At 38.5% G+C, this 121,896-nt stretch overlaps 1 protein-coding gene across 6 annotated transcripts; it reads right to left on the bottom strand.

Annotated features, from left to right (window-relative positions):
* Positions 1-4,775: 4,775 nt before the first annotated feature.
* Cnot4 (CCR4-NOT transcription complex subunit 4) lies at positions 4,776-116,542 on the bottom strand. Of its 6 annotated transcripts, none has more exons than XM_016008674.3 (12): positions 116,194-116,541; positions 66,706-66,971; positions 63,018-63,215; positions 56,231-56,317; positions 55,378-55,479; positions 54,572-54,697; positions 50,694-50,827; positions 43,153-43,210; positions 36,849-37,098; positions 35,073-35,570; positions 6,765-6,977; positions 4,776-6,110 (listed from the first exon to the last, which is right to left on the bottom strand). In XM_016008674.3, exons 2-12 carry the CDS (start codon positions 66,877-66,879, stop codon positions 5,809-5,811), a joined length of 2,142 nt encoding a protein of 713 aa, XP_015864160.1. In that variant the 5' UTR covers positions 66,880-66,971; positions 116,194-116,541; the 3' UTR covers positions 4,776-5,808. The 6 variants fall into 6 exon arrangements, with proteins under 6 accessions (XP_015864160.1, XP_006990453.1, XP_006990454.1 ...); XM_006990391.4 differs by having other exon boundaries at positions 50,703-50,827; XM_006990392.4 differs by lacking the exon at positions 6,765-6,977 and having other exon boundaries at positions 50,703-50,827; positions 116,194-116,542.
* Between the last annotated feature and the right edge of the window lie 5,354 nt (positions 116,543-121,896).

Here is a 121,896-nt window from a genome sequence, read left to right as displayed (position 1 = left end):
CCCACGGAGGGCTGTGTATTCATTCACAAAGCACAATCCTATCACTGAGGGCTGTGTACCTTCCTCCTGCTTAGAAACGCCTGGCACCTCATCGACAAATGCAGCATCTGCCTCCTCTTTCTGCCCATTTTCTCACAAATCCCCTCACAAACCCCAAGCGCTTTCCACGCAAAGCCTAAGCATACTTCAAGCATCCCATCTTCCTGTCTGCCATTGTCCAGGGTCCTCCCTAGCTCCCAACCAGCCAAGTCTGTTTATCCAAAGCTCTATTCCTTCAAGTATCTTGACCTTTTGCCCTTCTGAAACTCCTGACTTTTTAGAGCTAACTATGCAAAACTTTCCAGTCCAAGAGAAGGGATCATCTTGTGTTTGTACTTCCTAATTCCCCAGCACAATGCCCAGCCCAAAGCAGTGACACTTCATAAGAATTTTAGACTAAATTAAACCCAAACCTCTTACATGTTGGTCACAGTGGAGTCCTTCACTCTAATTCCTAACAAAAACAATGATCACCTTTTCCCTAATGGCCACTGAGCTCAGACTAAAGGAAAACAGCTGTCCTGCTGCCACCCTTGGCAGTCTTCTGTTTGTTTGTTTGTTTGTTTGTTTGTTTGTTTGTTTGTTTTCCAGACAGGGTTTCTCTGTGCAGCTTGGCTGTCCTGGAACTTGCTTTGTAGACCAGGCTGGCCTCGAACTCAGAGATCCACCTGCTTCTGCCTCCCAATGCTGGGATTAAAGGCGTGCACCACTACCTCTGGTCATTTAGTCATTTTTAAACAAAAGAAAAAACTGGCCACATGCTTGGCCGTGAAGCCACAGATGAAAGCAGGTGTGTAGCCATTAGTTCTAGCACTGCTACAAATCTGTGACCCCCACAGAAATGCTTAGCCTATTGGTCTGCATTTTGCACAATGAAATTCCTGCTACTGAACTGGTATAAAATGTACTTCTGAACTGCAATAAATTAGCAGTGTTTTACTTTTAGAATGTTCAAGCTATCCAGACCACATACCAAAAGACCTGTTTGCACTATTAATTTCTATTATGCTCACCTGCTTCCTCCGTGAGAAAGCTTAAGAGGCACAATTATCTCCCAACACAAAGTGTGCACCCTTGTGCCGATTCCTAAACACCACATATTTGCTTCCTCAGATAAGGGAGTTCTTCCTGTTAGTAAACTGCTGATTGGTCCTTAGCAGAGTTACGATTTCTGTGACAAAATTAATTCTATTTTCTAAGTAGTTCATGCTAAAATGTCTTGCCTTTCATTTGACTAGATCCCTGACTTAGGCAGGTGTGATCCATCTCAAAATGCTTCAAGGTCCGTGTGCTTTCATTTAAAGGTTTACATAATGAAGGTCTTAAATCAAATGATATAAAAAGCTCATGCACAGTGTACCTATAAATCTCTGAATGTAGGCAAACTACTGTAGAGCACTCACTGAATTTAGATGGCTATTCTAACAGAATCCCTGTGGAAATACATAATCTACAGTATTACCTGTTCTGAAGATACAATTCCCATACAGTTAAGAGCAGGCTATTTTTTCCTCTGCCACAACTTCTAGAATTGCTCTAATTTAGTTAGGTCTAGAAAATGACCCACATCCTTCCAATTTGTGGTCCTTCCTAAAACCACATAAAATGGGACTTTAACATCCAACTTAAAATTTAATAATCCTCTGTATGATTACCTTTCATAAAGTATTGATTGTACATCAAAAGAACTTCACTGGAAAAGATGTTTAAAAAAAGGAAATAATTACAAGGTTGAAAAAAAAGTGGCAAAGAAGGTAGGTGCTATTTAAACAAAGGAACACCAAGATATGCTAACTGCACAATGGCCACTAATGGGACAGAGTTCCCTCTTAGTTCTACAGATAAATTATGCTCATTGGTTTGTAAGACCAGAATAAAAGTGCTGAGATGGCAGATCTGACTGCAGTTCTGCTCCAAAATCTACCAATGGGGCGTTGGGGGCTGGAGAGATCAGTGAAGCCTCAAAGATGATTGGAGAAAGCCCAGCCTTTAACAGCAGGCAGAGCTGAGACTCAATCCCACTTACACCACAAAATCCTCAAAAGCACAGAACCAGGGACAGCGTGGTGGGGTGAGGCTATGGTAAGGATTACCAAAGAGGTTGTTATGGAGCAGCTCCGCAGGCATCCCCATCTGCCCCTCAACTCCACATCAGAAAGGTAATAACATATGATCAGTGAAAAGAGGTACATCCCCCACCCCCCACCCCCGCCACAACCAAACTGCTCTGAAATGCTAGCAGTCAGACCCTTACCATCCTGTAAGACTCTTCTCTCTCCAGAATCGAAGCAGCAAGGACAAAGAAGGTCTACAGACTCTGGCAAGAGGGACAGAAGACGTCAGGTCTTCCAACAGTAAAGTTCAATGCTAGCACCCTACTCTTGCAAATACTTCAGTCACAACCTTTGGTCTTGTTCTTAAGCAGACAACCAAGTATTGAAAATGTCTGGGAAGCTACTAATTAGGAAGAAAAGATGGAAGCAGATGAAATCATCTTGGAGAAAGACAGGCACAAGAAAGCAACAGAGTCAGACTTCCTAGAAAGCTGAGCACAAGGCAGGGATGGAAAACCAGCAAAAAACAAGCACAAGAAATGTCCCCCTGTATGGTCGCTGTGTCTAAAACCAAGAGCTACACTGAAGACAACACTCAAGTTTCAGAACACAGCAGACAAGAGGGAGAAAATCAACAGTAATGCTGAAAGCAAGATGATAGGACACCTTCAAACTTCTGAAGAGAAAAATATGTTACTTAGAACCCTGTACCCATCAGGCTACCCACCCAAACTGTAGAATATTAATTTCAGACACATACATTGTAAAAACTTTTCCCCCCCAATCTTTTCTCAAGAAATTACTGAAATGCATCATTCCAGCAAAGTATGAAACTGGAGGAGAAAAAGGCTAGGGAATACCACTCAGAATGCAAGAAAAAGAGGACCCAGGAAGAGAAAGGCCTTAGGAATACCCAAGATACACCAGATCCACATGACTGAAACAGTCACAGGAAAGTTGCTCATACCAAAGTTCCCATGTGCTGCAAGCACAGGCCGCCTGCCACTTTGGTCCGGGTCCTTTCTATAGTCCTCACTTTGTCCAAACCATCCATGCCTTCATCAGTCACACACATCCCACCCTAAGCGTTGTGCTTTTAATTTACCCGAGGAGACGGCAGGGAAGCAAGCTTAGGTACAGAAAACAGTGAGCTCCAAGCATCTGGTACTGGCCTCACACAGCAGACCTATCAGGTACTACAACTGATGAGTCTTGATCCCCAGGACTCACTGTCTTCCTGAAGCAGGCTTTTAAAACTTACTGGAGAAGCTAACACCAAACTGTGACCAGAGACTCTAGTTGATCTTGCAAAAGCCCCCCACTGCCGGCCTGCTCTATCACTCAGCTTTTTAAAACAGGATAGAACAGCTGGCAGAGGGAAGACTGGCAAGAAGTGAAGGTAATGGCTGGTAATGTTTGTGGGTTGTAAGCAAAGGCCCAGCAGTGGGACAGAGAGGTGCCCAAGGCGCTACAATCTTGTAGGCCATTTTTAACTTGTGCTAGGCACATAGGTCATTGTTATTTCTTAAACAGTGGCTACACCTTTAGAGAGTAGGTATGATCCATTAAACACACCGTCCTTTCACAGAAAAAGCAGCATTTCTACTGCTACACAGACTGCAGGACTTCCCCCGTTTGCTTCCTGAAAAAGCCTGTGCTTCCTCAGTGTTGTAGTAGTACGCCGTCAAGGTTCAGGAGGAAAGCAAAGGTCACAGGACAAAGCCATGGTTCCTGGTTCTTTCACATCACTGTAACATTTTGGTTATTTTGCAAGACTTGTTTTTCCTATCCTCTTGTTCAGACTGTACTTGTGGTGATATTTGAGAATACATTGTTTATTACCTACAATACTGTTTTCTTTTTACTTTGTTATTTCTTTTGATGGGGGTCTCACTTCATATCCCAGGCTGACCAGGAACTCATGGCAATCCTCCTGTCTCAGCTTCCTGGGTGCTGAGATTATAGGTGTGCATGCATAAAAAAAGCCAAAAATTGTTTTCTTTAAATGAAGTAAAAGTGAAAATAAGTAGATTAAGAAGAAAAAAAAATCAACTCCAAAGCACCTCATATACAACTTAAATCTACTCTGTTTGTCCTCTAGAAGATTCCCTTTGGACATTGCTTACAAGATTGTCAACTGGGTGCAGTCTAAATAAGACAAGACATACAAACTGTATAGATTCCTAGGGTTCTGGGAGGAAGCACTCCATCCCACTTCCCCTCTCCATCGCCAGGCACTCCCTAACATGGCCGCAACAGGCATGTCTGACTGTCCACCCCGGGGCTTCTGCATCTTTCCTGTAACTGGTAAGGGGATGCTCTCAGGGTGCTAATGCTCCTGCTAGGTCTTCCTGGAGAACCATCTCAGTGTGTCAGGACCCCATCCATTCCTGGCAAGTGACCTCTCAGCTGGGAAGGTCTGCTCTGCATCTCTAACAGCCTGGTAGAGGTCTCAGCTACTGAAAGCCACTGGAAGAGGAACTGTTGTGAGCAAAAGGCTGATCTTTAAAACTAGTGGTGATTGGCAAAAAGAACTTTGACTTTGTTTTCTACGTCCTTCAAAACCATCCTCTATAGCTGAAGATGTAAAATCTAGTGGAAACTCAAATGGCATTGCATCACACAGTATTTCAAGTTCACAAGTAACAAACCAGAAAAACAAAACCAACAATCACCCAATGGTCACCATCAAGTTTTCTGTTTTATTTAAGATTTTAGTTTTAATTCTGAAGAAAGAGGTACATTTCCTTGTTTTTAGTTTTAGCATCAGGTTATAACCAGGTTTGTTTTCTTTTCTCCTGTCTTTTCAATACTGCATAAAAGTCCAGAAACTACAGGGTTAAGGAAAAGCTGCAGGCAAGGAGGGCAGAGATTTGCTCCTGTTGGTGATCAGATGGCCCCAGAGCAGTGCTGGCTCAGAGTGCCCTGCCAGGTGGACTTCGGTCAAAGAAAAAAAGATTCCCAGAGAGGAGAAAGATGAGAAAATCACTTAGAATTCAGCTCTTATATTATGGATAGGTATTAAATCTGTGAATACTTTTTTTTCCTTTAAAACATCTGAATTGAAATATAAAGCCAAATTTTTTTCTCCTTGAAAAATTACTTCTCCCTCCCTACAGACAATTTATCTTGCCATCAACTTCCAATAAATCCCTTTGCTTAACGACACAATTGAGTCCTCTCTATCAATTCAATGAAGAATTTAAAATAAAAAGCGTTTTTCCTGCAATAGTGAAAAGCTGAATACAAGATGGATGCCAGGCCCACTGCTTTCCCCCATGCACTTAACAATCTCCTTCCAATCAGCCTGGTCTTCGTCTGCAGTTGATAATGCATTTACCTGACCTTTCCGAAAGATTAATCGTCATTTTCTGCTAAGCAGACTATGTCATCATTATGAGCGACAGACAAACAGTAATTTTCTAAGTATTGAGATTGCCTTTTGATTTTCTTTTTCCTCTGGTTAAAAAGGCATTTCCCCCCCCGAGGAACATTCAACAGTGTCACTCACTCAAATGCTGGATCAACCAAAACTTTTACAATTAAAGAAAAGATGGTAGAGACGCTGTGACCGCATCGCATCTGGGGGTAGGGAGAAAAAAAACGACCAGGAACTGAATTCTTCAGAACGTAAGAGATGAGAAGGGAACTGTGAGTGGGCTGAGAGGGAGAACACAGGGTGGGACAGATCCTGCCCTTGTGAACTCCCTCTTTCTTAGTGGCGGTCCAGTGTTGAACTCTGTAGCAGATCTGTGGGGGTTTTGCTGGGGGGTCTGAAGGCTGTCTGAAAGCCTGGGGGTGGGGAGTGGAAGCTGGAAGGGTTTGAAGGAGGTGGGTAGGGGTTCCAACTGGCTCTGTGCAGAGGGATCTGTGTGCTGAAGGGGGCGCTGTGGTGGGTCTGTGACGGGGCAGCGCTGGGGCCGTCCATCTCTGTGAGGGCCTGAAGGGATTTTAGCCAGTGTGGAGGATTGTCATCTTGAATAGAGTCTAAACTGTTTCCTGAAGATGCTGGAATACCTACAGAGGAAACAGGAGACAAAAAGAAAATGGTGAGTTTGTAAGGAAAGAGCACCAAGTTACTCAGATAAACTTTAAAGAGTGATTTGTTTACCCAAGAAATAAAAGAAATCACAATTCTAAATTTCCAAATGAAACCTTTGAAAAATGTTCTTTTAGCCATCCTCCCTCTTCTCCAGCAGTGACCAAGATTTACTGTTACACAAACGTTCCTCTTCAACTACAAACTTACTCCCTCACTTTCAGAGGCGGAACAGTGAAAAACAAGACCCTGAATCCCCCCAAACAGCCTCCCCCAGAGAACCCCAGGATCCCCATTGCGCCTGCCCTTCTGCAGCAGGGATACCTACACGGACAGCCTTATATAGAGAGCTTTATAAAGAGTGGAGTATGTTTCTTTTAAGATGGCTCAGTTAGACCCTTTTATACTCTGAGGCCTACAAACTACACGCATGCCGCCAGACGGTAACACCTACTTACACCAAAAGGAGCAACCGAGGCACACAACTAGGCTGACGGGTTCACCATGACCCTAAGAATGAATCAGGCTTTGTAAAAAGAACTCATGTTGGAAAGACCCCTGTTCTGATTGAATTTGTGCTAAAAAACCACACTGATGGCTGTGGGTGGAGCTGAAGGGAGCAAGAAAGTTACCTGTGATGATGGCTGGGTCTGTCCAGCTGCCAGGGCTGTCCCAACTCACGCTGTCGGTGGTGGCAGTGTTGGACGTTGGTGCACTGTGGTTGGCGTTGGAGGGGGAAGAAGAATTGGGCAGTCCACCAAAGTTGATGTTAATGTTGGGTAGAAGTGCCCTTAGCCCGTCCTGCCATTCCTTCATATTTAAACTCTCTACAGAACTGTTGTTGTCTGGGAGATTTACCAACAAAAAAATGAAAGATAAAAAAAAAAATAAAAAGCTGACGTTAGAAACATATGCTGTTCTTTAGTGGTTAAGCGGGAGAGGAATTATTCTTTCTTTACTGAGCGTTTATGGGTCGTCCTAGCAAGACAAACTGGGTTAGGACTTTGCTTGTGAGCTCAGGGACTTCAAGGGGGAGAGAGGAAGTTTTCTCAGGCTGATGGGGAGGGGCCTCCTGACTACTACATGTGTGCAAATCAATAATCCAGCTGCAGGATTCGATGTTCTAGAGACAAGCCAGCACCAGCTACATGATCAAGTTTCAGTCAGTGAGGCAAAATTCAGCCAGGTCAGCTGATGTACACCATTAGAAAAAAAAAATGTGTGAAGTTCATTATAGGAGCTCATTTCTGAGTCCATTAAATGGAAGAAAGTCACTGTATGAAGACTAAAGATAAGCCAGTAATTATAAAAGAAAGCGAAGTTCTCCTGATTATAAAATTGGTAATGCCTTTCAGGGGTGGAATCAGAAAATGAACAGACTTCTGAATCTGGAAAGGACATTTTCCCTGAAGAGCAGCAAGCAGGGGCTGGGCACCTCTTGGTAGAGCTGATGCCAGCTGATGCCCACTCTGCTCTGCACCCCTCTTCAGCTCCACTAGTCACAGAGTTTGAGCCGTGGAGTGCTACGGTTTCAGATAGTTATGGATAGTGTCAAATAGAAGCCACTACCATGGAAAATCGGGTTTGTACCAACTGTGGCTTACATGGATTTACTACTGTTCAGAATCCATAGGTGATATTTGGGGCTGGGGAAGACCAAGTCTAACAACTCCTTAGAATAATTATTTTATTGAATGAATCAAATAACCAACTAGTTTTTTGAAAAGCAAAAATATCTCTTTCTACAGAACTGACCACCAATCAACATGGAGGCTAATAGCAACAGTGGCAACGACTGATCAGGTAAGTCTCTCTGATAAACTGAGAATTTTCTTTTTGAATTTTGCTTTGCCCCATCACTGACCTAGTCAGATTCTACTTGGTTTCAGCAAATACAGTATTTTATAGTACTATCCTTATTTATGAAAGACAAACACAACTAAAGGCAAGGAAGCTCATCTCTGAACTTGACTGAAATGAAGAGTGAGCACTCTACACTACGTAAACAAAACAATGTGGGAGTGTCCTCAAACTCACCCTTACTTCACAGCTGCTATTACTGCTAACCTTACCCTTCTCACGCCGGCTACTATGTTCATTTGCATTGTGTCCTACAACTTACAAGGCACACTGCACAGTTCATGATTTCATTTGACCCTCACAGCAACCGTATGAGGCAGAACAGACAGGGACATTTCTGACAACTAGTGCATGCCTGACTTCTAGCTAGTAACCCACAGGTGAACAGGGCAGGAGAACCAGGGCAACTCGGCAAGACTGCCTCAAAAGAGAAAAAAGTTGCCCTCATTTATAGAACTTGTTTTGGCAACTTGAAACCAGACACTGAGGGATATTTGAAAAAAAAAAATAATATCAAGCTCTCTCTTGGTCTACTTTGTATAGACAATTGATTTTTTTTTTTTTTTAAAGAGTCAAATATCTTAACATAGGGTTCTAAGAGGCCCAGGATTAAAAAGAGACAAAGAAGAAAACAGAAGTACCACTGGCCTATCTATCAGAGATGATGGGCAGAACAGAGAAATAACACACCTTAAAGAACAGGCTGGACTTTGTAGCCAGGATATCTGACCCCCCTTGTGTTATTGGAGGTCAAATTCAGGACCTCTTATGAGCTAGGTAAGTACTCTATCACTGAGCTACACTACACCCCCAAGCCCCAAGGACCCCCCCTTCCCCCCATTTAAGAGAAGGTCTCATGTATATTAGGCTGGCCTTGAACTCTATTCGGTAAGGATGACTGATCCTCTTGCCTCTACCTCTGGAGTACTGAAATTACAGGTGCATTCCAGGGTTACATGATGCTGGAACTCAAACCCAGGGCTGCATACTAGGCAAGCATTCTATCAACTATACTATACCCCCCAGGACCTACCAACCCCTAGGGTAAAACATTCTAATTGAAAATATAATTGTCAGTGTCTCCCACTAGGTCCATAGCTAGCACTAAGCATATAAACAAGATTGCCCTGGTAAAAACTGAAATCATAGGATGTGCTCAATTACCGGAGGTTTGGTGGGTAAGACAGTCTAGTTTCTAAAGCAATGAAACTGGCAGGAGAATAAACCTGGAATCCTGTTCTACGGAGCAAAGCTAAACCCTGAGAAAAGAAACCTTCCTAGAAGGGAAACAAACTCCCTTGGGAAGAAAAAGATGCTGTGTAACGAACTACATGAGAAGGACTACAGGGTGGCAAATGCTGCTGGCTGCTCTGGGTGGTCCATGGTCCGGGTCACTGAGATGCCCAAGCCAACAACTGGCTTCTCTCTTCCCTACCTCACTCCTAACGTGCTCTTAACTGTTACTTCAAGTTTCCAAAAGTGAAAGGAAAGAACACTTACCTCCACTTAAAGAGTAATATATTCAGGAAAGTTTACTAGGAAGCTGGTAACACAATACAGTCAAAAGGCAGCAAAGCAGGGCTCTCCAAGAGCCCTGTACCTTACATCTAGGCTTTGCTGCCAACCAATAAACTATTTTAAAAAAATAATAAAGCCTACTTTTTCTTTCTTTTTAATCAAAGGCTATTTGTTCCCCTGATTGCAAAATAATACAATTCAGCTACAGTGTTAGCCAAAGACAGTCATCTGTGGTACACGACACACAAACACGGGGAAACCATGATCTTCCCAGGACAGTTTGAATGTAAGGGAGCTTGGGAAATATAACTTAGTTATTCTTAACAATATGTACTGAAAGACAACAAACAACATTCTCCCATACACACACTCAAAATAAAGCAGGTGCCTAAACATTCTGGGAGCCTAAGAGCATAGATAATGTATGGCTTACAGTAGAGATGGGAGGGAGGGGGACGGCAGCATACAAGACAAGACCCACAAAGCTCTTGGAATGGGAACATACTCTAGAGAGCTTAGGAGAAAGGTTTACTTCACCACCTTCTCTACTGCTGAGTGTTAGTGCAGAGGAAGGAAACCAACTTCATCAACACAGCTCCATTTACCCTACCCTCACAGCTTGACCTGAATTTGTTTTGATGACCTCTAGCAAGTCCATTCCTGGAAACAGCAAGGTTTGTTTTTGGAGTGAGGGCAGTGGTGTTAGGCAAGTGCTCTGTCACTGAGCCACACCCTGGCTTGGCAGCCACTGTCCTGCATTAGGACACTACTACAACCCTCGAGTGACAGCTGTCCTACACACTGTGGGATGCTTACCAGTACCATACCCTCCAGATGCTAGCTGTGACAATACAATGTACCTGTAGATATTCTAAGTGTCATGGGAGAAAGGTGGGGACAAAGCCACCCATTAGGACCACTGACAAAGGAAGGTGATTCCTTTGCTTTTAAAGCTCTAAAAATACATTCCCTCTCCAAACAGCATCAGCACTAGGACCACACTGACTTAGTCTGATGTAACTTAATTTTCTTTTAAAGATTCATACTAGGAGTTCACTTCAAGCAAGTCATTGGGGTCTACTGAAGAAAACACTGGGCTGCAAAAGGCAGCTCTAGGCCTGCCTGTCAACATAACCTTGAACATGTAGCACACTTAGTCTCTTAGCCAAACTCTACTGCCTTACCCCTATGTGGATAGAATAGGGAAGTCATCACAAGCATATTCATTTTCTGATAAATGACTGACAACAAGTGTTTCTCTATTTATTGGTCACCAGTAAGCTTCCCAATGAACCAGCAGATTTCTTACTTGCTGGGAACTGGCCAAGTATACAGGTCTCTCAGAAACCTAGTCTTAGCAGCCACTGTACTCACAGAGGCGCTGTGTGGCCAACCTGCTTAGCTCATCTGCCCATGGCCAAAACATTGCAAAGACGAGAAAAACTTGGAAAAAAACTGCTCCACAAGCAGAACTTGGAAAAGGCCAAACAAGGTACAAAGAAGATTAAGTCACTAAATATATCTTATGGTAAAAACGATACTAACTTTATTTTTTAAGTACGTAATTAGTGCTGGCAGGACTATCTGTAAACACGTAGGACTCATCAATTAAGTTAGTTTAATACAATTAAATTCACAGACATGCCAAGTCCTCCCGCTCTTATGCTTGGGTGGGAGCAGATGGTTCACAAATTTGCTCCTAATTCTTAGTTTTCAACTATAGACTGCAGTACTGGGACCAGAGAACTTGTATTTCAAGTTAAATTACTCTGTAGAATGGCCTGATATCCTCTGTGAGAAGTCATCACTGGGAGTCCCGGTTGGAAAGCAGACCTGAAATTATCCTGTATGGTAGTCTTCAAACTTTCTCATGGTTACTCCAAAAAGCTCCCAAACGTGTACTTTTCTTTTCCTCAAAAGTTGTGCTCTCTGCTCTCATCATTCAAAATCAAAGTCCCCTACATCTTGCATTTTCAGCAGGGCACAGGAAATGGCCTTCATCCGTCTCCACACTGCTGCTCTCTATCACTCCATTTCAATAGGGTCGGGGTTGAAGTCCACCCACATCAGTATTCACTGCATGAAAACCTAACTCCCTCAAACCTCAACAGCCTATCTTCACGTGACTAAAATATAAATGAACTATGTCTAACCAAACTTTAGGGAATATAAAAAAAAACCTGTCATACGAGAGGTTTTATATAAAGATATTCTTTAGGATAGCTGCAAAAATCACTGCAATTTATTAATTTAGGACTATGACTGTCAAAAAATCTTTCAGACATAAATACAATCAGCTTATGAAAAATATTCCACTTAAATGATTGAGTTTATACTCAAATTTCTAGGACTATGTTTATTATACAGCAAGACACACTGAATGGCAGAGCTGAGTTGCCTGGGCACAGACAAAACTCTACGGGTTTCACCACAGTCCTGAAAGCAGATTTTAGACTAAAAAAAAAATCTAAGAATGCAAGTAACAAGAGCTCGAAGGGGAAATGCCAGGAACCTTAACAAAATGTTTGAAAGGTAACATTTGTTTCCAGCAGTATAAGGAAGTAGGAATGACATCAGTGGAAACTGTGGCTCAGCTAGACATGTGCTGTGTTTTTAAACTATACCTCCTGTCATTCTACTTCACTGGAATGCTTCCTGGATCTCTTCAGTTCATTTTCACTCAGTCTCCCAAAAATCTTTCATTCAAGACCCTTCTAGATCTCTCTCTCTCTCTCTCTCTCTCTCTCTCTCTCTCTCTCTCTCTCTCTCTCTCTCTCACACACACACACACACACACACACACACACACACACTGGTGAGCTATACTTTTATCATGGAGCTTGGTATTGTACACTTTTTCTCCTTATTTCAAGACAGTTCAGACTTGAAGACCCCATTCAAAGTTCAATTTTAATGTGCATTATGCAATGAACAAATGGTTCTTTCCAAAAACAAGCTAATCTCTCTGAAGCCAGGTGGAGGTTTCAGGATTCAAAAAGCTTCCCTCAATGTAAACAAGAAAGAAATGAGTCACTAAGATATTTTTAGTACCGTTCAGATGCCAAAACACATACACTTTAACATATATACATTAAAAAATCCAGTGCATCCATACTGTTTAAATAGGGAATGCTATTTTTTTTTTTTTTTTGGAGACAGGGTCTCATTATGTATCCTTGGCTGGCCTGGAATTCATTATGTAGATCAAGCTAGCCTCATAGAAAGATATCCACCTCTGCCTCCCAAGTGCGAGGACTAAAAGTCTATGCCAACATGCACAGCCAGAAATGCTTCTTAAAAAGCAAGTATTTGGGCACTATGTATAAAGGACCTGTAGGACCTATTTGATCAGTTTTATACTCCAGACACCTCTCCTCACACTGTTCTAAGTCACTACTTCAGAGCTAAGAGCCCAGTGAAATTAAGTAGCAGCATCATTTTACAAATGAGACGCTAAGTAGCCTCCAGTCCTTTAAAGAATTCACTCAAGGTCATATAACTTAAAAATGTCAACAACAGTAACCAAAAATCAGTACAATTTTGAAGTATTTGTTTCTGTGAAATTCACTACCAATCAATATTGGTTCTGGCAGGACTCATGAAATACATACAGTATAACAAGACAGGCAAGGTACCTAACCAGCATGCAACAGTAAATACTGTGGTAGAAACAGACAGGTTCTATGAGGCAAAAGAAGGAAGTAACCCTGCCACTCTGCAGATGGAATCATTGGTGCCCAGGCAAGCATCAGAGGCAGGCGGGAAGAGCCTCTAGGCAGAACAGAGGCAGGCAAGTGACCACAAAGGCACATTTTAAAAGATATAAGCAGGTGTATTTCACCAAAATGTGCATTTTTCTGTTCTAGAGTTGCCTGTCATGATCTATAAGCCTGTTTGGGAGGAGACTAAGATCATCTTGAGAACAAGGTGTCCAGATGACTGATATATCAAGAATGTCCATGTATAAACCTGAATATAAACAAGGAAAACATCAGTGGGGATCATGGTGCACACCTATTATCTCAGAAGCAAAAGGGTCACTACAAATTTGAGGCCGGCATGGTCTACAAAGTGAGTTTCAGGCCAGCTAGAAGTAGCCATCTGGAAAAGAAAAAAAAGCATACTATAAATTTAATACAAAAGATTATATATATATAATCTTTTGTATTAAATTTATAGTGTATATATATGTGTGTGTGTGTGTGTGTATGTGTGTGTGTGTGTGTGTGTATAAAAACAGAAAGGATCAGAAGGAACCTGAACCAGAGGATATAACCATAGAGCTCAATGAAGGAGGGAGGGAAGGGAAGGAGAGGGAGGTAAGAACAGAGACAGACAGATCTGTCTAGGAAATCTGCAGAGGCTGATGAAACAGGAAGCCCACAGATAAGTGCTTCTACACCAACTGAGCATCGATTCTTGAGAAGGTTAGGGTTGGGCTGAGTTAGGGAAAGCCCTGTGGGGAAACACACAGACCACATGACACACACCCAAGAAGAACATGGAGACTACCAGAGTACTTGCCAGAATATGGTTTCCCCAACACAGATTACAAAATTGTAGACATGCAGGGTGTCAACTACTCTATCTCTCAAGGTCTAAATCTGCTCTCAAAAAATAAACCTGAGGTCGGGTGGTGGTAGCACATGCCTTTAATCCCAGCACTGGTAAGGGAAAGGCAGGCAGATCTCTGTGAATTCAGGGCCAGCTTGGTCTACACAGTGAGTTCCAGGATAGCCAAGGTTACACAGAGTAGTAATCTTGTGTTGAAAAACAAACAAAAAGGAAAATAAAATGTCCCCCTACATGTCTTTCCCAAGATTTACTGTAAGGAGGAAGAGAACCTCATTCTGCCCAACAAGAGAACTAGTTACCTATTATAAAAATTCAGACTCTACGGGATTTACAATTTTAGTAAAGAATAACCACACTCCATTCTTAGATGGCAAGCATCCTAGCTATTGTGCCACAGCCACAGTATCCTGCAACCATCCACTTCCATCTGTTCTTTCCTACTGGACTCGGAGTTCCTCCTCAGTTTGGTAAATAGTATCCACCCTCACTGAGCAATGAAATGAAGGACTGACAATGTGCTTCCAGGCTGGTAAACACCTTTTCCAAAATAGGCCAGAAAAAGGTTGGCTAAAGGTGGTTCCCATGTGGAAGCAATGATTCACAGGCTACAGAAGTTGCTAAAACATGTCATTTAACTATGTTCTTAAATATTAATAATACTAATAAAAAATGGAAATGAGATGGCATATAAAGAAGTCAGTTGCATGAAGAGGATAAGATTATATTTGAAAAGATTAAAAAAGACAGAATAGACATATATGATCTATCTGTAATGTGAGAGTATTATAAATCTTATAGAATAAAATTAGAATCCATACTAATCTAATGCATGCTAATAGCAATAAAAAACTATGTGTAGAATCATGAAAAAAAATAGGAAAAGCCTCTGCTGAGTCTTAGGTCACTAACAATGAGCCACAGGAAAAGGCAGAGATCGAATTTCAGTGGTCATTTCACTCCTGTCCATCCTCTTTGGGAAGAACAGGCTTTCCTAGCCAAAAGGCCAGATTAAGTAACATGAAGAAGGGAGATGCAGAGGCAGTTAAAGGGTCTGCTCGAGTGAGGCCACTACAGCTCTCTAGGCACAAGTGCAGCCTAGGGCATCAGTCCTCAGAGATGAGACTGCAGGGCCACTGCAGAGACAAGCCACAAAGGAGCAAGATGCAGACTGCAGAAACGACACACTTGTATTCTTCATCGACTGATACCAACACCTGCTCATTCCACTTCTGTTTCAACACATTTCTCGGGGAAACAAGCAACGTTTTGTCAAGAACTGTAGTTCCCTTCCAACTGAAATATTCAAGAAGTTAAACTTATTTTGAAATTGAACAGGTAGTCATGAAGCTATCTTCTACAGACAACTACTTTTCAAATGAAAGTGTCTTCTTCCTATATCCTGTGACTTATTTCCTCTTACATTGCCTGCTCAAATCACAGGCTTTGCAGTTAGCTCTTCTTTCATCCACTGACACATTAGCCCCCAAACAGAATAGAATACAGTGGCCGAGGAGAAACCAAGACTTTCCATAATGAATCAATCCAATCAAGGTCATTCGTTTGGCACAGGTTCCTTAGGTTGCCAGAGTGTGATGTATCTTGAATTCAACAGTCCATGCTGTTCTAATGATTCCCTTAGCTACTGTGTCAGTCTCTGCCACAGTCTCTGCTTGGTTTGTTTAACTCTGCCACTTTTCTGTATGCTTAACAAATGTACAGAAAAGTTCAAAACATGGAAATAAAAAGGCAACTGTACCGATGAATCAAGATGAAAACTATATCTCTTCTTAAAATTATTACATTCTTTACACAAATTAAAAGTCACTAATAACATATAGCTGTTACTTTATAATTATGTAGTCATTTCATAAGCCATACTCTTAAGATGGGAACATATAAACAGAATACACTCCAACTAGAACAAATCCAATCACACAAAATGTATTGTGTATGCATTCCTATACATTCCTATCTTTTAATCCATCAAGAGAGTACAGGAGGAGAAAAAAAACCCTAAGTATCCAGTAATGTGCACAGGAAAAGGCATAATGACTTTACTTATCAGATTCCTGGTATCTGGTTTAAAAAAAAAAAAACCTGTACAGCTGGGCATGGTGGCACATGCCTTTAATCTCAGCACTAAGGAGGCAGAAGTAGGCGGATCTCTGTGAGTTTGAGGCCAGCCTGGTCTACAGAGTGAGTTCTAGGACAGCCAGGGCTACACAGAGAAACCTTGTCCTGAGAAACAAAAAACAACAAACCAAACTGGTATAGAGTGTCTAAAAATGCCATGTAAACAGATATGCATGTCTAAATCAGACATAGTACAACCTTGGTCAAACCACAAATGTAAGGACAAGTACTGTCAATAAGGATGGCTTTCATGAAAAAGGAGATCTATTATCTGACCATCTATAATTACTGTCATCTGATGCAAGCTCGATTTAAGAAAGGCACTGTCAAGTGACATATATTACAGAGAGAACTGGGCATCAAGTTACGTGTGAATGGCTGGACTGAGAATTTGATCTACATCAAAAGATGGGAAAAGCAGTACAAGCATTGAAAAGGTACAAACGGGAAAAAAGATGAAAAGATTTTGGTTTAACTATAAGAAAAAAATTTAGCAATTACATGAAGGCATAACGAAATCCTTTATTAAAACAAAGTTCTTTAACAGCTCACCAGAATACTTAAAGAATTCTAAACATTCCAATATTTTATAGAAGCTTGTGGAATTGTGTCTAAGTCAGGAAAGACCAACACTACCTTATACACACACACACACACACACACACACACACACCTTTCTTTTTTTCCTGTGCACATCAAATAAGCAGTAAGAAAGAAAGTAGCACCATTGTAAAAAGATGTGTGGTGGCGGCGGTAGAGTGTTGGGAAAGGAATAAAAGGGATAACATGCAGTTGGAGTTATAGGGGGAGATCTTTACAATGTAAGAAGAGGTAGGTTCCAATTCTAGTTCATGCTGACTAGATAATTTCACAGCCAAACTCTCACACAAAGTAGGTCCAAGCTTTGCAGGTTCCAGAAGCAACATCACTCCAAACATGCAGTGACTGTTAACCCCATCCACCCTGTTCCTGCACTCTGGTAATAGCCACACTGTTCTGCTTGCTTCTCATGTCCCTGCTGAATGACTGGAGAGTGGCTATTCCCAATAAAGTCAGCAACAGCTTTTGATTGTTCAGTGTTGATAAAGAAGTTTTTATTGGGGTACAAGTTTCTCTTCAGTTTTGCATTCAGATTAGATACTTTGCTAACTCTGCAGCAATTCCCAATAGTTTCATGTCTACTGAAATTTCTAAGTTTTCTGATGTTCATAATTTTTATAACTAAGAGATTTTCCAATGATCTAGAAGCTAAAGCTACATCTATTCCATTTTGATTATACAGTTCACTTTTATTATAACAGTGAGATTAGTCAGCCTCATCCAATTCTAAAAGACACCTCTTACAGGCACAGAATTATCTTAAGGGCTTATGAATTCAAAAAATCTCAAATGAAACTAAAATTATTCATTTTCCAAAACATTATTTTAACTGGCAAATTCATAACTTGGTTATGAACTGCATGCTTAAGTATTTCTAGGCATTAGAATGGTTTACTTTGCTGTAATTTCAGAGCATGATCATTCCTTTATATTAAAACAGAACGTAATGGTTACAGTATAATAGATGACTCATACACTTTCAGATACAGTTTAACAGACAACTCATACACCTCCAGGAGTCTCTCGATGTACAAGTTTTGCTAACCAAGAGACATTTGTTAAGGTTTGAGATTGGCTGACATACAAATGCTCATTTTCTGAAACAAACATGTACATATTAAAATTTCACTAATTATGTGCAATGTGTGCGTGTGCTGTAAGGGGAAAAAGACTAGAACTGTATATTATTAAGTGAAAAGAGACAAGCTGAAAAGGGTAATGTTATTCCAAAAACAGAAAAATAGAACAGTAAAACTACAGGGAAAGCAAACAGACCAGTGGCATAGAGGGGAGGGATACATGGACAGACAGAATATAGAGGACTATCAGGACAGTGCAACAATGATGGACATATGTCATTCACGGTTGTCTAATTCTGTACAATGTACAACAGCATGGACCAGCAGCCCTCTTATCAACTGTGGAATCTGCATGACACATGCAGTGCTGTGTCAATGTAGGCTCATCAACTGGAAGATGCTGAAAATGGAGGAAGTTGTTCATGTGTGGGGATAAGGAGTACAGGGGAAATTCAACTTCCAATTTAGCAGTGAACCCAAGGAGCTCTAAGCACATACATTTTGTTGTTGTTTTTAAAGGTTATTTTGCATTTCCTTATATAATTACTAGGGTAAAATGAAACCTTTTCTGCTTCCAATTTTCAAGCGATGTTTCAATTTAAAGAACAGAGAAATTCTTCAACAACACAATCACCTGGTGTTGACTACTGTGATGTATATTTATGCCATATATTTGTAATTATTACACTGGTTAATTTTTATCACACACACACACACACACAGAGTCAGTCAGTCTGTCCTAATAAGAACACATCCTTGTCCAGTCCACAAAAGCCAGTCCTCCTGTGCAGGACAGCATTTTAAAAAACTCTGATGAATTCAAAGACTTATATGCTTACCACCAGTCCACTAAAAAGACTTTATTTTAAAATCACTTAAGAATATGTATTTATGTAAGTGTTCATCCTTAGTTATGATTTATTATAGTTGAATTTGGAACAGATTGCCAGAGATGGTCTTGACAGAACCAATTCTCAGTCAATATTCAAGCTCACTGCAAAAGAAGGCAGGAAGGGAAGAGGGAAGGAAGATTAGATGAATACATTTTAAATATAAGTCAGAAACTGTAATTCTTATTCAGTTATTCTGGAGCGTCACATTGAATTAGAACTAATGCTTTAGTGAAAGCAAATAATTAGAAGTATTACATGATTTTTAAAGAGTATCTTAAAAACTTGCCTGAACTGAATATCAAAACTTTGCAATGTCAAAAAACTGTTGGTTCAACATTTAACAACGCAGTGGCTACTCTGCAGCCAGTTCCCAAACCCAGACTATGCCTCTGTTCAATGTGTTGTTTTAATTCAAAGAAGAAAGGAAGAAAAGAACATGATCATTTAAAAGATCCAAATCCATTTTAGAAATAAATGGATAGGGAAGTAGAATGCTTCCAGCCAACAGTACATACTGAGTGACAACTAGCACTTCTGATAGACACCATTTTCTCTTCTAATAGAAAAAGATCTAAGACTATTGGATTCACTAGGAAAAGGATACAAATAACAAACATTAGGGTCTAGTTATGGGGTTGGGGATGTAGCTCAGTTGATGAGTGCTTGCCTAACATATATAAGGCCCTGGGTTTGATTCCCAGCACTACATAAAAGCAGACATGTTAGTACATGTCTGTAATGCAACACTCAGAAGATAATAAAGTCCAAGGTCATCTTGTTACATGGTGAATTTATTATTATTATTATTATTGTTATTATTATTATTGTTTTTTTTCAAGACAGGGTTTCTCTGTGTAGTTTTGGTGCCTGTTCTGGATCTCGCTTTGTAGACCAGGCTGGTCTTGAACACACAGATATCTGCCTGGCTCTGCCTCCCGAGTGCTGGAATTAAAGGCGTGTGCCACCACCTGCCCGGCTACACGGTGAATTTAAAGCAAGCCTGGACTACATGAGACTCTGCTTCAAAATAAAATATAAATAAATTTAGAAGATCTAGTTGCGACTTTCCCCCTAACTGTGGTAAATTACATGGAGCAAGAAATGACTCTTTGTCCAAAGAAAGAAAAAGATAAAGATGTGAGCATAAGCTGTCAGAATGGCATGTAAGATGTTCAAAAATTAAAATCTGAAATTGTTGGAACCTAAATTATATATTTGGGGATTATTTAAACCCATGTGTATTTTAGTAACCATATTTAAGTAAATTTAAAAATATACTGGGAGGCTGGATGTGGTGGCTCATGCCTTTAATCTTAGCACTTAGGAGGGAGAGGCAGGCAGATCTCTGTGATTTCAGGGCCAGCCTTGTCTACAGAGCAAGTTCCAGGGCAGCCAGGGTTAAACAGCATGAACCTGTCTCAAAACACTAACAGAACAAAGCCCAACATGCCAGGCTTCAAGAGTTTCTATCTAGCAGGACTGACTGGGACCATGTGAAGATCACAGTTAGGTTTATTAGTGAACAAATTTAGAAGAGGTAAGGAAATGAACCTGATAGACAATCTTTCCTTAAAGGGCATTAAGAAATAAGGTAGATATAGCAGTAACCCATAATCATGGTGGGCTTTTTTTCTTTTGGGGCGAGTGAGGGGCTAGAGATCAAACACAGGGCCTTGCACAAGTGCCACAATTATGGATTTTAATAAAAAGTATTATTTTAATTGCAAAAACATAAATGGAACAATAGCATGCAACCCAACACTCAGTTTTAGGTGAATGCAAAATGTTCCTACTTGGCTGATGACTTCATAACACAGGACCTGGTTTACCTTCATTTAGCTGGGTAGTCAACTTATAGATGTAACAAAGAAAAAGAAAAAAACAAAAACAAAAGCCACCACATAGCTTCAGGGAGTCAAACTTCTGGCAAAAGACTATATGTAATATGCCGAGGTTTCAAAGAATCCCAGTGAAGTTCCAGACCATTTTGTTCTGTTCTGAGAACAATAGCAGTGTAAATATGGAGTTGAGTCATTGGAATTCAATTTTGCCATATCAGGAAATAGCAGCAGGCTGTAACAGTTGACTGGAGACAGCTTTCTTGACTTTCTTTTTCTTGGAGATGCTGATGGTATTATCATCTTTAAGTCCTTGTACAATTTTTTCTGTTTCAGTAATGCTAAAAGCAACAATGTCCTGGATTGAAAAAGAGTCTATGAGGTGTAACACAGGGTACCTCCTCTTCACACTTGAGCTCGAAAGCACACCTTTAGTGTTACTGTAATGCACCTTAGAGCCATTACTGCACAGTTGTTGGGTTGCTTGTTTCACAGTATTAGAGATATCAGCAGTGTAGTGGTAACGCATGTTGGCCTTAAGTGCCCTTGGTACTGAAGCAAAGTCCTGCGTACATTAAATCTCACCACTCTTTTAGTTCTGACATTTGCAATTACGCAATGAAGTCTACATGAAGAATACTTGAAGGGCCACAACTTTCCCCCCCTTCTTTAAGTTCCTCCAAGATTACTGGGCCACATTTGACTTGACAGCTTACAGGCCACGTGATAAATGTTGGTCCATGGACATTTTGAAAGCCTTCTTTCTTTTCACTGACTCTCTCAGCTGAAAGCCCTTGACTTGAGAAAACCTCTAGAATAGTTAAACTGTAAGACATAACATTTAGTGAGGAAACACATCCAGAATCTTAATATTCTTTTCTTCAGTGAGTTGTGTGTATAAAAGAAAATAAATACAGGACTAAAGAGATCTAAATGGTTGTTTAAATGTGACCACCAAAAAAAAAAAAAAATCACAATCGTGAGACTAGATTATTATTTGATCCTTACAAGGAGAATTGCTAAAGATTATGGTATCTTAAAAGAAAAAAGGTTGTGGTATCTATCAGAACTGATTTGTAATACAAGTCTTCAAAACTTATTTTTTCATAGATTTTTCTAAAGAGTGACATGGGATGGTCTTATTTAGTAGCAAAATTTTGTACTAAAGATTGTAATACAAAAATCTTTATTTGGAAAAAACAAAAATGGAAGTCAGAGAATTTTTTTTTGTTTTGTTTTGTTTTGTTTTGTTTTTTTGGTTTTTCGAGACAGGGTTTCTCTGTGTAGCTTTGCGCCTTTCCTGGAACTCACTCGGTAGTCCAGGCTGGCCTCGAACTCACAATGATCCACCTGGCTCTGCCTCCCGAGTGCTGGGATTAAAGGCGTGCGCCACTACCGCCCGGCAAGAGAATATTTTTAAAAGACAGCATTAATCCCAAATATATGAATGGAATGAAACACATCAGGACATGAGATCACAGAAAAATAGCACAAGCCTATTTCTCTACTATAGTCATCAGGTAGAGAGGATTTACCTGACAATTATGTTATCTACAACCTACACAAGCAGACAGGCACTACACTCAAAGCCTCGTGCACACTCAGGCTAAGTAAAGCCTTTCCTGCAGGACGCTAATTAAGCATCCTGAAGACAGTGAGGCTGCTATCACCATTTAAAAACTATGCAGGCAAGTGTTACTAGAAAAAAACCAAGGATCTAGGCTTCCGTTCCTGTTCTTTTGGGGTTTGTTTTGCTGAGGAAGGGGGTTGGGAGGGTGGAATGAAAACCGTCAAACAAAGCTTAAGTTGAAGTGGTGAAGAGAGTTAAGTATTTTAAAGTCTGATATTTACCTTTTAGCTTACTGGGTAAAATACTGAATGTGGCAGGTAGTGGTGGTGCATGCCTTTAATCCTAGCACTTGGGAGGTAGAGGCAGCTGGATCTCTTTGAGTTTGAGGTCAGCCTGGTCTATACAGAAAAACCCTGTCTCAAAACAAAACAAATCAAAAAAATGATTGTGGATATAGCTATTATCACATTGCCCCAACAATTAAGGGCCAAAATTCTCACTAACAATGAAATAATTAAAGAGCAGTACTAGGCCAGTGCCCACACATATTTAAATAGTTAATCCTACTTTACATGAATTTCACATCTATGAAAAAGAAAGGCATGAGTACTTTAATAGCTTTATAAATTATATGATGGGAGGGAGTTTCTAGGTTAATGCTTTTGGATTAACCACACAATGGTGGGTCTGGGGACTAAGAAGCAGGAGTGCCAACACTGTTCTAAAGTCAGCTTGTAGCTTCCTGGAATCTTTAGAATAATCCGAACAGTGTGAAATGGACTACAAGTGAAATCAAACACTGTCTAGGAAGTGTTGCTAAGAAGAATGGGATGGCTTGTTAATGTCAACATTTTATGCTATTTTACACTCAAGGCATTTCAGTCAATTCTTCAAATAGCTTAAATTACTTAGGCTTACCTCAGTTCTAGGTACCTAAAAGGAAGAAAGTAGATTTTCCCCTTCATGGCTAGCAAAGTAAAATGGTGTAATGGTTACTTTTGTCAACTTGAGAAAATCTAAAGTCACCCAGGGAAGAGAGTCTAAATGAGGGTATGTCTAGATCAGTTTGGCCAATGGACACATCTATGGGGGATTAGTTAGTTACACTAACTGATGTGGGAAGATTCAGCCTAAAAGTGGGTAGACCATTCCCTGAGTTTGTGTCCAGGGGTGTGTAAAACCAGAGAAAGCTAGTTGGGCACACCATGCACAATTAATTCCTTCCCCTCTGCTTCTGGACTATGATGAAATATTGACAGCTGTCACAAGCTCCTGCATTCTAACTCTCCCAAATGATGAGCTTTACCTTAGAAGTGTGAGCAAAAGAAAGCCTTTGTTCCTAAGTTGCTTTTGTCAAGGTATTTTATCACAGTAACAGAAATGAAACTCCAGGTAGTAACATTAATTCTCCTGGAAGCAAACCACAGTCTAGTAAAGAGGTCCAAGAACAGTGGCTTCTCAATCAGCATGGTTTCACAAACGGAGTATTGCCGAGCCATGTGTTACAGCTGACATCTCATCCTACATATATGGAAACAAATTTAATTACCTAAATAATACTCATGTGCCAGAAAATTAAGGCTGCTTCCAAACTAGGTATTGCTCCTAATTAGATGAAGAAACACACACACACACACATGCACACCTTCCTTCCTTCCTGCTCTACTATACTTCAGTAACTTTTTGTAAAGATTACCAACCTAAGTATACAAAATATAAGGACCAAAAGTATATTAGCCCCCAAATTCATCTATTTTATTTGTTCATACAATATAATCTCATTGGAGAAAATTACCAAAATATTTTTGTCTTTTATAGTGAGGTTGTTAACTTTTCTCTACTCCACGAATGTGCTCTTAACTTACAATTAAGCAGAATAACCTAATCCAATTGTGTGAAATATTCTGCCTTCATAAATGGAAAGCCTATGCTGGGACTTTCTAGTTTGCTTCTGAAATTGGGTTCCTCTGGTTTAACAATGGGCTCTTTAACACATTCACCATGTCCCACATCTACCCCATCCTAATTCTCTCTGACCCCAACATGTCAACCACTCCTTTGCATTTACAGAGCTTCCTCCAACCTGACTCCTCTCACCCTTGGCTTTTTCTAGGCCCTCCCCAGTAACTCCCCTTTCATGTGCTCCTATCATTCTTTCAGGAAGTTTGCCTTTGGGTCATTTCGACTTATAGGAAACTGGACTTGGGATTCTACAGGCAACATCATGCTCTCTACAATTCAGATCAACTTCACACTCTTAAAAAAGACTAGAAGAAAATAGGGTGGAGACCATACAGGGGTTACAAAAGCTAGCTGTCCTTCCAATCATACAACCCACCATTCTTTCTCTGCTTCTCATCGATCACTTAGCACTGAGGTCATCACACTGACCAAAACCCTGTTATTTGTCATCCACTGAACACTACCCATTCTTTGTCATGAAATCTGAAGGAACTGAATCCCCTTCCACATCACTCACACCACAGGTTTACAGGAAATGCCTTACTGGCCTCTTCTGGACTATAAGATTATGTAATCCTGACTGTCTGGGAACATACTATGTAGATCAAACTGGCCTTGAATTCTCAGGGATCCACCTGAGAACTCTGTGCTGGGCCCAATTAAAGGTATGTGGTACCACACCCAGCAGTATTGGATATTTTAATGTTATAATTTTGAATTTATTTATGTCTTCATCCTCTTCACCTTCTAATCAATCTCCCAATTGTTTGTTTTTTCCACTCCTGAACTTTATGTTGAATCAAGGATCATTTAAAAATACATATACTAGAAACTATGTAAAATTTCTAAGCACAATCCTATCTTTACACAACAATTCTTTAATAAATATGGGGTGTGTAAACCCCAAATCTCTAAAGGAAACCTCATCTCACAAACTTTTCTCCTCAGCTGAGTATCATGGCACAGACCTGAAAATCCAGTACTGCAGAGGCCAAGATAGGTAGGGGAGGGTGAATTTGAGGCCAGCCTGGGATACATCATATGATCCTGTCTTTTAAAATATGGAGATGGGGAGAGGGGTTGAAGATGTAGCTCTCAGTTGGTGAAGCATGAAACCCTGGGTTCAATGTTTAGCACTACATAAAACTAGGTATGGTGACACATGCCTATAATCCCAGCACTAAGAACTCAGGAGATGGAGGCAGAAGGATCCGAAGTACCAGGTCATCCTCAGCAATATAGTGACTTTGAGGCCAGCTGGAATAATAATAATAATAATAATAATAATAATAATAATAATAACAATAATAATCTTATAGTCAAGAAGAGGCTGGTATTGCATTTTCTGTTAACCAATATTATGAGTGATGTAGAAGGTGATTCAGGGATGTTTAGATTTCACACAAAAGAACAGGGTAGTAGTGTTGAAATGAATAACAAACAACAAGATCCTGGGTTTTTTTGTTTTGTTTTAAATCTATCTCCTCATATGCAGAGAACCACATCCAAGCATTAGGTGGAGCTCATGAAATCCTGCGGAAGAGAAGGAAGGATTGTAGGAGCCAGAGAGGTCAAGCACACCCGGAGACCATGTGGGTCTGAGCTAGGTCCTCTGCATACATGCTATTTAGCTTTGGGTTTGGGGGAAACTTCTAACAGTGGGAGTGGGAGTGTCTTTGATGCCTCTTTTGCCTGCTCTTGGGACCCTTTTCCTCCTACTGAGTTCCTTGTACAGCCTTGATATGAGGGGCTTGTGCCTAGTCTTATTGCATCTTGTTATGCCATGTCCAGATGATATCACTGGGAGGCTTGCTCTTTTCTATAGGGAAATGGAGGAACAGTGGATCTGGGGAGTGGGTGAGGTTGGAGGATTGGAGGGTGTGGAGGCTGTGGTTGAGATATATTACATTAGAGAAGAATAAATAAAAATTAAAAAAAAAAATCTACCTCCCATTTTGGACCATTTTATACAATTTTGATTTTAAAAGGTCATTAGAAACCCAGACAAACCTAGCCTAGTCCAAGCCATCTATTTGCACTGGCCAATAATGGCATCCTGAAACTAAATTCTAATTTGTCCTAATTGCAAATTAACCTCTTAAAATGCTAAGACAGTGTTACACCATGTCCAAACGCTACAGCATCCGCCCCACCATACTTCTCTTCCTCATCACTTTCCAGGCTTCAGCTTACTTGAACCCATATACCTTAGTCATGTCTAATTCCTGGCCCTTCTGGTTGGTGGCTCAGTCCTTCCTTACTGTAACAAATTTCCCTTCCTTTTAATTTAAATGGTAGTCCTCTTCACAAGTAGCAACATCCCACCTTTTATAAAAACCCTTCCCTTTATCAGCTCAAAAACAAGCTCATTTTCAAGCTCCTGCTGTTTTGATTTGAAATTGGCAAGTCTGATTTACTCTCTAAACATGTTTGTGTGAATATCTGCGTACACTACAGCCACTTACCCAACCCAAGGAGGAGGCACAGAGTGAGTATTCATTCAGCAAGGGAGAGAGATAGTACTAAGAGCAGGTGTACTGGCTTACCAGCAGATGTCTGACTTTGTCTATTTCATAGAATACAGATTATTTCTTTCAATATAAAAGAAAAGGCTACTATGTTTTCATCTTTTAAGTCAATTAAACAGATTTGAGAAACCTTCATGATCAAAAAAAGAGAAAATCTAAAACCTTACAAGTAAAGCTCCCCACCCCCACCCCGCCCCATGCCACAAACAACATAGTGATACTCAATTTTGTTAGATTTCAAATGCTCCTACTATTCTTTCCTTTCTCTGGGCTTTTTGCAGCAATGCATCTCTGGGTATACCACCCTATAAAGCTGTGTCAGAACAGAAGAAAGTTTTGGCAGTTTTGAAGGTACTACAATACCATACAAATAAACTATGTCAGTACAAGTATGCACAGACAAAATGCATTAAAGTTGCTTACTTCAAAGAAACATAATTATGATTCAATTTGCAAGATGCTGAGAAATGAGCATATACATGTATAAAATAGAATGAAGAACATGTCTTTCCTATTGTTTGTTTTTTTAACCTCCCTCCAAATCAGAACACAATTTAGAACTGAGGTGTCAGTATTTAACACCCTGCCACTGTCCGAACAGTTAATGGAATTAGTCTACTAAGACTTAATAAGACTAATGGAATGAGTCTGGATTGCTGTGGCTGTTGTAGTAAGAGTATCAAAGGTTGATCTGATGAAAATAATGTGAAATAAATCTGTCACTAGACTGGTGTCTGTATGTTTTATTTAATCTTGTATCCCTCAAGATCTAGCTCAGGTCACTTTACAGAATAAAAATATTTAATTAATGCTTTGCTGAAATAAGAGGGAGAATGTACCAAAGTACCATCTGAAAAATACTAAATGTGGAATGAAAAAGAAATCATTATTAATTAAAATATTTTCTACTGGAATCTTCTCATTCCAGAGCTAAAAGTCAACTGGGGTGGGACTCTATTTCCTTTAGGGCTAAAGGCATTTGAAGGCCATTCCTTGGTCATTTGAAACCGTCTGGAGAGGGAGAATGTCACCATAATCTTTATCAATCTAGTAACTATGAATCTTCCTTAAAAAAAGAACAAACATATGTTCATATACACAAACCCATCATTTCACATATACCTTCTAAGAGTCTAGGACTCCAGGTTAAAAACCCCTGTGTTAATGAAAAGACTAATCACTTTATAATGGTCAAAGGAGTGAAATTAATAGTATCCCAGTATAAAACCCATCAAATAAGAATGTATTGACAAACCCAAAGCTTCTTAGAATTCCTCATTCTTCCCACCATTTTGGTTAAATTTGCCCACCATATAAAATGGTACTTTTATGTACCACATAATTTCTTCCATGCTTTAGTGTAAATTATGACTTTAAGGACTTCTTAAAAAAAAAAACACACACATAGTAAACAAAGATGTGAGGCTTTACAAGGTCTAGAAATTATAAAACAAAACAAAAAACTTAAAAGTGAGTTTTTAACTATTCTACATAGATGTAATGCTGAATTCTAACTGCTCAAGAAGCATTTCCTGAATTTATAGCTATGTCTGAGGTAAAGAGGGAAGAGAGTAGGCGGGGAGGAGACAGCCTTGAGACTCTTATTAGGGACTATGGGCAAGTCTGGGAAAACTCTGGACAAATATTCTATACAAATTATGAATGAAAAAGAACAGAAAGATAAGGAAAGCAGCTTTGTTCAGCAGCACCCCTCACAACACAAAGAAGTCAGCAAATGAGAGCCAGTCACCCTCCATGGCCTTCTAGGAAAATGCAGCCAGCCAATAAAAGGCTCACTTCAAAGTTGGAGAAAGCTAAGATCAGAAGCCTTAACCCAATAGAATACATAGCAAAATCTGGATGTTTTATAGTCAAATGAAACCATAACTGAATTAAGATATGATTAAAGGCTGATATTTAATAAGTATATTGTATTGTTCTGATATTTTCTAAGACAGTGACTTTCATATAACGTAGCTATAAATTTACTTTTAAATGCAAGCTAGAGATTGATATTTATGCTGAACTCTAAAAACACAAATTAGATGGGTAGAAAATTGGTCAAATCTATGACTTCAACAAAATTAAAAAAAAAAAACCACAAAAAAAAAAAAACTAAGAACAAATTATCACTTTACTCCGCTATACCTCAAGATGGAGCCATTTATTTTGTTATATGTAACAGGAAGTCACCATATTTTATGTTGAAAAGTAACCCAGAAAGTGCCAATGCTATATAACATTAGCAACATCTTCAAATAAGATGCTTTATTATTAATATTACGTTAAATTCTTAGATTTAACATAATATTTAAATTTCTTTTTGGTATTTGTAATAACCCATTCATATTGTTTTTCACAAATTAAGGCATATTTTTTAAACTTATTTAAAAAATCTCAAGAAGTCTGGCTTTCTTTTTCTCCCCAGATGCTTTTAAGGTGATAGTTTTTAAATCAGCTTTTGTTCACTGCTCAGAACTAAGTTCAGTTTATTTTTTTTATTATCACTTTTGTGGCTATTTCAAGAAGTTTTGTATTATCAAAAGCATCACTTTACATTACGCCTTTATAAAGTACTCCATTATTCTCTGATTATCTAAGGTTATCTATTACAACTTATATGGTCTCATTTTATAGGACATCCAGCTTCTTTCTTCTACTATAAGTTTTATTCTGGCCAGGTACTTTTATCACATGTCAATTATTTAACAATGAAATTTCCAAACAGATCTTACTGAACTACTGTTAGCCCAATAAAAACATTACACTACTATGACTACTACTTACATACAATGTTTACCCCATGTTCAAGTTTCTAAAAGTCAACTACAAGTTGAAATTCTGTTTTTGAGGCATTTCCTGGTATACTAGGCAGTGCATTAGAAAAGAGATTATATTGCATTTAGGCCATAATAATTACCTTTTAACCATCTATGTATAATTAACAACCATTCAAAAAGAAAAGTGCAAATGTGCAAATGAATAAGAACAAAACAGTTTGTATACATGTAATGCATAATATATGATATAAATCTAGGCAACTAAAAACAATGGCTGACAACATCTTTCTGAGCATTAAATGACACCACCAGTTTTGTTTTATATGTATTCTTTCTTTTCAAGGATTCAAAGAATGCAATAGACATTATCTTAATGTTTCAAAAATTTCAGGAGTAGATTAGAATATTACCATTATTTTTCACAAACCAAAAAACAAAGAACTACCATTACTTTTGTATATTTCCAATAATAGAGCAAGAACAGGTCTAGCTAATCTCCTCTGGGATCTTAATTAGTACTATAAGTTTATTTGTATGAGTTAAAAAATAGTATCACTCATGAGAAACAATGCCAAAATTATTATGCTAATCAATTATGTTAAAGGCCTAATGAAGAAATCCTTTAGCAACTATGAGGTACACACTAGTTGTAGGCATGAGGAACGTTTATATCGGCTCTTTTGGGTGTATACATTAAATGCAAAATCAGAAAGGAATCATGCAAAAATCCAGTTGCCCATGCAAGCACCCCAGAGTCTAATCCTCTCCTCTCAGTTCTGGTGTCAGGCCACAGTAGTGTGGAGACTTGTAGGCTGCTGTCCTTGTTGTAATGAATGGGAAGAGGCTGACAGTGGCATGGTCGAAACCTTCACCTCTTCTTCCCCTGTGGAAAAGTCAGTCATGGTCTAGTTACGGGTGACTAGATTTGTTAACAGTCCCTTTAAAAATGATTTCAATATCTGGAATATTGATACATATATAAAATACATGCTTAATGGTTGGGATCTGGGTGTGAAACAAGACATGAATTTTAAAATATTAACTTAAGTACCTAAAAAATAAACTAAACACACCCTTATTTTAAGGTAAGATCAAATATAATAGATTTAGATTACAAATGCACTACCAAAAACAAATAAATAAAAAGAAAGAAAAGATTAAAGACCAGGAAAGCCATTCTTTTCCAAGCCAATTGGACCCTTATATACATATTCCTTAGCAGTAAATACTAGTTTGTTTTTAAAAAAAAAAAAAAAAAAAAAAAACTTAAGATTTGACTTACAGGAGAGAAAACAGATTTTAAAAGAAGAAAATTATAAACTCATGTTTCAAAGGCATAAGTCGTATATTAGGGAAAAAAGAAATACTAGAAACAAATATTAATTGATTAAATTAACATATAGCATCTGAAATTTACTATGTACTTTTGAAGTAATTAGAAAATAGTAAAATATTAACAGTACAATGATCCAATTGACTGAAAAGTAAGATGACTACTTCCAGTCAGAAAACTAGACATGAATGAAACCAGTTCTCCTAATTATAATTGATTATCATTTCACTCCAAGTAACTTACTTTACGCATGACACAAAACTCAATAGTCACTGTGAAACAGTTACTATAAAAACAAAATTTAAAGAAAAATGCCTTCTGGTAAGTAAAATTTGAATTAATAAAAAACATGAAAAATCCGAAGCCTAAACAATTTCAAATATTTTTGAGTAATACCTTGAAACAACACGGCTTAGAGACTTACACTTACTAATGGTTATTTTCCAAATAAGATTCAGCATTATGTAATAAAAACATTTTAGCAAAGAATTCTTTGAAAAATAAATCTGCAAAACTACATTTGGAAAGTTAGCTTAACTGACAAACTGGAGAAAGACTATTCAATCCATAGAACAGGTTATTTCAATTAGCAAACCCTCAAGTACAAAGTAGGAGGCTGTGCCAAAGCAAATTTAAACTCCATTTCCTGGTGAGCACATCAGTACTAATAAGGACCTGAGCAAGAGACTGATTCTCAAGTTAATAAGCATCATTCTACTTTCTCTGTAATTGTTTTATATGGATCATACTCCTAAGCCTGGCCAATTTGTCTCATGAAGAAATACTGCTGACTTTAAAAAAAAAAAAAAAAAAGGATTTGCGAATATGTGAGAGCAAAAGTCAATTAGGGGAAAAGCCAAGTTTGAAGCACATGACAGTGGCCTTCAATTGTAAAGGAGAGCATCAGTGTAGTGTTCCATTACTGACTTTGAGATCTGGGCTGTGACCCTAGCTTAGCACTAACTGAACATGTAACCTTAAATTATTTAAGTTTGCTGGAATACAGTTTTGACAATCCTAAAATGAAGAAACTAAACAAAGTGAGTCACTTTTTAGAACAACATACATGGTTCCAATAATAAAAAAAAATCTAAATGAATCCCTTCTACCTACTTACCAATTAAAATTACTCAACAGGAATATTTCAATTATCTTCTGGACTTAGCAAACCAGATACTTAATAAGCCCAGAAAACACTGCTAAAAATACTTAAGTACTAAAAGAAATAACCAAATGAAAGCACAAAAATATTTTCAATAAGACAAAGGAATGGAAACTGAATTTCTGTCACACCTCTGGCAACTGTTCTGCCCATGGTAGGTTTCAGATATATCAATGTTTTTATAATTAACTGAAACAAACAAAAATAAAAATTTAAATACAAATATATAGGAGACAGACAAGGCATCTGCACGACATGGTGGCTACCACCTCTGATTTGCTCTACACAGCTGAAGTGTAAGTATGTGTACCTCTCCTTCCTACATAGACTCAGTTCGAAGTATATTTTAGAAGGCCTCATAAACAGTGCGTAGTCTCTACTAGTGAAGCATTAACAAATAGATCTGCTGAATAGGGCACTATGATAAAGACTAGAGGATGCAAAGTTTAGTTCCCGGCAGTCATCCAAATCAAATACATCTGTGTTGAGGGAGGCAGGTAATTCCTAGGTAAACTGTTTCAAATTAGATGCATTTCAGATGTTCTCTTTTGTCATCATAATAGTTACTGAAAATCCTAAATCATCTAGTTACAATTCTGTAACTATTCTAAGGCTTATTAGCACATTCTGAGGCATTTGTCAAATATTGACTAGCTCTAGCAGGATTCTAGTGTGACTCTTAACAATTTTAATATTTTTTTGTAAATTAAAACTAAGTTTCTCTAGTCTTCAGTACTTTAAAAATAATCTAATAGCAAGCTTAGTTATAAGTCACCATTTAAATACCAAACAAGAATGCATTGCCAAATATTGAAAATCTGAAATAACTCTCTCCACCCCACAGTGAATACAATAATGACTCAGAATTAAGTTGGTGACTTCATTTTTAGCATCTCTAAAAAAAGTTTTCAATGTTCTGTGGTTGAGAATAAGCAAAGGGAGGGGGGAAAAAAACAAAGGATAGAATTATAATTTAATGCTACATTTAAAAATAAAGTTATATATTTTAGGTGACGATTCAAAAAAAATAACACAAAAAGGTCTGTACTTAACAAATCAGAGATATCTCATTGCTGATATTCCAAAATATTTACTTATTTGAAACATTTGGAAATGTTGCTGGGTATAATGAACAGTAACAACTCAGAAGTTGTAATAACAGATAGACATGTGGTAAGTCAACCAAGGGTACTAAGTGTATACAACTAAAAACGAAAGTCCAATATCATGTGCTTTCTGTTTCTCTACCAGAGCTCCTCATCTTCTTGTTTATCTCATCCCTACAATTTAAAAAACACCTCTTGTTATAAAAGACAGTTCTGCTTACTATAATAGCACACAGTATCTGTCTCTATGCCTTTATTCTGGAGGTTTCCATTAACATAAACGACCTTTCTCTTTTGAGAACCCAAATTCAAGACACCACAATATAAATCAATTTCTACTTCTTCAAAAAATTCTCCAACAATGATTACCTACACTGTTTCTCAGATTTCAGGACCACACAAAGAGTTAGCCAATTTGCCATAGAGTTTCACTTTAACTCTTCAAGTATATTATCAACTACCTGAAATACCATCTGTATTCCCTACTTTTGTATTTCCCACATGACCTAGTTCACTGTTAGGCAAAAAGGAACTGAAATGTTAACCATAACTAGCTCATTACTTTATTTTTAAATGTTTGGCATACTTAAGGGGACCTTAACTTTTAACGTTCAGGATCAGCTAAAAGGAACACTACTAGAAATTAAAATGTCTTCTTCTAAATTATTAAGACAAAGCAAACTCAAACAAAATTACATTCTAGTATGCTATGCTGAATGGAAGAAAGGGAATAGGCATGTAGAAATTAAGACAGTGGATATCACAAGGAAAGGACTGAAAAATGCTACTCTGGATTCCCTACAACCTAGTGTAATTCAATGAGCAAGGTATCATGAACCCCACCAACTATACAAATCACTACAGCAGGTGTTCTCCAATATGTGTAAATTAAGTTTACTGTTTCAACTGTTAAACTTCACTATATCCATAACAACAAACCTAGCGACTTGTCTAGAACATGAAGTGCTGCTGGCCCTAAGGGAACATAACCAATGACTATTGATGGTCCTAAGTGTACCTGTCAACTTGCTAAAAAAACGAGCATGAGTGCCTTAGTGGTAAAAGTACACTACTGTAATGACACTATGCCTTAATGACACATCTTAAAGGTCATGGAAGGGATGAAAACAATTGTATGAGTACACAACAGGGTGAGAACTATTCTGTTCTACTTGAAGAGAATCGGAGGGGGACAAGCTTTATCACATCATCTCTAAAGCCCAAACTAAATGAAAACAGTTAACCAGAATGACTTCTTTCCAAGATAGTTCATTTAAAACTGTTATATAGGATCTTAAAACCCCCAACTTCTGAAACCTTCAAGGGTAGCAGTACAAAACCAGAAGTCCTCTGGCATCAAACTTGTATTAGCTTACTCATCCTAATTCATTTTTCCCAGAAATTAAAACATAGCCAACTAATAGATAAAATCTCTCCTAAACAATTTTCCACAGAAAGTATGTCTGTGACATATAATATGCTTATAAAACATTGATAATTGAAGTTCTCAAATATTGCTATACACGCATATGGCACAGTTTTGATGTGTGCATGTATGTATCAGTCAAAACAAGTAATTGCTATAGCAGTTAAGAGTGGCTTTATCCCTCATGCTCTCATGATTTTTGATTTAAAAAAATTTTAACCACTTTACTTTCAGAATATAACACAAGATATTTTTACTATGGTGTTGGCCTTTATAACACCATAATTTCAGAGCCCAATTTTTCTTTTTCGTTTTTGTGTTTATATATCATCTGAAGGTCTGGTAACTACCCTATTCAGTACAATGCTTCCAAACAATAAGTAGGCATAATACTCCACCATCCTTATAAAGCTCCATATTACAAGGCATTCACTCAATCAAAAAAAAAAAAAAGGTTAAAGATAGAACTTTCTAAGACTATTGTGTACTCTTGTTACCTAGTAGCTCTTCCCTAGCCACCCAGCAACCTGAAGACATGAATGATACATATATTCTCAGAGGCTTCAAATGAACCTACCTGCTATGGGGATCCCTCCCAGACCTGTGTTGTGCTGTGGCGGGAGATTCAAGTCCAAGAAATTACTATTTGAGGTGGGGTTTGCTGTGTGGTTCAAGTGCATGATGCTATTGCGTGGAAAGGCCATCCAAGGATAGCGGGCTGCCTGGCCTGGAAAACCGAACGAATTATAAACTGCTCGGTGCTGCTGAAATTGAGGGAACCTCTGTGGCAAGACTGAAAAGGTACTATTAAGAGAGTTGGCATTTGTAGGTGCAGCAGAATGCAGAAATCCAGAGCCTGGACCTTTGGCGGTTGTAGTGTGTGAGGAGGAGTTCTGAAGAGATGTGGGAGACAGGGAAGGTTGATCTTGGACGGACAGTTCCTTCTCAATCAGGTCTGCTAAGGCTTTTCGAGTGACATCAAAGGGATCAAAACCCAAGTCATCCTCTGGTTGTTTAGAAGAACCAAAGCCAAACGCTGCTTGCCAGTCTGTAGATGATGATACTGGGATTGTTTCTGTCAGAAGAAAAAGAGTGATGAATATAAAATAAAGAGTCTATCTTTACAGAGTATATTAAACATTCTACATTACAGTCTAAACTAGTGTTAAGCATGCTACATTACAATAGAAAACAAACATTTGCAAGATCATTAATTCCAGAGGACCTCATAAATTTCTAGCAGTGATTTCATTGTTAAATTATTAAGTTCAAAAACTGAATTATATAGGCTGGTTGTGCTGATAAGGAAAAACTTCTCTGCTACCCAGATTACACCCAACAATTCATAATCAAAATCAGCATGTCATTAAAAGTACTACAGTCTAAAAAATTTTATCTAGTAAGGCTTATTCTTATATTGTATACTAAGATAAATTAAGCATCTAATTATATGCTTTTAATTGTCTACATCACAGGTGCTATTGTGTCTGTTAATTTATGCCACCTTTCAGATTGATAGACAATTGAAATGGGTAAAGACAGAAACAGTGTGTTCTCTGCTTTCTAATCCCAGTGTTCTGCCTGGCCACTCACTGCCACCAAGATTGGCAGCGGATCTGAAACCAGCAAGACAAAGTCATGCCTCTTCAAGGAAGAGGGTGTAATCCATTCTTTCTAGTTTCACCTGAATGTTATGTAGTAAAAGACACCCAAGTTCCTGCAGGTGGCTCGCCCTGTGCTTTGGATATCAGTTAAAACATAATTTCCAAAAGAGTAAAAGTATAAACCTCATACAAATATCAACCATGTCAAAACTTTTAAAAATAGAATAGCAGAAAAGAGACGGAGTTTAGCTTTTACCACTAAATAAATTACTTATTTGTCAATCAGACAATTAGGGGAAGATTTAAATTTGAATATGTAAACACAAATCTGACGTAAAATGTTAATTCCTAAGTAACTCTCAGAGCAGTTACTTACTTTGTTTTTCCCTTTGGGTTTTGAGACAGGGTTTCTCTGTATAGCCTGGCTGTCCTGGAACTCAAGAGATCTGGCCTAATTCTGCTGGGATTAAAGGCATGTGCCACCATGCCCAGCCAGAGCAGTTTGTTTTTACTTGAGAAAATAATATTTTTTTATTATTTTCAATAAAAACAAATAATTTATAGATAAATCTGTTCTCCAACACTGTAATTTCTAGGCAACACAACTAATACATGTAGTTTAAATAATTTACATTTTTTTAAAAAAGGGAGTTGAAAGGAAACAAGACAGAAGTATATCAACCAAAATATATCCCATTAAGTCTCTCAATTTCTATGAGTCTGATTACTAGTACTAGGTAATTACATACCTGATGTGAAGAGGCTCTGTGGTTCTGGAGCTGTAGGCCAATCACTGGGTGTCTGTGGAGAGCTGGGAAAAGGAGGAAGCCCACTTGGTATAGGGTTGGGGTGGCGAAAATTGTCTGAGAATAATGACTGTGACTCTGTTCCTGCCCCTTCAAAAGGAGACCTTGCACTGTGATTGGATGAACTGATGGGGATGACGGGATTGGATTTTGATAAACCAGGTGGTGGTGAAGGCGTATCACTGTTAGATATCTAAAAGAAAGAGGAAGAAGTCAAACTAAGTGTGTATTGTAATAAACCACAATTGAAAACATCTGCAATAAATTAACCAACATAAAGAAGATCTAACCAAGTTTTTCTCAAACAATCGTTAAAAAATAATTCTGGAGGCTGGGAATATAACCATGGATAAGACCCTGTGTTCAATCCCCAGCATCAAAAGCAAAAGCAACAAACAACTAACCAAACAAATAAAAAGGAAAAAAGAAAACCTCATGCTTACTACAAAGCTCAACCTTTATATGATTCTATAGTATTTACTTCCATGGTTTGAGAGACAGTATAAACCTCTCCTCCTCTATCTGTGCACTATTTATACAAAATGTCTTGGGAAAATGAAAAGGGTGACTAATATTATTGCAGTTTATTTAATATTACCAATGTTCATACATGAAAAATTATTCTGAGATGACTCCGATATATGCTGTTTGATCAACTCAATACTACTAATAGAAAGTCAACAGGGGGAAAAGAGTATTTATTCCTTCTCATGGGGTTGGGAATATAATTGTAGCCTTGCCTAGTACAAGTAAGGCCCCTTAGGTTCAATGGCCAGCACCACACCAAAACAAACAAACAAACAAACAAACAACTCTTGCCATAGAAAAACATTTCAGTTAAAATATATAAGCTTATTTGTGGGGTTTCTGTGTGTGTATAGGGGGAGGGGTGTTGAGGGGTTTTGTTGTTGTTTTGGTGTGTTTGTGTGTATTCATATGAGTATGTGTACATGTGTGTAAGTTCATACAAATAGAAATCTGCACTGGGTATCTTCCTACACATGTTCCACTTTAGTTTGTGAGACAAGGTCTCTTACTGAACTTGGAGATCATCTAGGCAGTTGTGCCAAATTCTCCTGTCCTTGCTCTACCAATGCTGGGTTGCAGATATATGCTACTCCATATTTTTTTTAATTTTTTTGTTTGTTTTGTTTATTTTTTTTTGGTTTTTTGAGACAGGGTTTCTCTGTGTAGCTTTGCACCTTTCCTAGAACTCACTCTGTCGCCCAGGCTGGCCTCAAATTCACAGAGATCTGCCTGCCTCTGCCTCCCAAGTGCTGGGATTAAAGGTGTGTGCCACCACTGCCCAGCTGCACTCAGCTTTTATGTGGGTACCTGGGGTACAGATTCAGGCCCTATGAGCCTTACATTTGTCTATGAGAAGTATAATGCATTAAGCTAAAACTTTGTGATGACAATAGAAATAGGTATATTATATTCCAAGAAGAAGAGAAAATAATGTAAAATTTCTAACTGTTGAAAAGCCTAAGTATTTTCTAAAACAGAATTTTCTAAATGTAGTATCAAAACATGATGTGACCAAAATACGATGATGGGTACAAAATATGATTCTTAGATATATCTGAGTTGAAAAAACTACTAGGCATGTTATATAAGTGTGTAAACCTAGCCCTTGGGAGGTTTAGGTAAGAGACTCAGAAACTCAAGATCAGCTTCAGCTACAGAGCAAATACAAAGTCAGCTTATAAATAAGACCCTGTCTCAAAATAAAAAAGAGAAAGAAAAATATCAACACTGATTATATGCTAAAGATTATATCTTGTAACTACTTTTAATTTGTTTTTTAACAAAAAAAAATGTTAAGGTTTATTTTATCTTATGTCTATGAATGTTTTGCCTGTGTGTATGTGCATGCACCACATGTGTACATGGTATCCACAGAGGTCAAAAGAGGGTACTGGATCCCATGGAACAAAGGGGTAGGATGACTGTGAGCCATATAGGTACTAGGAATCAAACCTAGGTCCTCTGCAAGAACATCCAGCTCCAATTACTTTTAGCTCATTAAAAAAAAAAAAATTAATGTCAACTCAAAATATACAAGGTATAAACAGATTTTCAAGCTATTTTATAGAATTTGGGACTTAAAAAAATTGTAGCTGACTTAAAAGATACTGGTACATTATGATACTGTACAAGTATGTGGTTATCAAGGCAATTTACAGCAAGCTAGCCACCATCAAATTAATCGGAGAGAAACTCAACGCGATTCCACTAAAATCAGGAACAAGACAAGGCTGTCCACTCTCCCCATATTTATTCAATATAGTATTTGAAGTTCTAGCTAGAGCAATAAGACAACAAAAAAAGATCAAGGGGATACAAATTGGAAAGGAAGAAGTCAAACTTTCACTATTTGCAGATGATATGATAGTATACATGTGACCCCAAAAATTCTACCAGGGAACTCCTACAGCTGATAAACTCCTTCAGTAAAGTGGCAGGATACAAGATCAACTCAAAAAAATCAGTAGCCCTCCTATACGCAAATGATAAAAGGGCTGAGAAAGAAGAGAAACATCATCCTTTACAATAGCCACAAATAATATAAAATACCTTGGGGTAATAACTAAACAAGTGAAGGACCAGTTTGATAAGAACTTTAAATATCTAAAGAAAGAAATTGAAGAAGATATCAGAAAATGGAAGGATCTCCCATGCTCATGGATAGGTAGGATTAACATAGTAAAAATGGCAATCTTACCAAAAGCAATCTACAGATTCAATGCAATCCCCATCAAAATCTCAACACAAACTTCAAAGACTTGGAAAGAAAAATACTCAACTTCATATGGAAAAACAAAAGACCTAGGATAGCTAAAAGAATCCTGCAACTTCTGGAGGCATCACCATCCCAGACCTCAAGCTCTACTATAGAGATATAGTAATAAAAACAGCTTGGTACTGGTTAAAAAAAAAAGACATACATACAGACCAATGGAATCGAATTGACGACCCTGACATTAATCCACACACATATGAACACCTGACTTTTGACAAAGAAGCCAAAACTATACAAATGGAAAAAAGAAAGTATCTTAAACAAATGGTGCTGGCATAATGTCAATATGTAAAAGATTACAAATAGATCCTTATCTGTCACCATGCACAAAACTCAAGTCCAAGTGGATCATAGACTTCAACATAAATCCAGTACACTGAAAAAGGATATATATTCAGCTATGTTCATAGCAGCACTATTTGTAATAGCCAGAACCTGGAAACAACCTAGATGTCCACTGGAGAACGGATTAAGAAAATGTGGTACATATACACAATGGAGTACTACTCAGCAGAGAAAAACAATGACAACATGAAATTTGCAGGCAAATGGATGGAACTAGAAAATATCATCCTGAGTAAGGTAACCCAAACCTAGAAGAATAAACATGGTATGTACTCACTCATAAGTGGATACTAGATATAAAGCAAAGAACAATCAGACTGCAACCTACAGAACCAGGGAGGCTATATAGCAGGGGGGACCCTAGGATGACTGGTTTATAATAAGTTTTGGTTTTACTCAATCACTGGGCAAGCCTTAGTGAAACATTTCATTATTAGGATAAGAATTTATACTGTATCAAGCTGACAATAGAAAAATAAATAAGTAAAAATGAAAAAAAAAAGCTGTAGCTGACTTGAAAGATAGTGGTACATTATGATACTTTACAATAGTATGTGGTTATCAATGTAATTTTTGTTATTAAGAAGAGACTAACTTGACAAAGAAGCCAAAATTGTACAGTGGGAAAAAGAAAGTATCTTCAACAAATGGTGCTGGCATAACTGCATGCTGGCATGTAGAAGAATACAAATAGATCCATGTCTATTGCCCTGCACAAAACTCAAGTCCAAATGGACCAAAGACCTCAACATAAAACCAGTTAAACTGAACCTGATAGAAGAGAAAGTAGGAATAGCCTTGAACACACTAGCACAGGAGACCACTTCCTGAATAGCACAAGTAGCACAGACTCTAAGACTAACAATGGGACCTCATGAAACTGAGAAGCTTCTGTAAGGCAAAGGACAAGGTCAATAAGACAAAACGGCAGCCTACACAATGGGAAAAGATCTTCACCAACTTTACATCCGACAGAGGGCTGATCTCTAAAATATATAAAGAACTCAAGAAACTAAGATACCAAATAATCAAAATACCAAATAAACCAATTTAAATGGGATACAGACCTAAACAGAGAATTCTCAACAGAAGAATCTCAACTGGCCAAGAAACATTTGAGGAGATGTTCAACATCCTTAGCCATCAGGGAAATGTAAATCAAAACGACTCTGATATTCCACCTTATACCTGTCAGAATGGTTAAGATCAAAAACACAATGACAGCTTATGCTGGAGAGGACGTGGAGTAACAGGAACACTCCTTCATTGCTGGTGAGAGTGCAGACTTGTACAGCCACTTTGGAAGTCAGTGTGGCAACTTATCAGAAAATTAGGAATCAATTTATCTCAAGACCCAGTGATACTACTCTTGGGCATATACCCAAAGGATGCTCAATCATACCACAAGGACACTTGTTCAACTATGTTCATAGCAGCTTTATTTGTAATAGCCAGAACCTAGAAACAACCTAAATACCCCTCAACCGAAGAATGGATAAAGAAAACGTAGTATATTTACACAATGGAGTATTACTCAGCTGTTAAAAACAATGACACCAGGAAATTTGAAGGCAAATGGATAGAACTAGGAAAAAAAAAAATCATCCTGAGTGAGGTAACCCAGACCCAGAAGACAAACATGGTATGTACTCACTCATAAGTGGATATTTACTGTAAAGAATAATCATGCTACAATTCACAGACTAGTGGGGATGGGAACTTGAGGGGTCAGGTTGGGGAGGTGGATGGAGGGAGAGAGTACTGAAAGAGATGGCTGGCTTCTCAGGGTCAAGTAGAAACCTTATGCAAGGGAAACCCCCATGAATCTACAAGGATGACCCTACCTAAGACTCCTAGCAATAGTGGGTATGTATCCTGAACTGGCCATTTCCCGTGATCAGATTGGTGAGCACCCCAATTGCCATCAGAGAGCCTTCATCTAGTAACTGATGGAAACAGATACAGAGACCCACAGCCAAACATTAGGCCAAGCTCTAGGGAAACCTGTTAAAGAGAGGGAGAAAGGATAGTAGGAGCCAGAGGGGTCAAGGACATCACATGAAAACCCACAGACACAACTAACCTGGCTCATAGGAACTCATAGAGTCTGAAGCAACAATCAGGGAGTCTGCATAGACTGACCTAAGCCCTCTACATAGACATGTGACAGTTGTGTAGCTTTGTCTATTTGTAGTACTCCTAACAATGGAAGCAGGGGCTGTCCCTAATGCTTTGGCTGGCTCTTGGGAACCTATTGCTTATGCTAGGTTTTCTTACCTAGCCTAAATACAAGGGAAGGTGCTTAATCTTACCACAACTTGATATGTCATGCTTTGTTGATACTCATGGGAGGCCTGACCCTTTCTGAACAGAAACAGAGGAGTGGATTTGGGGGTCATGGGGAGAGGTAATGGAAAGAGAGGAGGGAGGAGAAACTGTAGTGAGGATATAAAATAAAATAAATTAATTAAATTAAAAAACAAAGAAACACTTAAAAGAAATATTCATTGTCATTAGCCATAACGGAAATACAAAGCAAAATGATTCTGAGATTCCATCTTACACCTACCTGTCAGAATGGCTAAGATCAATGACATAAATGATAGCTCATGCTGGAGGATGTGGAGCAAAAAAAAAAAAAAAAAGGGGGGGGGGAGGTAAGGGACTAACTTATGCCCTATACATTCTATGCAGAAAAGAAGCTAGCTATTATACACTAACAAAGCAGTCCATTATGGTATTTTTTTAAATTATGTCGGTATTTAAAGTATTTTAAAAAATTTTTTTTCTTTGCCCTTTTCTTTACTTTCTTTCTTTTTTTTTTTTTTTTTTTTTTTTGGTTTTTTTGAGACAGGGTTTCTCTGTGTAGCTTTGGAGGCTGTCCTGGAACTCACTTTGTAGACCAAGCCGGCCTTGAACTCACAGAGATCCACCTGGCTCTGCCTCCTGAGTGCTGGGATTAAAAGCGTGTGCCACCATCGTCCGGCTTCAAATGTTTTTTGTTTTTTGTTTTTTTTTTTTTTAATAAAAAAGTGTTTTTTAAAAATGCTTTGCTTTCAGGTTATAGCAGATAAATGAAATATTTTATCTAAATCTTACCTGTTGGGAATTATCACCATTCCCTATACTGAGAGAATCTGAAGGTTTGTCAATGGGGCTGTAAAAGAAAACAAACTGAGTAAAAGGAAGAGTAAGTCATTCTAACACTAACACACACACACACACACACACACACACACACACACACACACACACACACACCACAAAAACTCCCCAAAGTAAAAAGAATAAACATTTTGTCATCTTAACAATATTTTTGAGGTACTATGATGCAAGACCATATGTAAAATATTAAGGGTTCAAAATATATAAGGGAAGGTCTCAACCTTCTCTTCGCCCTATGAAACTCACATTCTAATTAGTCCCCAAAAATAAGTGGCTAATGGAGAAGGGGAAAATGACAAAAAGAAACAGTGATTAACTTATTTTTCTACATGTTTGACAGAGGACAAAAAGTAGAGAAATGCTCACTACAGGCGATTAGGATCCATACATTTCTTTTAGTACATCTTATGAATAATAATCCCATCTCTAGGAAGAGAAGGCAAGCGTGTATATTACACATAAAAGCAAGATAAATGATACATACTTTAATAAAAATAAATTTTTTCTAACAAAAATATTAACATTTATCTTCATACAGAGAAAACATAGTACAGTGGTTAAGAAAAATTGTAAATTGAAGTCCGTTTTAAGGTGTCTCATTCAAAGACAAAATAAAAAGCCCTAACACTAACCTAATTACATAATTTCTATAACTAATTCCACTTAGTTCAAACATGAAGCAAAGTATTACTACCCAAATATGTGCACAGAAACACACAAATTGCTCTAAACAAATTTAAGGGCTGTTAGCCAACCTGAGTCCTTAGCATATGTTCTACAGAGGTGCTGCTAGATACACTAGATAATCTAACAGCTGTACACTACAGTCAGCTATCAGATTGTTTAAACAGAAAACGCTGAAAAGACCTACACTCTAAAAGGAGAAATGGAAGAGAAGAAGAGCATCAAAGGTGGGAATAGTGTATGCCAAATGACTTCATATAATTCGGGAACTCATTGGTTCAAACCAAAAGATGGTCTGAATTAACAAAAATAATGACAGAAAATGAGACAGAGGCCAGAAGAACGAGACCGATGGAAATTAGCAATATTCAACACCTTTTTTTAACATGTATTTCTGTGTGTGTACACACACGTGCATGTGCTGCACATGAAGGACAAAGGACAACTTGCTGGAGTCATTCTCTTTCTACCACATGTATTCACATATACAAACACATATACACAATTAAATAATTAACATATCAAAAATGTATGAACCCGATAGATAAAATTTATAAACACATTTTCATAACAAAGTTTTGTTAACATTTTTTAAGTGCTATTCCAAGACTAAATATCCTTAAATTAACCTGAACAGTTGAAATCAAGAGCAGGGGAACTCCTCAAAAGCAAAATATATAAGCACATCTATTTTACTTAAATAAATAAATAAAATAGACAACATAACGCATAATGTTATTATCTCTAAAGAGACTGGCCCAGTCCAAGTTCAAACACCTGGTGTGCTAGTCAATTTGACCACAAGCTAGGGTCAGCTGGGAGGAGGTAACCTCAACTGAGAAAAGGCCTCCATCAGATCGGCCTGTAGGAAAGTCTATGACGCATTTCCTTGATTAATGATTGATGCCAGAGGGCCCAGCCCACTGTAGGTGGTACCACTCCTGGACAGATGGCCTTGGGTTGTATTGTAAGCTAAGTGAGCCATAAAGAGCAAGCCAATAAGGAGCATTCCTCCATGAGCTCTACTTCAGTTCTTGCCTCAGCTCCTGTCCTGATGTCCTTTCATGATGAACTGTAAGCCATAAGCTTTTCCTCAAGTTGCAAAATTCTGCTGATGGTGTTTACGTCAGCAACAGAAAGCAAAATGGGACACCTGGTAAATGGTGATCTAACAACAGAGGGACTAGAGAGGGGACACAGTGAAAAGGGATCAAGTCTCCTAAGTCTCTCAAGTTATTAGAATTGACAACTATAAGGAGTCAAGATTAAATTTAATATTTTATTTTAAATACATAGAAACTAAAATTCAAAACTATCTATAAACAAGCAGTGTAAGTCATATAACTGGGCCTCTGTTGTGATCTTTAAATATTGAGACAAATTTTGCCCTCTCCTAACTTACCAAGTCAATGCTTAGGATTTTTACATTCCTTTGTCCCTTAGTGACAATGTTAACTAACCAAAAAATAGTTTGATGGAGGTTTTAAAACATCTTTTGAACATAAGACTATTATACAATGGAAGGACCAAAGAAAAATTCACTTAGGGGTACTGAAAAATGGGATAGAAAAAAAATTGAGGGTCTAGTTCCCTAGTTTATTAAATTCAAAACAGTATATTTTAGTTACATTTTTAAACATAAGGTAAATATATATAAAGATGGCAATATAATAACGGACAATTCCAAATTTCAATGGCATGTTGCTTTGTACTCTGCTTCTAAATGAATATATTTCCTTATATCTGGATAAGTTTATTTAGATGAATTCACTTTAATTTTTCGTGTTTACCAAAGTCTTAAAAACCTTGGGAGATACTTAAATGTTTGATACCACAAATGACATATTTAAATTACTGACATAGAAAACTTGTCTTCACAGAATACATTTTATTTTGTATAAGCTTCAAATACACATCAATATTTAAACTACTACTATGCTATTTTAAATATGGCCAACTTTAAGTGGCACAATTAGCTTTTTACAGGCAAGAAAACAAATGCCTCAGCAAAGGTGAAGTGTTTGTAGCTGGCAAATGCTTTAATTGGTTTTCTCACAACCCTAGAACTACGTAACATAAAACAAAAATAAATACCTTGATTTCCACTGGTATGTACAAAAATAATTTTTTTGTTTGTTTTGTTTTGTTCTTTGAGACAGGGTCTCTACACATAGTCTTGGTATCCTGTAACTCACTATGTAGACCAGAGTGGTCTTGAACTCACAAAGATCCACCTGTCTCTGCCTTCCAAGTGCTGGGTTACAGGCTTGTATCACCACACGCTAAGAATTATTAATAATGAAGTTGAAAGACATCTAAGGATGTGGCGAGCCTTCTTACACAATGGGTAAAGCCTCCATTTATTCATTCATTCTGTCTCTGTAATGAAGTTTAACTTTCAAAAAGATATCATATATTAAAGTTGACTTAAACACACAATTGCTTTTTTGATGTGCCTTCTCTTCTAGGAAATAAGGACCCCAAGAATCTTATTCTTTAAAAACATGTTATTCGTGCATTTCTTTATGAGTGGTGCATGCACCTTTGTGTGCTCCTATGCGCACACACGGAGGCCAGAGGAGGAACCTGGAAGGCTTACTTTCTTACTTCCCACCATATTCCCTTGAGACAGAGCCTGTCTTAATGAATCTGAAGCTAGGCTGATGTTGAGAAACCATTTTATCTATCTTCAGACAGACATTCCTCTTCTATTGTGGACAAAAGATGCATAATCTGCATTTTTATTTGTGCATTAAACTCAAAGCAGTTTACTAGTAATCAAGTGTCCCCTTCCTAACTGCCAGCACTAAGGTTACAGGTGTGCAGAGATTTCGACTCTAGTCTTCGTGCTTTTGTGGCAAGTATCCTACCCGCTGAGCTATTTTCCTACAGCCCTCACATCCTATCTTCAACCATCCTTCTCTTGACTTATTCAATGAGAAACAAAATACAATGGTCCACTTTTAATATAAAAGTGCCTTAACAGAGCTTAGGGTTTAGATAAACAGGGGATACTGGGTTCCCTGTCCAAACAGCTAGTGCCTGTCTGTCTAGGCCTTTTAGCTACCTTTCATTCAAACCTAAGGTTTTGTTGAGGGAGATATGTTTGTGTTGACTGCTCCAAGACCACACTAAAGTTTAATCTCAGGATGGAAAAATACAGGCCATACTATGCTACATGACTAAGTATATGTATTGAAGGCAGTGGGAACAAAAATTAGGCAACATGAAGATTGTGCCTCCCTGGGTACTCAAATGGTGAAGAGGGCACCAGGACCCTCATTGGGAACATAAGAATGACTGTTTTGCACCTAATGGGAGTACTTAATCAGCCTACCTGTCACTTGGTCTGAGCTGGTGCTCTACCTAGCAAGGTCATAAACTGCCTCACTTTTGCTACTGAGTCTCTGGTACTAGTTACTTTGAAGTGGGGGTCCCATTATCCACATCTAACTTTCTAAACAAATCCTTTAGATCACTGGCTCTAGTAACTTTTTTAACTGTAGTCAACTTAAGTGGGGCACGAATTTCCAGATGACTTAATAGCTCCCCACTATAAATGCACATGTGCAGTAACTATATATAAATCAGAATGGGACAGGGACTGAAATACAGACAGAATTCAAAACAGAAAAAAAAAACCCTAGCAATTAACTAATTTTAATTTAAGTATCCTAGTTTAGCAGACTTTTACCCATTCAATTACTAATAAAAAGCTCTGGGCTTTATGCAAAAAATAAAAATGGAGATTGTAAATCACTTGTCTACAATATAGCGAAGAAAGTCTTCCTGGAGATCCCTAAAATGCAGGCCACTTTTGTGGCTCCTGTCCGTACTGTAAGAATCACTGTTGTCTACTACTAGCAAGTTCACTTCTAGCCCTCTAGCTAGCAACACAGCAATGCCTCCACACAAACACAATGAACATGTAAGATTTTACATAAAATTTCAGAATTCACAGAGTATCTTCATACCTATGAATGATTTAGCAAGTTCTGCTTGAGAGTATGTTATACATTTTTGACAAACTACACTACACTTTTTTTTTTTTTTTTTAAATAGCTTTTCAAGACATGGTTTCTGTGTAGTCCTGGCTGTCCTGAAACTTGCTCTAAAGACCATGCTGGCCTTTAACTCATAGAGATTCACCTGCCTTTGCCTCTCAAGTGTTAGGATTAAAGGCATCCACCACCATCGCCTGGTGCCTCTTTTGATACTTAAAGGTACCAAGTAATGCCAAGGAATCCAAAGAGGATTAATGCAATAATTCCTCCCAATCTATTCAATTACTAAGGCATTCAGATGGCACCTGTCTATCAGAGCACATGTTAACTTTCAGTACAAATATGGCCATGCTCTTTCAAAAGGGAGTTAGAAATGGTGGTCAGTGGTAAACTGTTTGCCTAGCACCCACAAGACCCTGGATTTGATCTACAATACCACAAAAAGATGACAATAACAACAACGGTGGTGGTGGTGATGATGACAATATACACTTCCTCTCCATGGAATAAAACTGATAAATTCCTATAGACGTTTTCCTTTCCATATCTTTACTATAGTATATTAGTGCCCTCTATCTGCAGTTGAAGGAAGCTTAGACACTATCAATTATTTGAAAGTTACAACTCTGAATGAAGTACAAGAGATTTTCAATCAAATGATTTTACTTAATAAAAATGATTGTGACTGACATTAACTTCTTTTCTAGCAATTCCTCCTTTAAAATTTTGGCAGAGTTTAAGCATTTTAAATGATGGCAAAGTGTGGTGAGTCTAGTCTTTAAAGTGACAGGGATTTTGGTCAGAATCTGGTCTCTATAGCACATTTGTGTGGACTACATGTTAACACTTAGCTCTGTTTAGTTTTCTTAACTGAAATAATAATGACACTATCTTCCATACAGGACTAGTAAGATTAAATAAGCAAATTTTCATTCACATCTTCCTTTCACTTCAGTCTGAACTTGACATCTTTATTTTCATACATGGACTACATGAGCCACATCAAGCCAGGACCACCTACACTCTGCAATGTATACTCTGTGATTCTTACCACTAGGCCTGACCAGTGTTCACAGTACAGTAGCCCAACCAGGTACTATTCCTTTTATAATCTTCAGTTGTTGCACAAATAATGTCTCAATCTACATTTTACAGCCCCAAGCTATAAAATACCCAACCTAATGCATTACAACTGATGGCTTCGTTTCCTGCTCTCAGCACTTGTATTCCATCATTTCAAAGCAACTTAATTATGCAGAAAAACTGTTTTTAATAAGACCAATGATGCATATAAATGCTGAGTATATCAGAAATGTTTACTAAAATAATCTCATTCTTTTATCAAGTACCACAGAAGTGGCAGGTAATGAGCAATAGCACATGGTTCATCATCTAGAAAGAGTAGGGGGTCAGTTTGTTCAACTCAAAAGATGGCTGGATTTAGCTTTTATTCCTAACTTCGACATAAAGAAACTTTCCATTATTTACTACACAGTGATTTTATGTTTTATGCTGGCATCTATTTATATATGTATATAATATAATATACCCATTATGTATAAATGTGTAAGAAATACTCACATTTAACTAGTCTTTAACATTTAAATAATTTTCAGTATTAAAGGGAATAGACAGTTGCTTTAAAATTTTAAACACAAGAATTTGTTTGAAGAAAGACTCTGACAATAATCTGTGTAATTTTTATTGATACATTTGAAAGCTGGTTATTTTACTAGACACAGGACTCTACTATCTAAAGCTAGACATTAAAATATCACTTAAAGAACATTTAGATAGGATACAGTAAAATCATAGCTATTATTTAACTGTATAATGTTTGACAGCTTACAGCAAAAATTAAACTTACAGTTTAAGGCATGAAAATCATATCATCATGAGACTTTGTACTACAAATTATAATCTGTTTAAACACTCATTTAATATGTACCACCCAGACCATGTAAAGGTTGAAGACAGGAAGACTGTTCCCAAATTAAGATTTTAAATATGTGACACTCTCTCCTCACAGGATGTAACACCAGTGATCCCCTAGACTAAACAGCCGTGCACACTTATAACCCGAACACACAATCCTTCAGATGACTACCTTTTTTCTTTATAATATGCTTTCTCCTTTATGTTAGGGAGAAACCTTAAAGTGGGTGGCAAGAGCTTTTCAATATCTAACCCTCCTTGATTTCCTTTTTCCCTACCAACAAAGGATTCTTATTTTGTAAAAGCCAAGAACCTGCTCTTTAGCCCAGACTGTGATCTTAAACTTGTGACCCTCCTGCATCAGCCTCTTAAGTGCTAGGATTAGAGATGTGAGCATTGTATCCAGCTCTGTGACTTCTTTTCAACATGAAAGGCTGTCCCCATCTGTAAATAAGAGCTCAGAGTGAAGGCATTAAGAAGCTAAGTGTTACTAAGGAGCAGTGAGCAACAGAAATTCAAATTTAGCCATGCCTGGTAGCACACACCTTTAATCCCAGGACTCAGGAGGCAGAGGCAGAGGCAGAAGGATCTCTAAGTTCAATGCCAGCCTGGTCTATACAGTGAGTTCCAGGACAGTGAAGGCTACTTTATAAGACCCTGTTTTAAAATAAAATAAAATAGAAACCATATTCAGAAACTATAACCTGACATTTATATATAGCTGAAAATGGTGCATAAATGATAGATCTTTTTATGAATTTTGTCTAAAAAATACATACACAATGAGAAGAATGACAAACAGGAGGGAAAGACATCTCACTAGAGTAGTATTAGTACTTAATCAGTACTTACGTATCATACCTCTGCAATGGTGTCACTTTGTTCTTATTCTTATCAACTGAACCCGTAGATAGCTGAAGAAAATTGGGATTTAATTTATATAATTCTTGAAGTAGCTTCTGTTCATACTCTTGGTGTTTACCCGCCTAATGAAAGAAGAAATTAAAACTGCAGTGGGATTCAAAAAACAATCTGGTATGAAATGCTTGGCTACTTTCTAATTATTAAAGGTACCATAAAGAGAACACTAGAGTTTTCTCACAGAGCCAAAGAAACCTCGGGATGATGCTACAAAACTTTTAGACCAACAAGTTTTTCCAGCCAAATACACTACAGATGCTCCACAGACCAAAGCATTCCCTCAGAACCATATGTAGAGAAAAATGTCACCACATCAGTGCATCAGAAAGAGGCCACTGAGACAGCTCAGTGGGTAAAAACACTTGTTGGCAAGCCTCACAACCTGGAGTCTGATCCCTGAAAAACACATATGGTAGGAGAGAATCAACCCCACAAGCTATCCTCTGACCTCCACATATGTGCCATGGCATGTGTGCATGTGCACACATTTATGCACATGTGAACACACACATATAATTGACTAAATAAATACAATAAAACATTTAAAGTCCTTGCAGTTTCTCTCACACAACTAAGTCCGCAGTCACTACTGAGTTTTCTGGTGCCCCAGCTAGCTTTAATTGTCAACTTGATACAACTTAGAATCACCTAAGAAAGAAATGCCAACGGAGGGATTGCCCAGGTCAGTGGCCTGGCTGTGGAGAATTATTTTGAGGGTTAACTGATGTAGGAGAGCCTGGCCCAGCACACTGTGGACAGTACCATTCCTAGGCTATAAAAGGAAACTAGCTATAGATAAGCAGGTGAGCAGGAAAGCAAGCAGCATTCCTCCATGAGTTCTTGCCCAGACTTCCCTCTAAGATCAACTACAACCTGTGAGCTGAAATAAACCCCTTTCTTCCCATAAATTGCTTTTGGTCATGCTGCTTGTCACAGCAACTGGAAGGAAACCGGAACAACTGATGATTAAACAAAATTTATCAATAGATGTCTGCTTTTATTTAGAAATCAACAGCACAATGAATCCAGTTTTCTTACATTTTTTTCTTTATCTTGACACCAGATAAAAATACCATTAATTTGTTTTTATTCTCTACTTTCTCCCTACCTAAAACAAAATAAAAATGAATGTCTTCAACTACTCTAAACCAGGAAGAAGCAGTTCACAGACAGTCTCTCCTTGTGTCCCAATGCCACACTGGGACACAGTCTGGCTACTCATTTATACACTGTCTATCCGCTTCCTTGCTACAAAACTGGAGTGAAGTCTCCCAGTAAGATAGTGGAGCACAGTGACAGGTGCTGCAGAGTCTAGAAATCCCAAAATACTACACTAGGCTGGCCTTTTACAGAAAACCTTGCTGGCACCCACTACCTATCCCAGAAACACTGCCTTACTCTAGTTGGTTGGGGTGGCTTTCTATCAGAAGGCAATGTCACAAATGGTACAGGAGAAATCAGACAAGGATCACTGTAGAAGCAAACTGTAAACAAAAACAAATGGAATGAAAAGACTTCTCAGTACTTTTTACCATCTCTATATGTGTCTTGACTAAAAGAACTTTTCACTTAATGATGGAAATATCAACTACATTAAAACTGTGTGATTTAAGTATATACTGTGGCAAAATGGAAATACAAGAGAATAAAATAAAATCAAAATATGAAGTGAGGGTGGTTATCATCTAACTTAGCACAAACTGCATCACGTACAGCACACACGCACTGCTCCCTACTCTGACACACAAGCTGGTTACTCAATTTTGAGTTATACAGCAACAAAGAAAGATGGATTTTGGTTTTGCCATGATACAACTTACTCAAATGTTCTTTCCATACTGAGAAATATTTCAGCAAAGGAACTATCAGAATAATCTTAAAACTCAGGTAAAAAGAATGTACTATGAATGAGTTTTAAGATAAGAAAAATATATTTTGATGTGAATTTTATATCTTTAAAACATAAACCACCTAGAAAATTCTTTCTGTAATCAACACTTCAGGAGCTATTATGGCTCAGCCTGATATATAAGTGATTATGGAGCAGTTCATTCAGGCAGTTAAAAAAATTTCACCACATGCATTTTTCTCCTATTGTTGAACAACAGATTTACATGAGATCAACTTGGACCTGGAAATCCTTGGACAAACTCTCACAGTAATAGCAGGTGTTAAATATATAGACACAACTTAAAATGCAGTTTGAAATGTTTCTATCTAGATTTCATCCAAGAAGGCTAACCCAGGAGCTGGGGAGATGACTCAGTGGGCAGAGTACTGTTGTAAAAACACAAGGAGCTGAGTTTGGGGCCGTGTGTGTGTGTGTGTGTGTGTGTGTGTGTGTGTGTGTGTGTGTGTGTGTGTGTGTGTGTGTAAACAAAACAGAGTAAGTATGGAGAAGACAGTAGGATACTATGTACTCCTTGGTCAGCCAGTCTCAGATCAACCAAACAGACCCTATCTCAAAAATTACGGTGAAGAGCCATCTAGAAAGACTTTTCATGTTCTATGCTTACCTCTGGTTTCCACAGGTGCATGCACAGGGGAGGGCACCTGCACACACCTATATATGCCCTATATATGCACACACACTCAAAAAACAAAGTTTCACTTAAAGAAAAAAATCATTCATGAACAAAACTTTTTGAAGTTATTAACTAACAAAGATGTATTTTGTTTGCCCTGTTGAGTATCATTATTTTAAACACTGTTTTTTTAATTTCAAAGACAATGTTGTCAAAAATCACCAACATGGTTATTATAATGAATGGGACTTAATCTGTATTAACTCCAAGTCAAAAGAGACAAAGCTTCATGCTGTTTACAATCTGCCTTTAAAGAAGCTCATATAGTTTCTAGTTTGACCTGGAATAAAAAGTAGCAATGAATGCCCCCCACCTTCTAAATGAGAAGTATTCCTGCAAAAGTCCACAGCAACAATCTGAAGTCCTCATCTACAAAAGGGAACTGCAGCATTGTGCTTTGGTATAATCCTCATTTTAATATGCCGTATGGTCAACATTTTTACTTGTAAAAGCATGTTTATACTACAAATTGAAAGGAGACAGGAGAAAAGGAAACGTAAAAAAGAAGACAGGATATTAAGCCTTCAAGTCACCTTTTATAGGGCACTGACTACTCTGTGGACACTTTCAAAGGAGAGTCACAGCTTAAAAATGGGATCAGCATCATTGGACAGATTATTATTATTTTCTAGAATATTCTATAAAGAGTAGATGTTGAACCAAAACAGACAAAAGCAACAACAAAAAATCCCAACTAATAATTACTGTAACTCCTTGGCTTTCTTATTGCTGACATTCTCCTTTAAGTGGACTCCCAAAGTGTTTCCTGTGGTCAGTCAGATTCCTGTTTGAATACAAGCTGGCACATTAAACCTCTGGAGCATTTTGCAACAAATCAATCTGCTGATTTACTAATGTCGTCTTCTGACTTAGCTGACCACAGGTTCATTCTTATTGGAACCATGTCCACAGAAGAGACTTTTTTTTTTTTTCCCCGAGACAGGGTTTCTCTGCGTAGCTTTGTGCCTTTCCTGGAGCTCACTTGGTAGCCCAGGCTGGCCTCGAACTCACAGAGATCCGCCTGGCTCTGCCTCCCGAGTGCTGGGATTAAAGGCGTGCGCCACCACTGCCCAGCCAGAAGAGACATTTTAAGAGACACTTTGGAAATGCTACTTTAAAGTAATATCGGTTTCATAAACTCAAATCTTCGTTTTTGCCTTTATAATTTTAACTTTAAAAGTAATTCCTTTTGTACTAAACTAGTAATTCACATGAGTTTACTACCTGCATTTCCTCTTTTGTGAAGCTGGCTGCCTCATCTCCCAATTCATGCAGATACATGCAGTCAGGCTTTGGGCACTGCATATTCTTTAAGAAGTAACTGCAGTATTTTGTTGTACCTAAAGACGCCTGTAGGAAGAAGAGTGGAACAGGGGAAAGAACACTCAAAACATGAATTGATACCACAATGTCAATTTCCATGATTAATTTCCTTTATTTATTACTTTACCTAAAATGAAACACAGACAGAACCAAGCATGACTGAGAACACTAGGGAGCTGAATTGGTGGACTTATAGATGTTTACTTAGAAGATATAGAGAAAACATCCAAGTGAATGGTTTCCAGAGTTTGCAAATTCAAATCTTCTTATCTAGGCATCAGGGGCAGAGAAAAGCCTGTTTCATGTTTATAAGTAATTCGGTACAGAAGAAAAAAAGGAAATTCCTTTTTCTAAGGATGACATCCTTCTTCATTTACATTGGTTGGGATTATTTGCCCAAACATAAACAAATCATAACTATTACCCATTTCTGATGAGAACAGTTCTATTTTCATAAAATAAGAAAAACATTAGTTAAAATGTTAAAGTATTATCCTCTAGATAATGTGCATTCCCACTCAATAAATAAAATAGAGCCCTACTTAGTACTAAATAATTTGTGTATAACAGGTTGGTATGGAAACCAAAAAGACAACCTTTAAATTAAATGCCCTCAAAGTTACCTTTTAAATGCCAGGTACTCCTCTACTGTTTAATCTTAACACTTCCTCTTAAAAGACTGAAAATAATCAAGAGAAACATTTTACCTTCAGTGTCCTGCCATCTACCACCACATTGTTGACACACTGTATTGCTCTGAGAGCATCTTCTGACCGGATATAGGTTACGTAAGCACTGGCACTCGGACCCTAAAGCAAAGCACATCCCATTCCACTGTTGTTAGTTTCAAATTAGTGCTGAAAAATAAAATTCTTTTGCAACCTGCCTAAGAATTCTAAAAGTTTTTATTTTACTACTGACATTGTTAATAACAATGGTAATAATTAGAATAGTTTTTGATATAATGTTGTTCCTTCTATTAGCTCATTTAAAAGTAATCATGCTTGAACTTTATCTAGCTAAAGTGGATTATAACATAGATAAATAAAATAGTATCTTTCCTCCCCCCACCCCCTATTTTTCAAAAGTAACTCGACAGGCTCATCAAAGTTACAAAGAAGTTTAGAAGTGAAATTTTAAAAGGTCAGATTTAAAGACACTGTATCAAAGTAAATACTCTCAAAAATAAACATGATCTATACATGTTGTTAACTAATGCCAGTTTAACAAAGCTGCTGTATTAAGTTTTCAATATCTAAAATTAATACTGACTATAAATAATTATCTAGTTATCAGGCTGCGTGGTAACCACCCCCACCCCTTAGCCCCTTCAATAAACTTTTGTTTTCTATTTCCCTCTTATTCCATCAGCCATTCACTCTAAGTCCTGAGGGATCAAATGAACATACAAACTCCCCAGCCCACCAACAGAGGTCACTACACTGTATAACTCCTTTGACCCTCAAGCTTTCTGATTGCAGAAAGCAAATTTTCCTTCTGACAGCCCAGGTCAAGCCCAGACCATAGGGAGGAAACGCAAAAATCCCTATAATGAGTTACCTGTGAGCCTGCATATGATGTGCTATTATTGATGACAACTTTATGTATTTTACCAAACTTCCCAAAATACTCTGGTCGTTTTAAAACCTATAAAAGAAGAAGAAATAAGGCATAAACTGTCCCCGCTTTAATCATCTTTATCCTTATAATGGGGACATTTACCATCCCTTTTAAGTGAAAAGCACACTGGTAATTTTTTAAGTTTCTAATTAATGTGACTACCTCCTAAGTGCATTTATGTGGCTAACTCACAGGGCCTAACTAAAAGCTATTCTTTTTTTTTAAACACTAAATAGGAACTGAGATTTAAGTTTGGCATTACTATGTTCTAATGTCTACATCAATATCTTACCTTCACAGAAACTGTACTGTCACCAATAAATGATTTTTATGAGGCAGTAATGATCAAAACAATGATCAAAATTATATATAAGAACAGAGAGGCAAAGAACAGACATAAGCAATGACAATTATGTCTCGTAATCTATTGTCTATTACACTAAGGCCCTGCTTATAAATTCTAAATATGCTAATAGCATCCCCTCGATCTTCTATACTTTATGATTATCACCATGTGTATAATTTCCTATGTCAGTAAATTCACTATTTTGCAAGTATCTCGTGGATTATCATCCCTCCTCACAATCTCTCCTGCTAAGTTAGTGCTAAGTTCTATCTAGAAAACCAATTGACATTCTTCCTCTAGTGCCTTAGTCCCTTCTTGGGGTTTTCCTGGCCTCGCCTCTCTCTCACCTCTGGTACTTTGTGATTACTACAGTGCTCTTTAGACTTTTCTTACAAACTTCCATAACCTTAACTAATGTGATCAGAATATTATATGATACTAAACCTCTCCATGACTTGGAACTCCCTCAACATTAAATTTTGGTCTTTTCCTAGAACTTTACAGACAGCAACCTCTTTCTCAAATGAACAGTCTATGTTATGCCATTAATTCTTAACCGTTTTCAACATAATACACACTAATCACACTATTTTTGGGGGTGTTTATAAGATTACACACAGGCAGTTTTAATTGACTAAAAGGTTCCACTTTTTTACCTACCCAGACCCCTTGACTTATAGAACAATATAAGACAAGCAGGGCTACACAGAAAAACGCTGTCTCGGAAAACAAAACAAACAAAAAAAGTTATACGCTACAGGTGTTTCATTTTTCTCTTCCAGAAAATATATGCTGTCTCCTGGAAACTGGAATACAGGCATCCCATGTGGTGATATATTTGTAATCTAAGAAATAAAACTTGCCTGAAGATCAGAGGACAGAGCCAGCCACAGTTAGCCACAGAGCTCAGGCAGTGGGGGCACACACCTTTAATTCCAACACTTGGGATTACACACCTTTAATCCTAGCACTAGGAAGGTTGAGATAGGAAGTGATACAGCTGGGCAGAGAAAGGAATATAAGACAGGAGGAAACAGGAATTGGTACTCTTGCAGAGGCTCTGTCAGGCTGAGGAGTTGATGAGGTAAGAGGTGGTAGCTGTGGCTTGTTCTGTTCTCTGATTTTTCGGCTTTCACCCTGATATCTGACTCTGGGTTTTTATTATAAGACCATTTAGGATTCGTGCAACAATCCCACCTGACACAATAGCATTTAGGGCCCAGGGGAGAACACTAGCCCAAGGAAGCCTGTGTCATTTTCATTCAACACAAAAACAGTGGCATACATGGCCAGACAGGTAGTTTGCCATAAGGTCATGTAGTAGGCAGGCCCTTATGAGGAACTTGAGTTTTACTCTGATTAAGAAAAGCAGAAGACTACTGTAAGAAAATGAAGGATACAATCTATCTGGCTATGGGGTAGAGTAGAGGCTTATAGGAGTAAAAACTCAGGGGACCATTATTTGGGGAGCAGTAGTGCCTGTGTCAAATGCTGTTGACTGGCCCAATAAAATTAAGTCATTAAGAAAAAGATAGGTAGACAGACAGTGGTGGCACATGTCTTTAATCCCAGCACTTAGGAAGCAGAGATAGGCAGATCTCTGTGAGTTTGAGGCTAGCCTGGTCTACAAAGCAAGATACAGGACAGCCAGGACCACACGGAGAAACTCTGTCTGGAAAAACTAAAAAAAATTTAAAAAAGGAAAGAAATGGAAGAAAAAGACAGGTAATATTTCAACCAAGAGCAGCAGTGGTTCTGGATTCTGGTTGAATTACTAAAATGGAAGTAATTTGGGGGCTTTAGCAAGTTATCAATACACATCCTTTCCCAAAACATTCTGATTCAAGTACTCTATACCAAACAAGAATGCATAGTAAAGTGCAAACAAATGGGATCTAACAACAACAACAACAACAAAAAGAAGGCATTTTATACAATGTTAGTTTTTTATGAACCACTTTTAGAGTTGAAGACCACTGATTTATGGAAATAGTTTCTGGTAAACATCTGGGCATAACACCTTCATGACAAAACAAAATAGTTATAAAATTACATTGATATGCCCATATGAGAGCCAAAATGGTATTTCCAGAGCACAGATCTAGCATGTCATTCTATTCTTGAGAACATTCAACAGCTTTTCACTGCCTTTAGGATTAAATGCAACTCCTCAACATTGTTGGCAAACCTTTCATGATTTAGTGCCACTCAATCTGCCCCAACCACATCTCACCACTGAACGCTAACCTTCCAGACAAAGAAATCAGATTGCAGAAAGAGGTCTTTCTTATTCAAAAACCCTTGGACATTCCCTGCGCAGCAAACACTTTAGCCCAAAGATCGCAAAGATGAGCATACCTTCCCTGCAATTGTCTGCTGCTATCCCCGTGTGCCACTAAAGCAGCACAGTGCTCCTCACAGGACTGTTACCTCTGCAAATAAGCAGGTGCTGTTCTGTGTATTGTGTATGCTCAGTGTCTTACACAGTGCCCAGCATGGTGTACTCAACAGGTTTTAAATAAAAAAAAAAAAAATTAACTGTGTTAACATTAAGTGAAAAGAATTACATAAAAATCTAAGTGTGGTAGCTCACAACACAGAAGCCTGAGGCAGAGGGGTTTTCAGGAGTTCAAGGCCAATGTGGACAACAGACTGTCTCAAAAGGAAAACTAAAACTTGAATGTATACATCAATAACACTGGTAAGCCTCTAAGTATTAGCAAATAACCAAGGGTTGATATGGAAAGGCTGTTACAGCAGAGGGAATTCAAAGAATTTAAACAATCCATATTAACACGAACACTCTAGATTTTGCCTAAACAACTGATAAAACAGAGGCAGAAGTATTCTTTTTGGAACATGATCAAGCATTCATGGACACTGCTAAGAAAAACAAAAATGTGGTAACCAGAGGCTGCTTAGTGGATAATGAATGGATTAACAAGGCAATCATCAGCACAGAATACACCAGAATATGAGAAGCTCTATCATACTAAACAAGTCACTCAACTTTCTTTTGCCTCAGTTTCTCATTTATAAAATGAAATGTTTGTGCTTTAACAGCTATTTAACTCCTCAAATGAAATGTTCTCTGGAGCTACCACATATCTGGGACACTACCTGATCTTATTTGCTGCCTAGCTAATATTAATTTTCAAAGTGGAACTTAATCATCCTTTTCTTGGGGAGGCTTTTTTTTTTTAAGTGTATGTGTGTTTTGCCTATGTGCATGCAGTGCCTTCAGAGGCCAGAAGAGGATGTCAGATTCCCCGGAACTGGAATTAAAGATGATTGTGAGCAACCTGTAGGTGCTTGGAACCAAACTTGGGTCCTCTGTAAGAGCAATAAGTGCTCCTAATTGCTGAACTATCTCTCCAGCCCCCTACTTCTCAGGAATGTGCGAGCACTTGAATTCTGTCTTCTCTGACCTATAAACTTGCTAAGAGTACAGTCTATGTCTGGCTTGCTACCTAACTTATGTTCAGTATCAAACATAGTATGTATTCACAAAATTCAAATTTTAGTGAGAATGATTATCTCCACAAACTCTTAATCATCAAATTACCACAGCTTCTGAAATTTTTTTCTATTGACTAATAAAAGAATACACTTGATAACTGATCGTGACATAAAATTTTCTGACATTCAAAAGCTATTTTAAAACTACATTTTTAGGACTTTAAGATATAGATATATAATTACCTCTTAATCATCATCAAATTACTACAGCTTCCGAGATTTTTTTCTATTGACTGATAAAAGAATACACTTGATAATCAATCCACTTCTAGATGTGACTTCACATTGGTACTAATACTAGAGATGGCTAAACTAAAGGTATATATAAAAGTTCTCCAATCAAGATGAAAGTCCCAGCAAGTTACTGAAGTAGCAATTTCAGAAAGGCAAAAGTCATCAGCATGATTAGGGAAAAGGAACAAAAAGACACAAGTGAGTCTGAGCGGTGGCTCAGCAGGTCAAAATTCTTGCTGTGCTTATCTGACAACCTGAACTCTGTCCCTGGAACCCACATAAAGGTCAAAGAAGAGAACCAACTAGGCAGACCACCCCATTATGAGTGTGTACGTGTACACACACACACACACACACACACACACACACACACACACACACACACACAGAATAAAACATTGTTTTAAAGGCAAAATTGAAAGGGACAAAGCCAGATTAGGGCAAAGTTTTAGTCATATTCAAGAGACATGGTCACAGGAGAGGTGGGATTGTGTCTGCCTGAGAAAAGCAAAAAAAAAAAAAAAAAAAAAAAAAAAAGAAGCTTACAAACAAGATGGAGTGACTACTCAAGTTAAGTTGTGGGTCTAAAATGAACTCTTTCCTTAGTATTTCTTACTCAAGTCCTTTTTTGTTGAGTGTTTTCTTTGTTTCTTGTGATAGGGCCTCACTGCTCAGGATGGCCCCATGCTCATTAAGTAGACAGGATGGTCACAAACTCACTGTCCTTTTGTTTTACCACCCTGAATGTTCAGATCACAGGTATGAATTCTTGGCCAAGCCCTTTGCAAAGAAGCAGGTCTCCTGATAAGATAGAAGCACTACTGCCAAGATCCCTGGTATTCTTTGTGTGTGGTGCCTGTAGAGGGCAGGATGAGGGAGTGGACATGTACCATGGTACATGTGGAGGTCAGGGGACAGCTTTGCAGAGTTGATGCTCTTCTTCTACCATTAAATGAGATCCAGGGGCTGAACTCAGATCATTGAGCCATATTACTGGCCCACATCCTAGTAATTCTTGATCTTGAATTTTAATGCTTATGATAGGTTCTTCCAGGTAATAGCTCCCTGAGATTCTCCTCTATTGATCTGGAGGAATTTTAAGGCCTTAATATAAACTCAATTGGTGAATACTTATTTTTCTATTCTTTACAAAAAGAGCCGGCAGGTTCAATTATAGTTAGATATGAAGTTATCCCCCAAAAAAGGATCATATACTGAAGGCTAGGTCTTGTAGCTGGTAGATATGAAAGCTTTGGCCTAATCAATGACCAGTTTGCTAATGAAGTCATAGTTAACTAGATTACTGGGAGGGGGTAGAAAGTACGGAAAGTGGGGCCCATGCAGATGAAGTGGGTCACTGAGGTGTGCCTTTGAAAGGTGTCTTGTTTCCAGACTCTTATTTTGTCTGTGCTGGTCAGTGTCCTCTCTCACATTCAGTTACCAGCAGGATGATCTCTCTCACCTTATGCCCACAGCAATGGAGCCAGCTAACTGAAGCCTCAGACAGAAACTATGAACCAAAACCAATCTTGTTTTAAGTTTTTTCCCCCACCTACCAGGTATTTGCCCCAGGTAGTAAAAAGATGCTGGAAACAGACAAGTGAGTGTTCTACTACAGAGCTAATCTCCAGCACCATGAGGAACATCCTCTTATGTTTTCAAGAACTTCTTTTGGAAGACTACCTAACGTCAGCACTTTCCTACTGAAGCAAACATTCTAGCTGATACTCAGCTTCAGTTTTCCTTCCCAACAATCTTGTCAGCACTTCATGATCTAGTGGAAATTAAAAATTAGCAAATGCATAGACAAAGCCCGCAAGAAAGCATGAGCTCAAAGAAACTTCAGTAAGACTAACTGAAGGAGGAGAAAAGAGAAAGGTTAAGAGTCATCAACTAGAGAACTGAACTACAAACAAGGAATTTGGTTTTTTATTTCACTTAGTCAAATTTTCCTTCTTTCTCTAAAACTGGCTTAGACTTAGGAATGATGATACACTCCAGAGTTCTGAATGAACACGAGTTACTACTTGGGGAGCATCAAAATGGCTCAGAAATGGTTCAGCTGGTAAAGACACTCACTGTTGGGACTGATGACCTGAGTTAGAGCCCAGAACCCACACAGTGGAAGGAGAGAACTGAGTTCTACAAACTCCTCTAACCTCTACACATACAGTGTGGCACACAGTACTACTTAGGCAGCTCATTAAGATTACTTAGTAGGTTCAAGTAACTCTCCAATTACTTGGTCCACACAGCTACAGAGAAGGGAAAGGAAAAAAAAACAACAACAAAAAAAAAAAAAAAGAAAAAACAGTACTCACAACTCGTGTTAGCCTTGAAGATGCCAGAGTCATTATTTTCACAATCTATCAGCACTAAAAGGACTTTCAGTTCAAGCCCTCAGTTTTACAATATAAAATGAAGCCCAGAAAGATTAAGGCATGCCTAAGATCACAATTGGCCACTGGTTCTTCACCACTGCTAAAAATTATTAATACTCATATTTTCTCCCAAGACATTATTTTCAGAGGAATCTTCCAGTTTATCGGGGTCAATTATTATTTTCATAAAAGGACAGGCAAACAGAAAAGACTGTCGTGCTGACAATGAAAGCAGAAGAGGACTTACTTCTGGGTCTGCTAAGCGCTGTGACAGACCTACAACAAAGACGAGGTTTTTTTGTACCACACGTACACTAGCCAAATGTTTTCGGTTTTCTGAAATTTTCTGTTTTCTCTCATTTTGCTTCTGCTTTTTCTCATTCTTTATCCTTTGCAATTCTTCCTGGGAAAGTGGTTTATAAACTGCTGGGTCTTCTGGATATGGCTATAAGCATAATAAACAAGATGAAGTTAGCATTAAATAGAAAAACTGTATAAATGATAAATATCAAATTCTGAGCAGCAGGTAAGACTGATAGTCTCCCCTCTTCTGACTGTTTCAACTGCTTTAAAATATTTTTATTTAATGAAAGTTAAAAGTGCTAAAAATTATTTTTTAAAGCTTAGCAGAGATCACTTTTAATACAAATGTCAAAACAACAAAATCAATCACTCAATCTTGGTATTCCCATTACACGTTGCACACACTTATGAGAAAGATTATGCTTCTAAGCTGCTGTGTAAAAGGCAATGAAGATCCAAGGCCAGACTACAGACGAGGGCCATGTCTGGGTCTGTGGTGCTATAACAGCCAGGGTTTGTGTTGCTGTACATGGCCTGGAATCTGGGTCACCACCTGAGGCCGTGTAAGTGTCTAAGGGCCAAGCCAGTCTGGGTGGCCTGTGCAGCCAACTGGGGCCATGGTGACTTTCGGACCTAGGCTGCTACCGAGCACCATGTCTGGGTCCACGGTCCTACTGCACCCAGGGTTTGTGTTGAAGTCCATGGCCCATATTGCCACCAAAGGCCGTGTGGATCCCAGGGTAAGGTCAGACACCTGAGTCCATGTTGGTGGCCGATAGGAATGCTTGCAGGCAGGGCCATGCAGATCTGAGTAGCCTGCACTACTACCCAATACCATGGTGACATGGGGTCAAGACTACAGCTGAGGGCCATGTCAGGGTTTGGTCCTATTGTACTCAAGGTCTGTGTTGATGTCCAAAGTTCCCGTTACCATCAAAAACCACATAGATGCCCAAGAACTGAGGCGATGTTAGTGTCCAAGGGCCACGCTGCCACTGGGGCTGTGATGATATGAATAGCCTGCACACTTCCACCTGGGGCAATGGTGACACCTGGACCCACTGCTGCCGAGGACCATGTCTGGTTCTGTGGTCCCACAGGTCTGTATTGCCACCAAAGGTTACATGGAAGCCAGAGGCTGGGGCCCTAACCTTTGTTCCTGAGCCATGCCATCCTGATCTAAGTGGCCTATGCTTCTATCTGGAAAAAGGATATTGTCCAGGCCCAAGCATGCTGCCAAGGGCCATGTCTGGGCCTGTGGTCCTGCTGCAGCTGGGGTTTGTGTTGATATCTGTGGCCCGTGTCGCCTCAGGGGGCAGTAAGAACCATTCCTGATGGAATCAGAGAGCCATGCTGAGTCGGGCCTGGGATAGCTGGATCTGCCCCTCGCTGGACACTGTAGCAAGAAAGCTGCCCCGCCTCCCCCGCATCCCCTTCACCACAGTGGGGGAGAGCTAACCCTGACTGCATAGGCATAGGGGAGCTGGCTCTGCCCCTTAGGCCCTGGTGACCTGGATTAACCAGCTCAACTACCACCCAGGCCTACAGCTGGGCCTAGGGTTGGCCCACCCCAGCATCTACCCCATCTAGGACCTGCTGGAGCTCATGAAGGAACTGTCCTGTGGAATGATAACCACAGGATCTCTAAAACAGGGTGGCTGTGGGATATCCCAGAGGAGTTTCAGTGAGGACCCAGTGATGATAGTGTACCAGAAATGAGGCTTTGAAACAGACCAGTGACTCATTGCTATGAACATTTGCAAGTAAAGCTGATAGGACAAAAGGGTGTATTATATGAAACATTGAGGCCCCCAATGCCACCAGGACGAATAAAGAGGTGTTGGAGAGACAGCAAAAAAGGAAGAACAAAGAAGGTTTTTGTTGTTGCTCTTATTTTTCTTTTTGTTTGTTTATTGCTTACTTTGTTTCTGTTTGATTTGTTTTTTAATTTCTGTTTTGAGGATGCTGCAGTGGGAAGGGGAAGAGATGGAGGGACTTGGGGGTAGGCAGAATTGGGATGCATGATGTGAAATTCCCAAAGAATCAACAAAGAAATTATGTTAAATATAAAGAAAGCAAAGAAGACAGTTCTATTAACAAAATATGGATTTTATTTGTTATAATCAACAAATATTTAAGGAAATCCTACTATGTACTAAAATATTATTTAGGTTATATACTTGTTAGTGTGTATGTGCAGGTGTGTGTATATATGTGGAGGCCTCTACCTCATTTATTTGAGACAGACTTTCTCACTGAATCTGGAGCTCACCGATGGCTAAGCTAGCAGGCTAGCAAGCTCTCAGGATCCTTCCCTATCCCTTAGGTGCTGGGGTCATAGAAACATGCCTGGCTTTTACCTGGATGCTCAGGATCCAACTCTAGTTCTCAGGAGTGCACAGTAAGTACCTGACCTACTGAGCCACATCCTTAGCTTATACCCTTTCTGATTGATTGTTTTAAGTACATTCCTAGTCTAATAGAGAGAAAGATAAGCATAAATATTCAGACTCTGGCTCAAGAGTTCAAATTCAGTTCTAACATTATCTGGTCATGTGCCCTTAAACAACCAGTCTCTAAGCCTCAGTATCCTCGTGTATAAAGTACAAACAATCCTAAAATCTGATGTAAAGATTAAGTAATACTCGTAAAACAATTATCACTGTGCCCTCCAAAAATACTAGCAATCTCTCTGTTGTGTGTCTTTGTCTTTTCCTTCTCAGGATTACAGTATTTTCATTCCTACAGCTAATATCAGGGCCACTAGTGGACCAAGAATGTGGAATCAGAGTGCCAGGCTTTGAATTCCAGCAACCTGCTCCAAAACCATATGACCATTCTGCCCCAGCCTTCTCATCTGTAAAACAGGAATCACATTTAACCAGAAGTTCTCTAGAAGAGGATTAAGAGTGATGAAAATATGTCCTGTACAAATAAGTGCTAAAGATTTGGTTATCAGTACTGCTAATAACATAATCAATGGATGGCAATTACTTAAAACCGAGTATAAAGATCCCAGAGAAGATGTGATGATTAATATTCATTGTCAATCTGACTGGATTTAAAATCATCTGGAGACACACACACCTCAAGGATGTTTACAGAGAGGACTAACCAAGGAGAGAAGACCCACCCTAATATGGTTAGCAACATCCCATAGACTGGGGTGCACAACTGAATGAAAAGGTCAAAGGTCAACTGATTGTCAGAATGCCCCTCTTTGCTTCCTAACTCTGGTGAATGCCTTTCCTATTTAGTACTTTTCTATTTAGTACTAGAAAACTAACATGAATCATCACATACATTAACACAGAACATGTTCTAGTTCCAAATTATCATATCCAAACTTAATAGTTCTTTACCAATCTTCTTACAAGAAAGCACCAAGACTGTATCTATTATTTCCTTCAGAGAGAGTGTATGACTTTACAGATGTAATACAGCTAGTTAACACAACAAAGGCAACTCCTGACCCTGACTCTCAGGCCAGTGCTTTCTACTTCATTAGGCCTTCAAGATCACACAATGCTTGTTTTCAACCACTCACTCACACTCATGGGAAAAGAACTACAGAGTTAATACTGGACAGTAAAAACCCATACAGCAAAATAAAGTTGTTTGGAAGCACTTACCTTTCTACACGCAGGACAAAGCCCATTCTCATCAGTGCGAATTCGATGCCAACAAAATCGGCATATCTGGTAGCCACAGGTGCAAGGGAAAAAGTTAATATCGTCTATCTCCAAGGGCTCCATGCAAAGAGGGCATTCCACAGGGTCTTCCTTTGCATCAGGACTGCGAGACATCTTCACGCTTCTTAGACAGCAGCAAAAGTTTATAATAATTTAAGGGAGAAGGAAATTCAGCACTGAGAGCTAAAATGTAGAACTCTGAAGACCTGCATGAGAAAAAATTTAAAACATACCATTTACTATAGGAAAAATAATTACTTTTGCTATAATCATAGGATAGATTTCAGAAAATTTCTGCATATGAAGAAAAAAACTGGCATTATTAGGTTTCAGAAGCAATAGAATGTAAAAGAATTCCCATGTCTTCCAGTGAAGACATTTAATACTGATCTAAACACAGTTTATAACAAATTTTAGGATAATATAAAATAAAAAAGACCTTCAGCTTTAAAATAACCCTGAGGCCAAGGAAATAGCTCAGTGGGTGAAAGCACTGGCTGCCCAAGCCTACTGACCTGAGCTCAATGACCAGAGTTCCCATGGAGAGAATCAACTCCAAAGAGTTCTCCTTGGATTTCTAAGCACACACCATGACATGTGCAGGCCAACATATTCATTCTCTTTAATAATAATAATAATAATAATAATAATAATAATAGTAACTTCAAAACTATGCACACTTAACTATGTATCTTTCACTTAAAAGCTAATAAGGAACATAACAATTATGATATGCCAAAATGTATCACAATTTACAAAAGGGATTGATAAAAATGAGATTTAATCACCTATAGTTACATATTAATATCAAATTCTTACCAGAGAAAATATAGTTTAAAACTAAACAAGTATGCCATAACTGTTTACAAATATGTAATACTATGCAAGTGAAAACTGCTGAGCAAATAAATGTATTTATAAAATATTCCTATAGTAAGTGTTACAAAAAGCCTGTAAGAAATCAGAGAACAAATAGACCTTTCTGATGCAATCATGCTTTGTGAAATGTGAATTCTTTTTAAGTTATGGAGAGTTGAAAACCACAGTTAACAATTTCATGCTGTAGGGTAAGTTGAAATCACTATTTACAGTTGAAATGGTAAAGCTGTAAACTAATCTACATCTTGATGCAATCCCACAGCACAATGGTTTAGAAACAACACAAAATTGAACAAAGCAATTTTAAAGGTTACACTGAATATTGGCATTTCTGAGGGCTAAATGTGATGGTTAGCCCAAGCAGATACTCGACTGTCTTCTATGAAGCTGTAACTTCTTACTTCAGAAAAGCAGAGAAAATAGCAAAGAAACTAAATACAAAGAAATAGAAGTAAATAAATAAATTTTAATTTTTAACAGAAATCACACTACAAATCAATATGGATGAGATTGACCCACTACCCCCCCACCCTCCACCCCTCCACCACTCCCCCCACCCCTTCACCCCCCACCCCCACCCCAGCTTTATTTTGGTTTTTTGAGACAAGGTCTCTCTGTAACAGCCCTAGCTGGCTGTCCTGGAAATCACTTTGTAGACCAGGCTGGCCTTGAACTCAGAGATCCGCCTACCTCTGCCTCCTAAGTGCTGGTATTAAAGGCACGTGCCACCATCTTATAAATAGTAAAAAACACTGGTACAGACAGTATCCGTGGCAGGGAAGAACCATTTTATAAATAATAAGAAACACTGGTACATATCTAACTTATATTATAATAAAATAACACCCTGTAGTGTGGTGGTGCAGAGGCCTTTAAATCCCAGCACTTGGGTCTCTAAGTTCAAGGCCAGTCTGTCTTTCTTCATAGAAAGTTCCAAGACAGCCAGGGCTACACAGAGAAACCATGTCTCCAAAAACCAAAATAACACTCAAAGGTGACTGGAGACTTATTTGATAAACTACTGAAGTGTTGGAAAAATAAATGAGTGGGTTTTTCTTCCCCCACTTAAGCCCCATTCACCCAAAATGAGAGGCCATAAAAAGATATAGTTGACTAACATGAAAAGAAAAAACAAAATGAAAAGCAAGTAACCTAGGTTCAGTTCACAGTACCACATGATGGCTCTTAAACATCCCTGATTCCAGCTCTAGAAGATCCAACACCCTCTTTTGGCATTTAGGGGCACATACGAAATCTTTAAAAATAAATAAGATAGACAGACAGATAATGGATAAAGAAATAAATAAAAGCCATTGTTTTTTATTCAATACACTGCCTAAGTAAGAAGCTCTTCTACACAAATACACCCATATAACAAGCATTATGCTATGCTCAGTAACCATCATATCAAAGAGCAAAAGACTGCCAACATAGCATCCACAACAGGGAAACCATTAACCGGTAAGATACAGCAATAAAGCTACGAATGCTCATCATCCCAGCATGCAAATGGAGACAGGAAGATACAAGAGATACAAGAATGCAGCGAGTCTATGCTACATAGCCAGCTATAGGCCATCTAGGGCTACAGTGTGAAATCCTTGCTTTAATTTTAAAAAAAAAAAAAAAGGAAAATAGATATAGCAATTTAGTAAATTTGTGTAAGTTGACTCAGAAAGAGATTTATTCTTTATTTAGACTTTAAAAAAGATGAACAAGCTGGAAAATTACTATCTAACTCTTTCTCTACGTAACAAGCCCTGATATATAAACTTAATTTCACTAAGAAAATAAGACAAGGATGCTGACATAGCAAAAAAAAATTAGAAGTAGAAATCCTTTGTTAGAAAAATCTGTTACTATCTGAATTGATATAAAAATGTTATTTTTTAAATTCAAGTGGCCAAAACCACTAGGTGGGTTGTTCTCATTTTCTTGAGAAAAATACCTGACTTTGGTGATTAAATGAGGAAAATGAAACAGTGTTTTCTGTTTTCTACCATACAGTATGGGGCAGCCAAGCTGGAATCAGCTGTACACTCCCAGTTTTACATAACTGACCGGAAAATTCAGAGGAACTACATGTGATGTGATGTGTTTCTAGAATGTCTTTCTATGAGTCTGTAATTTTATTTCAAATTTGAAGTTTAAAAAAAGAAAGAAATGCATGTGTATTTATAAAGAAGCCAACATTCCTAGTTTGTAAATCTGGATTAGCCATTTTTTCCATATTAAAACCAGGGATGCAAAATCTAAAACTGTAGAAAACAGGCTCCACAACCACTTCTACCAACAGGAAAATACACTGAAATTAAGGACTGCTATCTATTCTTTAGTATATGTGCCTTTCAGATGGTCTTTCTTCTTCGTTTCTCTCCTTTTTTGTGGGGGGAGGCAACGTACAGGGGGCAGGGATAGGTTTCTCTATGTAGACAGCCACAATCTCTCCTGATTCAGTATTCCAGCAAATTGTTTTTTAAAGATAACTTTTTAAGGACATTAAATTTCCAACCTTTTGAATCTAAAGAATGTGTCTATTTTGTTCTACAATGTACCAGACACATACTGCAAATTACAGCTTCCTAGAGCTGTGTATGAAGGAATGAGAATCCTAAAGGAGTAACTCAGGAGAAATGCATACAAATAGCATTTGTCATTTAATCATAGGGGCTAAGATAGTTTGCTTCCTTTTTAAATGTTCCTCTATTTTTGAACTTTTAGAAATGCTCTAATAGGAAAAAAATACTAAACTACAACTTAAGAACAACTAACAAACAAGAATAAAATGATTGATGAGACAAAAGACAACCCAACATATATTTAATTGACAACCAGCATCAACATGTTCCCTATTAATGTTCTTTCAGAAAGCTGCTAGGAGTTTAAAAATTGAAGGCTCGGGGCTGGAGAGATGGCTCAGAGGTTAAGAGCACTCACTGGCTGTTCTTCCAGAGGACCTGAGTTCAATTCCCAGCAACCACATGGTGGCTCACAACCATCTGTAATGAGATGTGGTGCCCTCTTCTGGCCTATAGGCATACGTGCAGGCAGAACACTGCACACATAATAAATAAATAAATCTTTAAAAAAAGAATTGAGGGCTGGAGAGATGGCTCAGCGGTTAAGAGCACTGACTGCTCTTCCAGAGGTCCTGAGTTCAGTTCCCAGCAACCACACGGTGGCTCAAAACCATCTGTAATGCGATCTGGCACCCTCTTCTGTATACATAATAAGTAAAATAAAATCAAAAAAAAAAAAAAAAGAATTGAAGGCTCAAAGTATCATTAATTAATAAGGTAAAATCGAATCTGCATAGAATCAAAGCAAGACTAATAAAGTGTGGTGGTACTTACTATTCTCTACCACAATTGTGAAAACTAAGAGACAGAGTTGCTTGTATCAGTTATTTTCTGAAAAAAAAAATAACAGGTAGATTCCAGGGGAGCAACCTGACAGAAGGGCATAGCTGTTCAAAAGTCTAAGGATGAATCCAACCTCGTGCTTCAAACCAATTTATCAAGTATCAGAAATTTTTACTTTAGTTAGTCTGGACTTAAAAATTTGTCCTTAGTTTCTTATATCAATTTACAATGTATCACTAGTGATGAACACAATAAAAAAAAATATCATTCAAGAAGAAATACTAAATATGGAAACATGCCTATAGTCGAAATACTTGAAAAACTGAAGCCCAGAGGATTTTTTGAGACCAACGGCTCAAGAGGAGCCAGGCAACTAGTAAGGCATGTAGAGGGTGGGGGTTGTCAGGAAGGAGGGGAGAACCTAGACCTATAAGCCTTTTAGACATAAACCTATAAGTCTTCCATAGGCTAAAGCAGAAGGACTAGTGTGAGTTCCAGGCCAGACAAGGCTGTGTACTGAATCCCAGATTAGGGTAAGAAAGATAACCCTAGTCTGAACCTTCAAGGTTTGTCTTTAAATCATGCTCAGCACACAAGTTCAATCCCTTTCTTCACCCAAATCTCTCACGAGTCACTCAATCTCTTAAATTCTGATCACAGAGGGTATGCTGCCAATCAAGCATTCTTTTTACTAAGCAGTCACTGTTGATTCATCCATCTCTTATTATAATCAACATCCTGCCCACATTTCTGTGACTTAAAAGTGAACACTGTTACATAGAGAAGTCTACCTTTTCAACTGTTTTGGCTGAGTGGAGCACAGGAAAGGGGAATGAAGAAACATAACCTTGGACAGAAATTATAAAATAGTAAAAATGAGCTTATCTACTTGAGATTTTTAAGAGGGATCTGAAAATGGGCTTTAAGATTTGTTAAACAAACATACAGAATCAAGTTTACATATAAAAATTTGATGGAATGTTCAGTTTTATTAGATTTTCTGGGTAAGGTGTTGTTACACATCCTTTCAGGATAAAATTAAGTAATAAGATATTTAAGGGACCTAAAACACAGAAAAGCTATTAATCCTTTACAAATAAGGAAAATACTGCTTTTTAGTTTCCTAATCTTTCTATTGTGACTCAGTAAATTCTAGAATGTTAATAGTTTAACAGCATTAAACTAAAATAGTACTACCAAAAATCTTCTGTTCTATGAACAACTAATTCAGTATATTGCCAGTAAAAGATGTTCACCATGCCAGGTGGTAGTGGTGCATGCCTGTAATCCCAGCACTCAGGAGGCAGATCTTTGTGAGTTAGAGACCAGCCTGTTCTACAGAGCGAGTTCTGGGACAGTCAAGGCTACACAGAGAAACCCTGTCTTGAAAAACCAAAAGGGTGGGGGGGAGACAGATGTTCATTAAACTAATATTCACATACAAAAATCAGAAGGTTTCACGAGTGTCTAGGTAAAGAAGCACATATGTATGTTTGAAGTACTCCAGAGGTGAAGGCAGAAGAATTGTTGAAAGATTAAGGGCCTGTCTGAGCTACAGTATAATAAAGTCTCAAAACACCACAAGAAAAAATTTCCCTAAAAACAATAGCCAGGAGTTGTGTATACCCCTGTAATGCCAGCACCTGAGAGGCAGAGGCCAGACAGGGCTAGCCACAGCAAGGCAGTCTGACAACAAAACACTAAGGCCACTGCACAGAGGTTCAGGATTTGCCTAGCATACCCAATGCTCTGGGATTTACATCATATATAACATATATAATACATCATATATAATAAAATATAAAACTAAAGAGCTACTTATGTAAGAAATTAGATGGATTCTAATTGTGAACAATTTGTCCATCATCACCCATCTCAAAAATAAAAGGGGGGTGGGCCTTTAAATCCATGGCAATGCTATTCAACCAACTCAAAGGTTACGCTTCAAGTCCACAAAGTAATAGTCAATACATAGGTTTTATTACTCTTTAAACTACCCACATTGAGATACTTTCAAAATAAAAGGCTATTATCAACTATGTACAAATTATAAATAAAGTTATTCATTTTACAGCCAAAACGCAATCTGCATAAAAATATATACTGTAAGCAGCTTAGAGGAATTTAAGCTTACAGGTTTAGAAGACTATAGCTCAGTGTGGTAGCACACACTTGTATTTCTAGCATTCAGAACACTGAGGTAGGAGTGCAGGGATTTCAAGGCCGATCTAGGTTAAATAGCAAGACCCTGTCCCAAATACAAAAAAATTCCACCAACTTGAAGAAAATTGACGATTCAGGTTTACTGTCCAGTTAGACAAACAACTAAACATAATACAGTACTAGATAACTACACAATGAAGTAACTACATGACAAACACAATAAAAACAAGACCTTTCTGAATGCTATATGGTCCAAGTATCACATACTGTTATATCCTAAAAATATTCCTAAGTGCTAGTTAAATATTTTCAAAATGTTAATGTTGAAATCTCAGTAAATATCTAAATACTACTACTCATATAAAACTACAAATGAGAGAAATTTAGAATTGGGTAAAAATTCATATTTCATGAAAGGAGGAAATTTTGTGAAAATGAAACCCAGTATTTTATATATAATTTGTATATAATTAGAAATTATATAAGCTGGTAAAAAATAGAAAAACTAAGGGCTGGGGTATGGGTTAGTTGATAAGAGTGCTTATATATCGCACACAAGGCCCTGGGTCCAATTTCCAGCACTACATTGACTAGGCCTAGTGGGCATCCTGTCTGTAATCCAGCATTCAGGAAATGTGGGCAGGAAGGTCAGAAGTTCTCACAAGTCTGTTATTCTCAGCTACACAGGGATTTCAGGGACAGCCTGGGAGACCCTGACTCAAGCACAACAACACTTAAAGAAATCTGGTGGTAAAAAGAAGAGTAAAATTGAAAAGGAAATATAAACAGTGAGAAATAAAAGATCAGGAAAATAAAGGTCTGGAAAACAAGTTTAATCCCAGCACTTGGGAGGCAGAGGCAGGCGGATCTCTGAGTTTGAGGCCAGGCTGGTCTACAGAGCTCGTTCCAGGACAGCCAGGACTATTACACAGAGAAACCCCGTCTCAAAAAAACAAAACAAACAAATAAATAAATATTCTTTTTTAAAAAAAATCCTGTTTCCCAGACTGGTCTATAAAGTGAGTTCCAGAACAGCTAGGGCTACACAGAGAAACCTTGTATATGTGTGTGTGGGGGGGGGGGGGGGGGAATCCCATTTCAACAGAGCAGAAATATATAAAAATATATTAACTAAGCAGAGATCCATATCCATAAGAGAACCACAGAATTTACATGATGTTTCTAATAACTCAGATGACAATCTTATTAAGTCAAGAAAATTTGCTTTAGTTACAAAATCAGATTTATAAGATTATGTTGCCTTAAAAGGGCTAAAATGTTATTGTACTGAATAACCATAAGCACACAGTTCTTTGTACTTGTAGTTAAAATGACAGAAGAAAATAAAGCTAGAGGAAACTAGACAATAAATCTAATACTAAAATCCTAATAAAGAAACTTAACAGATTTAAACTATTCTAAACACAATACTAGCAAAACCAAGTCTAATCATATTATAGAATTCCTAGAAGTTCAAGAATTCTGTTAAGTCAAAATTATGCATGACCTCAATAAATCAGAACAAGATACTATCCATTTCAAGAAACTCTAAGTAACTTGAAAAACAAGACTATTTGGGGCTGTGGAATAATCCTCTTGTACACTATAAAAATTTGTCCCTTGAATTGGTTTAATAAAACACTGTGATTGGCCAGTAATAGGAAGCATGGGGCAGGGTGGGGGGAGGGTGCAACCAAACTAAGGATGATGGGAAGGAGAAGGGAGGGGTCAGGAGTCGCTAGCCAGAGGCAGAGGGAGCAGGAGATGAACATGTCATGCTAAAACAATGTACCACCACATGGGCAAAGCATAAATAGAAATATGGATTAACATAAAATATAAGAGCTAGTTAGTAAAAAGCCTGAGCTATTGGCCAAGCATTTATAATTCATATCAGTCTCTGAGTCAGTTATTTGGGACCAGGTGGTTTATAATTTGGTCTTTATAAAATCCCTTAATACTAAGGCCAGACATGGCTCTCAATCTGTAACTTCATCATTGGTAGACACAGCCAGCCAGGTTGCAGGGGTTCTTTAGTCAGCTAGTGTGGTGAAAAGATAGAGGTTGAGATTCAGTTCAGAGTACCTGTCTCAAGGGAATAAGATGGAGAACAATAAAGAAATACACCTAATATCCTCCCCTGGCCTCCACATACCATACATGGGTATATAAGCACCCACTCAAACACAAACACAAAAAATTGTAAAGCCCTTCATATATTAGAGATTAAAAGATAAGCCTTTCACATGGTAACTGATATGTACTCTAATACAATCTAAAGTAAGAACAAACAAATTCTATCATTAACATTATTTTGGAAACTGTGACTAATGGAGGATAGAAATAGAGACATTATTCCAGATATAACAAATATTATATAGCATCAATATATACTAAAGAAACTATATGTTAGTAAATTTAACATACAAAAGGAAATGCCTAGATATCATGATGTGGTGGTATATTTTATTTGAGCTTTAATAAATAAAGCTTGCCTAAAGATCAAAGGAAAAAGTCCAGCCATTATAAGTAAACAAAGAAGTCAGGCAATGCTAGCACATGCCCTTAATCCTATCACTTAGCAGACAGGATCTCTGTGTGTTCAGTTCAAGGCCACACTGGAAACAGAGCCAGGTGTGGTGGCACACGCTTTAATTCCAACACTAGTTAACCATGGAGGTCTCGGGGTCTGTACAGACAGAAAGGGACAGAGCTGTGTAGGAAGAGGAAGTGATGTAGCTGGACAGACAGCAAATCAGATGGCAGAACAGCAAGGCATATAGGTGTGGGTAGACAGGAAGTAACTCGCATTTGGAAGCTGCAGAGTTGGTGATTGGCTGGTGGCCTTCCCTATTTCCCTGATCTCTCTAAGGCTTTCACCCCTATATTTGGCTCCATGGTTTTTTTTTAATAAGACCATTTAGAAATTCATCTACACCATGAAAATAATTTTCTAAAAAAAGAAAAAAAAAGACAAGGGGGAAAAGGTCAAAAATACAGTTGTTCTCTATATGTTAATGTAATTTAACTTGTTTTAAAGTCTCATCTTTAAGGGCTGGAGAAACAACTTAAGAGAACTTGAGTTCTTGCAGAGAACTGGAGTTCAGTTCCCAGCACTCCATATCAGATATCAAATACCTGCAACTCTACTGCCAAGGTCTTCAAGACCCTTTTCTAGCCTCTAGGACATATGCATGGCATATGCACATACATGCATGCATACATACTCATAAACAAAAAGAAATAAATACGAAGAAAAATATATCCAACTTAGAAAGCTCTTCCAAACAACAGAAGAGGAAACTACTCAGTAAGGACTTTCACAAATGAGCATGATGGGTGGGTGATACATGATGGGTGATCCAGCACTTAAGAGACAGATGCGGTGGTGGCACATGCCTTTAATCCCAGCACTCAGAAGGCAGAGGCAGGCAGAAGTCTGTGGGTTCAAGGCCTGGGCTACCAAGTGAGTGCCAGGAAAGGTGCAAAGCTACACAGAGAAACCCTGTCTTGAAAAACCAAAAAGAGAGAGAGAGAGATGCGGGCAGTGGTAGCACATGTCTTTAATCCTAGTACTCAGGAGGCAGAGGCAGGTGGATCTCTTTTGAGTTTGAGGCCAGCCTGGTCTACAGAGCGAGTTCCAGGATAGCCAGGGATACACAGAGAAACCCTGTCTCGAAAAACCTAAATAATAATAAATAAAAAGGAAATTTCCTCAGACTTATAAAAATAATAACCACAGGTCTATGCACCAAATATTCGTCTTCAAGTCAAGAGTGTCTACTTGAAAAACATTAGGTCAATTCTGTAGCCATTCCAAAATGCTAGAGAACTTTAACAGATATTTTGAAATCTTAATTCATAAAGCATAATAAAGTTGAAACCTGTTTAAACTTTTAATGTTAAGTTTTAGCCTGCCATAAGATTGTAATATATATATATATATATATATATATATATATATATATAAATACATATTATATATATATATAAATATACATATACACATATAAAATTACACACACACACACACACACACACACACACACACACACCTAATTATGTGTCTTATTCTGGACTTACAAACTTACTGCAGTTACTCTGGAACTGAAATTACAGATGATTTTTAGCTTCCACTGGGTCCTGGGAACTGAACCCAGGTCCTCTGCAAGAACAGCAAGTACTCTTAACACTGAGCCATCTTTCAAGTCCCTAATACTATTCTTTATTTTCTTTTTGGTTTTTTTGTTTTTTGTTTTGTTTTGTTTTGTTTTGTTTTGTTTGTTTTGTTTTGTTTTGTTTTGGAGACAGGGTTTCTCCGTGTAGTTTTAGTGCCTGTCCTGGATCTTATTCTGTACACCAGGTTGGCCTTGAACTCAGAGATCTGCCTGGCTCTGCCTTCTGAGTGCCGGGATTAAAGCCATGTGCCACCCCTGCCCAGCCTTGCAATACTATTCTTAATTCTTTCAAGTGTAGGATTTCAGACTAAATGGTATGTCAGTAGTGCTGTAAATTCTATAGCAATTAATAAATTAGATTTGAAGGTGTGAGAAATAAGTCATAGGCTATTTAACAAACAATTTAAGAATTCAAATTTTTTAAAAATCAGGCTGGGCAGTGATGGTACATGTCTTTGATCCCAGCACTCAGGGAGGCAAAGGCAGGCAGAGATCTCTGTGAGTTCTATGCCAGCTCACCAGTTATACCAGCCTTTATGATTTTCAATTCTGATTTAAAATAATTTTAATTATCTAGTCATGTGGGAGTTAAAATATCAATTGAAAATAAAGTAAAATTTATTTTACACTACAGACTGTATTTCCTTGCCAAAGGAAATACAATAAAATACCTATGAAGACATACTCCAGAACTATGCCTAACAAAGAAAGTACAATAAAAGCATTAAAAATTAACTTTCAGTATTTTCTTAACAAGATATTTTCTGGGTCTAGAGAGATGGCTCACTAGTTAAAAGCAGGTACTGTTCTTGCAGAAAACCCAGGTTCAGTTCTCAGCATCTGTAACAACGTGGTTCACAGCCACCAGAACTCCAGTTCCAGGGGACCCATCACCCTCTTCTGGGATCTTCAGGCAACTTGCATTCACATGTACATACTCCAACTGCCACTCTCACATCACAAGCCCACACCGAATTGTACTTATGAAAGAGACTAGTAATCATAGTGAATAAATATTATTATTCAATATTCATTCTCTTTCTCCCTTCCACTGGTAGAATCTCTACAGAGTTTTAGCTAAGCACACTTGGTCAATCTACAAACTATGTACCTCAAGATCCTATATAGGCAAAGACATTGAGTGATTAAGTTTTAGCAAAAGGATGTGACTGAAAATGATATGTACAACATCCAGATCCTCTTAAGTGCATAGCTTCTTGCCTATTGAGTGTAAAGGACCAAACAAAGAGCAAAATTCCAAAGAGAATGGCAGAGCTGACTCAATAACCTAGGGATCCCTAGAGGCTCTTGTTGAGAACAAACCAACCTTGTCTATCCTCTCCTCTTAACTGTTAGGTAAAAGAAAAATAAACTAACTTCTTTAAGGCACTGTAGGTTGGAGTCTCCTTATAACAGCAACTTGATCTAATGTATACCCTTTCTAAATTGTTTACAAATCTTTTTTTTTTTTTTTTTTTCAGTGCTAGGCATCAAACCCAGAGTCTCCCATATGCTGGGCAGGTGCTCTACCACTAAACTAATACTCCTGAACCCTTATATAATTATATAAAAACAAACTATGGACTTTAAAAAGAAATAGAACTGGGGGATTTACCTACTCCCACTCTACCATCAAATCATCATCACTATTTTATTAAAATGAAATTATATCACACAGCTTCTTATAATGAAAATACATGCCATCTATGTCAGCAGTATACATACATACACATTTTACATCAAAAACAAATGCAGAGAGCATACAAGATACTTGGAAAAGAACAGTGTCTCTAAATGTATTCAGTCTCATTAAATTGCTTAAAGTGTCAGTATATCATGCTTATTTTAAAATAAAGTGAAATGAAAAACACTAAATTTTACAAGCATGTATCATTCCTATATATTTATATTTCAGTTATGCTAAAGAAAGATAAGGGGTTTATAAAATGTATAAACATTTTCAGCCTTCCCTATAATTTCTATCCAATGACAGAAGGAAGAAGTATGGAAATTTAAGATCTACTATAAAAAAATCTATATAATTTATATGCTACTCCATAATATGAATGAATTTGTTACTATGCTTTAAATATCAAGAGATGCAATGTTTCAGAAGGCATATTTTCCTCGGGTGTCGTTCCTCAACAGCCATCCATTTTTTCAGACAGGATTTCTCACTGGCCTAGTACTCAAAACCAGGCTAGGTTGGCTGGCCAGTGAAATCCAGGGATCCGGCTTCTTCACCTCCCCAGTGCTGGGATTACAAGTGTGCAACACTATGCTTGGTTTTTTTCACATGGTGCTGGGACTCAAACTCCAGTTCTAACAGGCAGTTTACAAATTGAGCCATCACCTAAGCATCTACTTGTATTATTCTTCACCTGTGAATTTCCTAGATAACTGAAGTTCATCTTTTTTAAAGTAGTTAAAAGCAAGCTAGGTATGGTGACATACGCCTATAACCCCAGTACTTGGAAGGCTAAAGATAAAGAATATAAAGCTAACCTTGGCTACACAATTTGTTCAAAGTCAGACTGGGATAAAAGAGACCTTATCTCAAAACATCTTAAAGTAACAATAAAAATAAATAAAACAGCCAATCCTATAGGTATCTACCATATCAAATCTAGTACCAGATATTTATAACAGTGATGGTAATGTCTGAGGAGAATATTAATTGTTATTAAAATGCCTGTATCCTCAGTGGCCCTCATTCTATCTACACAAGCAAATTTCAGGTACTTTGAGATTTAAACCCTTAGCAGCCATAATTTAAACAGAGCTGTGTAAACTACTGTGGAACTCTATCTACTCGATGCTGCCACTAGTTTCCCACCACACGGGAGTCAACTTTCATTAGTCAACAGCCTAGAATATGTAAAACCTTCAGAAAATCTAAGCATAACAGGAAAACACAAGGTGGGATTTTTTTGGTTGTTTTTGTTTGTTTTTCAAGACAGGGTTTCGCTGTGTAATTTTGTTGCCTGTCCTGGATCTCGCTCTGTAGACCAGGCTGGCCTCAAACTCAGGGATCCTCCTGGCTCTGCTTCTCAAGTGCTGAGATTAAAGCCGCCTAGCTACAAAGTGGGATTTTTAAAATTCAGGGAAGGGGGTAAAATATTGATTCTTCAGATCAATTATGCAGTACTTTTTTCCACTTTCTTGTCAAAATTTAAAGTCACCTGTTAGCTTAGAGAAATAAAATACAGCTCTAAAAAGACATCTCAGCAGTAAGAAAGCTTGCTGCTCTTGCAGGGAACTGAGTGTAGTTCTTAGCATCCAAGGGGGCACTCAAAACTGCCTCTAACTCCAGCTCCAGAGGATCCAACACCTTCTCTGGTCTCTGAGGCCAACTGCACTCACATTATACCCCCACACACACATACACACAATCAAAAAATAAATCCTAGATAGACAGACAGACTAATTGATTACTATGGTGGTTTGAATGAGAACAGCCCCCACAGGCATATTATTTGAGTGTTACATTCCTAGTTTGTGGGACTACTTTAGGAAGGATTAGGTGTGGCCTTGTTGGAAGTTTCAAAAGTCTGCACCAGGCCCAGTCTAGTTCTCTCTGCCTCCGACCTGGGGATCAGATGTGAGCTCTCAGCTACTGGTCCAGCACAACTGCCTGTCTGCCACCATGCTCCCTACAATTAGTCAGGAAATAACCCTCTGAAAGCATAAGCAAGCTCACAATTAAATTTTTTTTATTTTTTTGTTTGTTTGTTTGTTTTTCAAAACAGGATTTCTCTATGTACTGCCCTGGCTGTCCTGGAACTCTGGGTTCAGTCCTCAGCTCTGAAAAAAAAAAAAAAAAAAAAAAAAAATGAGTGGGGTATGTGTGTGTGTGTTTGTATGTGTGTGTGCATGTGCATGTGTAGGTATGTGGCTCATGCCCATACAGAGACCAGAGGAGAAAGTTAGGTGTCCTGGTTCTATGACTCACCTAGTTCTATGACTCTCTGCCTTATTCACTTAAGACAGGGTCTCCTACAGAACCTAGGTGCACACATGGTCATGCTCAGCTTTTTATGTAGGTGCTGAGGATTTGAACTGAGGTCCATATGCTTGTACAGCAAGCATTCTTACCACATAATACATCTCCTGAGCCCATCACAGCCTTTTGATTCATATCTCATTTCCATACACCTCTATCACTATGTTTCACATACTAGCTTTGTGAAAAGTTTCTAAATACTTTCAACACACAACCCACAATAAATTCTAGATATTAGCCTAAGAAAAATGAAAACATGATTCACAAAGGGCTTATATACCAATGTCTATAGATATCTTTTTCATAGTAGACAAAATGGAGAAAATATAATGTTCATCAGATAACTGAATAAACAAATTTTTCAATAGAATACAAAAAAAACTGCTCAGAGAAAAACAAAACAAAACATAATAAACACAGTATTAACAAATGTGAAATGTATTATGCTCAATAAGTATAAGAACCAGTCACAAAATGAACCCATTTACATAAACAGGCAAAACTAAGCTCTGACGACAGGAACCAACAGTCTGGGTGATAAGTATCGAGTAGGAAGCAGTATGAGGAGTGTCCTAGGTGATGGAAATGCTCTCAATCTTGACAGAAGTGTGGGTTATGCAGTTGTACATATCCATCACAACATACTTAACACAAAACTTGTTTCACTGTATTTTATAAGATCTCAAATTTAAATAAAATTAAGCTACAAAATCTGTATAGGCTTAAGCCTACTCCATTAGAATCTAGACCAATCAGAACAGAAATCTCTATTCAGCCATACAGATTTGAATGAAACTAAACACTGAGAAGGGAAGACAGTCTTCTGGGACATACCCTACAGCTACAAGCCCAAACATTTACATCAGTCTCCCACACAGCTATTCTTCAGTAAAATTAGGAAAGATGTAGAAACAAAAGGGATTCTGGTTGACTAAAAAAAAGTCAGCAGGGTTACAAGATGGCTTAGGAGATGAGGCACTTCCTGCCAAGCCTACTGATGGAAGTTTCATCCCTGAGGCCCCACATGGCAGAAATAGAACCAACTCCCACAAATTGTCTTTTGGCCTCCCCATGCACACCGTGGCACACATGCACTCACATACATATAAATAAATGTAATAAAAAATGCTTTAAAAAAGTCAGTATACTTGGTCAAAACATTCTGAGCGCCCCCCCCCCAAACTACTGGAAATAAATTGATCTTTTAAGACTTTTTATCAAACCCGAAAGTCTGCAAATATTGCTAAACAGAACCATTTGGCAAATTAATTATTTTTATGAAAATTGTGACATGTCTAAAAGCAGCATTTTCACAAGTAAAACTAAACATTGGAAATAAGTACCAGAAAAGAAATCATGATGGTAAAATCGTGTAAAAAAGTAATCGTAGGGCATAAAATGGATGTGCTGTGTGTGTGTTGGGGGTGGAGGGTGTTAATGCTGGCAGCTGAACCCAGACCCTTGTGCATGCTAAGTACAAGCTCTACCACTCATCTACACGGCCAGCCCAGATAAAATGATGTTTGAGAAGCAAAACTACCAAGAGATAAAGGTACAGTAAGAACAAGTAGCCTTCAAATTGCTAATCAATATTTCTTTCACTTCTCTGAACTCTATACTTACTGCCTTAGTACACAATTAATTGCTTCATTTCTTCAAAACTGTCTAAAGTCACTAACCTACACACATTAGTGCCTTGCAGACAGTGTCCCAACACCTACCCAAAGGAGACTATGTAAAACATCTCCAGTGACCCTCAATACAAGCAGGTCATGGCAGAAAGCACCTTTTAAAACTAACCCTATTAATATACAGTTGGTTCTAAAAGAAACTATATATAGAAAAAAAGGTTTAAATACACAACTGATGCATTATGAAAACAACTGAAAAAAGTTAAAATAAGTATACTGCTTTCATGAATGCAATTTTTTTTTGTTTTTGTTTTTGAGACAGGGTTTCTCTATGTAGCTCTGACTGTCGTAGAACTTGTTCTGTAGACCGGGCTGGCTTTCAAACTCATAGAAATCTGCTGGCCTCTGGGATTAAAGGTGTGTGCCATCACCACCGGACCCAATTTTTTTCTAGATAGGATAGCATTATGTAGCTTTTACTGGCCTGGAATTCACTAGATAGACCAGACTGGCTGCCTCAGTGCTTGGATTAAACAGACAGACACCATCACACCTGGCACAATTTATTTTCTTTTAGACACATAAAAATAAAAGATAATTAGCCTTCTATAGAATCAAGTTTTAATAAGGTAATTGGCTTGGAAGTTTGAAGACAAGCCTAAAGGTGTCATAAATAGGAAAATAAAAATATTAATTAGTCTCTTATGTAGGGGTTTCTTCTGATAAATGAGCTAGTGATATGCTTCACCTAATAAATAAATAAAGGGATACTTTTAAACTCTCACACTCAAAAGCCATATTAAAAAACAATAAGGAGGGGTCAGAGATGGCTTGTCTTACAAGTCTGGCAGCCTGAGTCCAATCCTCAGAATCTACATTAAGATTGAAAGAGAAGACCAACTCCACATAGTTATTCTCTGACCTCCACACATGAGAACCATAACATATGCAGCTACACACATATCACACCCACCCACACAACAGCAACAATAACAAAGAGAAGGAGGACTACAAAGATGCTCAATGGTTAAGGACATACATACTGCTCTTGCAGAGGACCTGAGTTCAGTTCCTAGCACCCACACTGGGTGGCTCAGAACCACCTAAAATCCAACTCCAGGAAACCTGACACTCATAGGCACCTGTACTCATGAGCATATGCCCACACATAGACTCACATATACAAATAATTAAAAACAAGAACAAAACTTTAAGATAACAATTAGGTAGTAGAGCTCTACTAACGTTCTTGGCTAAATAAAAACTAGTAAGTAGAGCAAAAATACCTTTTTTCTATTTACTTCCCAGCAAAATATATTACTAACTTGGCAAAGAATTCAAAAGCAATTTTTTAAACTGTCTCAATCAAAGATAGATTTAAGCAGTGTGTGAAACTGTAGATAAAAATAGCCTATCATTCTATTCAGATTCTAGAAGGGCATAAGACAAAAGAACAATGTCTTCTGTTCTAAGAGTAGGATAGTAATATCTATTCAAGGCTTTCCTTCCAAGAACACTCTTTCATTATGCTCATAACCAATCATAATTTTTTAAACTGGTTCTGACTCAACACATTAATGCATAGCACAGAAGGCTGCATTATTAATAAATGTTCTGGTTAAGAGTCAACTTGTCTCAACCCAGGAGCTACAGCTCAGTGTTAGAGCACCTGCCTAATATGTCCAAGAACCTGGTTCCATCCCTAGAACCACAAGGGGGAAAAAGCCAACATGTATGTAACTTAGTTCTGAAGTCTTACTCCTATTAAATTCCTAAAATATAATAAAACATAAATATAAGTAACTTTCATCTCAAAATTTCTAAGAAACTGCTACTCTAAGTAAAACATTTTAAAAGTGATATATAATTCTAAAGAAAGCACTAAAATTGAAGTGGCTATACATCGCCAAAGGCATCATAAGTATCCGAAAATAAACACAATGCAAAAATCTACATCAGTAATAATATCCTCCAATCATCTAACTTTATAGGCTGGAGAGATGGCTCAGTGGTTAAGAACACTGGCTGCTCTTCCAGAGGACCCAGGTTCAACTTCCAGCATCCACATGGTAGCTCACAACTGTCTGTAACTCCTGTTTCAGGGATCCAACATCCTCACACAGACATACATGAAGGCAAAATACCAACATACATAAAATAAAAATAAGTAAATAATTTTAAAAATAGATTTACATCTAGATATTTAGCCTAAGTTAATAGTTTAATTTAAAAAAATGCTGGTTGTTTCAATTTTGCCTACCAGTTTAGAGTGCAGTTATTACATTCCTATAGTCAATTTAAAGGAGTTAAAACCTGGGTTAAGACAGTACAAAGACCTGAATTTAAAACAACCAAACTGACTTGCTATATTTCCCCAGATGTGTTCTGGGTGATTTAAAAAGAAAAATCAATGGACTATATAAAGTTAAGCTTTATCAACATTAAGGGAAAGTCAAAAGCAAACAATTTCATGTTATAAAATCTCATCGTTGGATAATGGAGAGACCCTGTCTCAAAAATACAAATAGAAAAAAAAAGCAAAAAAAAAACAAAAACAAAAACAAAACAAACCAGAATCTCTTCACTGGAAAGTTTCAAAACAAAGACACCAACATCTCTAGTACTTTCAGAGAAAGAAACATCAAAATGTAAATGGATGGAAAGAATTCTGTTGTTCATTGAGTTAGCAGTACCACAATAGCAAAGAGAAATAAATGCCTTGCAATTTGCTTATAGAATACCCAAGCAATAAGGCTTCAGTATTTCATGACTCACAAAGATTACAAGTGGGAAATTAAAGAAAATTAGGCAAATCATGACAAAAACTGTACAGGGGGAAAAATGGCTGTCTAAAATGAAAGAATCAAACTCTTAATAAAATTATGGTGTATAATATTAGGGGTAGAAAAAAATTCCATGAAAGTTCAAAACTAACATACTAATGTCAGATACATGGCACATGCCTGTGATTCCAGCTATGTATCTGTCTCTTTATAAATAAAAGTAACACACAGGCCAGTCACAGTGGTCAAGGCCTACAATCCCAGAACTTGGGAGAGAGAGGCAAGAAAGTTTGAGACCAGCCTGGTCTTCACAGCAAGTAGGTTACTTAGTAAAAGCCTGCCTGCAAAAAAATAAAATAAGTAAAATAAGGGTCCCCAGAAGGGAGATGAGAAGCTTTAGTTGGTAGACAAGGATCCTTACTACAGACTCATAACTGGTCAAAGCACTGAGAATAAATAATGGACTGTTGAGTGCTCAGTCATAATGGAACATTTGTATCACCCACCACCCTCCTCTTCCAAAGCTCAGGAGCACTGCTGAAGAAGAAATGGGAAACAAGAATATCAGAGCCAAAGGATGGTAAGGAAAGTTGTGAACTGCTGCTCTCAGGATGTAACATGGCTGCTACATCCATGAACTCACAGTTTCAGGGGTTACCTACACAAGATCTGCTGCACGAGATGTTCAGAAGACTGAGTCCACCAACACTCCATCACAAAGAGCCAGCTCACCCTTCCCAGAAGAGGAACAGGAAGTTAGTTAATGGCTATGTTGTGGAAAGGGGAGTCAGGTTCCTTAGTAGTGTAACAACTGTTAAGCTGCTCTTAATTAAATCTCCTACCCATTCTCATACAAGCAGCCGTAATTAAATCCCATGGGGTGGGTACCAGTACATACACACACACAGTGGGGCACACATAAAAGTATAAAGGAGACCTGGAAGAAAATGTTCTGTGGAAGGAAGGGGATATAATAGGATAATGGGGTTGGGGGTGTAATCAAAATACATTGCATGCGTAGGAAACTGGGAAAGATTAAAAGATGTTTAAAAACTGAATGAACATATTAAACATTCATTTTATATATAAAACAAAAATAATCCCAACAAAACTGTTTAATAAGAATGGGGAAGCCAGGCAGTGGTGGCACATGCCTTTAATCCCAGCACTCAGGAGGCAGAGACAGGAGGATCTCTGAGTTTGAGGCCAGCCTGGTCTACAGACTGAGTTCTAGGATAACCAAAGCTACATAGTGAAACCCTGTCTCAAAAAAAAAGAATGGGGAAGAAAGAGGAAAAAGAGAGATGGCTAAGTGGTTAGAGCATTTGCTGCTCTTGCCCACAAGCCAGGTTTTCCCACCAACACTGAGCAACTACAACCACCAAAGGATGCCCTTTTCTGACATCTGAGGGCATTGCACCAATATAGTACACATGCATACATTGAGCCACACATATACATACATAAAGCAAGTCTTTAAAAAAATTAGGGGAGGCTAGAAGAGAGGGCTCAGAGATTAAGGGTACTTATTGCTCTTGCAGAGGACTTAGATTCTATTTCCAGCACCCACATGGCATCTCATGACCATCTCTAACTCTAGTTTCTCAGTTCTAGTCTTCTTCTCTGGCCTCTGTAGGCACCAGGCATGCACATGATACACATGCATACATGCAAGGCAAAACACTCATACACATAAAATAAAAATAAATCTAAAATTAAAAAATAGGGAGAAAGCTTAATGTTGATATATTGACCAATAAATTTGTTTAAAGCAACTTTGCACATAAGATAATCTGTTCATAAAGTCTATTTGGAGGTGTGGGAGGAGGAAGACAGAAAAGTGCTTGGAAAAAAACTCAATGAGGGACAAGTCTCAAAACAAAGTTCAGTGGAGTAAGGTTTCTTACACAGTAGGCTGTCATCAACCTCTATAGCTATAGAAATCTGAAAGAGATAAACCACTTTGCAGAGGGAAGAAGGAAACCCACAAATCAGCCCTCAGACCAGACAACAAACATGGTAATATACATAACCACACTGCTTCCCCATCACAATTATAAAGGGTATTAAGTGGCTGCTAACAATGCTGCTTGTTGATTTATCTTATATCTTCCAATTTACAAAGTATATAATACAGTACATAACAAATAAAAAATACAATGCTATGGTAACTTTAAAAAGCTAATGCTTTAAAAATGCAGCCGGCAGTGGTGGCCTACATCTGTAGTCTGAGGTCAGCCAGAGCTACATATTCAAAGCATGTCTCAAACAATTACAAGCAAAAGGCAAATAAGACAATTGACAGAAAAGGACAAAATGAACTTTAAAAAAAAAAAAACAAAAACGTTCAGTACTGGTACACTGTTCCCAAATTGCACTTTTACAGTAAACATACACTGCACGTTCTTTATCTTGAGAGATACTCCTACTTCTTCTCTTATCAGCATAACATATTCCATGACACAATCACAGAGAATTTAATAAATCTCTTACTACTGACCCTTCTGTTTCCAATCCTTTGGCACATACCATTTAAAACATATATTTGACTGGGCGGCGGTGGCACATGCCTTTAATCCCAGCACTCGGGAGGCAGAGCCAGGTGGATCTCTGTGAGTTCGAGGACAGCCTGGTCTACAGAGCAAGATCCAGGACAGGCACCAAAACTACACAGAGAAACCCTGTCTCAAAAAGCCAAAACAAAACAAAACAAAAAAAAAAAAAACAAACATATATTCATATATTCCCTAAAACTAACTTTGCTAAACAATAAAAATCACTGAAATTACCAAACTTACATGTTTACCTAAAGAAAGCAGACACAAGAGTCTGATATTTTACTTCAGTATGTTATTGTGATATACTAAAATTACATGTGTTTATAATAATTTCATATGTTTATGTGAATATTTTTATTAATAGGTGTTATATAAACATTTCCCTACAGATACGTTTGCATTTACTAATATTTTAACAAACACATTTGTCAATATTTTCTCTAGTCATAATTTTTTATTTGAGACAGGGTCTAACTATACAGCTCATATTGGCCTAGAAAACCTCAACCTCCAAACCCTCCTGCCTGAAGCTGCAAGGTGCTGGAGTACACTATGATTTAACACATCTGGCTAACATTTTTAATTTATTTGTTTAATTACTTTATTTGTGAGAACACTCACGCTTGGTCAATCTCTCCTTGTACCATGTGGGCTCCAGCAATTAAACTAAGGTTGAAAGGCTTGGTAGCATGCACCTCTACCTGCTGAGCAATCTTGCCAGCCCTTAACATTTACTTTTCACAGTGAGATTTAGATTTTGGGGCATGTGTGTATGTGTCCATGTGTGTGCAGATACCCACAGAGGCCAAAAGATCCCTTAGCATTGGAGTTTCAGGTGGTTGTGAGCCATCCCACATTGATGCTGGAAACCAAATTCTCTCTATTCCTGTGAAAGTGCTCTTAACCTCTGAGCCATAGCTTCAGCTCCTAAAACACTTTTTGAATGTTTTTATGTTCTTTGTTTTTGTTTTGTTTCTTAATTTATTTATATGGAGCTAGAAAGATGGCTCAGCAGCTAAAAGCACTTACCACTCCTGCAGAAGACCCAGGGTTCAGTTCCCAGCACATGGTAGCTCACAAACACTCCTAACTCCAGTTCCAGGGTATCCAATGCCTTCCTCTGATCTCTGCAAGTCCCAGGCACAAACCTGATACACAGACATGCATGCCAGCAAAATATCCATATACACAGAATAAATGAATAAATCTAAATTTTTTAAATTTTTTGTATGTGTGTATGCATGCACAATGTACACACATCTATGTGGGCATAGAAATCAGAGGACAACTTGTGGAAAGTCCGTTCTTGAACTCTACCATGTGAGTTCAAGAGATCACACTCATCATCAGGCTTGACAGTAAATGACAATACTGCTGAGCCATCTCACTGGCCCTTTAGTATCTTTTGGAGACAGGGTGCCTTCCTCAAATCTTCTGATCCTCCTGACTTAGCTTCTAAGTGCTAGGATTACAGGTGTGTACAACACTGCAGTTACAATGTACCACAAAATCCAGCTTTCACATTCATATTTGAATAAATTATTACATCATTCTAGTAATTGTGTAACATTATTCTCCAGTGTGCCAACTAAAATACTTTTAACTTTAATATAGTATCATTTCTTACTGATGTGGCTGCTGTATATAATTTCCAACATACATGTATGTTAGCTTTTTGTTCTTTTGATTTTATTTTACTTTATGTGTATGACTGTTTTGCCTGCATGTATATCTGTATACCATGGAGTGCTTCAGACAGTTGTGAAACACCATGTAGGTGCTGGTAACTGAACCTGGATCCTCAGGAAGAACAGCCAGTGCTCTTAACCACTGAGCTATCTCTCTAGCCCTGTATGTTAGATTGTTAGTGAAAACTTTGACTGAAATTTTATGTGTGGTATATACATGTGTTGTGCAAGTATATGCAGAAGACATCAAATATCTTCCATCGCTTTCCACTTATTTTTTGAGATAAGCTCTATCACTAACCCTTTCAGCCAAATTCAGCAAAACTAGCTGGCCGACAAACCCAAGAATCTTCCTGTACTCTCCTCTGCAGCACTGAAATTTCAGGTTACACTACCACATTCAACTTTCTGGATCTGTGTGCGCTAAGGATCCAAACTCCCAACCTCACATCTTGCATGGCAAGCATTTTATGCACAGAGTCACCCCCCCCCCAAGCCCCTGTAAAATGGTTTTCTGTCAAATATATATATATGAACTTAAATAAGCCATAGTCCTGAGTTTACAAGGCAAGCATTCTTTAAAATAATGTTAAGATGAATCTTTGATAATCTTCAATAACTAATAAAAGCATCCCATCAGATATAAAAAGCTAAATTTTAGTCAAAAAGCACAGTTAGTATATGCACTTTGTTTGGTTTAATTAATTTATTTTTATGTGTATGTTCCTGGGTGTTATCTGTGCACCACATGCAAGCCGGGGCCCTCAGAGGTCAGAAGAGAAAACTGATCACCAGGAACAAGAGTTACAGTTGTGAACTGCCACATAGGTGCTGGGAACTGAATTTGCAAGAGAACCCAGTGTTCTTAACCACTGAGCCATCTCTCCAGCCCCTACTTTTTTTTTAGCTTTTAAATTACATTTGTTTGTGTGCCTGTGTCTGCTTGCAATTGCCACAGTACATGCATGGAGGTCAGAGGGCAACTTTCAGAGCAAGTTTTCTCCTTCTACCATGTAAATCCCAGGGATTCAACTCAGACAGTTAGGTCTGACATCTGGAGCTTTTACCCACTTAGCCATCCCACCAGCCCATTATATACATTTTCAAACTAACAGAAGAATCCTAACAACAAAAATACTGGGAGGAAAATATAAAGTAACCTTTTAAAGTATTAGAAAGAAAACAAACTGAAAATTTTTCACATAAAATGTTGAAATTTTGGCCAAATTTATCAGATAAATGTTTTTCTGAAAATACCAACACAATTGGCAAATTGGTCTATGTATTAACTAACACAAAGGTAGAGTGTCTACAGAATCAATTCCTTGGAATCAAACTGTTTCATCAAAAATATGCAAATATGTAAAAATGTTTCTTATTGGGTCAGTGTCAGAGTACTAAATAAAAAAACTACTGCAATCTACACTCAGTAAAATCAAACAATTTAACCCTTTACAGTCTAACATGTAAGTACTGTAATTATCTTAAATGTTTGAATATTTACAATTTGAGAGTGATATACTTTATAATAGGAAAATTCTTTTCAAAATAGGTTATGAAGAACTATGAGAAATATTTATATAATAAATGTCCAAAGTATAAAAACTGTCTTTAAACTACTAAGAATGATCTAAAAACAAGTTCACATATTTTTTAAAAAATCAAGATAATATGAAAAAAATAAGCAGATGTTTATTTTAGGTTTTTTGAATTATAAGAATTCTTCTTTCATTTCTTTTTTGAGATTTTCTCCAGAGTTGTTATTATGCTGATTTTCTGTTACAAAAAATTCTAGTAGCTTAAGAATAAAGAATTACAGCTCTTTATACCACCCAGGCTTTTGATTTCCTGTCAATGGCCCACCCACTTTTCTGTTGCCCAGTGCCAAAATTTGATCATAATCTTTGCTTCAGCATTCTCCACTATCTCTGAATCTGGTCATTACAGCCTACTAACTTCATTTCTCCAAGAACTCTCTTCTGGTTTCCATTTCAACTGGATTATTAATATAGGATGGAAAGCAGTCTGCACTGACTCTTAGGATCTCTCGGCTCTGGAATTCATGTACTGCACAGTTGTCTAATTTTCTTCAAATGAAAGCTTGTCAAATATGCCCATACATACTAATTGCTTAAATATTTTGTAAAAAAAAAAAAAATACTGACTGATTCTGATTCACTATGACTATAGAAGTTTGTATTTCTAATAAATTCCTAGGTGGTCCACATACTTTAAACTACATTCAAATCACTCTTAGATTAAGAACATTTGATGGGCGGTGATGGTGCATGCCCTTAATCCCAGCACCGGGGAGGCACGGGCAGGTGGAACTAACTCTGTGAGCTTGAGGCTAACCTGGTCTAAAAAGGAAGTTCCAGGACTGCCTGTTACACAAAGAAACCCTGTTTCAAAATACAAAAAAAAAGAACCTTTAAACTGAGGGTTGGAGAGAGGGTGCTGCTGCTCTTCCATAGGGCCAGGGTTCAATTAGCACCCACAGAGCCTCTCACCTACTGTAATTCCAGTCCTAGGGGATCTGATGTTCTTCTATCCTTCACTGCTACTAGGTACACAGATAATGCAGACATACATGTAGGCAAAACGCCCACACACATAAAAACAATAAATGAAGAAAAAAAGAACCTTTAAAGTAGTACTTTATTCTGCTCAAATTTAAATTCTTTCTTGGGGTTTTAGTACAGTATCCTCCTTATACTGTCTAATTCTACTGCCTCAAAAAAATGTACTCATTCTCACTGCTGGCCATACATTTTCACTTTGGCTCTGTAGTCCTCCTGTATAGATGTGTTCCTTGCATTCACTTAAACTTTCTTTACCACTCATTCAAGTATTATCTTTCACAACTCTAAACAAGTTGATCCTGTTTACATTCATTGACTTTTCTGAACTCCAACAGGACTCCCCTCCCCATTGTGGCTCTGGTATCAGTTGTTTTATGTGGTGATATATTGTGCATCCTAATAAACTTGCCTGAGGATCAGAGGACAGAGCTAGCCACTAGATTAGACAAAGAGGTCAGGCAGGGGTGGCACACACCCTTAATCCTATCATTCAGCAGGCAGAGATCCATCTGGATCTCTGTGAGTTCAAGCCACACCAGAAACAGAGTCAGGCAGTGGAGATACACACCTTTAATCCCAGTACTGAGAAGCACACATGCCTTTAATCCCAGGACATGATGTCTGGACAGAGAAAGGTATATAAGGCATGAGCAAACAGGAACTCACTCTCTTTAGATATCTGGCTCTGGGTTTTTTATTAAAAGACCATCTAAGATCCAAACAACAGCACTATTAGAACCACAGAGCAAAAGCATTCCTCTTGTATCCCATGAAATGCCCAAGAGACACAGATTTCTCTCTCATTTCCCAACAAGATGCTTAATATGTAGTTCATGCCAGGTATGGAAGTGCATTCCTTTAATTCCAGTACTTGGGAGACAGAAGCAGGTGGATCTCTATGAGTTTGAAGCCAGCCTGCTCTACATAGCAAGTTCCAGGCCAGTCAAGGCTATATAGTGAGACCCTGTCTCCAAAAAACAAAAGCAATTATTCAGGTCTGGGCATATAAATTAGTACTGCAGCACTTGCCTGGCACATAAAAGACCCTGGGCTCAATCCCAGTTACAACCAAAACAAAACAAAACCACCTCCTCTACACACACACACACAAAGACATGTAAAAAAAAAAAAAAAAAAGCTACCAAAACTCAACCAGGATAAAACAGATAATCTGACTACTCCTATAACCACTAAAGACGTGGAAGCCATAATTAACAAGCTTTCCAAACAGAAATCCCTTGGTCCAGCCAACTTCCTGGGTAAATTTTATCAAAAATGAAATAATTCATTTTTTGCTATCTCAGGTGGGGATATAACTCAATGGTAATGCACTCATCTGGCATGTTCAAAGCTCTGGGTCTAGTCTCCAGTAGTCCAAAAGAAAATAATAATAATAATAATAATAATAATAATAATAATAATAATGACAAAGATATTGCAAACCGAAAGGGGGCAGGAGATAACTTCTGATCAATATCCCTCATGAACTTAGATATAGAAGTCTTGAATAAAATAGTATTAGATTAAAACCTAGGAATGCATAAGGAAGACTGTAAACCACAAAAAAATGTTATTTGTTCCAGCTATGCAAGAGACTCAACTTTTTATTTTTTTTTAATTTTTAAAAATTGTATGTGTAGGCCGGGCGGTGGTGGCGCACGCCTTTAATCCCAGCACTTGGGAGGCAGAGCCAGGCGGATCTCTGTGAGTTCCAGGCCAGCCTGGGCTACCAAGTGAGTTCCAGGAAAAGGCGCAAAACTACACAGAGAAACCCTGTCTCGGAAAAAAAAAAATTGTATGTGTATAGGTGTTTCATCTGCATGTCTGGTACCAAGTGTAGGCCCTAGTACCTTTGGAGCCAGAAGAGGATGTTCAGTCTCCTGGGACTAGAGTTATGGACAGGTATGAGTTACCATAAGGGTGCTGGGAATCAAACCCAGGTCCTCTGGAAGAGCTGCAAGTGCTCTTAATCACTCAGCCATCTTTACAGGCCTGCCTCAACTCTTGGGGGAGAAAATCCATATAGATCTAGAGAAATGTAACCAACTGGCTAAAAGTATTTGCTGCTCTTCCAGGGATCTGAATTTGGTTCTCAGCACTCATGTAGCCCCAGGTGATCAGACACTGTCTTCTGGCCTCCAGAAGCACTACACAAATGTGGCATACAGACACACATATAAAACAAAAATATTTTTAAAAATATCTTTAATTTTTTTTTTTTTAATTCCTGATAACAAATCTCAACAGGGCCTGGGGGCACAGGTCAGCACTTACCTAGCATATGTGAGGCCCAGGTTTGATGGGGGAGGGGAGGGATGACGGACACTTCTGAACAAACTAGTAACAGAAGAGTAACTTCCTCAACTTGGCAAAGAATAGCTAAAAAACAGCCACAGCTAACAAGCTAACATCACACAGTAAAAACAGCATCTTTCCTCCTAAGCACAGGTCCAAAGCAAAGACAGCAGCTCTCGCCAGTCTTACTCAACAGTTATAGAAAGCTACACTGTAAGGAACAGAAAATAAAAAGCAAACCAGACTGGGAAAGTTTTTGCAAAGTCCTTATTTATAGATGGTATAGCTATTTACTTAGAAAATAAGAAAAAGAGATTCCACTGTATTGAGTAAGTCCAGGGAGATCATAAGATTCAAGATCAATAAACAAAAATCAAGCACATTTCTAAATGATAACCACAAACAAACAAACAAAAGTTGTTATACTGCACAAAGAAACTAGTCTATGCAATGGTTATTCTTCACTGTCAACTTGACTGAATTTGTAATCGCTTAGGAGACACAGCCTGGTTGTATCTATGATGGCGTTTCTAGGAAGGAAGACCAACCCTGCATGTGAGCAGCACTATCCCATGGGTTAGGGTCTCCAACTTTATAAAAAGAAGGAAAGGAAAGCAAAGTGAGTACCAGCATCCATGGCTTTGCTTCCTAACTGGACACAATATAACCAGCCACATCATGCTCCTGCTACCATGCCTTCTCTGCATCACCAACTACATCCCCTCAAACTGGTAGCTAAAATAACCCTTCCTTCCTGAAGTCAGGATTTTGTCAAAGCAACAAGGTAATCAAGTACATCCAGTGCGTTACAGCTGTGCAGTCCTAGCTACTTGGGAAGGCTCCAGTACACCTAGTGAGGTACAGCTGTGCAGTCCTAGCTACCTGAGAAGGTTGAGATAGGAGGATAACAAGTTAAAGGCCTGTCTTCACATCCTATCAAGAACCTATCTTAAAAATTAAGTAAGAAGCCAGGCGGTGGTGGCGCATGCCTTTAATCCCAGCACTTGGGAGGCAGAGGCAGGTGGATCTTTGTGAGTTCGAGGCCAGTCTGGGCTACCAAGTGAGTTCCAGGAAAGGCGCAAAGCTACACAGAGAAACCCTGTCTCGAAAAAAAAAAAAAAAGAAAGAAAGAAAGAAAGAAAGAAAGAAAGAAAGAAAGAAAGAAAGAAAGAAAGAAAGAAAGAAAGAAAGAAAAAAGAAAAAAAAATTAAGTAAGAAAGCAAGTTAAAGAAAAACTTCGGGTATGACTCAATGGTAAAGTGCATGCCCAGTACCTGTGAGGCCCTTAGCTATAAATCTGTAAAAGATTTGTCAGGCAGTGGTGGCGCATGCCTTTAATCCCAGCACTCAGGAGGCAGAGGCAGGCAGATCTCTGTGAGTTCGAGGCCAGCCTGGTGACAGAGCAAGTTCCAGGACAGCCAGGACTACACAGAAACCCTGTCTCAAAAAAAAAAAAAAAGAAGTAAAAGATTCAAATAACTCAAGAGCCTTGGTATGCTTACTGATTGGAAGACCTAATACAATAAAGATACCAATCACTCCCAAACTCTGCTACAGGAATAAAATAATGTAATTCCTAGAAGAAAATAAAACAAAAACAAAAAGGCTTTTACAGATACAAATGGGGCTTATAAAATTTATATGAAAAGGGGAAAGTCCTATGGTACCTAAAGCATTTTTGTCAACAGTCCAATGGGAAAAATTACTCTTCCCAATGTTAAGACTTACAACATAATGAAGTTCTGATGGAGAGAGAAATGCAGACTGATGGAACACAATAGAAACTCCAGAAAACAAAACTCTGCTCAAATATGCTCAACCGACTTTTCACAACTTTACCCAAGCATTCAATGGAGAAAAGAAAGCCTTTATAACAAATGATACGAGAGCAATAATGCTGGAGTGTGAAATATTACTACTCAGGAAACAGTAAATTAAATCAACTTGAAATGGACCACACATTTAAATATAAAGTATGGTGGTCATGCATTGCCTATAATCTTAGTACTTAGGAAGCCAAAGCAGGAAGACTGGAAGTTCAAGGCCAGAATGTGTTACATAGTAAGACTGTCTCAAAACACCATCACCCTTCCTACCACCACACACAAAATAAATAAATCTCCACCTCTAGCCCTTTTAACCTCCTTTAATTTGAAATTTTTCAGAACTCAGCACTAGGTAAAGGGTGCTTGGAGGACATAAAAGTCTTATCTACAAAAGACTCGGACCTCATCAAAACAAAATTTTCATGAAAAAAAAAAAATTAAGTCGGTGTAGTGCTAAAGTCTTGTGCATGCTACACAAGCATTCCACTACTGAGCAGAGCTAACCCACCAGTGCTCAGATTTAAAGTATACACTAGAGCTGGGAATACCCCATTTGACAAGATAGTCCAGGCCTTGGGTTTAATCACCACCACCACATTAAAAGGACACAATAAGGGCTGGAGAGACGGCTCAGAGGTTAAGAGCACTGACTGCTCTTCCAGAGGTTCTGAGTTCAGTTCCCAGCAACCATATGGTGGCTCATAACCATCTGTAACAAGTTCTGGTGCCCTCTACTGGCCTGCAGTCATACATGCTGTATACATAATAAATAAATAAATAAATAAATAAATCTTTAAAAAAAAAAAGACACAATAAGCCGGGCGGTGGTGGTGGTACTCGCCTTTAATCTCAGCGCGCTCGGGAGGCAAAGGCAGAGGCAGGTGGATCTCTGTGAGTTCAAGCCCAGCCTGGGCTACAGAGTTCCAGGACAGGCTCCAAAGCTACAGAGAAACCCTGTCTCAAAAAACCAAAAAAAAAAAAAAAAAAAGACACAATAAAAAAAGGAACTTGCTGGGTATGGTGGCTCACAACTTTAATCCCAGCACTCAGGAGGCAGAGGCAGGTGGGCTCAAAGCGAGCCCCATCTATACAGTGAATTCCAGGACTACATGGGGAGACCCTGCCTCAAAATAACAATAAATAAATAAATAAATAAATAAATAAATAAATAAATAAATAAATAAATAAATAAATAAATAAAAACACTTTTGCTCTGTGAATAACACTAAAGAGAATATTCAGGTATTAGAAACTGGGGTAAAACATTGCAAACTACTTTTTTGTGTGTGATACAGTGTCTCACTCTGTAGCCTAGGCTGACCTGGAGCTCACTATAGCCCAGGCTGGCCTCAAACTTGCAACTATATTTTTGCCTCAGTCTCCTGAGTACAAGGATTACAGGTGTGAGTCACACCCAGATTTCAAACTAAATTTTTAACAAAATATTTTGTATCTACAGTATACAAAGACTGCTTAAAACTCAACAGGAAAAAAATCAATCCAACTGGAAAATGGGCAAAAGACATTTCACAAAAGGCCAATAAGTATACAGGAAAATGTCTCCTGAGTTTGTGGGCCATGCCTATAATCCTAGCACTCTGGGGGTAAAAAGGGTTGTGAATTCAAGGCTAACCTGAGTGAGAACCCAGTCTTCCAAACAAAACAAAATATTTCAATATCTTTATCTTTCAGGGATTGCAAACCCCAGTACAATAGAATTGCATACCTATCAGAATGACTATAGTAACAACAGTGGTAAAATTTCTTATTGTCTTTTCTGTGATAAAAATACCCTGACAAAAGTAATTTAAGGGAGAAGGGGTTTAAACTCACACTTTAATGCACAGACTCTTATGGTGGGGTAATCAAGACAGCAAAAGCTTGAACCAGCAGGTCACACTTTTGTCTGCTCCTGGTTAGAAGAGGAATGGATACAAGCTACTCACTCAGCCCACCTGTTCTACTTACACAGTCCAGGAGCCTAGCCTGGGAAAGGCACCACCCACACAAAGTAGGTGAGCATGCCCAAAGGCCCTTCTCAAAGACAACTCTAGAGTCTGTCAAGCTGACAATTAACACTAACCATCAAATACGCACAGAAATCAACGGGTATGTAGACTATATAAGGAGTTCAAGGTAAAAAGATTAAAATCAGCAAGAGACATGGAAAAATATTCAATATCACTAATATAGTAGAGTGCTTGCCCAGCATGCACTCTACACTCAAGAGATGGAGGCAGAATGATCAGAATTTCAAGGTCAATTTTGGCTACATAGCAAGTTCAGGCAAGCCTGGGTTACTCATGATCATGTTCATGTCAATAAAAAAAATAGTGATGATAATAATAATAAAACAACTAGACATGTAATTACCAGATGTCCCAGCAATTTTACTTTGAGGAATACATCCTAAAATGAAAACTTATGTTCATGTAAAAACTTGGACATGAATGGTCATAACAGCTTTTCTAGTAAAAACTAAACACTGAAAACAATCCAACTGTCCCTTATCAGGTAAACTGTTGCAGTTACACAGTGGTTCACATTTACCAGAGAATACTAATTAGTAATTAAAAGGAACAAAGACTGATAGATGTGATATATGGATTGAGAAATTATTGCTATGGATTAATCAAAATCTAGGTAAGCAGAGGCAACAGAAATCAGGCCAAGCTTCAAATTTTAAAAACTCCCAAATAAAGAGTACCGAAGTCTAGAAAAATAGCAACATCTTTGTTTCAATCTATCAAGATTATCTTCTGATTGAGCATCTAAGAGTATGAAATTGCATGATCTCACCTATATCTTCCTCCTTCCCGAAATTTCCACTAGCTATATATATATTGGGGTTTGGATTTTTTTTTTTTTTTGGTTTGATATGTATCCTCTTTTGCCCTAATAATTTCTATAAAGCCGTTTCTTCTCAAATTCTAAGCATTTAAAGAATATTCATATAGATGTACTTTCCTATTATTGCCCTTTGTGTACTGCTATCTTTTTCAGTGGTTAAGAACAATACAAATAGTAATTTTTCCCTAAAATATATCTGTGCTCAGAAGGCAACATCCTTGGTTCTAGTATCAATGGAGGAAAAAGATGAACTTTGAAACTTAATTTTAAATGTCTTCATCAAATTTCTTCCAGGTAGGGCTGGAGAGATAGCTCAGCTCTTAAGAGTGCATACTGCTCTTGCAGAGGACCAGAGTTCAGTTCTCAGTACCCACATTGGGCAGCTCATGACCAACTGTATGTAACTCCAGCTCCATCAGATCCAACACCCTCTCCTGGTCTCCATGGGTACCTTCACACACATTAAAAATAATAATAAGTATTTTTTTAAAAAGTAAAGCTTGGCAGTTGGCACATGCCTTTAATCCCAGGATTCAGGAGGCTAAGAGAGGTAGATCTCAGAGTTCAAGGCCACCCTGGTCAACAGAGGGACTTCCAGTACAGCCAGGGCTACACAGAAAAATCCTGTCTTGAAAAAAAGAAAAGAAAAAAGAAAAAAAGGGGATGGAGGAAAAAAGGAAGGAAGGGGGAGAGGAAGAGAGGGATGGAGGGAGAAAAGGAGGAAAAGAGGGAGAGAGAGAGAGAGGAAGGGAGGGAGGGAGGGAGGGAGGGAGGGAGGGAGGGAGGGAGGGAGGGAGAAAGAAAGGAGGGAGGGAGGGAGGGAGGGAGGGAGGGAGGGAGGGGGAGGGAGGGAGGGAAGGAAGGAAGGAAGGAAGGAAGGAAGGAAGGAAGGAAGGAAGGAAGGAAGGAAGGAAGGAAGGAAGGAAGGAAGGAAGGAAGGAAGGAAGGAAAGTGTCCTCCAGGCACAGGCAATAGCCTAGGAATAGGCTCTAGGCCTTTCTCTAATTATTCACTTCCTTAACTTCCTCAACAGTGTATGATAACAATAGCTACTACTTACTAAATATATATCACACACACACCACACGGTGTTTTATACATTTTTTAAAAATTAAATAATTTAAACCTCACAACAGGTCTGTGAAATGGGTGCTTCTTAAAAAAATGTTTTTTACATTTGCCTTTTTTTTTTTAATGCTATGAATTGTTGCGTGCTATTTTGATTGTGTTCTTGACAAATACAGCTTGCTTGGGGGCAGAGGGCAGAGCATAGAGATTGGAAGACTGTGGAGAGAGGGGCCAGACATGGTAATGTGGGGCTGAGAGAGGATCTCAGCCCGTTTATATGGAGGAACAAAAGAGGTAGGAAGCGACTATGGCTGCTCCCTGCTTCTTTGATCTTTTCAGGTTTTTACCCCATATCTGCCTCCTGACTTTCCATTGATAAGATTAATTAGAATAACACTTCATCTGGCATCCAACTTTTGGGGCACAAATTCACCAGACAGCCTCTTGCCTGTGGCTTTGCCTGGAGCCACTGCACTGCCGCCTGGTTTTTCCTTTCTTTCTCCAAGCCCTCTGAGCCAGTCTAGGATTTTCTGGTTGTAGCCTCTCTACAGCAATTTCCACAAGTCTGTGGTGATATTTTGTTTGTGCTTTAACAAATAAATCTTGCCTGAAGATCAGAGTGTGGAGCTAGCCACTAGAAGCCAGGCAGTAGTGGCATACCTTAACTAGCAGGAGGAAATAGGAAGTGATATGGCTGGGCAGAGAAAAGTGAAGAGCCATGGAGGAGACAGGAACTCAGCCCTTTCAGGCTGAGCATTCAGTAGATGTAAGAAGTCTCTCTAGTGACTGGCTCCTCTGCTGATCTTTCAGCATTTACACCAATAATCTGGCTCCAGGTTTTTATTATTAAGACCAAGGTGCCTGGGCTCCAACGGCTACCGGAGTTAGTCCCTCACCACTGTCAGCTCTGCCTTCAGGGAGCTCTGTGCTTTCACTTCCCACTGGTCACACTTGCTGTTTTCTCACATTCCGTGTCCACCTTTCAGATGGCTGAGTCTTTGGCTCCTTTCCCCGTGGGTTGTGGGCTTTCCCTGGGTCACCTCCTCAAGCTGCTGACACTGGATCAGCAGCAGCTGCCCTCAGCCAGGGAGTGCACCACCTGTGTTTGTGCCACACAGCAGCAGTCAGCCTCACACTTCACTGTCATCATCAGCAGATTTGCTGAGACAACTTGGAATTCTTAAAGGGGGGAATTAGTTTTAAAAAAAAAAAAAAAATTTTTCCCCACATTAAAAAATGGGAACCACTATTACAATGGAGGGAGTTAGGTCTCTGCATGATTCCACAATGGATGATTTAAAAATGGAACAATTAAATGAGATATTAACTCAGCTGGGATTTATGTAATGTCAATTATAAACATTATCAGTTTTGTAATTGTTTAAAAGTTGGTTGATATGAGTGCCAAGATACAAGCCTTAGAAAAGGTTACTAGAGAAAATAATGCAATTTTGCCTGACTAGTTACAAGCCTTAGAAAAACTTAGTCAAACAGGTAATAGAGTTATTCAGAAAAAGACAAAAGGAATTTTAAAGGAGAACCAACCTCACCATTACATTATAAAATTAGAAAGGAACAGCCCAAGATTAAAAAAAAAAAAAACTTTAATCTATCCAGTCACCTTACAGGAACAATGCCAAATGACAGCTTTCCCCAAGGCTATGTAAGAGCTGACTGGATTTCTGTGGAAATGTTAAGATTTGAGGAGATTTAAGGAAGTGATGGTCTCATATGGTATATATTCATCTTTTGTGAGGTAGATGCTAAATTCATGGTCAACTAGTAATAGAATTGTCCCACAAGACTGGAAAGACTTGGTTACAGCAGTATTGGAACCCAGTCCTCAATTACAGTGGAGGACCTGGTGGAAAGATGAGGCTAAGACCATTGAACAACAAAGTAGGGCTAGAGGTAAGGAAATTTTCCAAGACTAACTTCTTGGAAAGGGCGATTATGCTGATGTACAAAGACAGTCTATATATGATGACCATACCTTGGCTCTATGCCATGCAGCAGCTTTGAATGTTGTAGAACAATCCTTTTCTATACTATGAATATGTATTACTCATTGGTTAATAAAAAGCTGACAGGCTGGTAGCTGGGCAGGAAGTATAGGCAGGACAGCCAGACACAGAGGACTCTGGGAAGGAGAGCAGAGTCAGAGGAGATGCCAGCCAGCCACCGAACAAGCAAAAATTAGTAACAAGCCATGAGCCATGTGGCAAAGCATAAATAGAAATATGGGTTAATTTAAGTGTAAGAGTTGGCTAGTAAGAAGCCTGAGCTATCAGCCGAGCATTTACAACTCATACTCAGCCTTTGAGTCAGTTATTTGGGACCAGGCATTCAGGACAGGAAGTGTCCATTTACAATGAATATTTTGTCTGCACATGTGGATGTGCACCACATGTGTGTCTGGTGCCCAAGGAGGTCTAAAGAAGGCACTGACTGGATGCCCTGGAACTGGAGTTATAGACAGTTGTGAACTACAATATGGATGCTGAGAACCAAACCCAGGTCCTCTGTAAGAGCAACACGTGCTCTTAACTACTAAAACACCTCTCCAGCCCCCAGGTACTCCTTCTTAAAAAAGTATTAATTTATTTGTGGGATGAGTGGATGTGTGACATGGTGCACATGTGGAGGCCAGAGTTCAACTTGCAAAGATTGGTTCTTTCCTTCCACCACATGGATTCCACATAGGTTCCAAGAATCAAGCTTGGCAGAAAGTTCCTTTACCCATCAACAGACCACCTCCATTTGTAAAAATGGAAAACTGAGAAACTAACAGCTCCTCTGGAAGAACAGGAAATGCTTTTAATCTGCTAAGCCATCTCTCCAGGCCTGCATTCCAAGTTTTTAAAATTACTTTTTTCTTTCTTTTTTTGAAACAGGGTCTCACTCTATAGGCCTGAAACTCTGATCAGGCTGGACTCAAACTGACATTCCTTCTGCCTCTGCCTCTTGATGGCTGGATTACAACAAGCATGACCTACCACTCCTAGCTCTAAACTCAGTAATATATAATAAAAAGAACAGAGTTCTAGGGCTGGAAATGTAGCTCACTGGCAGAACACAACATTAGTGCATGTAAGGAATCCCCAGTATCATAACAATAATAATCCTCAAGAGTCTCTTGTTGCCATAAAATTATTAGTAAGGAAAAATAATGACATCTGAGTCCTCATTGCTAATGTGAGACAAATTTTTTAACAAACAACGGTTTTCCCTAAAACACCTGCCTATCTTTCAAAATCCCTCGGTGTAGTCATTTTCCCAGCACTTATATAATTGAAAATAACAGACAAGTCATAGAATGGAGAGATGGCTCAGTGGCTAAGAGTACTTCCTATTCTTTCAGAGGACCCAAGTTTGGCTTCTAACACTCACGTCAAGTATCTCACAACCATCTAACTCCAGCTCTAAGCCATTCAATGTCCCCTCTGGCCTGTACAGACACTCACATATGTGGCATACACACACACACACACACACACACACACACACACACACACACACACACAAGCTTACCCTGAACAAATGCAATCTTAAAATCAAAATTAACACATAAAAAACCATATTAAGGCCGGGCAGTGGTGGCGCACGCCTTTAATCCCAGCACTCAGGAGGCAGAGCCAGGAGGATCTCTGTGAGTTCAAGGTCAGCCTGGGCTACCAAGTGAGTTCCAGGAAAGGCGCAAAGCTACACAGAGAAACCCTGTCTCGAAAAACCCAAAAAGAAAAAAAAAAAAAAAAGAAATCCCCGAAGAGAAGGAAAATGATGTTTGTGTTTAACAAGCATAACCAGAAAAATAAATTAAAAAAAAAAAAAAGATTTGAAATAGCTCTGCCAGATAGACATGGTAGCACATGCCTATAATCCCAGCACTATGGAGACTGAAGCAGCAGGTTTGAAGCCAGCCTGAACTATACAGCAAGACCCTGCTGCAAAAAGCAAAACTGAAAACAATGACAGGATAGCTAGCTCTGACACTTTACAAAAATGAAAGAGCTTAAGGAGAGGGGGCATGTCAAGCAGATTATAGGCTGCATATCCATGAAATGCTTGGAGATGTGTTTGAGAGTTCAGATTGTGGGGAGATTCTAGAGTATGTGTATACATAATGAGACGAGTACAAAACTGAGTTAGCACACAACTATAAACATAAAATTCACTTACATTTCATATAAACCTTAAACTTACAGACTTGATATCATAAGAAAAACTTTTAATTTCAGTATATCTGCCTTTTGAGTGTAGTCTCTCTTGTGAGAGCAGTATGGAACTTTCCACTGTGGCACTTTCCACTATGGCTATCATGTTAGTATTCCAGTTTCAGATTTGGGAGCATTTTGGAATTTGAAGTTAGGGATAATCAACTTGCATTTCTCAATAATGTACTACATTATATATTGGTTTTTATTATTACTAATATTACACAAATGCTACAACACCCATGGCATTAGGAAGATCCTTTCATAACACAAGAAAGAAAATGACTGGTGAAAGTGTAAATTTAAAATTCTAAGCACTTTGGGCTTCAGACAGTTTCAGCCTTGACTGTGAGAATCTCTGAGATTTACAAGTTAAATGCAGCATAAGAATACCTTAGATATTGAAGGAAGCAAGAAGTAAAAGTAAATATATTTATTATTCATCTACCATTTACAAAGCTAAAAAAGCCCCACATACACACACTTTAAAATACAAAGTAAGGGGGCTGGAGAGATGGCTAAGCAGTTAAGAGTACTGGCTGCTCTTGTTCAATTCCTAGCACCCACACAGTGGACCACAGCCACTTGTAACTTCTGTTCCAGAGGATCTGATACCCTATTCTGATCTCCACAGCGAGCAGACACACACACAAAGTAAAACAGTCATACAATAAAAGTTAAGTATGGATATAAAATTTTAAAAAATTAAAAAAAAAAACCACAAAGTGAGCTGCACATAGTGGCACACACATTAATCCCAATACTTAGGAGGTGAAGACAGGAAGACTAGGTCAACGGTTATCCTCTGCAACAAAGGAGCTTTCCAGGGGCTGGCAAGAGGGTTCAGTAGGTAAAGGTACTTGCTACCTACCAAACCTGATGCCTAAGTTTGACCTCTGGAATCCAAATGGTACAAGGAAAGGACTCCCAAAAGCTGTTCTCTAAACTCCACATGCACCGATGGAATGAACATGCTCACACAAGTACACAATAAATAAAGAGCTTTAAAAAAAATCAAAATGACTTTCAGGCTAGCCTAAATTACCTAAAATACTGTCTCCAGAAAGAAAGGGAGTAAAATGCAAAGGATGGGGGATGTAGTTCAATAGTACAGCACTTGCTAGCATGAGCAAGGCAAGGGGGACAGAGAGGAGGGGAGGGGAAGAGAACTTTAAAATGTGAAAATTTCCTTCACAAAATGAAGCATACTGTCTAGAAATATATATTTGAAGAAAGCTGGCTTAATGAGGGTCAACAAACTGAATACTTTCAAAGGTCTCAGAACAGCAGCAGCAGCAGCAACAATACACACATACAACCATCACCACCACCACCACCACCACCACCACCACCACCACCACCACCACCACCACCACCACCACCACCAAAACAAAGATGGCTGATGTTTAAACAGATTGTTTTAAATCTGTATGCACTGGCCTGTATTATGTGTATGTGCACATGTGTGCATGTACATGTGGAAGCCACTGATGGACATTGGCATCTGCTTCAGTCACTCCCACTTACCCACCGAGACACAGTTTCTCACTGAAGGACTCACTAAGTCTCACTCAGGGACTCAGCAACTCCAAGGATGCTCTTTTCTCTGCCTACTCAGAGCTGGGATCACAGATGCCCAACACACTCAGCTGTTCTGGTTGGCTGTTTTTGTCATTGTTTTGTTTTTTCAGTAGGTGCTAGGGATCCAAACTAAGGTCCTAATGCTTACACAGCAAGTACTTTACCAACTGGGCCATCTCCCCAGCCTCCAAGAGTAGTTTTATAAAACCAAGCATATCAAAGTAAATCAAAGAATAAATTTTCATTTCACAATGTCCTTACTACACTCTGTCCTGCTGACCTTAAAATCCTACTCATCCTTAAGAGAAGTTCAAGTTTTCAATATTTAATGCCCTTATTCATCAGAGTTTTCTGCCATTCTTTCTGCCTCATCAAGCCATCATTAAACTTTAAAGATACCCAATAATATTTCCTGAGTGTAACTATTCAAATACAAGCAGTCTCACATCTTATCTATACTAATAAACACACAGAAGCAGATGACCTAAAATCCGTTATAAAAAGTGAACACACACTTGTAACCTCATCGCTACAGGAGGCACAGGTAGGAGGATCATCCTAAATTCAGCACACTTTGTAGCTCTACAAAGCAAAAAAAAGTTTTACTTTTTACTATCTTAATGTTTCTATGTTTTCCCCACCATTACCCAGTAAATGAACATCTAAAATTGTGAAAAACTAAATTTCTTTTTTAGCTTTTGTTGTTGTTGTTTTGTTTTTGTTTTTGTTTTTTGGTTTTTTTTTTTTTGGTTTTTGAAGACAGGGTTTCTCTGTGCAGTTTTGGAACCTGTCCTTGATCTCGCTCTGTAGACCAGACTGGCCTCGAACTCACAGAGATCCTCCTGGCTCTGCCTCCCGAGTGCTGGGATTAAAGGCGTGCACCACCACCGCCCGGTGAAAACTTGCTTCTGTATCAGCCACAATTATGTTCTGAGCTACTCAGAAAGATGAGGCAAAAAGATGACTTGAGCGTGAGATGCACACCAGCCTAGATAACATGAAACTCTGTTAGGAGCAGGTAAGGGAATGTGGCCTTGTTTTAAAAAATTGCAGTTTATACTATAAAAGACAAGTATAACACATTTCCTTAGTCCTATGTTCTAATCTAAACATGGTGTCACTTTGGGGCTTAAGGGACTGAAGAAAAGAGACTCAGGGACAGGATGGCTTAGCTGTTAAGCAGGCATACTGTTCTTGTAGAGGAGCTGAACTCAGTTCCCAATACCTACATCAAGAGGCCATGACCACCTGTCACTCCAGCCCCAAGAGATCCAACTCCCTCTTCTGGGTACCCATGCACACTTTATCATATACATACAGACACACACATACATACATAAAGATAAATCTTTTAAAAATCCTGTAGAATTTCCACCTTCATGCTTTAATGTTTCTCAGAACAGCCTTCCCACTGGTCTTTAATACTTCAGTCATTAACCCCAAATTATTCTGCACAGTACTGAAAGAACAATTAATCTTTCTAAAAATTAAGAAAAAAAGAAAAAACACCACGTAACTTTTTTTTTTTTGGGTGGGGGGGTGCTTCTTAACTGTTTTGCAGATTGAATTCAACCTGATTCTAAACATATACTTCATAAATCAACTCTACTTATACAAAAAAATCTGTTACAATCCAAATTAACACTTTCTTCCAGAAAAATCAGACTTCTTAAATCCCCCTCACATCATGCTGATCCCTATCACCAAGTGTTTGCTCATGCTTCCATCCCCCATATGGAATGTATGGAATGTTCTTCTGGAGATGCTCTGAAGATACAAAGAGTTCATATTCTTTATTTAAGTCCCACTTTCTTCATGAAGCCTCTCCTACAATTCTGATGTGAAGACAATAGACTCAATTTTATGTATTATATACATTATTTCAATACTGCTCTGGACAGTGCTGTTTATACTATCATATTCTTGTCAAGATAAATGCAAACTGTCACTTTCTAGCATGTGGGTCTATAACATGAACTCAACTATCTGAAAAGCTGATGGCATGATCCTGATTAAAATTCAAAGTGTTTTTATTATGTCAAAAGAGTTCTAGTACAAAAGAATATAATGCGATGACTAGAATTTGATTCAAAGTAGTGCAGTATGAAGAGAATTAGGAAGAAAGGTAAAGTGAGTGGAGCAGAGATGAAACCAAACTGACTGAGCTGATCATCTTTGAGGCTCAGAGACAGCTACACCACAGTCATAGTTCATTCCTATTTGCTGAAATTTTTTTCACAAAGTTTCATTTTTATAGCTGAATGCTAGAATACTTTCCCAGCACATATAAGCTCTAAATTCAAATCCCAGCTGCCCACCTTCCATTAAAAAAATTAAAAATAATAATCATCATCATCATCTTATCTTCATTTTAAATAATATGGTTACTGCTGCTGTTGTGGATCACTGGTACATCAAAATGGGTCTGGGGCAAGCAAACAAAAGGTTTGGTTTGGTTTTTCGAAATAAGGTCTCTCTATGGAAGCCCAAGTCAGCCTCCAAGTACTGACATTACAGGTCTACACTACCATGCCTAGCTATAATTACCGGGGGGGGGGGGGGGGGGGGGGAGCGCTCCTTGAATTCATGATCTTGCTGCCTCACTCCAAAGTAGCTAGGACTACAGACCTGTACCACTAGGCCTAGACTGTAATTAACTACTTTACCCAACAAATATCTACATCTCCACTGACAGTAAAAGAAAGGTTTCTAGAAAGATTCAATCTGACAGGGAACTTGTAGCATCTATATTCTTTTCTGCAAGTTACTGAAAGTAAATTGGAAGAGTATATGTCATCAAAATGTAAGAAATCTCCATGAAAAGCAAAATTAATCTTAACCACCAAAGCAACAGTGCCTATATTACACATTTTTATTCAATTATGGCATCCAGAAATGGTCCAAACAATTGCCAAAAAGTTTAAAAAGAAAAAAATATGAAAAAAGTCAAGACTGGTGGTGGTGGTGGTGGTGGTGGTGGTGGTGGTGGTGGTGGTGGTGGTGGTGATGATGATGATGGTGCACACCTTTAATCTCAGCACTCGTATCTCTGTGAATTTGAGGCCAGCCTGGTCTACAAAGTGAGTTCCAGGAAAGGCTCCAAAGCTATACAGAGACACAGAGAAACTCTATCTCAAAAAAAAAAAAAAAAAAGTCAAATAAAACATGGAAAGCAGCAAAGGTTGTTTTTTTTTAAATGGAGAAAAAGCTGCTACAACCAAGGTTCAATAACCTAAGTCAGCCAATGTCAACTCAGTAAGTTCACAATGTAAAGACACCTGATGCCCAAATAGGGGATGAATTAAATAGGTTTCAATTATCAGAAAATTACATCTTCCTGAGAGACAGAAAAACATGCTTAAGAATTTCCAGATATTTGGCTTAGTGATGATGTACGTTACTGTTAAGGAATATTCCACCCCTTGGATATGTCAGTCTATAGCTACCATTCAGATTCAATCACTGCCTTCTCTATATCATTTGCTAATCCCTTCTACAAACAGTAATACAACACCTACTATTTTTAAGCAATGGTATTATTTTTCTCCAATTACATTGAGTTTTTAAAGCTTGATTTTGGGTTTTATTTCCCCCTCCACCTTTTTGTTGTTGTTTTGTTCTGTTTTGTTTTGAGACAGAGTCTCATTGTGTACCCTTGGCTGTCCTGGAACTCACTATGTAGACCAGGCTGGCCTCAAACTCAGAGGCTTGCCTGCCTCTGCCTCCCAAATGCTGGGACAAAAGGTATGTACCACTACGCCTGTTATTTGACCTCTGTTTTTACACACTGGCTTTACACACAGTCAATTTGATCATTTTGATTCCTAATTCTATTCTATAACTGTTTAACTTCTTAAGAGATGAGATTTTTAGTGACCATACCAAACAATAAGTTTCTGAAGAGATGTCTAACACATATGCTATTCAAATACCAATGCTTACCCCAGTAACAATACATCATCTACCTATCATTTAGTGCAAGTAAAGCTTGAAAGAGGAGAATCTTCCTATATAAACAGCTTAATAAAAAAGAAGCCATCCTCACAAACATACTGAGATGAAAAAGAAAATCATTTCAGACTACCTTATACTCAATACATCTTCATTTTAGGCTTTTCTCTTATGACAAAAAAAAAGCAAATAAATTACAATAAGGATGTAGCTAAGTAGTAATATACTTGCTTCATATACACAAGGTCAGAAATATATTCCTTAGCATGGAAAAACTAAACAAAACTAAAATATAAGGGGCCAAAAAATGTTGAAATTGTCCATGGAGGGGACAGGGTGGGAAACAACTTTCATGGAGGGGACAGGGTGGGAAAGAATGGCTTATATGGCATTTGGTGTACACTTGAAATCCCAACCCTGGCTAGGCAAAGACAGGGGGATCCCTGAGCTTTCACGGAGAGCCAATCTAGCCTAATTGGTGAGTTTAAGTCAATGAATAACTCTGTCCCCATTCCTAAAGTTGACACCAGAAGTTGTTCTTGCTCTCTGGCACACCCACACACGTGAATCTCTATGAACACACAAACGCACACATGGAGAGGCAGCCTTTTTTTTCTTAACTTGTGGAAGAATAATGTGGGAGAACCCACTAGAATACTACACTTGGAAAAGCTACCTTTTACCACACAATCTTTCAACTAAAGAAGCCCATGCCAGGCGGTGGTGGCGCATGCCTTTAATCCCAGCACATGGGGAGGCAGAGGCAGGTGGATCTTTGTGAGTTCAAGGCCAGACTGGTCTACAAAGTGAGATCCAGGAAAGGTGCAAAGCTACACAGAGAAACCCTGTCTTGAAAAACCCAAAAAAAAAAAAAGCCCACAAAATAGGCCAGGCATGGTGGTGAAAGCCTTTAATCCCAGCACTCAGGAGGCACAGGCAGGTGGATATCTGTAAGATCTAGGCGAGCCTGGTCTACAAAGGAAGTTCCAGGACAGCCAGAGGGAAACCCTGTCTCAAAAATTAAAAATAATTAAAGTTAAAAATGAGATTAAAATTTTTAAATAAAATGTGTAAATACCTACAACTTGATCAAAGAAGTTTGACTATGCTATCATAATTTGTGTATTCTCAAGTTTTGAGCAAAAAATACATTAAATCTTTAAGTTACCAGGATTACTACAACTTTCTTTTCAAGAATGGGTATTTGTAGACTTTTCCTAATAACTCTGAGGAAATATAAAGTTTATAAAATGTTAGAATGTGTTACTAAGTTTTATCTAATACATGCTATTCCAGTGGGATGAAAACCATTTACAAGTTCCATTTAGATTAAGAAATCTTTTGGGAAATGTATGTAGTACATTCTAGTTATTCTGTTTCTAGAACAGCAAAAACCTCTATAACCTATTTCCCTACTGTTTTTGTTTCAAAACCAACTTAGTTCACTTATAACTTCCTTCCCAAAAAGTCAAGGCAATATTATATATAGGTAGTACAGAACTATCTGAATTTTCATCAGAGATTGAAGCTGTCTCAAATTTAACCTACCTCACACCTTCTACAAAAACATTAACAGTTCAATGAGGTATTACTTACAGTCACATTAAAAAAAACCATTAAAATGGACAGTGTAGGCCCCCTGGCAGTGGGATCAGGATCCATCCCCTGGTGCATGAGCTGGCTTTTGGGAGCCCACTACCTTGCACAGCCTTGGTGAAGGTGGGAGGGGCTTGAACCTGCCTCTACTCAGTGAACCAGGCTCTGCTGACTCCCCATGGGAGACCTTACCTTGTGGGAGGAGGGAATGGAGGGTAGGTTGGGAGGGGTGTGGGCAGAAGGCTGGAGGGGTGGGAGGAGGGAAAAGAGGAAGATCTGTGGTTGGTATGTAAAATGAATAAAAAAATCCATAATAAAAAAAGTTGCGGGGGTTGGGGATTTAGCTCAGTGGTATAGCACTTGCCTAGCAAGCGCAAGGCCCTGGGTTCGGTCCTCAGCTCTGGAAAAAAAAAAAGTTGCAAACAAAAATAAAGATAAAATGAAGAGTGTAGCTTCATTGTAAAAGAGGGAGTAAAGAGGAAGAAAAGAAAAGCTTCTAAAATCAAACTACTTAAATGAATTTTTCATTCTCTTAAAACACAAAATCCAACCGGGCATGGTGGCGCACGCCTTTAATCCCAGCACTTGGGAGGCAGAAGCAGGTGGATCTCTGTGAGTTCAAGGCCAGCCTGGGCTACAGAGTGAGTTTCAGGAAAGGGGCAAAGCTACATAGAGAAACCCTGTCTCAAAAAAAAAAAAAAAAACCCCAAAAAAAAAGCATATAAGACACAAAATCCTTTTTACAAAACTCCCTGAAAGCTACTGTCTAGCATGCAGAAGGCTCCTTGTCCTAACCTAGTACCACAAAATAGTAAGTAAAACTCCCCTAATGCTAAGAGCTCATCCTTAGGCAATGCCTTCTGTCTTTTATAAAGTACTGAGTTATCCAGGATTGGTTACATGGTAGTTCACACCTGTAATTCCAGCCTAAGGAAGCTGAAACAGGATGACTGCCCTGTGCTTGAAGGCAGTTTATGCTAAATAGTCAGTTTCAGGATAGCCTGAACCACAGAATTAAGACCTTGTTTCAGAACTACAAAAACAAAGTAATGAGTTGCAAGCTATCTCTAGCATTTCCATTTAAATAAAATTGACAAATGTCACAAAACAATTTTATTTTGTATTTTGCTGTTTGACTGTGTCTCTCATCCTAATCAAATTAAAGGTTTGTCTATGCAACTTTCTAAAAAATCATGATAAGCCAACTTTAAGTAACTCATGTTTAAAAATCTTATACAAACAATTCATTTGAAGACTTCAACTATTCAACTTGGCAGAAAGAATTCCAATTATCAAAGGAAATCATTAAGTATGAAGCTGCCATGTTGAAATGTTACAAATAAAAACTACATAAAAATATTTATAAATTCAGCTTACTTCCTATCAATGTGTCAAAGAACTTTTACATCTTCTGTAGACATCCTAAAGATCCCAAGTAAATTCACTTTTATTTCAAAAGGCTAGAAGCAAGAATATGATGACCCCAGAGAAGAAATGACTTAAGACATTTAGTGAGCCAAATACTTTTACAAAGAAAAGATGTGTTAGAAACTCACTCACCCCTTCTATCAGACAAACAGTCCTCTCCTTAGAACATACTGCTTACAATTCAGCCAAGTATGACTGCCAAGAGTATCTAGACAAGATTGTTCAAAGTGGCAAGCTTTCTACCAGCCATCTATTTTTTACTTGGAGTTGAAGACAAAGTATTGATAAACTAAATGAAAAGTATTTTTTAAAAACTTCAAGGAAAGATAAGTTCTGCTATATAAATTGCTTCCGACACTCAGAAGAATAGGGATTTATTCAGTTTTGCCAAATAGGGGCTTAAGTGGCTAAAAGGAAAAAAAAAAAAAAAAAAAAAAAGGAGCTTTGGCCAAGCATAGCAGGGCACACCTAGCACTTAGGAGGAAGAAGCAGGGAGATCTCTACAAGTTCAAGGCTAGGCTGATCTACATCATTTGTTCCAGGTCAGTCAGAGCTACATAAAGATCCTGCCTTTAAAAAAAGAAAAAAACAAAAAGTAGCAAGCTTTGTGAGCAGCTTTTCTAACCTTACTTTACATTTTTTAAAGACTTTTTCACAATAACAGAATGTAACACCAAATATAAGAATACTCAAATTTTATAGGTAAAATATGTAAAACTTACAATAACCCAATGTGCAAAAGCGTCTAGGGGACTGCATGTGTATTTACATGTAAACTGTTACTGTTTTCCCCAGAGACAAACTGCATCATGAGATTGTTACTGTGACTTTAAATATTTTTATATATTTGTGTAGGTGTATATGTACAAAACAAAATAAAACAAAATAGAACATATATATTTTGCAAAACAAACATTGTTTTTCAAGACAGGGTTTCTGTGTGTAGCCCTGGCTGTCCTGGAACTTGTTCTATAGACCAAGCTGGCCTTGAACTAAGAGACTCTCCAGCCTCTGCCTCCAGGGTGCTGGAATTAAAGGTGTGTGCCACCACAACCCTACCTTACTTATATATTAAGAACACAATGTATTATGTTCAAACTTGACATGTGTGTATCTGACCTACATAATCCTATTTGCTTTTCTGTTAATTCTTTATTTCACTGTGTTGTATTATAACAAAGGCTCTGATTTCTCTTTACACAAACTAGTACATTTCAATGTTGCTTTCACTAAACTGCAGAGGCTATAAGTCACCCTTGCTCTTGGGTTTCTGGTTTTCACTATAGGCAATAACAGCTAAGTGCCACTGTATAGACAGCTTTGTGGCTTCTTTCCTCAGCCCACTTCTTTTCTATGAAAAAAAAAATATATATATATATATATATTATATACATGGAATGTAAGTATACCCCAAATATCAACTTCTCTTCTGCATACATACATACCAAATGTATTTTTCCAAAAACTTATTCAGATAATTCCAGAAATGTCAAAAGAGGGAATTTCCCAGATCAAAAGAGGGGAAAAAAGTCAATTTTACACTAGAGAGACAGGAAATCCCCACCCAAATCACAAATGTTATCAATTAACCTAAACATCAATATAATCTATTCTCAATATAAAAGGAATCCGTTACCTACATATAATCAAAATACCATTTGTATTTGCATGTGGTGTTCACGGATGAAGTCTATGTGTGAGTGCCAGATTCATCTTGTTTTGAAATGCTAAGCTGTTCTTTATGGGTGTAATCAGAGTCCACATCAAGTGTCCTGAGGAAAGGCAACTCAGGAGACCGTTGAGTGGCATTGAGTAGGTGGAAAATGAAAAGAGGGTTGTAAAAAGCCATGATCCAACAGATCGAATGTGCAACAAAAAGATCCCACAATGCAAAACATTCCTTTCCTGAGTAGCCAAAAGAAAGATCTTTTCTCTTAGAGTGGATAGTATCCTACCTGACTTCATTCACTTCCCAACTTCCTTTACTTTTCAAGGAACAACAAGGGGCATCTCCCCTTTTCTGAAAGTGTGTGTTGAAAGAATTTGTATGGGAAAGAGGTAATGAATCGACTATTCTCAAGAAGGTTGGGAAACAGGTGGGTCACACAGAGCAACGGAGCAGCAACATAATCTAGACCCTCACGGGGTGGCTTTAAGATGACAGATGTGGCTAAAGGAGACTTGCACGTCGGAATCAGCTCGGGTCTGGCAGACAGACCGGGGGCTGACTGCATGACTGCAAGCACTAGAGGGGGCAGAGGCTAAATCCAGAGCGGCATCAGTGGAGAGGGGAAGAAAAAAAAAAAAGCAAAAAACCCAAGCACCAAGCAGGACCGGTGGGCAATGAGCAGCAGCACCGGTCAGAGTGGAAGTGATGGTTCTGGCTTGGGAGCCCAGGGCCAGTTGGAAAGGACGTCAGAGGGGAAAGGGGGCTGGGGAGACAAGGAGGACCGAGACCTAAGGATACTGTGGCCAGAAAAATGCGGGGGAAAGCTGGCGAGGAGAAGCCCTCTTGGCTCCCCAATTGAAGAAATTCTCGAAGGAGAGCCGGCACTCGCCGCCGCGCCGCCTCCAGCCCGGCTGCCTTTTCCTGGTGGTAACTGCTGTGGCGTAGAGGGGAGAGGGAGGAAGAGGAGGAGGAGGAGGAGGCAGCCGGAGGAGGAGGAGGGTGAAGACGAGGCGGGGGGTGGGGAGAAAGGGGGGTGCGGCCTGCACAGTCCCAGCGAAGCCTCCGCTCTCTCGTAGCCGGTCAGCCCCGGGTTTCCCCTAAGCCCAGCCCCGCAGACACTCACCCGCCTGCCTTGCCTCGCTTTTCCCTTAGCCGACTCCACGCGCTGCTGCGTCCTCACAGGAGACCAGTGAACGAGAGTCGGCGAAAAAACTCTTCAGAACCGGGCCTGACTGCTTCAGCGAGTCCGACCTTTACGGCTGAGAGAGAGACTCTCAGCTTTCGGTGGGTTCCACAGCTAGACGGGCCACCATCTTACATTAGGGTAAGACTCCTCCGGGCTCCGGTGCGCAGGCGCACGCCGATCCGGCTGGGAGGGGCGGGGGAGGGGCGGGACTAGCGGCAGGCGGCCGAGTGGGAGGTTGCGGCGGACTCGTCCGCTGCACCCTGGGAGTTGTAGTCCTCGGAGGGCAGCCGCCCCGGGGCAGGCCGGGAATTGAAGTCATCAGTGGAGACGGCGTTCGGGAGCTCGCACCTCACGTGGCTACTGGAGCGCCGGCTTTCTTCTTGTTTTGCTTCCTCCTCTGCCGGCGTGTGTGGTTACCGTGTCATGTGGTCGGCCGTTTTCATTAATGTTTGCTGAAATGTAGGAAACCAAAACTCTACGAAACTTAACTAATTTGGAGGAAGCAGAGACGTGTCTTATCTGCCCCGCCCTCCATAGATAGGTATCCTAAGGGGGGGGTGCGGGGGGAGCGGTGAGGAGGTAGAATCAGGTTGAGGATTTCCAGAGCGCGGGATTTGATCTAGAGTGAGGATGTGATACGGTTTGGAAAAGTGAGCGTTCGTTTCTCGATCTTTGCGCGTCCTGCCACCAGCAGGATCTCATCCTTACGGCAAAATCGCCAGGGAAGAAATATCCTGAATCGCCAGATGCACATTTCCCAAGAGAACTCGTGCAGAGTAGCCTGTGGTGCTGATGCGGAACAGCATGAGGACTTCACAGCAAACTCTTGTTGGCTGCCGGTCCAGCCTGCACAGCTGTGTGCGTCAGGTTCGCAAACTGCAGAAATACACACGTCCCAAAGAACGTGATGCAACCGCAGCCGATTCCAGCACCAAGAAATCCTAAATAGCAAAATCAGTCTATAGACTGCACTTACCTGGTTGCCACCAAGAACTCTGTTGTAGGTGGCGCTCCCGGGGCGATCGGTTCTGTTTAATTGCGTGTATATTATTCATCCATTAGTACAAATATTGAGCTCCTCCTTGGTACCCAGCCCTGTGCCATATGCTCGGAACATACAACAGTGAACAAAACACAAATCTGTCCCCATTCCAGCGTGAGTGCACGTGCTGGCGTTTGGAGAAGTGAAAGGAAACAAATTTTCATATCCAAGATAAAAATACATAGGATGCAACTGTGGATGTACCACAGTGGTAGAGCGTTGTCTGGCACACTTGAAGCCTGAAAGCAAAAGGCGAGAGGGGAGGATTTAAAACAGAAAAGGGAAGAGTAGGGGAAGAAATTGAAGTTTTAAAATCTGAATCTCTTAGTGAGAAGCCCTCATTTTATTTTTTTAAATTATTTTTCTATAGTTCCATTTTCACCCAAGCTAAAATCAATAATTTTAGTGAAGAATTAATATGTAATAAACTCATACTTAACTGAATTTGATGTTACAAAATCATATAAAATGATTACCTGAAAAGAAGCTTGGAAAATCATTTGCATTCATCTTCGGGTACTTAAATGTCTAAATATTCCATATAGGTAGCACGTATATTTTTTTAAAATCTGATGTATTTATATATATAATATGTATTATATATATTATAATTCTATACTGGATAAGCAAAATAATGTAATGAACAAATAAGTTTTTTTGTTTTTGTTTTTGTTTTTTAATTTTAGATAGTGTCTCCTTGTGTTATTCTGGCTGGCCTTGAAGCTGTCATTCTCCTGCATCAGCCTGCTGAATACTTGAATTGCAGGCATGTGCTGCCATGCCCAGCCGAGTTTTTCCATTACTGGAGGCTAGACTCAGTAAGAACTGTTCACAGTAAGGTCATTTCTTGAGAATCACCTGCCTGTGCAAATCTAGGCTAGCGTCTTTGGAGAAAGAAGATCCAAGGTTGGTTGTTTAGCTCACATCTTTAATCCCTGCACTCAGGAGGCAGAGGCAGATGGATCTCTATGAGTTTGAGGCTAGACTGGTCTACAGAGCAAGATCCAGGACAGGCACCAAAACTATACAGAGAAACTCTGTCTCGAAAAACCATAATAATAATAATAATAATAAAAGGGGGCAGACAGGGTTTCAATTAGTGTAAGAGAGAATATGAAACAGGTTAATAGGGCAGGGGATGAAAATGACCCAAATTTATGTTATACAAATATGAATTTGCCAAAAAGAATAAAAGAATTAAAAAGAATCACACCTTTGGACATAGTGGTATGAGACCTTGTCTCAAAGTAAAAATCAAAGTTAAAGCCTGGGGACATAGCTAAGTGGTAAAGCACCTACCTGGCTGGTGCTAAGCCCTGAGTTCAATCTTTTTTTTTTTTTTTTTTATTAAATGCCAAATGCTGTTTATTGAAGGAGGGAAGAGGTCTTAAATACAGGCTTACAGCACAATGGGAGAAGCCTGGAGGGCAGAAGATCACTACCGATGTTTTACAATCTTGCATCTAAGCTGTTAACGCCCATTATGCAGGATACACAGACAAGGAACTTCCCTTAAGCATTCAGGTGGAACCCGGCAGGAAATTAGCATAGGGAGGATATCAAGGTCATGGGCAGCAAGCAAGGCAACAGTTACCCAAAATGGGGGGGGGGGGGGGGGTAGGACCCTACAGGTCCACCTTTTACTAAAAAATGAACTTCTGACTTAGGTTGCATGGGACATCAGCAGGTCACCTTACCTGTCATGGAGACACCTGCCCAAGCCACACAGGTGCTCTGTCTTAGGTTGGTGAGCGCCCCCCAGGATTACCCGTCTCTGAACACTCATTATCTTACAGGCTCAATCGTGTGTGAGCTGCAGAGTTAACTGCTGCCAAAGATCTCAAAGTGGCACTGGGCTTGCAATCTGTGTGTTCGACAGAAAAGACCAACAGAGGTCCTATCCCACCCATAGCCAGTAGGCTAAAGGCAACTGAGTCATTCCCTTCCTTAACGAGCCTTACTGCAAATTGGAGTCCTTGTAAGATGGTATCCCAGAAGCAAATGGAACTTGAGTTTATAAATTTATAATTTTCAAAGCCAATCGAAATGTATATAACTATTGAATTAAATTTATCATGCCCAATAAAATGAAAGATGAACTAAATGTGGTAGCTACTTTTGCTGCCAGGGTCTCCACTGTGCTAGCTGTAGTAAGCAATTATGAAATGGTAATCCCAAAAACAGTAGCAGCAGTGGCCGCCATTGCTATAATAGCAACAACGGCAGCAGCAATGTCAAATTCCCTGAGTTCAATCTTAAGTGCTAAAATTAAAAGTTACAAAGTAATATATAATAAAATTACCAATATTTCCATAAACATTATTGTTCTAAAAATATAGTAAACTCATCATTTGCTAGCACTTAGAACAAAATCCCCATGTATGTGAAAGTTGTAAAAACTAACTGGTGTGGGTATGTTTTTGTTCTTCTCTGGTGGACAACCCCTGATCTATCCTTAGTTACACTATTACATAATTTCCTAATGTACTTGTTATTTGTTAGAACTGAAAACACAAACAACTTTGTGTTCATTTGTAAAACAAGTTAGACTTTAGATAGTTAGATGTAAGTTGTATTCAGATAATCACCTGTGGTGGGGCATTTAGTGAGGGACATAAAGTGGCTATTCACATAAAATTATGAGGAACAGCCCCCTCCCCCATTTTTGCAGGAAGATTAGTATGTGCCCTTAACTACTCAGCCAACTCTCCAACCCCAGGAATACATTTCTATAAAAACATCACAGAAAAAAAAAATCACAAGATTCATACATGTTGTCTTAGTTAGGGTTTCTATTGCTGGGAAGAGACACCATGGCCACGGCAGCTCTTATAAAGGAAAACATTTAATTGAGGTGGCGGCTTACAGTTCAGAGGTTTAGTCCATCACAACTGAGGTGGCAGCTTACAGTTCAGAGGTTCAGTTCCATTATCATCATGGTGGGCAGCTGTACATCTTGATACAGCAACAGGAAGTCAACTGAAACACTGGGAGGTATCCTGAGCATAGGAAACCTCAAAGCCTGTCCCACACTAACACACTTCCTCTAACAAGGCCATACTCACTCCAACAAAGCCACACCTCCCGATAGTACCATTCCCTATGAGCTTATGGGTACCAATTACATTCAAACAACCACAGACATCAAATCTTTCTTTTCTTTCTTTCTTCCTTTCTTCCTTTCACTCTCTCTCTCTCTCTCTCTCTCTCTCTCTCTCTCTCTCTCTCTCTCTTCTTTCTTTTTTTTTTCTCCCGAGACAGGGTTTCTCTGTGTAGTTTTGGTGCCTGTCCTGGATCTCACTCTGTAGACCAGGCTGGTCTCGAACTCACAGAGATCCACCTGGCTCTGCCTCCCAAGTGCAGGGATTAAAGGCATGTGCCACCACCACCCGGCTCACATCAAATCTGTAATGTGTAGTTAGTTACTTGAGAGAACTGTGACTGGAAGGGGAAGGAGAAGAAATATAACTTTTGACAGAAATTGTTGCATTAGTTTTTGGTTATGTATATGAAGTAGTTTTATACATTTTCAAAAATAGATCACTGCTGTGTTGAGAATGAATTGGAGAAAGACAAGAATGAAATTGGAACAACTAATAAAGAGAATATTTCAGTCATCCAGATGGTTACTCTGATTGCGGTGGCAAAAAAGACAAGAAAAAAAAAGGTAATAAATTCAAGATACATTTTTTGAGACTGAAATAACAGGACTGATAACTGAAAATGAAGGAGTACTCATGAATGAGTCATATTTTTCTAGACTAAATGGCCTTGTCGATGACGTTCCTTGGTTAAAAGGAAAGGAAGGAGCCGGGCAGTGGTGGCACACACCTTTAATCCCAGCACTCAGGAGGCAGAGCCAGACGGATCTCTGTGAGTTCGAGGCCAGCCTGAACTACAGAGCAAGTTCCAGGAAAGGCACAAAGCTACACAGAGAAACCTTGTCTCAAAAAAAGAAAGAAAGGAGGGAGGGAGGGAGGGAGGGAGGGAGGGAGGGAGGGAGGAAGGAAGGAAGGAAGGAAGGAAGGAAGGAAGGAAGGAAGGAGATAATGATTGAAATAGCATGCATGGAATGTAGAAAGACAAGTTCATGTGAAAAGAAAGCTGCAGGACTTCAAAGGAATAGTGATTGCCCGATTGCCCACTTGAACCTGCTAAGCTTATTTTTTTTTTATTTATTGTATACATGTGTGCATGTTTGTAAGTAGTGGAGAGCACTTTTGTAAATTACTCATATAGGGATATTTAAATAAATGTTTCAAGTCGTATTCTTGAGATGTAGTTTCAGTTATGAACCTTACTACATGCCAAGAAATGATTGTTCTAGGCTTGAGAGTGTAGCTCAGTGGTGTTGATTGCTTAGCACTCAGGAAGTGCTGGATTTGGTCCCTAGTACTGAAAGAAAATCAGATTGCTTTAATATTAATAAACACCAATATCACATTGTTTGTGGATCTTTATTTTCCCCAAACCCTACTAACTGTGGATTTTATTGTTATTTGATATTTTTAGTCTCATTTAGTGAATATTTGAGTGTTAAATGTTGGGTATCGGTTTTGGTATGCAAGGTTACCTTAAGATTTGAAAGAAAAGAGAGA

Source organism: Peromyscus maniculatus, chromosome 3, assembly GCF_049852395.1.
Source record: "Peromyscus maniculatus bairdii isolate BWxNUB_F1_BW_parent chromosome 3, HU_Pman_BW_mat_3.1, whole genome shotgun sequence".
In the NCBI taxonomy this organism is placed as follows: domain Eukaryota; kingdom Metazoa; phylum Chordata; class Mammalia; order Rodentia; family Cricetidae; genus Peromyscus; species Peromyscus maniculatus.
Note: the sequence above shows the minus strand (reverse complement) of the source record. Positions and strands in the feature narration are given on the sequence as shown.

Coding starts and splice junctions, on each gene's coding strand:
- Cnot4 (XM_016008674.3), bottom strand. CDS start 66,879: ATGTCTCGCAGTCCTGATGCAAAGGAAGACCCTGTGGAATGCCCTCTT. Junction 63,216..66,705: donor TTTGTCCTGCGTGTAGAAAG/GTAAGTGCTTCC, acceptor TTATGCTTATAG/CCATATCCAGAAGACCCAGC. Junction 35,571..36,848: donor ACAGAGCCTCTTCACATCAG/GTATGTAATTAC, acceptor TTCTTCTGACAG/AAACAATCCCAGTATCATCA.